A 144,179-nucleotide genomic window follows, 5' to 3' on the forward strand; every position below is an offset into this window, starting at 1 on the left:
AAATAAAAGTATACCACCTTAAAGTTATATTAAACTCTTAGTTTTTAAAGTAACATTAAATCTTATTTTTTTTTATTCAAATAACAAATATGGTATACTTACCTGTTCTGTGCAATGGCTTTGCAAATAGCGGCCCCAATCCTCCTCTTCTGGAGTTCCCCGCTGGTGCTCCAGACTCCTTTTCAGCGAGTGTCCCCATGGAAAGCCGCTTTCCATGGGGGCACCCATGCAGGCTCCCTCCCGAGCGGCCCTGTCTGTGTCTATACACAGAGCGGTCAGCTCAGCCACACCCCCTACTCCCTCATCTCAGCATTTGATTGGCAGCAGTGGAAAATTAACAGAGCATATTCTTCTATTGTGTGTGCTAGCCTCTCTCCAAAGCACCATGTGATTTCTGTCTTCTATATCTGCCCTCTGCTATCTTCATTAATAACTTTTGACAGGTTATCTGGACACCACAGAATCTCGGAAGATGGCCCTGTCCTCCATCCAGCACACAGAAGGTGATTGACAGCCTCAGCTGTGCATTTGTAGCCACCCTGTATTTAGGGGTGTTTTGTAAATTTACTTTTCCTGGGTAGTAGTTGCCTAGGATTTGTATTTGTATCTTCTCATTTGGCTTCTGCCCTTTGTTCTAGAATTGCTGCAGTACTCTACTGCCACCATTGGGTATCACTGGCACTATAGTTATGAGACAGTAGCAAATGTTGTGCTATTAAGTCTTTATGTCCCTTCTGGCTACCACAAGTAGCTTCCTGCAGTGGTGCATGCTAGCAGTCTTGTGAGCTCTATTTTCCATGGCCTTTGGCCTGGGGAGGATGTGTGCATGTGTATATGTTGTGTAGGCCTAAGTCCTATGGGGTCTAGCACAACATTTTTTTAAGCTGCCCTGCCTAGTTGAGGATGATAAGCTTCCCAAGGTGGAACAGCCCGATGGATGTCTCCTGAAGGGGGACTGGTATCTGCCCTAAGAGTATCCTGGCCTTGGGTTAATGGAGTCTGGAAGCCCTCCTTGCTAATGGAGACCTAACCCCCTCTCCCTATGATGGAGCAATATAACTTGAAAAGACTAAAGTGACAAGTTCCCTTTCTTGTTGTGTGATTTTTCTCCACTGCAACCATATAACAACCCTAAGGTAAATGCTAGCATCTCCCTGCTGGCGGTGAGTCCACTGCTCTATCCAATGTAGAAGGGGTGCTACACATGTTTCCCTTTGATAATGTAAACTAAAGAAAGTAAGATCCCAGGATAACCTCCATGAGATCAACAGAGCTCATCATTCCTTCCATCTGTGAAAGCTACCTAATCATAAGATTGTAAGATATAAAACAATAAATATAAAATGTAGTCAATAGGATCAAAAAATGAATACAACCTCAGAACATCCTCAGGTGTATGGGTAGTCCAACACTAATTAGGAAGATACTGATCTAAGCCCTCGATCACATGAAAGCCAATTTTGAAATTGTGCGACTTACAGTGAAATCTCACGATTTCAAAATCGGATGACCTTCCGATTTCAATTGCGATTTGCAAGACATCTGACACAGATGTCTATGCAAATTGCAACAAAGTAGTGCATGCGCTACTTTAGAAATTGGTGCGACTCTGACCAAGTCGGAACCGAACCGATATGACTGCTCTAATAGCACTGTTCAACAGGTAAAAAGTTTTGGGCATAAAATTAGCTAATCTTACATAATTTTGGGGTGCTGAAAACAAAAATGACCCTAAAAAATGTTGATTGGCTCTAGTTTCCATGATATATTCACCCATCTAATGATGTAAGCCATTCAAAATTATGATGCAACTTCAGCTGCATATTGCAGAATTGATACTGGTGACCAATAGAAAATTGCATGTATACTGAGATGATGCAATATTAGCCTTTAATTGCATCACTTCACTGCATAAAAGCTGCAGTATCTATAGCTGATTGTAGTTCGACAGCGTCTTTACATTTCGTTTTATGCTTATATAGGCTACTCAGTAATGCCTCGAACTTGTGTGAATAAAGCAGATAATTTCTGCTATATCTGCGGTGAAATAACTTTTATCTCACAAAAAAGGAGGATAACAGGAATGATTAAGAAAGCCTACAACTTGTATTTTGGCTGCAAGATAGGAGACACATTACACATCAAGTTGGGATTAATGAAAAACTTTGTTAAGGCAATGGACAAGAATAAAGCAGGTTTCAAGTACCTGATTAGCAAATTTCCAGCACTTAGTGCTGCAAAAATAAATGAAGGAGTCTTTGTTGGGCCACAGATTCGTAAACTTATTCATGATGATGAGTTTCTTTCTCTGTTGCGTGGAAAGGAAAAGGCTGCCTGGACAGCATTTGTATCAGTGACATCAAATTTTCTTGGAAACAATAAAACACCAGACTACAAGAAAGTGGTAGAAAAACTCATCCAGACTTACAGAAATCTGGGTTGCAACATGTCTCTAAAAATTCATTTTCTACATTCGCATCTGGATTTTTTCCCACCAAACTGTGGAGCAGTGAGTGATGAACACGGAGAGCGCTTCCATCAAGACATTGCAGCTATGGAAAGAAGATATCAAGGTAAATGGAGCCCATCAATGCTTGCTGACTATTGCTGGACAGTTGTAAGAGATAGCCCTTTCCTCGAATACAAGAGAAAAGCCAAGAGAAGCAAAACCGACACAAACTGAAGACAAAACTAGTGAGAATCCTAAGTATTAAAATGATTCAACTTAGCTTATAGCTATAATTTTTCTTGGTAATCCTATGCAATATATTATGCCATTTAGGCTTTGTTATGTAGTCAATATCACTTGCTTTATATTTGTGGAAAGACATCTATCTATATAATTATTGTGCATTATGTAGTCATTACGCCTATAGTAGAAAACTTTCCGTTTACAGAAAAACTAGAGCCAATTGACAAATTTCATTGTTATATTTGAACTTAGAATGTGAAATTCATTAAGAAATGGATCCTTTTGTTTCCAAAACTGGCAAAAAATAAAAATTTGTTGAACAGTGTAGCAGACAATAGGGTGTGACTTGGCATACGATATGCAAGTCGCATGGCATGCAAATCGCACCCGATATGACCGGGGTGTAACTAAACATGTAATGCTGCTGGGGGATCTAGAGGGGAAGCTTCATCTAATGCAAAAATTGGAGAGAAAAGACAGTGCAAAACCTACAAAGAGTAGTAAGTCAAATCCAGAAAATGCATCAAAAACCGTAAGAAATACACTTGGTTAAAGTAAAAGATGGATGGTGGAATAACTCGGAGTCATTGCATAGTAAGGAAGCCAGTAATCTCTGATAGGGACATCCGTGCCTCTGACGAATGCATAGGTGATCCATCAACCACAGGGAATTGTAGAGAATGTGGACAGCTGTGAACCGACAGGCCAGGATGTGCTGCCAAGAGACCAGGATCCACCCTCCTCTGACATCACACTTGGACATGCGCAATAGTATGCATTTCAAAGTATTTCACCTCTTCCTCAGCCTAACTGAAAGGTAGACTGAGGAAAGAGTTAGACTGAGGAAAAGGTAAGATAACTTGAAATGCGTCCGATTGCGCATGTCCAAGGGTGACGTCAGAGGAGGTGAATCCTAGTCTCACGGACTAACAGCAGTCCAATCCATCTCTCAGCGGTGCTGGTGCTCTATCTGTTGGATTATCTGTGCTTTTAGTCTATGGGCAATCCAATCCATCTCTCAGCGGTGCTGGTGCTCTATCTATTGGATTATCTATGCTTTTGGTCTATGGGCAATCCAATCCATCTCTCAGCGGTGCTGGTGCTCTATCTATTGTATTATTTATGCTTTTGGTCTATGGGCAATCCAATCCATCTCTCAGCGGTGCTGGTGCTCTATCTATTGGATTATCTATGCTTTTGGTTTATGGGCAATCCAATCCATCTCTCAGCGGTGCTGGTGCTCTATCTATTGGATTATCTATGCTTTTGGTCTATGGACAGTCCAATCCATCTCTCAGCGGTGCTGGTGTTCTGCTCTTACTGGATCATCTTTGCTTTCAGCGAAGGAATTTGTATCCATATCAAAGTTTGCTGGCTTCCTCACTGTGCAATGACACAGAGTTGTTTCACCATTTATCTGTTACTTTAACATCTTTTGTACACTATACTATACGATTTTGCACTATGTCTTTTCTCTCTCATGTTTCCCTATGAGATTGTGTAGAGGGGGTGTCCACAATTCTCAGAATAAACTCAGCTGTAATCCCTATGCTCTGCTCTGCCCTCTGCCTGCTGGAGCTGAGAAATAGCCTTTGATATGTGTGTTTTAGAAGGATGTAGAGAAGAGAGGACTACAGACAAACAGATATAACATATGTAGGATGAATTGTTCAATCTCTATGTTGCAGTTTAAGTTGGTGCCATGACTGCTGCCCCAGATTTCCTCTTCCAGGGTGGCTCCTTTTTTCTTGCAGAATTCTATGGAGTCACAATTTCATCCAAGAACTGAGTTGTTTCTCCCTACACTGTGTGCATCATTAGAAACACACAACTTCATAAACTAGGATGGAAAGTCACTTCCCTGAGCCTTCCTCCTCCTTCCTCTCCTCTCCTTCTAGGTGACTCTAGACTACACTGTCTACTGTTAAAGTGATATTAAAGGTTTTTGTTTTTTTTAAATAACAGACATGTTATACTTACCTGCTCTGTGCAATGGTTTTGCACTGAGCAGCCCCGATCCTCTTCTTCCCGTCAGTGCTCCTGGTTCTTCCCCCCTTGAACAGTGCCCCAAATAGCAAGCTGCTTGCAATGGGGGCACTGGTCTATGCATCCATAAGACACATGGAGCCGCGGCTTGGGCCTGCCTCCACTTTCTCCTCATTGGCTCACTGGTTGTGATTGACAGCAGTGGCAGCCAGAGGCTTCTGCTGCTGTCTCAGCCGATGAGGAGAGAGACCTGGGACAGCCAAGGCTCCCATGCACATCACTGGATTGGGAAGGGTGCTCAGGTGAATATTAAGGGGGGCCAGGGGCGGACTGACAACTCATGGGGCCCCCAGGCAAAGGGGAAAATGGGGCCCCTGTGTCCTTGCCCAAACTCAAAAAAGCCTATGAGAAAGGTACCAGGAGCATCTCATGGGGCCCCCTACTGACCCCGGGCCCTCGGGCAGTGCCCGAGTTTCCAAATGGTCAGTCCGTCTTTGAGGGGGGCTATTGGGGGAACAGCAAACAGAAGGTTAAAAAAACATGCAGCCTCTACAACCACTTTAACTCTTTCCTGTGAAGAATGGTAGTTTAGGGAAGCAGCACTAGGAGAGCAGGAGCCAGCAGAGTTGAAAGTTGTAAACTGCAAGTGCTGGGGTAGGAATTTTAATAGTTTATTGGGAAATGTTTATTTATTTGTGCTCAATGTGTTAAGCTAAAAAGACGGTGTAATAGGGAACAAAAACAAAACTGGTGCAGATATAAAGTGCACGCATACCTTCATCTGTAGCAGCTTCCAAATTCCCTGTGAGGGCCAGATGCTGGGCTGTCCTGACATTGCATGTGCAAATGTTATTCTAGGGACACCGCCTGCTTTACACCTTCACAATGAGCATGGAGAGCTATGCAGGGAACTCCTGTGTGGTCTAGCTACCACAGTTGCTCCCTGATTCTAAAAAATGATGTGACACGTCACATGGCAAAGCCAGAGGGTGAAAACAAGGAGACCTCTGATAAGCTGCCAGCAGACATGCCAGAAGGATGCGGATTCAATAAAAATGTGTTTACTGCCAAGTTCAAAAGCAATGACAAGTCTGATGCTCCAGTTGTCCCACATCACTGACAAGTTTATCTACTAACAGTATTGTTTATAGCTTGTTATCTTACTGGATGAAATAAAATCAATAGAAACTGCAACTGCCTGGATCCATGGTCTACTGCACGTGTAACAATAATTTGGGTGACTGGGGGTGATTTCAATTAAAATTATTTACCTGCTATAAAAAAGCAAAGATTATCACCAACACATTTTCCATCGAAGATGGAATTTCATTTTTACTGATGTTTCCTGTTTGAACAGGTCACGGGCAGTCATTCAAGTGTCATAGAATTTTCCACAATCATGAAAATGTAGTGGAATCACAAACAAATTCTTGTGTATAGCCAGTGGGGGTTGTGACAGCCCACCAGAAATGAGTAATTAAGTTTTTTCATATAGGGAATTCCCTATATATCACAGAAGTTATGCATACCTATAGGCTAAACATCAAAACCACTCCCTGCCAGGGTGTACAATACCTGGAAACTTGTAGGAACAGTGGACTTGAGAATGGGGAAGGGGGGGAGAGCACAAATGGCTGTTCAGCACCACAGCAAATTTAAAGCAGAACTTTGGGAGAACATTTTTACATGCCCTTGTTGCTGATTTCCTACATTCACTTAATATGTTATCCATCTTCTGGTTCACTCAGTAGTTGATTAACAAAAGCCTATTCATTTTCAAATCAAACCATTAATTCTCTTTGGTTTCCTGTTTGTAAGACTAGTGGCTGCTATGCCACCTGTTCTCACAGCCATGGGTCTTGGCACACCCCTTCTGTAGTTCCTTTTCCAAAAAGCAGTGATATAATTCAGCCCCACTTGCAGTGGTGGCCAGACCGAGACTACGGACACATTCAACATGTACACGCCTAGTGTACCTGCCCACATTCACTACAATTCCCTGTGGTTGATGGGAACTGTAGTTTCCTTTTAATGTAGAGAGAAAGGAGAGGATATATTGTAATTCCTGTTGTTACACCTCCTCCTTGGCCAAGCAAGAAGGAATTACAGAGATGAGTTCATGAAAATTCAATTAGACTTTTCTCCTAAATGGTAAGGATTTTAAAAATTGTATTAACTGTTTTGTGTAGTGGGGTGTACTAATGGGTGATTTTTTGATTTCCTAGAATTTTGTAAGATTTGCATATCACTGCAAAATGTAGAGCTAACAGTGACAACGGTGGGCCCTGTGTGGCTCTAGAGGAGGGGAGCTGAGGGGCTCTGAGGGAGGTAAGATGCTAGAGGGCCTTTACATTTTCCTGGACATAAGATGCTTTTTACAGATGGCAATATTACTAATGTAATCTCACCACAAAAATGCACAGTTGTCTTGTTACCTGAAGTGTGAAATGACACTCAATGTCAGAAGACATTATGAGTGTGAAGGAGAATGCCTAACATAAATGGAAGACTGAGGCTTGCTGAATGTAAGAATTGTCAGCATAAAGGAGCTGGGAACCCAATGATTCAGTAAACACCCAGTGCTGCGGTGTGTTCTTTGAGTTTTTAAATGAATCTTCAACAGATCATACCCATCTCAATTAGCAAGTAGTTAACGTGATTGTAAAGACTGAAGTTTTTTTTTACCTGTATGCATTCTCTACATTAAGGTAAAAAAACCTTCTTTGTGCAGCTATCCCACCCCCTAGCCCCTGCTTACGGTTACCTGAGTCCAATGTCGATCCAGCACTGTGCACAAGAGCAGCGTCTCTCTCAGCTCTCTCTTTCCTCATTGGCTCAGGGACAGCGGGGGAGTCATTGGGTCCCGCTACTGTCAATCACAGCCTGTGAGGAGGAAGCAGGGGGCAGAGCCATATACTGGTAATATACTGGTCCATATTCAGTTAAAAGCTCGAAAGAGCAGGGCCCTCGAACCCCTCGTGTAGTGTATTGTTACTGTCTTGTCCCATGTTCTGTCCCCCTTGCTACTGTACAGCGCTGAGCATACCCTTTGGCGCTATATAAATACTGTATAATAATAATTTCTGCTGGCTTCATTAAAATTTTGCCTTGCTGGCACCAATTTGTTCCATAAAATTCAGTTGTTCAGTTGACTTTTGTCAAAGGAGCTTATTATTAAGTTTCAAATTGTTTGGTGGGGGAACTCGTCTGTCCACATTATTAGCTTGGATGAAGAAATTGTTAAGTAATTGCTTTCTTTTCAGCTAAATGATACCTCCATTATAAGAACAAATTTAGGATCAATACTAATGTTAAATAAAGCAGCACCCCAAAGTCTTCATCATTTAAACAAAAAAGTAAAAAAAATAACAGGCTCACATTCCAGAGATAACATAGAAATACTGTACATTTGGAACAGGTAAATCGGCTTTACAGAGAATAAGAATCCAAGAAAAAATAACAGCGATGGGGGTACAGGCTGGAGTTGAGATGTACAATGATCAGCCATAACTTTATGACCAATTACAACAAGTTATCAATAACATTGATTATGTCTTTACAATGACATTTGAAAGTCAGTGGGATATATTAGGTGGAAAGTATACCTGTTGTCCCTGAATTGATGTGTTGAAAGCAGAAAAAATGGGCATCGCAGTTTGTTGTGTATGGAACTGAGCAGGTGTAGACCAGTCAGGGTACACATTCTGATGCGTGTCCACAGCCAAAAGTGCTCACAATGGGCATACCACACTGAAAAAATGGTTCAAGAATGGTTTGAAGAACACAACAAGTTTGAAATGTTGACCTGGCCTCCAAATTCTCCGAATCTCAAACCAATCAAACATCTGTGGAATGTGCCTGAAAAACAAGTCCAATCCATGAAGGTCCCATCTCCCAACTTACAGAACATAAAGGATCTGTTACTGATTGCTTGGTATCAGATACCATAACATACTTTTATAGGTCTAGTGGCATTCATGCTTGACAGGTCAGGGCTGTTTTGGCAGCAAAAGGGGGACCTACTCAATATTAGGTGGGTGGTCATGAAGTTATGGCTGATCGGTGTATAACCATAAAGCAGGAACTTTGTTGATATGGTGTTGATAGCATCTGAAATACATGACTTGCCAAGCAAGATGCATAATCACTTTACATTGACTCAGCGGATAAATACAGAGAAACACGTTTTTAATCCCAGACTCATAGCAGTTGCTAGGTAAAGAATATCTTAAAAAAAAAGTTGTATTAAGTTCAAAAAAAACTCCAGGACTATTTGATAACTTTCTTTGGTAGGGACCCTGTAAGGGTCATTGCCATAACTGAAATAAGTTGTAAAGCCCCAAATTTACAAAAGATTTATGAATCAGTACTTAAATAACTGTTAATTTGTCCAGCATTGGCCTGCACAGCAAATTGAACCTAGGAACTGACCATTTGACACTAAGAGAAGTCTCCAAGAACCGCATACTTTCATCTCAGGATGTTCAGGTAATTCTTGTAACCAGGGCTTTTTTCAGTGGGAAAGTGGGAGAACACAGTTCCGGCACCTCCAGCACTGAATGTATGTAATGGCAAGGGGTTCTGGGGTGTGCTGGGGGGTCTACTGATGCCGACTGCCTGGGAATCTAATGTAACAAGAGGGTATCTATTTTTGTGTAGTTGTCTATTGTTGCTGGAGATGGATCTGTTGTTGCTTGGAGGTCAATTGTTACTGAAAGGGATCTACTGTTAAGGGAAGATCTGTTTTTGCTGCTGGGGGTCTGGTGTTGCTGGGGTGGTATTTTGTTCAGAAACAAGTGGTGACCCAGAAAGGGGGGGAGTTCCTGCACCAAACAGTGCATTTGCATTTGTGAATATTTTATTGAATAAATTACTACACTATGGGAAGTGCTTTTCTCCTTTTTTGAGTGTACATATCATCTTGGACTGTGGAGGTACTTTGGTATAGAAGTGTGATTATAGGACTATTATTGGCTAGCTACTCACTGAACCTTTCTGGCACTGGACTATTTATTACATTAAAGTGGTTGTAAAGGCTCAAGGTTTTTTACCTGCATGCATTCTATGCATGCAGGTAAAAAACCTTCTCTGTGCAGCAACCCCCCAGCACCCTCTAATGCTCATCTAAGCCCCCTCTCAATCCAGCAATGTGCACTGGAGTCTCAGCTATCCCAGGACTCCCTCTCCTCATTGGCTTAAACAGCAATGAGAGCCATTGGCTCCTGCTGTTGTCAATCACAGCCAATGAGCCAGAGAAGAGAGAGGGGGTGTGGCCACGCTGCGGCTCCGTGTTTCAATGGACACATGGAGCAGCAGGTGCTCCCATAGCAAGCTGCTTGCTGTGGGGTACCTGACAAGGGGGAGGGGCTAGGAGAGCCTTTAGTATCGCTTTAATGTATTCATTCATTTATATATTTTTATTTCATTGGGGGTTAGTGGGACTGTCAGGTGTTTTTTATTAATACTTACCCATTTTGAAATTTTTGCATTTACACTATATTGCCAAACGTATTGGGACCTCCCTCCAAATCATTGGATTCAGGTGTACCAATCACCTCCATGGCCACAGGTGTATAAAACCAAGCACCTAGGCATGCAGACTGCTTCTACAAACATTTGTGAAAGAATGGGTCCCTCTCGTGCTCAGTGAATTCAAGCGTGGTACCATGATAAGGTTGCCGCCTGTGCATTAAGTCCATCCATGAAATTTCCTTGCTACCAAAATATTCCACTGTCATCTGTTAGTGGTATTATAACAAAGTGGAAGCAACTGGTAACAACAGCAACTCAGCCTCAAAGTGGTAGGCCACGTAAAATGACTGAGCAGGGTCAACACATGCTGGAGTGCACAGTGCGCAGAAGTCGCCAACTGTCTGCAGAGTCAATAGCTAAAGACCTCCGAACTTCGTGTAGCCTTCAGATTAGCACAACAACAGTGTGTCGAGAGCTTCATGGAATGGGTTTGCATGGCCGAGCAGTTGCATTAAAGCCTTACATCACCAAGCGTAATGCAAAGCGTTGGATGCAGTGGTGTAAAGCACACCGCCACTGGACTCTAGAGTAGTGGAGACGTGTTCTCTGGAGTGATAAATCACTTCTCTGTCTGGAAATCTGATGGACGTTTCTGGGTTTGGCGGTTGCCAGGAGAATGGTACTTACCTGACTGTATTGTGCCAAGTGGAATGTTTGGTGGAGGGGGGATTATGGTGTGGAGTTGTTTTTCAGGAATTGGGCTTGGCTGCTTAGTTCCAGTGAAGAGAACTCTTAAGGCGTCAGCATACCAAGACATTTTTGACAATTTCATCCTCCCAACTTTGTGGAAACAGTTTGGGGATGGCCCCTTCCTGTTCTAACATGACTACACACCAGTGCACAAAGCAAGGTTCGCAAAGACATGGACAAGCAAGTTTTGGGTGGAGGATCTTGACTGTCCTGCACTGATCCCTGATCTCAACCTGATAGAACACCTTTGGGATGAGTTAGATCGGAGACTGCTAGCTAGGCCTTCTCGGCCGACATCAGTGCCTGACCTCACAAAAGCGCTGCTGGATGAATGGTCAAACATTCCCATAGACACACTCCTAAACCTTGTGGACAGCCTTAACAAAAGAGTTGAAGCTGTTACAGCTGAAAAGAGAATCCAACTCAATATTGAACCCTATGGACTAAGACTGGGATGCCATTAAAGTTCATGTGCGTGTCAAGGCAGGCGTCCCAATACGTTCGGCAATATAGTGTATTTTTATTGGTTTAGGCTTCTTTTGAACATATTGATTTCACAATTTTATATTATTTATTTATTTTCAATAGCGTGGTAGGGGATCACATGATGGTTGGTTTGCTATTAGTTTTTTAGTTTTTCGTGTGGCAGCACAACACTTTCTTTTTATCTTTATCATTATTTATTGAGTGGGAACACTTTTTGGTGCTAGCTGCAGCCTTTTGTAATTATTATTTAGTCTTAGGTGGCAGCGCACTTGAGTTTTTTGGGGTTTACAAGAAAAAGAAACTGTTGTCCGAAACACCACAGCAAGATTATAGTGTACCATGTCCTGTAACACTTTTTGCTCATTTTATAAGTTTTATTTTGCCTTTCAGCACAACTTAGAACACAATGTGGAAAACTGGGTACATACACGGTTGAAAATTACATGGCACCAGTAACAAAGAGGGTCCTGTAACAATTTGCTTAAAGACAGAATTGTTTGGTCACGGTAGACCTTTTTGCTGCCAGCCAAAGACAATATTTCAGGAAAACCTCAAACAACTGTGAAGCATGGTGGTTGAAATATTATGGTTTGGGGTTGCCGGGCCTGGGCATCTTGGTCACCTATACATTCTGCATTATAGCAAAGTGTGTTTTGATAATGTGAGGCCATCTGTCCAAAAATTAAGTGGAACTGAAGACGAGACTATCAACGCCATAATGATTCAAGGCACACTAGCTAATCCAACCATCCAAGGAATGGCTAAAAAAAAAAGAAATAGAGGGTTATGGACTGCCCAAGTCAAGGCCCTAATTTGAATTCCATTACAACTGTGTTGGAGGATTCTGATACCGGCATTCATGCAAAGAAACCCACAATCATTTTTCAACTGAAGGAATTTTGCATGGAGTGGTAAAAAAAAGTAATTAAAAATACAGTATACCATTACATTTATTGATCAAAAAGAGAAATCCTTGTGTTCTTAATAAAATATAACACTGTTTTCTGTAGGCAGTGTTTGAATAAAGATCTAATGTTTTCCTCCTGGAATATGAATTTAGAATACAGTACATATGAATTTAGAATGTGGTGTGTGTTGTTATCACCTTGAACTCCACCCTAATGTATTTAAACCCTTATCTTGACTAACATCCTCATAGTGACAGCCACTTGAACTAACGCCCTTATGCTTTTTGGTTATTATGAGATGCTCTCCATGAGATAGTTCCAATGACTTGTACCTGACAAACAAGAATTCTGCATTTTATTCATTTACATGACCATCTATTTAACCCGCTTACCCAACTATGTGTAAGTTGGTATGAACAAAGGCTGTGAAACAAAAAAATGTTGTAAAACAGCTTTTCTCAGACAGGGCTCCTCCAGAGTTTGTTAGGGGTTCCTTGAGCAATCAGTTATTTCTGACTCTCAAGTAAATAAACACTGACACCAATAATCTTTTTAGATATTTGTAAGGATACATTCACATTAGTCTCCCTGCATTTGGTTTATTTAACGCAAGAGAAATTATCTGGGAAGTATAAACAAACTTTATGCCTTCCAGATCAGGTTCCTCTGCGCTTAAATCTATGTGCGTTTACACACGTTTACATGCATTCAAATGCCCTTAGATGTGTTCAGAGTACCAAATCTGCCCCTGGATGCACAGAATTCTATTTTCTTTAACCCCTTGGCGCTGGCACCTCCCAGCCCTTTAAGGGTTTCAGAAGACGGGAGGCGGGGCAGGGTTTTAGGGTCATGTGACCACCGTGATTCGCTGTCATGGCGGTCACATGACCAGGAAAGGTCCTGATCTTAAGAGGAGATTGGGACCTTTCCGTGAGTACCAGACATGTGTGTTGGGAGCGCTCAGGGTGTGCGCTCTCAGCACATATGTTTTTCTTAACTGCACGCAAATGTGCGGCCACTTGGCGACAAGGCCCAGACGCTGGGAGGCTGCACATTTGCGTGCGGCCGGCGCCAAGAGGTTAAACACAGCTAAACTGTATGCACCTAGTGGGTTCATTCATTCCTGCACAGACCGTATAGTGTGTAAAAGGACAATGTGTATGCCCCTGGGAAGTACAAGTGTTCTGTACAGCCATGGCCAGCAGCCTGTTAAAAATCAATAGCAGGCTAACAGATGCAGAGGATCTGATGCAAATAGGCTGTGTCCAAGTCTACGCATCCATTCCTATCCTATGTTCCATATGCATATTTACATGCATTTGTAATGGTTTTGTGATTTTTTTGCTCTTCTTAATTGAATTGCATTTGCAAGCATTTGTAGTACGTTCACGTGCTCCGGTACCTTCTATTGTGAGAATATTCAGCATGCTGTATACAGTTGCAAGAAAAAGTATGTGAACCCCTTGGGATTACGTGGAGTTTTGCATGAATTGGGCATAAAATGTGCTCTGAACGTCATCTAAGTCACAACAATAGAAGAACACAGTCTGCTGAACATAATACTACACAAACATTAGATGTTGCCATGGTTTAATTGCACATAACATGTAAACATTCACAGTGCAGGGAGGAAGAAGTATGTGAGGCCCTAGCTTAATGACTTCTCCCAGAGCTAATTGGAGCCAGGAGTGAGCCAACCTTGACTCCAATCAGTGTGATGATATTGAATGTGTTGCTGACAGCTGTCCTACCCTTAAAAAACACACACCTGTTTTGGGTTTACTGGTTTTAAGAAGCATTGTCTGATGTGAACCATGCCTCGCAGAAAAGAGCTCTTAGAAGACCTACGATCAAGAATTGTTGACTTGCATGAAGCTGGAAAGGGTTACAAAAGTATCTCCAAAAGCCTTGATGTTCATGTGTCCATGGTAAGACAGACTGTCTACAAATGGAGAAAGTTTAGCACTGTTGCTACTCTCCCTAGGCATGGTTGTCCTGTAAAAATGACTGCAAGAGCACAGCGCAGAATGCTGCATGAGGTAAAGAAGAATCCCAGAGTGTCAGCTAAAGACCTACAGAAATCTCTGGCACATGCTAACATTTTTGTTGATACATCTACAATAAGGAAAACATTAAACAAGAATGGAGTACATGGGAGGACACCACGGAGGAAGCCATTGCTGTCCAAAAAGAATATTGCAGTACATTTGAAGTTTGCAAAAGAGCACTTGGATGTTCCACAGCACTACTGGCAAAATATACTGTGGACAGATGAAACCAAGATTGAGTTGTTTGGGAAGAACACACAACACTATGTGTGGAGAAAAAAAGGCACAGCACACCAACATCAAAACCTCATCCCCACTGTAAAACATGGCGGAGGGAGCATCATGGTTTGGGGCTGCTTTGCTGCCTCAGGGCCTGGACGGATTGTTGTCATTGATGGGAAAATGAATTCCAGAGTTTATCAAGACATTTTTCAGGAAAACATACCACCATCTGTCCGCCAACTGAAGCTCCGCAGAGGAGGGTGCAACAGGACAATGACCCAAAGCATACAAGTAATTCAACAAAACAATGGCTGCAACAGCACAGAATACGCCTTCTGGAGTGGCCCAGTCAGAGTCCTGACCTCAACCCGATTGAAATGCTGTGGCATGACCTTAAGAGAGCGATTCACACCAGACATCCCAAGAATATTACTACACTGAAACAGTTTTGTGAAGAGGAGTGGTCCAAAATTACTCCAGATCGTTGTGCAGGTCTGATCTGCAACTACAGGAAACGTTTGGTTGAGGTTATTGCTGCCAAAGGAGGGTCAACCAGTTATTAAGTCCAAAGGTTCACATACTTTTTCCTCCCTGCACTGTGAATGTTTACATGTTATGTGCAATTAAACCATGGCAACATCTAATGTTTGTGTAGTATTATGTTCAGCAGACTGTGTTCTTCTATTGTTGTGACTTAGATGACGTTCAGAGCACATTTTATGCCCAATTCATGCAAAACACCACGTAATCCCAAGGGGTTCACATACTTTTTCTTGCAACTGTATATGTGTGTATATATATATATATATATATATATATATATATATAGATGTGTGTGTGTGTGTGTGTGTGAAACTCAATATCGTGCAAAAGTTCATTTATTTCAGTAATGCAACTTAAAAGGTGAAACTAATATATGAGATAGATTCATTACATGCAAAGCAAGATAGTTCAAGCCGTGATTTGTCATAATTGTGATGATTATGGCTTACAGCTCATGAAAACCCCAAATCCACAATCTCAGAAAATTAGAATATTACATGCAATCAATAAAACAAGGATTGTACATAGAACAATATCGGACCTCTGAAAAGTATAAGCATGCATATGTACTCAGTACTTGGTTTGGGCCCCTTTTGCAGCAATTACTGCCTCAATGCGGCGTGGCATGGAAGCCATCAGCCTGTGACGCTGCTGAGGTCTTATGGAAGACCAGGATGCTTCAATAGCGGCCTTCAGCTCTTCTGCATTGTTCGGTCTCATGTCTCTCATCTTTCTCTTGGCAATGCCCCATAGATTCTCTATGGGGTTCAGGTCAGGCGAGTTTGCTGGCCAATCAAGCACAGTAATCCCACGGTCATTGAACCAGGTTTTGGTGCTTTTGGCAGTGTGGGTAGGTGCCAGGTCCTGCTGGAAAATGAACTCAGCATCCCCATAAAGCTTGTCTGTGGAAGGAAGCATGAAGTGCTCCAAAATCTCCTGGTAGACGGCTGCGTTGACCCTGGACTTAATGAAGCACAGTGGACCAACACCAGCTGATGACATGGCTCCCCAAATCAACACAGACTGTGGAAACTTCACACTGGACTTCAAGCATCTTGCAGTGTGTGCCTCTCCATTCTTCCTCCATACTCTGGGTCCTTGGTTTCCAAATGAGATGCAAAACTTGCTCTCATCAGAAAAGAGGACTTTGGACCACTGAGCAACAGACCAGGTCTGTTTTTCTTTAGCCCAGGTAAGACGCTTCTGATGTTGTTTGTTGTTCAGGAGCGGCTTGACAAGAGGAATACGACATTTGAAGCCCATGTCCAGGATCCGTCTGTGTGTGGTGGCTCTTGATGCACTGACTCCAGCCTCAGTCCACTCCTTGTGAAAGTCCCCAACACTTTTGAATGGCCTTTTCCTAACAATCCTCTCCAGGCTGCGGTCATCCCTGCTGCTTGTGCACCTTTTTCTTCCACACTTTTCCCTTCCACATAACTTTCTATTAATGTGCTTAGATACAGCACTTTGGGAACATCCAACTTCTTTTGCAATTACCTTTTGAGGCTTTCCCTCCTTATGGAGGGTGTCAGTGATGGTTTTCTGCACAACTGTCAGGTCAGCAGTCTTTCCCATGATTGTGATTCCTACTGAACCAGACCGAGAGACCATTTAAAGGCTCAGGAACCCTTTGTAGGTGTTATGGCTTAATTAGCTGATTGGAGTGGGACACTTTGAGCCTAGAATATTGCACCTTTTCACAATATTTTAATTTTCTGAGATTGTGGATTTGGGGTTTTCATGAGCTGTAAGTCATAATCATCACAATTATGACAAATCAAGGCTTCAACTATCTTGCTTTGCATGTAATGAGTCTATCTCATATATTAGTTTCACCTTTTAAGTTGCATTACTGAAATAAATGAACTTTTGCACGATATTCTAATTTTTCGAGTTTCACCTGTGTGTGTGTGAAAGCTAGACTTGTTAAATGCATGGCTCAATGAGATAAATACCTTTTTGTTTGCATATGTGTTTGTACTGTATTTAAAAACACATTTGGCTGCATATGGTGTAAATGAGCCCTTTAGGCTACATTTATAGTTGGTGTTTGGCTGATATGCATCCAATCCCAGCATTTCTGTGTGCTACGACAGGCTAAAATACGTTGCAGTTGGACATTGTACTGAGTGGTACTCAAGTTTAGGACCATATACATTCAGGTACATATGTGAATGTTGGGATTTTGTGTTCTGGGGATACAGTTGTGCTCAAAAGTTTGCATATTCCAGAACAGCCTGTATTTCTCCTTAGGTTACCTGTGGGTTTTTCTTTGTATCCCAAACGATTCTTCTGGCAGTTTTGGCTGCAATCTTTCTTGGTCTATCTGACCTTGGCTTGGTATCAAGAGGTCCCCAAACTTTCCACTTCTTAAAAAGTGAACAGTACTGACTGGCATATTCAAGGTTTTGGATATCTTTTTATATCCTTTTCCATCTTTATAAAGTTCCATTACCTTGTTATGTAGGGCTTTTGACAGTTCTTTTCTGCTTCTAAAGATTCAGTATCTAGCCTGCTCAGTGCGTCCATGTGAGAGCTAACAAACTCACTATTTATACATAGACACTTATTGCAATTTAAAAAGTGACAGTTGTGGAAAATTAACTTTTAATTGCCATTTTAACCTGCATGTGTCACCTTCTGTGTCTGTACCAATGCCAAACATTCCAGGGTATGTAAACTTTTGATCAGGAGTATTTGGTGATTTCTGTTATTATTATGATTTAAAAAGGAGCCAAACAACTGTGTGAAAATAAATGGCTTCATATGAACACAATCCTTAAATAAAACAGTTTTTTTCAAAATAAATGCCAAAATTTCATGATTTCTCAAGGTTATGCAAACCATTGAGCACAACTGTATATCCCTGACGCATAGGACATGAAACTTGAATATCACTCATTATAGTGCCCAGCCCTGTCCAACCGCAGTATATTTCAGCCTCTCATAAACTTAGACAGGCTCCAAGCAGCAGGGCTTGGCACTGCACCTTTGCCTCCTGAGCACATGCAAACATCAGGACTGGACACATTAAGGCTTAACCTTGAGTGTATATGTGGACTTAAAATCATTATGTGCTCTATGTGCCTTTAGAAATGTCCTATGAACAAATGTATGACATTGCCAGCATGAATAGAGACTAAGGGGGTTATACCTCCCATTGTCCATCAATGAAAGGAGTATTCTTTCCATTGACCACCACTGAAAGTGGTATTCTTCCCAGTGACCACCAATGGAATGGGTATTCTTCACATTGACCACCAGTGGAAGGAATATTTTTCCCACTGACCACCAATGGAAGGTGTATTTTTTCCAATGACCACCAATGGAAGGAGTATTTTTCCCACTGACCACCAAAGGAAGGAGTATTCTTTGCACTGACCACCAATGGAAGGTGTATTCTTCCCACTGACCACCATAGAAGGATTATTCTTCCCAGTGACCACCATAAAAGGACTATTTTTCCCACTGACCACCAATGGAAGGAGTATTTTTCCCTCTGACCACCAATGGAAGGAGCACTCTTCCCACTAACCACCAATGGAAGAAGTATTTCCCCCACTGACCACCAATGGAAGGGGTATTTTTCCTAATAAAGTGGGTAGCAGGGCTCATCGGTGGACGATGCTGTGGAAGCATGGCAGCCAATGATGGATGATGTATAGGAAAACCGGTACTGAGCAGCACTTCTAAAGAGTGGAAGCTAACTCTGTGCTTCCACTTACAATGTGGTAGTATAAACAGGCTCTAATGTAATCCGTCAATAGCAGGGCTCTGTCCTCTAAGCAATTTTTCAAGTCTTGAAGAAGGAGCTCTGCACATGCTCTGAAATGCGTCACCGTTCCATGCTCAAGTCACTTCCGGTCCGTGGACAGCGTGTGTTCCAGCTTAGCTCCAGCCGTCCGGATAGAGCTGCGGCCATCTTTAACACCTCTTCTCAATCTCCTCCTGCAGCTTCTGGCTGGCACAGCAGCTCCATCACTTAGAGGACAGAGCCCTGCTATTGACGGATTACATTAGAGCCTGTTTATACTACCACATTGTAAGTGTTTTTAACCGCTTTTAATAAAAGTTGAGCTTGGAATACTGCACTTAGAAGCGCCTTCCTGTTTAATTGAATTTTTCCTAATGACCACCAACAGAAGCAGTATTTTTCCCACTGACCACCAAAGGAAGGAGTATTCTTCAAACTGACTACCAATGGAAGGAGCATTCTTCCCACTAAACACCAATGGAAGGAGTATTCTTCCCACTAACCACCAATGGAATGAGTATTCTTCCCACTAACCACCAATGGAATGAGTATTCTTCTCACTAACCACCAATGGAGGGAGTATTTTTCCCACTAACCACGAATGGAAGGAGTATTCTTCCCACTAACCACCAATGGAATGAGTATTCTTCCCACTAACCACCAATGGAGAGAGTATTCTTCCCACTAACCACCAATGGAAGGAGTATTCTTCCCACTAACCATCCAATGGAAGGAGTATTCTTCCCACTAACCACCAATGGAAGGAGTATTCTTCCCACGTACCACCATAGAAGGATTATATTTCCACTGACCAACAATGGAAGGAGTATTCTTCCCACTTACCACCATAGAAGGATTATATTTCCACTGACCAACGATGAAAGGAGTATTCTTCCCACTTACCACCAATGGAAGTAGTATTCTTCCCACTTACCACCATAGAAGGATTATATTTCCACTGACCACCGACAGAAGGAGTATAAGGAGTATTCTTCCCACTAACCACCAATGGAAGGAGTATTCTTCCCAATAACCACCAATGGAGGGAGTATTCTTCCCACTAACCACCAATGAAAGGAGTATTCTTCCCACTTATAACCATAGAAGGATTATATTTCCACTGACCACCGATGGAAGGAGTATAAGAAGTATTCTTTCCAGTCACCATCAGGCTAATATATTCTGAGCTGTACATACAGTAATTATTAGCAGGGTTTCCCTGGACAAAGTTATTTCAAGGGTTCTGCTGTGTTAAAAAAAATGTTCAGAATGGCTGCTCTAGAACATAAAGAAAAATCAAAGAAGATAAAATACAATTTAACAATGGTAACTAGATAGTATGCATGAAATCTGGACTGTGTGTGCTGCAGGAAGACAGTTGTCATTCTAAAAGAACCTAACGTGTGTCCAGGGAGAGGAGAGTGAGTCACATGTCTGAGAACGTTGTCAGTGTCAGGATGTGTTGCGAAAGATCACACAGGGGACAGTTGTTATCCTCCCTGCACAGCCCGCCTTCACTGGTGACAGTCTGCTGTTTCTACAGCCCAGTTTGACATTTGCAGATCAGCTGTGTGCTCTCCCTCCACCTCTGTCCCTCCCTCTGCTGCTTTGAATGAGAAAAAAAAAAGAATAGGCAGCCCTGTGTGTTGGATGGGCTGGATTCCCTCCAGATCTTCGTGAATCAGCTCCAGGGAGCTCAGCTTCTACTAGAATCCTTAGCAGAGCCCATCAACGTCCCCTAGAAGGATCTACTACTGTGAAGACACCTCCAGAAGTGACCCTAGACCATCCCTCTGTGCAGAGACTACAGGCTGGCTGCAAGGAGCTCCTAAATCCCGATTACTTCTTCTTCGGATCCCTGCCTAACATCGCACCCCTGTGCAGAGGACAGCTGGAGAGGTAAGTTAGCAAGAGGGTGCACTGCTATAGGCTACATCCTGAGATCACCTGAGATTTATAATATATAGGACTGCAACCTCTGAGATCACATTTATAATATATAGGACTGCGACCTCTGAGATCACATTTATAATATATGGGACTGCAACCTCTGAGATCACATATATAATATATAGGACTGCAACCTCTGAGATCACATTTATAATATATGGGACTGCACCCTCTGAGATCACATATATAATATATGGGACTGCACCCTCTGAGATCACATTTATAATATATGGGACTGCAACCTCTGAGATCATATTTATAATATATAGGACTGCACCCTCTGAGATCACATATATAATATATAGGACTGCACCCTCTGAGATCACATATATATGGGACTGCAACCTCTGAGATCACATGTATAATATATAGGACTGCGACCTCTAAGATCATATTTATAATATATAGGACTGCAACCTCTGAGATCACATATATAATATATGGGACTGCACCCTCTGAGATCACATTTATAATATATAGGACTGCGACCTCTAAGATCATATTTATAATATATAGGACTGCAACCTCTGAGATCACATATATAATATATGGGACTGCACCCTCTGAGATCACATTTATAATATATAGGACTGCGACCTCTAAGATCATATTTATAATATATAGGACTGCAACCTCTGAGATCACATATATAATATATGGGACTGCACCCTCTGAGATCACATTTATAATATATGGGACTGCACCCTCTGAGATCATATTTATAATATATAGGACTGCACCCTCTGAGATCACATTTATCATATATAGAGGACTGCAACCTCTGAGGTCACATATATAATATATGGGATTGCAACCTCTGAGATCGCATTTATAATATATGGGACTGCAACCTCTGAGATCACATATATATGGGACTGCAACCTCTGAGATCACATATATTTAGGACTGCAACTTCTGAGATCACATTTATAATATATAGGACTGCAACTTCTGAGATCACATTTATAATATATGGGACTGCAACCTCCAAGATCACATTTATAATATATAGAACTGCAATCTCTGAGATCAAATTATATTTTATATAGATAGATAGATATTGACTGTAACCTCTGCGATCACATTCTATTTTATAGATAGATAGATATGGACTGCAACCTCTGAGATCATATTATATTTTATATATAGATACTGACTGCAACCTCTGTGGATACAGTATATTTTACATAGACATTGACTGTACACACACACACATTTTATTATACATATATACACACACACTGTATGTACTGTATATATCAATCTAGAAGGAGAATGGGGGTTCTTGGGTAGAGGGTGCCACCTCCCTAATAATCTAATAATTGAAAAAATAAAAAAACACTAAAGTACCAAGCAGACTTTTAAGGTACCCAGGCAGTATACAAAGTAAAAACATCAGATTTTATTAATATTAAAGTGATTAAAATGTATTAAATACCTACACGGGGGGGGGTGCACTATGCTCTCAATATACATTGAGGCAGTATTGTGCCATAGTTTTAATATGTTTTAATCATTTGCATATTAATGCAATCACGTTTTTATATTATATATTGTTTGGGTATGCTAAAAGTCTGCTTGGTGCTTTTGTTATTGATTTTTTTAAATCAGTTATATATATCAATGACTGCAGCCTGGCAGACTACTTCATAACTGGGTTATTATACCATTTATTTTACATACGCTGCATACCTGAGCCCATGCATTCTGCAAGTGTTCATACTCACTAGCCCCTACTTTCTTATAATGGAATTGGAGGTATGGCTAACAATTACCCCAGCTATGTACTATGGTGTTCTCTCCCCTTGTACACAGTACAGTATTATCTTTTTAGACTTCAGGTCCAGTAACAGGTAGGACAGCAGAATATAGGTAGAGGACACCAAGATATGATAGTGAATAGAGGCAGTATGATGTTTATACAATGGACACAGTGTGCCGTTGGTAATGGTCAGAATTCCAGACAAATGTTTAGAATATTTGGTGAGACTAATTTTTTTTTTTTCAGTAGCAGTGAGCTATGGAAGTTTAGGGGTTAAGTAATGGATACAGTGATATTCTGTTTCATATGGTTTGAATTGATGTAAAGGCAGTTTGTGTTGTAGAGTAGAATGGGGGCATTGATCCCAGGCTGGAATTCCCATTTGGTCTACCTATGTTTACAGTAAAGTGCCTCCCTAACATTTCACAAGCTCAGGTTACAAGACATAGAGATATTATACAAAGTTAACCTCTTCCTAGCTTGGTAGGTGAAGTTGCAGCTTTCTACTTCTAACTGCAGTGATGGCAATGCACCTACAAGTGGAATAACTTCATCTGTTCTGGTGCCAGATTTCCAGCCTAAAGAAAACTCTTCTACATCAATACCATAATCATTAATGCAAAGTCTTTAGTTTCTTTAGTCGACTTAGTTGGAATAGTAGCAGTAGTGTGTGATAGCTTATGGCAGCGAATCAGAAACCAACTTTTAGGTGTTTTAGAGTGGTCTGGCCGATGAAAGATGATTCCTGATTGGTAAGTTACTGCCCCACCATTGCTTTCTGCACCTTGTTATAAAATAAGCCCAAAATAAAGCTGATTTAGTAATTTGACAGTAAGGGTGGTAAGCCTGTGCTTACTTGACAAGAGATCCCGATGCAAAAGTAGTTTGCTTTTATTCCTATTATTGATAATAGTATGATCTTTTATTTATAAAACAGTGACATTTTCCACAGCACTGTTTGTCTGCATGTATGAAAGCTTCTATGTATCACATATCCATTTGTTATTAATATTTTTTTTATGTGTTTTAAGTTTTTTTCTAATTTATTAATATTTTTTATGTTGTTTGAATCTTTGCTATAAGTGGGTTTCCAAGAATGGAACACATTATTGTTGAAAAGGGTTTTTTTAAATAGCCAAAGCATTACAATTACAGATGTAACAATTCAACTTTGTTATGCTTAAGGGCCAGTTCACACTATACGCTGTCCAGTAGCATTTTTTCTGCATCCAAAACACACAGAAAGTAGGTTATATGGTTGTTAATGTCATAGTTCACATCAGTGCTTGCAGTTCCAGTGTGTTCCGGTTGAAGAAAAAAAAGTAGAACATGCTGCTTTTTTTTCTGCAGAAAACTGTATTGGAACGCGGTAAAACACACCAAAAATGCACTGGAATGCACCAAAAACGTACTAGAATGCACATGTCCCTATTTAAATTGAAGAGAAAGTGAGGGGAAAAAATGAACTGGAATGCATCAAAAATGCACCGGACAACATCAAAAACTTTACTGCTTCTGTTTTTGGTTCAATGATTTTATCAGAAGTCTGTACTAAGGCTTCTTTCACATGGGCAGTAAGCTCTACCGCCCCTCTGAAGAGTAATCTGCAGTGGATTGCTTTTTCTCAGAGGTGGCTGAGGGGCAGTTTGCAGGTATTTACTGATGCCCGCAGAACACGTTTTATTTTTATCCCAAGAGAGATTTCACATTGAAATACAGTGCAGCACGCATTTGGCATGTAGTTGTGCCATGGTCCCCTCGACTTTTGGTTTGGTACCACTTACCAAACTCAACATGCCAAGTTAAAATTGCAGAACTGTGAAGCATTGCACTGTGGCTTTGGCAGTGTGAACACACCCAAGTGGCCACCATGTCACGATGTAAGTGGGGGTGGTCAGGGGGCAGTAAATATGCAGATCCACCACCTGTTTTAATCCCCCCCCCCATCCCCTACTCTGGCTGGCTATGTGAACTTAGCCAAGCTTTCATGTTTGTAAGATACTTCCAAAGGCTTGTATTCAAAAGGGGATGCTGATGCTGCAATTTTCCTCATTGGGTGTTTACAATGAAGGCTGAACCTCCTATTCAGAAACCAGTATGGTAGGAACCTGCAACAAAGTTTGTTAAAATCCTTGCAACGTGCATCAATTACCCAGAGGGGACTGTTTTATCTCAACAAAAGTGGAGTTACACTTACACAGAAAAATGGATGTAGATTTCTCCCCAACTCATTGACTTTGCTAAATACATACCCAGCAGGTGCCAGATTTAAATGTGTAGAGTGAAGGTATTCCCAGTTAATTTTTCAATAGAAGCTTTAAGTCTTACTCGAGTCAAAACAGTGGCTTTGGGTTTTTTTTTATTTGATTCGGGCTTTAGAATGGTCCTGTTACGAAACTAAAAGTGTCCCTAACAGTAACACATATAAGAAAGAAAGTGAAAACATACTTCTCCTGGCACTGGGTGCTGATCCAATCCATGTGAATCACTACCTTTAGCCTTATTTAGAAACTGACACTTCCAGAAGTGTCAATCATATGGTCTCCTGCAGCACTTAGCCGTCCCTCCCATCAAACTTCACTTCATTCCTGTATCCTATAGTAAAGTGGAGATCGGTGGGACGAACACCTGATCACTTCAGGGCCAGGAGAACAACACTCCCAAAAGTCAGTTTCTGAATAATATTACAGCTGAACCACCACAGCTTGGTCCAGCTAGGTCACAAAGGCGGCAGAAGAGCTAGGATAGCTTCACACTGAGCCTCTGCGCTTTGGCCACAGCGCAGTATACCTGCATTTTTGGTTTGGGTTAACTGTGCTTTGCCATAGACTTCTAGTATGTCCTGCAATTTTGTTATGCTTTCTGAAAGTGAACCAAAAGTCCTGGACTTTTGGTGCGCTTTCAGAAGTGCACCAAAATGGCATGACATAGTAGAAGTCTATGGCAAAGCGCAGCTTTCTCGAACCAAAGCTGCAGGTATACTGCGCCGCACCCCAGCTGTGCTGCCCTTATTACCACACTGTGACAAGTTGTGGTGGTCCAGCTGGCATGCATATGTAGGATTGGAAAAGCCAGTGTTCTTTACAGAAGACACTTTGTAAACAGAATGATCAGTGATTATCAGTCAATGATAAAAGTTAAGATCCTTGATTGAGTGTCCTAAGTATGTACTAAACGTTCCAGATACTCTGTTACCATGTCAGTACAGCAGTTTATTGTACAGAGATTTTGGTGCCAATCTCTAGTTGCAGAAGTTATGAATTTAATTTTTATTTGTCTTTTATGACCCTCTCTTCTGTGCAAATTATTGGTAAAATGCATTGATATTACAACAGAGCAGTACAGTATGAGTTTTTTTATTTGAGCCATTGTATCCGGCACTGGGCTCTATCGGTTCCTGCAACTTGCTTTACTGCACATTCCACAAGCTAGAACAAAGACTTGTAGAATGTAGCTTTGCTTATTTTTCTATGGATAAAGAAAATCTCTTTCAATATGCTGCTTCCTCCCAAGTGACTTCTACATAATTGTGACAGCCAGGGTTATACGACTTCATTGTAATGAAGAACCCAGAGAAATGAATTTGACCTCTCTCTTGGATACTATTCTTGGATACTATTACAGGGTAGCAGATTATTTTCATGCTGAGAAAAGAATCACTGCGTTGCTCAAAACATACCAGGTTTATTCGATAGCCAAGGCGCAAAGTGTAGTAACGCATAGCAACCAATCACAGTTCTCTTCACTAATTGCAAATGGTGGGTAGTTCACCTTGCACCTTGTTATGCTTTGCTCCTTGAACTGTTTTACAGAATAAGATGTTTACCATTTAGTAGAATTGAAGCATTCCCAGTGATATTAATGGCTTGCTACCACTCTTACACAGCAAAGTGCAAATTCCCATGCACAAGACCACTGCACCAAATTAGCGGTCCATCAAAAGAAATTACTCCTATACTTTTTGCACTGAGGTGGCAAATGACTAAAATGTGATCTTCCATGTTGTCCAGTTGCAAAGATGTATGGGTTAATGTCAACTGTTTTCCATTAGCTGAAATGTATGGCTGGATGTCCACTGCTTTCCAATTGGGAAGATGCATAGCTGGATAATCATTGTTTTCCAGTTGTATGGGTTGATCTCCACTGGTTTCCAGTTGTAGAGATGTATGGGTTAATGTCAACTGTTTTCCATTAGCTGATATGTATGGCTAGATGTCCACTGTTTTCCATTTGGGAAGATGCATGGCTGGATAATCACTGTTTTCTAGTTGCAGAGATGTATGGGTTGATCGCCACTGTTTTCCAGTTGTAGAGATGTATGGGTTAATGTCAACTGTTTTACAGTTGCTGAGATGTATGGCTGAATGTCCACTGTTTTCCAGTTATGGAGATGCATGGCTGGATGCTCACTGTTTTCCAGTTGTAGAGATGTATGGGTTAATGTCAACTGTTTTACAGTTGCTGAGATGTATGGCTGGATGTCCACTGTTTTCCAGTTATGGAGATGCATGGCTGGATTCTCACTGTTTTCCAGTTGCAGAGATGTGTTGGTTAATGTCAACTGTTTTACAGTTGCTGAGATGTATGGCTGGATGTCCACTGTTTTCCAGTTGGGGAGATATATGGCTGGATGTCCATCCAGTTGCTTAGGCTTGATTTCTGCAGAACCCAAATATTTACAGCACCTGTATAAAAACTCCTGATTTTAAAGAACCATATAGGAAACTTCTGTTCATAATGGAACAGTTATATATAAAATATTCAGGCAGAGGATGCTTACTCAAGTGTGCAAAGCATCACAGCTCCCCTCCTGTGATTTATGTATAACCATGCTTACTGAGTAAAATCATATGTTATTGTTATGCAGAGCATCACAGGATTCTGAGGTTTGTAGAAATGAATATAAACAATGGCATTGCTAATATTGTAGCTCCTTTATTAATGTTAATGTATTCCTAAACCTAGGGCTTCGTCCGAGGGTGTTCTACATGTGCACAGTAGGAGGGTCCCAGATTTGTGTGTGATCTGCAAGTCGGACGTGTGGAAGAAATAAACAGCCAACAGATCAGGTTTTTCTGGGAGTTGACCAAGGCTCTGCCAGACATGGTAGGACATCTGAATCTTCAAGGCATGGAAGACAGCTTAAAGGACAAGAATCGGGAAGGACTATTGGACAGTCCAGATTCTGGACTCCCACCGAGCCCCAGCCCTCCTTTTTACTCTATTTCCCCAGGCATCTCTGAGAGCAGAGCTGAGGGCAGCACCACCCCAACACATTACCCTGGATATGCCTACAGGAAGGAAGTTAAGGAGGGCAAAGTGGTAAGTACTTATTCCAGCCTTTATATATTACCCATTTACTTGGTCATACCTGCATTCCTCTATTACTTCCACATAATTAGAATGTGTCTTGTGTTAACATGTTCTTGACATTTTAGGTGTTATTTAATTGTGTTTTCATTGCATTAGACTAGAGCATGTTAATAGAGACAGGGTGGGGTCTCATATACAGTATAATGCTCTAATAATCATAGGTTGTGGCAGAGGTATTCCCAGGGTAGAGTGTTACAAGAAATACTCTCAGAATAAAATTAATTTGTATTCAATTTTTTTTTTGGGGGGGGGGGGTCAATATCCTATAATCATGTTCAAAATCAGATTAGCAAAAAACTGTATCCCACTGAGACTGGGTGCCTTCAGATCCCTGCAGGCAGATTTTATGCATACTGCATTTTAAAATAAGATGCAGACAATGTTCATTTGTCTGTAAACTGGAGATTTGTCAAAGTGTAGTAAAAAACATTGTTGTGCAGCGAACAATGCACCACTAATCATTATCTCTATGTATACTGATAAAATTGATTGCAATAAGCTCATCAATTCACATGGTGTTAAAAATGCTGTTACCACCTGTGATACTTAGATCTGAATCTGTAACACTGTAAGTATTTTTGGCTTTCCCTTACAGTTCTCTGTTGTTTTTTGGCTCAAAAGTGCCTGTTAGCAATTGTCAGAAATACTAAACAGAATGTTGGTGATTTTGATTAAAGCTGACTACACATTATACAATTTTCTTGTTCAATTTCCTTCAGATTTACTATGTAGTACAAGGGCCTGTCTGATTGCATACAATTTGAAAGTGTTTAGGTTTAACCATGTATTATATGGTTTTGGGAAATCTAAAAGAAGTTGTACAAACAAATTGTATAATGTGTAGCCAGCTTTAGATTCTATTTCCTCTTGTGGTTGTATCCACATGCTGACCAGCGTCCAGCAACACAATTGACAGTAGTTGGTCTGTGAGTCAGTAGCTGCCCATAGACCAGTTGTTGGGAACTAGTGCACTATGCATTATCTAACTTTACTATGTGTGTTCAGTAAGGTAGTGTAAAAACCATTGATGCAGAAACCCTTGGCAACCAATCAAAAATCATGTCTGAGCTGACTAGAGAGATAAATCTAAAATTGGATTGGTTGTTATGCACATCATAGTTGTTCTTCATCTTGCTTTATTGAATAAACCAACATTTTTTTCATCATGTAATTGTATGTATCACCTGTTTGACAATATTATCTTCAGATGACTAGACAGGATTCAGATACCGCCAATACTGGCATACATTGTTATAGTTTAACTGCATCTTATTGTACTTTATTGTTCAATGTCTCCAGCCTTCCTCCCAAATAAGCTCTCCTTTCAGTCTTTGGTTTAATAATATTTTTCTCTCTTGTCACTAAAATAATTGTATCATGTAATAAGTCATTGTTCCCTTGAAGAAATATTCCTGGATGTCTTTCCTTTGATAAATACATAAGTTAATACTGAGTTTTCTGAAAGTTTCTACTATTTTTTATATTACTTGTTTTAGGGGCTTATGTAAAACATAAAACAGAGGTTGTGTTATGACTCTTTATAATATATCAGGTACCAGCATTATGCAGTTTAGTCTAGACACAATAATGAGAAGTTCATTGGTTGCTTTGGGTTCTTGTACACCATTGCAAATGACTTCATACCATTCACTAAAAGCCTAAATATCTGAAAGTTAATTTACATTAACATAGTAATAGTGTGGGAGATCCACTTGATGTATGTTGTCTTCTCAATATAAATGTTATTAAATCCATTACACGTAATTTGTAAATAATCTGAAAGCTACACTTAAATGCTGTAAAAAATTCTGCATTACTTTTTTTTCAAAGCAGTTCAATATCTGCTATGGAACATTTCCTTCTATAGGGTGGCTTTGTTGCCTTGTGGGCCCCCCCCTGGAGTCCCAGCATAGCCCCCCCCGACCTGAATGCTCCTGATGGGGACAACAAGCATACACAGAGACGCACTGTGTGCTGACACAAGCACAGACAGGCAGTTCCTTCACAAGATGGCTTCACCCTACGGCTTGTGGTTGACAGCTGCCTAAAATGAATAATGAGATCTCCTGCGCATAAGTGTGGGGGACTGAAGGCAGTGACCTTGATAAAGCTCAAGTAAATGTATGTATCAGGATGTCCCATGGATAGACTAAGCGTTGCTGCTTTCACACACGACTGGGGTAGTCCAGACCAAACTGAGAAGAGACAAAGCAAGAGCGCACCGGCCTTGAGCATTATCCTTAAAAATATTTACTGTAGTAAAGATAAAAACATATAAACATGTGATGACAATTTGCATAACAAAAGACAGCCACTTGGTTCAATGACCTGTGGGGGCCATCTAGATAAGAGCCATTCTATGGCCAAATACGGCTGACACGTTTCAAGGGCAACTCTCTTCCTCAGAGCACACTTCCTCTGAAGAAGTGGCTGTCTTTTGTTATGCGAATTGTCATCACCTGTTTGTGAGTATGTTTTTATCTTTACTACAATACACATTTTTAAGGATAATGCGCTAGGTCGGTGCGCTCTTGCTTTATGTCTTGGCAGGTTGACAGCTGCTTGCCTGACCTATGCCCAAAGCATCATGGGACATTTAGATTAGATAGGTTAGGTGATCACTCTATACACATTTCCCAACTGGGAAGGGCGGCAAATAAGAAAAGACAGACGTACCCTTAGGGCTCGTTCACACTTGACTGTTTTACCAATGCTTGCCAAACGCCCCTATAATGTTTGGCAAGCGTTGGTCCGGCGTTTGCGGAGCGGCAAACACTCTGCAAACGCTGCATGCACGGTTTAGCGGAAGTTGCTAGGTGTTTGCCGAGCGTTAAAAATGCCCCACAAACGCCTATAATGAAGTTTTAATGGTGTTACCGATCCACAAATGCCCCGCAACCGCACCGCAAACGCCGGCCGGGCGTTTGCGGAGCGGCACCATAGACTAGAATAGGAGGCTTCAACGCCTCCTGACTTGACCAGAGGTGTCCGTTTTGCCACAATACGACGCTAATGCTCCCGTTAGAACAGCACCATGTGCTGCAATGTGCAAAATTGTCCGAGGCATTTGGAAAGCGGTAAAAACGCTTCCCAAACGCCTCTCTGCTGCCTGCACACAACGCTAGTGTGAACGTAGCCTTAGAATTGGTTCACATTTGTGTGGTGCATTGCTTTTAGGCATGTTTTACATGCATTTTGGCACATTGCCATTAAAACCTATATAACACGCATTTTTCATGAATTCTTTTTTTCATATTTTTTTTAACACACTTAACGCACAGCACCTAAAACACACATAAAATGCACAGATGTAAGCAAGACCTAAGAAATTGTTTTAATTAAAAAAAGAGTTTATCGAAAATTTAATTAAATTTTACTAAGGAGGAATGAAATTTTACGAAGGATGTCCTAATACTACTATATTTTAACAACCTTGAAATGTATAATTTGTAGTTATATATATACATGGAGTCAATGCACTGTAGGTAATTGTACCAAGTAATTGTGCTGAGCCAGCATTAAATATATGTAATGACAAGGGGTGCTGGGGTGTGCTGGAGGATTTATTGATGCTGGCTGCTGGGGGATTTATTGTCACTGGGGGTATCCATTGTTGAGGGAAGGGTCTATTGTTGCTAAGGGGGTCTTATGTTGCTGGGAAGGATCTACTGTTGAGGGAGGGATCTGTTGTTGCTAACTTCTGGGAGATCTATTGTTGGTGATAGGGTCTATTGTTCCTGGGGTGGAACTATTGCTGTTGTGGGAGTGTTTTGATATAGGAGTCTATTGTTGCTGGGGATATCTATTGGTGCTCACAGGGGGGGGTCTATTATTGCTAGGGGGCTATTTTTTCTGGCTGCAGTGGATCTATTTTACTGCCTATCATACTTTGCTTATTTAGCAAACATTAAAAAAGTATACTTGGTTCTGTTTTCTCTAAAAGGGATGGTATTGCGAGGTAGCTAGGGGGTGGAACCAAGGGATGGTGCTTGGAGGTGGGTAGGATGCAGAGTTAAGGAGTGACTCGTAAGGGGGGAGTACCTGCACCTGTTTTTGGAGGAAAAAAAACCTGTATATACAGTATATTATGAGCAATATAATAATATAAGCAATGTGCTCATAATGTTCAGTTTTTATGTAAATGTTGAAATGAGACCTCTGTTTGTCCACTGGGGAACGTCCTGTTCCATGCAACATGTGCTACTATGCTCCTAGAGAACCCTGCAGAGAGAACATGAGAACTCATTGTTGAAAGACGCTATATAAATACTACATTTGCCATGCTTACTTGAAATAGCATGAGGCTAAAAAATTGCACATATTGCAGAAACATTTTGCACAGCCATCATAATTTTTGTCTTTATTATCATACTTTTTTTTAAAATATTGTTCTGAGCCTACATGTTTTCCAGCCCCCATGTTAAAACAGGTGAGAGCAGGACAGGTGATATTTGAGAAAAGCATCAAAAACAGTTAAAAAAAAAGAAAGGGTGTTGTATGCTTCTCAGAAACTTGCCTAAATTGGTCCAATTATGCTGCCATTGTGAGAAGAAGCAATTGTCTGTCCTAGGTATCTCTCAATACTTAGGAAAGAGACTACTGGCAGCCTTGTATATAATAAGTATGAAAGGTTTATATTCTGGAGAAGTGGCAGATCTTTGACAGAAAAAGACTAGTATGTATAGGTTCCAGATAGGCTAGGATTTAAAGCATTATTAACCACCTTCCCCCACTCCCACCCAAAAAATATAATACACTGCTCAAAAAAATGAAAAGAACACTTTTTAATGAGCGTATAGCATCAAGTCAAATAAACTCCTGGGATATCAGTCTGGTCAGTTAAGTAGCAGAGGGGGTTGTTAATCAGTTTCAGCTGCTTTAGTGTTAATGAAATTAACAGCAGGTGCATTAGATGGGCAACATTCCCAAAACAGGAATAGTTTTACAGGTAGAGGTCACTGACATTTTTTCCCTATTCATCTTTTCTGTTTTTCACTAGTTTTACATTTGGCTATGGTCAGTGTCACTACTGGTAGCATGAGGCAATACCTGCACCCTACAGAGGTTGCACAGGCAGTCCAATTGCTTCAGGATGGCACATGAATATGTGCCATTGCCAGAAGGTTTGCTGTGTCTCCCAGCACAGTCTCAAAAGTATGGAGGAGATTCCAGGAGACAGCTACTCTAGTAGAGCTGGACAGGGTTGTAGAAGGTCCTTAACCCATCAACGGGACTGGTATGTGCACATGTAACAGATGTGAAAGGGTCAGGAGAAGCCGTGGAGAATGTTATTCTGCCTGTAACATTGTTCAGCATGACCGTTTTGGTGGTGGGTCAGTGATGGGTTTGGGGAGGTATATCCATGGAGGGATGCACAGACCTCTACAGGCTAAACAATGATACCCTGACTGCCATTAGGTATTGAGATGATATCCTTGGACCCATTGTCAGACCCTATGCTGGTACAGTGGGTCCTGGGTTCCTCCTGGTGCACGACAATGCCTGGTTTCCTGTGGCGAGAGTATGCAGGCAGTTCCTGGAGGATGAAGGAAATTATACCATTGATTGGCCCCCACACTCGCCTGACCTAAATCCAATAGAACACCTCTGGAATATCATGTTTTGGTCCATCCAATGCCGCCAGGTTGCACCTCAGACTGTCCAGGAGCTCAGTGATGCCCTAGAAATACCCCAGGATACCATCTGTCATCTCATTAGGAACATGCCCCGACATTGTCAGGCAAGCATACAAGCACGTGGGGGCTATACAAACTACTGAGTACCATTTTGAGTCTCTGCAATGAAATTTCAGCAAAATGGACTAGCCTGCTGCATCATTTTTTCACTTTGATTTTCGGGGTGTCTTTGAATTCAGTCCTCTGTAGGTTGATAATTTTCATTTCTATCACACAATGGGGCATCCTTACATTCCCAACATGTTACACAGTCCATATCAGTAGATCCAGCATGATATTTTTCCCCATTGAGATCTGATGTGTTTTCAAAGTGTTCCTTAAATTTGTTTGAGCAGTGTATATTGCAGTTTACCTATCCTGAGATGTGAATATAAAGGGGATGTCCTTATTATAACAAAACCTAACGTCCACAACATTAAATAAAATATTGATAATGTGAAATGAACATGAATGGCTCTATGGGGGTTATTTACTCAAACTGGAGAGTGCAAAAGCTGGTGCAGCTCTGCATACAAACTAATCATCTTCCAGGTTTTTTTGTCAAAGCTTAACTGAACAAGCTGAAGTTAGAAGCTGATTGGCTGCCATGCACAACTGCACCAGATTCGGAGTTTTAGTAAATCTCTGCCTGTGTATCACTGACAGATAACAATGAATGTAGTAATGTGAACAAAATTCACAAATACACATCGATAGTCACTAACCACAACAACTGAGAACTAAAACTAAAAACTGAATACATACAAATGTGCTCAAAATTCCATGAAAAAGATGTGTTCAAAGTCCATAGAAACATAATTAAAACATGAACCAGTGTTGAAAATGCAAAAGCATGCTGTGTAAAAGTGCAGTCAAATCTCCACCAGGTCCACCAAGGGTGTGCTCTCACCTGGCCATCTGATCCTCAATACAAGGTCAAAATCGCATCAAGCAGCCCATACATAGGTCAACCACATGGATCCAGTTGATGTAGAAAAACTGCACAATCAGCATGTCAAACCCATGGTTATTCAGATCTTGAGCTCAATAAAACAAAGAACAATCCATAATGCTCTCTGACAAACTGATTTTATTAAAAAAACAAATGCATATGCACTCACAGGAGAGACACCAGAAGAGCCTTGGCGAGGCACTGCGGCTTTCACGTATGTTTGCAAATGTGTGAAACAAACTTAAACAGGGCCAGTTTGGTTTTGTTGCAGGCTAGCTGGTAAGTATGCTGGGAATTTTTTTGTTGTTTGTAAAATGCACTGACATGGATATTTAGAAACAAGTACTTCAAAAACTGCTGCTGTGCTCTTTCACGTGTCTTCCCACTGCAGCCACTGAAAGACCACAATAGATCATGCAGTCTTCAAGGACCCTTCGAGGCTGTCCAGTCAAGTCTGCCTGTCCAGTTTTCAAGTGGGTGCAACTGGACCCTCTCTTCTCCTCCATTGGCAGTTGGATGTAAATGAACTTGTGTCCATTTACACCTGGTTACCTCTGATATGATATGGCAGTAATAAACAGAAGGAGATCCGTACCCCTATGTCTGGCTGGATCAGAGGACAAACGGGTGTAAACGGACAGCTGCTCCATTTACATCCAACTGCCCATAGAGCAGAGGGGCTGTGTCCATGTCAGCTCTGCATAAGCGGAGCAGACACAGATCCACAGACACAGATCCAGCCAGTGCGAAAGGGGCCTAAGGTCTTTCACTCTCTGCCTCATACAGTTCTTAGTTGTTGTGGTTAGTGACTATTGATGTTTGTTTTGCAACATTGACACTTAGGCTCGGTTCACACTGCCGCCGCTTGGGATCCGACTTGTGAGACCCCAAATCGCATGGCATGGGAAATCCCATGTTAGTCAATGAGAACTGAATTAATTAGCACTACTGAAGTCGATCTGACTTTAGAAAAGTTTCCTGTACTACTTCAAGGCAACTTCTATCCGACATGTGCCCATAGACTTTGGATCCGACATTACATGAAGATTACCCAGGCATTCCCTGAAAGTTGCTTCAAAGTAGTACTCAGGTTGCCTGGCAAAGTCGCACTGTAAGTCACGCAACTTTCAGGTCGCAGTAGTGTGAACCAAGATTAAATTATACTATTGATACTTTATTTGTATTTGTGAATTTTGATCACATTATTACATTTATTGTTTATCCATTATTATCTGTCAGTGACACAGAGCTTTTTTGGTCATTCTTCTCTTCTGGGTCACTGAAGTGCACTTATAGTGCCTTGAAATTTTTCACATTTTGTCATGTTACAACCAAAAATGTAAATATATTTTATTAGGATTTTATGTGATAGACCAACACAAAGTGGCTCATAATTGTGAAGTGGAAGGAAAATGATAAATGGTTTTCAACATTTTTTACAAATAAATATCTGAAAAGTGTGGTGTGCATTTGTATACGGCCCCCCGGAGTTAATATTTTATAGAACCACCTTTTGCTGCAATTCCAGCTGCAAGTCTTTTTGGGGATGTCTCTACCACCTTTGCACATCTAGAGAGTGACATTTTTGCCCATTCTACTTTGCAAAATAGCTCAAGCTCTGTCAGATTGGATGGAGAGCGTCTATGAACAGCAATTTTCAAGTCTTGCCATGGATTCTCAATTGGATTTAGGTCTGGACTTTAACTGACATTCTAACACATGAATATGCTCTGATCTAAACCAGGGGGGCCCTCCAGCTGTTGGCAAACTACAAGTCCCATGAAACATTGCAAGATTGACAGTTACAAGCACGCCTCCCAAAGGCAGAGACATGATGGGACTTGTAGTTTTGGGACAGCTGGAAGGCCGCCAGTTTGACACCCCTGATCTAAACCATTCCATTGTAGCTCTGGCTGTATGTTTAGGGCCGTTGTACTGCTGGAAGCCTCAAGTCTTTTTGCAGACTCTAACCCTGCAAAAGAAAAGCATCCCCACAACATGATGCTGCCACCACCATGTTTCACGGTGGGAATGGCGTGTTCAGGGTGATGTGCAGTGTTAGTTTTCTGCCACACATAGCGTTTTGCTTTTAGGCCAAAAAGTTCAATTTTGGTCTCATCTGACCAGAGCACATTCTTCCACGTTTGCGGTGTCCCCCATATGGCTTCTCGCAAACTGCAAACAGTACTACTTATGGCATTTTTTCAACAATGGCTTTCTTCTTGCCACCCTTCCATAAAGGCCATATTTGTGGAGTACACGACTAATAGTTGTCCTGTGGACAGATTCTCCCACCTGAGCTGCGGATCTCTGCAGCTCCTCCAGAGTTACCGTGGGCCTCTTGACTGCTTCTCTGATTAATGCTCTCCTTGCCCGGCCTGTCAGTTTAGGTGGATGGCCAGGTCTTGGTAGGTTTGCAGTTGTGCCATACTCTTTCCATTTTTGAATGATGGATTGAACAGTGCTCTGTGAGGTGTTCAAAGCATGGGATATTTTTTTTTTATATCCTAACCCTGCTTTAAATTTCATCCACAACTTTATCCCTGACCTGTCTGGTGTGTTCCTTGGCCTTGATGCTGTTTGTTCACTAATGTTCTCTAACAAACCTCTGAGGGCTTCACAGAACAGCTGTATTTATACTGAGATTAAATTGCACACAGGTGGACTTTACTAATTAGGTGACTTCCGAAGGCAATTGGTTCCACTAGATTTTAGCTAGGGGTATCAAAGTAAAGGGGGCTAAATACAAATGCATGCCACACTTTTCAGATATTTGTAAAAAGTTTGAAAACCATTTATCATTTTCCTTGTACTGCACAATTATGTGCCACTTTGTGTTGGTCTATCACAAAAAATCCCAACAAAATACATAGGTTTTTGGTTGTAACATGACAAAATATGGAAAATTTCAAGGGGTAGGAATACTTTTTCAAGGCACTATACTTTTGAAGTCCTGTGACTTAGAATCAGCCAACAGCAGGCTAAAGCCCACTATTGGTTGACCTCACAGGGCTGCTCCAGTGCTTGAAGGATCCCAGCTATATTGTCAGGATACAGTCAGCTGTATGTTTGACAGCTGCCTCTGGCTCTCAATGCACAGCTGACATTCGAAGCCAGCAGTGCCCGCTCCCTCTCCAGTAGAGGGGCAGAGTAGAGAGTAGTGACTGACATTCAGTGCTCTCCACTCCAAGAATGAGAACTGAGCGATCAGCAGTCACGTGACTTAGAGCCAACATGTAACAGCTGCAGCATCACATCGATGCTGCAGCACAGAGGTGAATATGTATGTTTGTTTTTTTAAAACACCAAATTTCTCCTTTCTGTTGTGCTGTGTGAAGCCTCCACACACACGTCTGTTATTTATGTCATTGTTACTTTTAATTGAGCAAGACATGGTTAATTGACTTATGCAATAACAAAATATCACAATTACTAACTGTGAAGTGTTTGCCAATTTGGTTGTGGTTACAAAATATGTTAACTCAGTGGGAAGTGTTATTGCTGTGTTGGGTACCTCTTTGCACTGCATTGTATTGCGCTAATCTTATTTTGGGCTAGAAATATTTTCGCAAGCACGTGTAACTAATATCATGTGTTTGCGCACACGTTAGTAAAGTGCATTGGGGTGCCACTAAGTGCCTGGTCTTACCAGTGCGATTTGTCTTGTGATTTGATAGTTTCAAATCGCATGACAAGTCATACTATATTGTCAGCAATTGAAGCGGTCATATTCGTGCGATTCCAACTTGGTCACAGTCGTACATATTTTGAAAGTAGTGCATGCACTACTTTTTGCAAGTTCAGGTGCAACTTGCATAGACATCTGTGCACAGATGTCTTGCAAATTGCACCTGAAGTTGCACTGACATTCTACTTTGAAATCACTTGAAGTCGCATGATTTCAAAATCGGATTGGTGTGATCGAGGTCTTAGAATTATTTTGGTGCCATTAAGAATTAATGGCACAAAGAATTAATGGCACTGCTGCATGCCTGCACAAGGGATGTGTGTTCTTTGTGTGTTAAGTGAACGTAGTACAAAGTCTATTTGCCTTTAGTAAATCAACCTCATAGAAATTGTAACGAATAGTAAGTGTTGCTCACAACAACCAATGCTATTCGCCTATACTGAAAGGATGTTAGAGAAGAAACACCCTTGGGGTGATGTGGGACATAGAGGTTGATTTACTAAAGGCGTTGCAAGTACAGTTGCAACACAGATTAGTAAACAAGGGGAAGCACTGCTGACTTCCATCATCCAATCATGTGCAAGCAAAATGCAGTTTTTATTTTCTTTGCATGTGATTGGGTAATCTGTGCAAAAAGAAGCTTCATCTTATTTACTTATCTCTGGAGTAACTGCACTTGCAAAGTGCACAGTCTATGTGCCTTTAATAAATCAACCCCATAGCGTCAATTCTGTTCATCTAATTGTGTCATAGTATTTGGTGCTAGTGCTTGAGATCTGCATAGAAAATACAAAAAAACAACAATCAAATTCCAGGAATAATATAAGGCTAACCTGAGCTTAAAGTCAAAGATGAAATGAGGTTTTCTTGTTTTTACAGCTGTTGTGGACAGAGCAGGCTGTATGTGCCAAGCATGGCTCTTGTGTACCATATGCTGTCAAACTGCATTTCAATGACATTGTCAACATCTGTACATATTCAGTGCTGGCTGCACTTGGCTTTGAAGTCCGGGTTTTGACTTTCTGAGAGTTAAACTCAAATTGCCAACTCATGCCTTTTGACTTCTTTTTGAAACCTACAAATCTGAAACAGGTAACGGTGCCCATAGCGGACATCATGCAGTGTTTAACGCAGACATGGTTAATGGTAACTATTTACAGATGTCCTGATACACTAGATGAAACAGAACTGCTCGTCTAATACGGGGCACACAGGAACTGTTTATGTTTCCAGTTTATCTGTGTAATATAGTTCTACTTCTGTATCTGAAAGCGGGGTCAGGTTGCTGTTTGTCTTTTGAAAACAAAAAGTTGAACCTGGTATTTTTTATAGTATACAAGCCAATCAGATTTAATTTTTTGATTGAATTTGACTAAAGTAAACTGAGAACTGCTATGGGATCATATGGATTACTGGTCCTTTTTGTCATTACATTTTGTACTGGATTTATTTTTAAACAGGCAGAGGAGTTGGACAGCACAGTGGCTAAATGGTTAGCACCTCTGCCTGGCAGTACTAGGGTCACTGGCAGGTTAATTGGATCCTGTCTAAATTGTCCCTAGTATGTGTATGTATGAATGTGAGTTAGGCACCTACAGTGGCTAAATGGTTAGCACTTCTGCTTGGCAGTACTAGGGTCATTGGTTCAAATCCCAACCACAGCACCACCTGCCTGCAGTTTGCATGTTCTGCCTGTGTGGGCTTCCTCTGGATACTCCAGCTTCCTCCCACACTCCAGAGACATGCTGGTAGGTTAATTGGATCCTGTCTAAAATGTCCCTAGCATGTGTATGTATGAATGTGAGATAGGCACCTACAGTGGCTAAATGGTTAGCACTTCCTCCTGCCATTACTAGGGTCATTGGTTCAAATCCCAACCACAGCACCACCTGCCTGGAGTTTGCATGCTCTGCCTGTGTGGGCTTCCTCCCACACTCCAAGAACATGCTGGTAGGTTAATTGGATCCTGTCTATATTGTCCCTAGTATGTGTATGTATGAATGTAAGTTAGGGACCTTAGATTGTACACCCCTTGAGGGTTAGGGACTGATGTGAATGTACAATATATGTATTTAAAGCTCTGCATAAATTGAAAGTGCTATAGAAGTACCTAACATAAATAATAGTGCCACTGATCGGAATTCTGACCCATTCTTCACACTCCGATGTTCACATATTGCAAGTCACCTCTAGAGCACCTGAGAAAAAAATCTTAGCTGGTCATTCTGGTCCAAGCAGTTGCCATATGTTTGAGGTTTATTCTTGTAACAGACAAGTGAACAATTTAAGGCCTAGCTGACATAATAACAAACTGACATTTAATCAGGTATGCGTTCATTTCTATAGTATTGCCTTCACTTTCCTGTTATAGCAATTTTTACAGACACCAAGTTAACTGCACTGCCAAGCGCAGTCCATTAAAGTGTTACTAAATCGACAAAAGTAGAATCAGTCTGTATATTCAGTAGATAATGCTTGCTATACTTATTGTGGAATCTAAGGGGTTAATTTTCTGCATTGAGTAAAATGGCTGTTTGATCCTGTCTTCTCTGATCTTCCCTTTCTTCTACTGTCCTCAATTCATCTGCTGATAGTACAGAGTCCTAGGAGATACTCTGCACATGCTCAGTTTAGTATGTAGATCTAGAGAGTTTTTTTTTCCTTTGGGAGGGTGCATGTGATCAGCACAGGGCCAAGACAGAGGGGCAGGGGTCATGCTCAATCAGAGCTCATAGGACAATCAGAGGAGAATGAAAACTCCTCTTAAAAAAATAACCAGTGCTCGGCCGGACACTGATAGAAGTCACAGGACTTCTCTATATACTGCTGATGAGAAAAGGTATTTAGCAGTTTATATTTACTAAAATAATTGCATTTCCATGTTGTGTGTACTATGGGAGACCAGATATAGTGAATGCAGGGTCCTGGGTTTAGTAGCACTTTAACTTTCACATCTGGAGAAACATGACCCCTCTTACGCTTGAGGGTTGGGCAGATGAATGGTCATCATGTCCTCCATGTTTCTCAACTTGTTGAGCGTCAAGTTGGGCGTCAAGTCTGGGTCACATGAGGCGGGGTGGGTTCTTCTGAGCTATGCTATTCACCTGAGACAGGGTCATTCTCCTACACATGGGGTATCTTGACTAAAGTGCCATTTCATCAGATGGAACTCAGCATAGGGAGTGCCAATAGCATCTCCCTCACGGCAGGAGGCTATTCCACTTATAACAGGTACATTGTTATGACAGGCTGCTTGCTGACTATACCTTCCGTTGCTCATGGCAACCATGTGTATAACTTGCATTAGGATGACTTAACTCCTTATACCCCAAGTGACCCAAACTGTAGCCCAAGTGTGCAATAGTACTTGCAGTGCACCTCTTCTAAAGGACTTCAGACCAGGTAGAACCCCAAGTTGGATTGCTTTCACATCCTTTGTGGGTCCTATATAGCTGTATCCCTCACGGAACACTGCTGATGAGTGAACCGCAAGTCTCTTGGACTCCAGCTGGGGAACCACTGGAAGCCTGTCCCTTTTTGAATCCACAGGAGCAGTGGGTTGGACCCAAAGATCCCTCCAAAAACTAAAGAATTGGGAAAGACATTAACCCTTACCCACTTAACTAGCTAATTCTAACACGCTGGCCATACAAAGTGATCACAGTACATGACTTGACGAATGTCTTTCAAAATTACTTCAAAGTTTTGTTTGCTTTCAACATTTGATTTTGGAATGAATGTAATTTCCTAAATGAAAAACCACATTCACTGTGAGAAACTTGTTTGTTTTGAAAAAAAAAATTCCACCCCAAATTTTCCCACAACTGCAGTTGAATATAAATGTTGGTTCGACCCCACAAGGATTTGAAAAGTCCTGAAACAAACTTTTTCAATCAAATATTCTTCTAGTACATGGCCAGCTTTATCCTCAGCTTTAAAAGTCTGTGGGATGCTTGTGATGAGAGGTATGCCTTTTACTTAAACATGCCAGCATAGAGCACTGCAGCAGGATGGAGAACTTAACTCCAGAAAAAAAAGCCATTTTAAGGCATTCCAAGAGAAAATCATAACAAATGACAATACAGGACTAAAACAAGCAAAGAAAAAGTGTGAGCCTTTCCGCTTTACATTTTCCTGTGTACCCAGTGCCTAGTGTTGAAGAAAGGACCCTAATCTTTTTGATGCCATAAGATTGTAATGGCTACCCCGAATTGTGTGTGGCTGGCATATTGGTGTACTTTAAAGTGGTTTTAAACCCTTACATATACCCAGTGAAGTGACTGTCTTCAGTTCATACACAGAGATTAAACAAATCCTCCTGCATAAGTTGTACTTGTTTATCTGTAGTATTCTCTTCTCTAAAACCATTTAAAGTCCAGGATCTATAACGCTTATCTAAGAATTCTGAAATAAGGGGGCAGACAGCTGAAACGACATTTTGCAGAGCTCAGTTAGAAGAGCTGATTAGAGGGAGGAGACACCCCCCCCCCTTCACACAGGAACAGAACTGAGGCTGTCAATCACAGGCTGTGTGGTGGAGATCCCTCCCTTGTCTCCTTTTTTCTCTTGGTGTCAGGAAAGCTTGTCAGAAGTGACTTATGCTGCAAGCAAAGGAATGAAGCAGCAGACAGAAATTACACTTAGTGCCCTTAAAGTGTTACTAAACCCACAACAGTAAAATCAGTCTGTATATGCAGTAAAGCATGCTTGTTATACTCACTGTGGAACCTAGGGGGTTATCCTCTGCATTGTGTAAAAACACTGCTTGATCCTGTCTTCTCTGCCCCTCCTCTTCTTCAAATGTCCACCTGATAAGACAGACTGAACCCGTAACCACATGCACACAATCAGTTTAGTATGTATTGCTAGAGAGGTTTTTTTTCCTTGGGAGAATTCATGTGATCACCACAGGGCCAATCAGCACTGTCCAGACAGAGGGTCAGGGGTTTTGCATCCTCCTAGAACAAAAAGAAAACTCCTCTTACAAGCTTTAACCAGTGCCCAGCTGAAGTCACAAGACTGCTCTAACTGCTAATGAGAAAAGGTATTTAGTAGTTTATATTTACTAAAATAATTGCATTTCCATGTTGTGTGTACTGTGGGAGACCAGATATAGTGACTCAGGACCCTGCATTTAGTAACACTTTAATTGAGACAAGTACACACTATAGAGGGATATACTTTGTTCATATTTCATATCTGAGGTTTACAACCAATTTAAGCGAAATAATGGTGAGTCAGGCTTCCTAGTTTCAGTCATTCTGCCAATCCAGCTTCCTGAAATAAGGGACATTTAGTGACTCACATGACATCCATGAGCCAGAAGAATCACTCATTTGTATATCCTAAAGGGTAAGTGAATGGAGTACACATGTTAAATAGTGTATTATTAGGAAATCTGCCTCTGACTGTTGTTAAATCAGGTCTATCATGGAGTTCTCCTTTAGGTTCACCTGCCTACTGAACTTATCAGGACAGCCATGTATATACAGTATTATGGAAAGAGGTCAGAGATGCAGGCAGTACACCACTGTCACCCTAGCACATGTAGTCCTCTCAGAAATAAAGAATAAAGGCGGAATGAAGCCAAGCGATAAGACAGGACCCTCATCTCTTCTGTCCCCTGGAAGGCAGTGTCTGAGTTTAGGCTCAATGTCACTCAGTGTAAGGGCTCATGTACCCTGCAGCTGCTAAATTGGTGTTCAGGATCTGTTGAGCATTTTTTTCAGCAGCCCCTGAACTCTCCCTAATGGTTTCCTATCTGTCCATGTACACTAGTTTACAGGCAGTTGAGTTTACAATCGTTTTCTTGAACATGACAAAATTGCGTTCAGGAGTAGATTTTACCAGCGTTTCAAACTCCAAACGCTTGTAAACGTTATAGAGAGATGTATAGATAGATAGAGAGAGAGAGTTAATAATCCATATATTTGATTTTTATAGCTGTGGAAAGGGCTGGACAGATTTAACACTGCTGAAAAATATAAAAACGGGTTCCTGTTCTGGAATTCGTTTTCTGCCTCCCTCAAGCTAATATGGAGTTAACACCAGGGCTGAGGATAAGGGGGTACCACCAGTCCTCCTGTACAGGGGCCAGACCAGCAGGGGGGCCCAGGCAGCTGGGTGAATCAGATGTGGGCAGGGAGAGTGATGGGCACGGTGGGGAGGAGGCAATTACTGGAACTGATGAATGGCTCTCTCTGCAGCAGCTGAAAGCTTCTCATCTCCCTCCCGCTGGCTTTCAGCTGCTGCAGAGAGAGACATACAGGGGATTGGTTCAAGTAATTGCCCCCCTGGCTGCACCCATCACCCTCCCTGTGCACCATACATTTCCTCCTGCTGCCCAGGACCCCACGGTGTGCCCCAACCCCTACAGTGCTCCCGGCTTCCCTCCTCTCCTTCCCACTGGCAGCTGCAAGTACACAACAGGATTCCTTTCCTGAATGAACACAATGAGTATCTCGGTACCAATCGCTCACTCTGTTCATTCATAAACCAAAGCATAGTAAACTGTGTTTGTTTTGGGAAGGACCCTGTCAGGTTGGCTGCATGGGGCTCTGTAGCTTCTAACAGCAGCCCAGGTTAACACTAATACTTGTAAATTAATATATCTTTTATACAAGACTCCTAAAGTGTTATTGGTCTTTCTAATGATCACAAAACGGTTGGACTTTATAAGGGGACTTACTAAAACTGAAGCTCACAGAATCAAAGGTTAATTGAACAAGCTGAAGTTAGAAGCTGATTGGTTACTATGCACAGCTACACCAGATTCTGTGCACTATAGTTTTAGTATTACCCCCCCCCCCCTCAATTTGCATTAACAGAAGCAAAATGAAAAATAATGTATCAGTGTACATTAATATATGGAAGTCAGATAGGTAGCAATTCCAGACTGAACCCTCTGGCTGCAATATTGTGCTGTGTAAGCATCCTACAAGGAACAGAATTAGAGATATATGACCTGACATACCAGCTAATCCTGCTGTTTCAGCTTTTGCAGTCTCAGCTTTTCATTTAATGGATCTAGGTTACTGATGAACACGTGCCTCCCAACTTTCTTAGATGAGAAAGAAAGACAACTCTGCCATCACACTATTAGGGATGTAACAGCCAATTACTCTCTATAGACCAATCCTTTGGTATAGAGGGAAACCTTGTAGCAGAAAATATATAGACATAAGACATGTCCCCATTATGCAGACCATTAACCACTTGCCCTCCAGAGGATTTACTCCCTTTGCTGCCCAGACCATTTTTGCAATACAGCACTGTGTTATTTTAACTGACAATTGCTCAGTCATGCAACGCATAAATACAATTTATGTCATTTTTTTCTCACAAATAGAGCTTTCTTTTGGTGGTATTTGATCACCTGTGCTTTTTTTTTTTATGCACTATAAAAAAAACTATATTTTTTACTTTTTGCTATAAAACATATCCAGTAAACTAATTTAAATTTATGTCTTTGCTAAATAAAATCCCAATACGTGTAAATGAATTGGTTTATGTTAAAGTTATAGCATCTACAAGTGACGCTATAATGTATATACTGAAATTTTTTTTTTTTTCTTTACTAGTAATGGCAATAATCAGCGACTTATAGCGGGACTGTGGTGGGCATTCTGACACTGGGGGGGAACTGACTAACTGCCACTGACATCGCAATGATGCTAATACAGTTATCAGTGCTAATAAAAAGCACTGACACTGCACTAATGACATATATAAAGTGAGTGCGCTGTACACTAAACAATCAAATGCAATAACTAAAAACAATATATCCATAAAATAGTAATATGACAAGAAATATATCGCTAAAGTGCTATAAAAAGTCCAAATTCATAAAGTGAATAAACAAAAAAAGTCCCAAATCCAGTGACAGTGCTGTGTGCTGAAAAATCTTCCAAAAAAAGTGTATAAGTGTCCACAAGTGCTTGTCACAACAGAAAAATCAGCCTCTTACCAGACACATTGATCTCCAATCAAGAGATGAAACGAGCAGATGGTGTTCAGATCCAACACTGACACCCATGTTAGCAGTATCAGGGAGATGAATTAACAACTGCAGGTTCACCTCGACAGATTCATCACACCAAACAGCTCAGATGCAGAGTAAAAAAATTAGATGTTGAGCAAGCATAGGAAGTTGTAGGTTGCATTTAGAAAGTAAATAAAAACAGATGCCAAAAATAACCGTTAAGATGCAAGAGAAGCGCTGACTAAGGCCTCACGCATACGGACGCCAAAAAAAGCCCCGATTGGATTACAGGTCACAACACTAGTGTAGATAATGAGTTTGTGTCCACAGCAGCATCTAATGTACCTTTTAGATCTGTTCTCTAAAGGGGGCGGTGTTATGAGGTGTGTAGCGGTGGTGACAAGAGGCGGTTCTAGGGGGTGGATAGAGGTGTTTTTGCAACGAAACCGGCACCTATAGATGCAGTGGCCCCTGGTGCCCCCTCACTGAGCAGACAGCTGGATTTTCCAGCCCGTGGCCAGCCCAAGGGGTCTACAGTGTTCCTCAGCCTCCTGCAGGGATTTCACACTTAGGAGAGCCCAGCTCTTTTGCTTGTCTGATGTTCTCCAACCATGAGACTATGCTCTCCTGAGGGTGAGACTATGCTATAAGAGAAACTTCAGAACACACTGGAGGAGATTTACTAAAACTGGAGAGTGCAAAATATTGTCAAAGCTTAACTGAACAAGCTTCTGACGTTAGAAGCTGATTGGCTGCCATGCAAAGCCTCACCAGACTCGGAGTGCTCCAGTTTTAGTAAATCTCCACTATAGCCGGTGGCACTGATCGTTCAGGAAAAACCCAACAGGCTCGTTGTACAGAAGTTGATCGGCAGATTGACTTCTGTACAACCAGCCTGCCCACGGGTCAAAGTTTGGCCGATTCCTGTTGAACTGACCGAATTTTGATCTGTGTATGGCCGCCATCTTACCGTAAAGTTCAGATTTATACTACCACTAAAATAGATGGAGCAGTATACCAGCAGTACAGCTGTATTGTGCACATGTGACATTATTTTGGTGGTCTGAAGTTGAAGAAAAGGCCATGCAAAATCTCTCCAATTTTCCTGATATCTAAAGCAGAAACCAAGGATCCTGTTTCATTTATTTATGGAAAGAAGTTATATTAGTAAGTGTTTTGCAAATTTCCTTCCTTTGCAAATCAACCAGGGAGGATTTGTATGAATAGATATTGCATATGTTCTGGTTGTGTTGTGACCAGATAGAAGATGAATGCTACGACCCTGATATTGATTATCTCTAGGGCAATATTGTAACATATAGATTGTAGATCTTTTGCCAGCATACACTTTGGCCTTCTCTGTGCACTGTCATCACGGATAATGGAAAAACAGGAAGAAACTGTAAGGTGAAAATATGAGAAGCATGTGGTCTTGATAGCAAACACAGACAGATGATATTTAAATCTAGTGGATTAGATTTCCATCACTTGTTTCAGCATTGTTGGCAGTCTTCATGTTGGTTCACTTTTGAGAAACAAAACCACACAAGGCATGATTTATAACTAATTAAACGTGTTGAATGCATTTCTCTTATTATTATTTTGTGCTACCTTGAGTTGAAAAATCTCAGAATTCTGCTTCTGGCCTACTTTTTTCTTATATATTTTACGCCTGTAGTAGGCTTTAACTTCCTGATGCGTTATTGGTATGGTGCAGATGACAGAATGTCCTCTTTCATTGGTGATGTCTTGTTGAACTTCCTAGGGATTGTACATTCAGGGAAAGTGCAAAATCCTATTAACTGTGAACGAACAGCTTATGCGCCCTTTATTAAAATGGAGTTCCACTCACCTGTCAAAAAATAAAAGTCAGCAGCTACAAAAACTGTAGCTGCTGACTTTTAAAAAACAGCCACTTACCTGTCCCTTGGTCCAGGAGGCCGGCATCCTCAGTGTGGGCACCCAGCTGTGATAGCTTGCGGCTTCACAGGCAGGTACCCACTGCGCATGCATGAGTAGTTCTGCGCTTCATGAATGGTCCTGTAGTCTTCTGGGACCTGTCACGTGTCCCAAAAGACTACAGGAAGAGAGAGAGGGAGGGAGGACACCTTCCGTTTCCAATTGTCCAGAAATGGGAGCGGGTACCTGTCAAGTTCAGGTACCTGCTCCCCCCGCCCCCAAAGGCGCCAATCCTTAATAGGGAGCGGGGGAACAGTCCTTAAAGCGGAACTTCCCTTTTGGGTGGAGCTTTAACTTAATTCTTCCTTTTACCCATCTACGAGGTGGTATCAAAAACTTTCAAGAATAGTTTTGTAACACACCAACAGATGGCAGCACAGTCAGTGGGCGCACTGACCTTCATAAGTCAGTGTGCCAAAAGACATCATCCTGTGTACATCAGGAGCTGTGCAACTGGTGCTATTCTGACCACGTGCGTTACAACATCTACTATTTCATTGAGCGCAAATTAGAACAAGGAGTGAAATTCTGTGTGAAACTAGTCAAATCACTGGATCTCCACAATGTTGTCAAAACAGTGTTCTTTGAGTTGGATCTTCATATTTGGGAAGAGGGCATTTTTGGGGGTTGAGCTTGCTGAAGGTCTTACTTATCTCTCGTCATCTTCCAGTGATGTTCTTCCTCTCTTGAAGCATGCGTGCCACTCAAAGCACCTCGAACGACTTATTGCAGCATCGGCGTAAACTTGCTGAATCTTGACAAACGACACATTTGCCCAGTTTCACTCAGAATTTCACATTTGCTCTTTGTTCTAACTTGCTGTCCATGATGAAATAGCAGACATGGTCAGACGTGGTCAGAATAGCACCAGTTGCACAACTCCCAATGTACACAGGACAATGTATTTTGGCACACTGACCTATGATTGTGTGTGAAGCCTTGTGCTGCCATCTGTTGGCATGTTATAAATCTAGTCTCAAAACTTTTTGATACCACCTCGTATCTCAAAAGGTCAAAAAAGGATGAATTATGTATAATCTAAATGTTTCCATGTTTTACATCATGTTTATTATTGTATGATTTCAAAATACATTTTGCAAAAAACAGGAAGTTTTCATGTCATCTAGGTCATAGGGCGTGCTGTGCTTTCTAATAAGAGAGCCTAGCACTACTTGGAAAATCATTAATAAAACCTCTATTGAAAGCAAGGAAAGCCCAGCACTTCTGTGACTGCATCTTTGTAATAAAAAGAAAATCTGGGTCTTTATGGACTTGAAGAGGGAGGAAGGGGGCTGTGTCCCTCCTTTGATTAGGCAGCTGTGTGAGTTGCAGCATAAAATTAATCTACTCAGGATATTTGCTGCATCAGTAAAAGTAAATTAGTACAGAAAATCATTTGCAGACCCTTGGCGTGATACTTGATGGCTGCACATGGTAGTTATGAAATAATAATATTCAATAAAGTATACATATTTGCCTTGGGGCCAGTTCACACTACATGTGTTTCAGTTGCTTTTTTTCTGCATCCAAAATGCACATAAAGTAGATTCTATGGTTGTCAATGTCATAGTTCATATCAGTGATTGCCGTTCCAGTCAGTTCCAGTTGCAGAAAAAAAAAGTAGAACAGGCTGCATTCTTTCTGCACAGAACTGTACTGGAACTCGGTAAAACGCATCAAAAACGCACCAGAAGGCACCAAAATGCACCAAACCCATTGGAACACACATGTCCCTATTTAAATTGAAGAAAAAGAGAGGGGGGGAAAAATGGAATGCTTAAAAAAACACACTAGAACGAGTCAAAAACACATCAAAACCCCGGAATGCGTCAAAAACGCCTGATGTGAACCAGCCCTAAAGAGAAATACAAACAGTTATTACAGTGGCAAAATGGTTAACACTTCTACCTGGCAGTACTAGGGTCATTGGTTTGAATCCCAGCCACGGCACCAACTGCCTGGAGTTTGCATGTTCTCCCTGTGCCTGTGTGGGTTTCCTCCAGGTACTCCGGTTTCCTTCCACACTCCAAAGACATGCTGGTAGGTTAATTGGTTCCTGTCTAAATTAGCCCTAGTATGTGTATGTATGAATGTGAGTATGTGTGCATTTACAATTTTTTTTTAGTCATGTCCCTGTACAGTACTATGCCTTTAAAAAGCACTTTATAAAGAGTTTTGAACAGATAAGACTTTACTTTTTTCTGACCCCTCTGGAATGGATTAATTGGTTTTCAGTGTATTCCTATGAATAACCGTGTTTCGGTTTACAAATTTTTCGCAATACGAAAAGTCCAGCAGAACGAATTAAATTCGGAAGCCAAGGTATGCCTGTATGTATATGTATATATAACTATATATATCTATATATATCACACATTCAAGTTATAAAGTTAGAAATGGCAACTTGTAATTATCTGCTGGCTGCTTTCAAGTGTAGATAGACCTCAATATTTTTTTCACTATGTCTGGCATCAAGCCTCACTGAATACTGTACAGCCGTCTTAAAGCGGAGCTCCACCCAAAAGGGGAAGTTCTGCTTTAAGGACTGCTCCCCCACTCCCCATTAAGAATTGGCACCTTTGGACAGCGGGGGTGGGAGCGGGTACCTGAATTTGACAGGTACCCGCTCCCACTTCCGGTTCGATCACCTAGGCGATCAGAAGCAGAAGGTGTCCTCCCTCCCTGTAGTCTTTTGGGACATGTGACAGATCGCAGAAGACTACAGTCCCATACATGAAGCTCAGCGCTACTCGCGCATGCGTAGTGGGTACTCGGCTGTAAAGCTGTCACAGCCGGGTGTCCACACTGAAGATGCCGGCACCTGGAACACAGGACGGCCAGTGAAACGGGCTGCGATGGATACACCGAGGGACAGGTAAGTGGCTGTTTTTGAAGCTGCTGACTTTTATTTTTTGACAGGGTGAGTGGATCTCCGCTTTATGCGCATATTTTTACTGAATGTATTGCAAAGGTTCCTAGCTGGGGATCCTGCCAGTAGCAGCATTTCCTCTTGCAGGCTGACAATGCTAAGCTGCTGCCTCACAATTTGCAGCAGCATTTTTAGTCCACTTTGTGAACTCTAGCTGATCATTGGGCTGCCCATTAGTTTTGCAGGAGGCAATCACTGCTCTAATAAGCAGCCCGATAACTAATTGTGGGAGTGTGCATGGCAAGCTGACACTTTCATTTCCACTGTGAGGTTTATTATACTTTACTCACTATATGTCTCACACTTACTTGGCAAATAGAAGCTAGAACACAGAGAAGCTAATGATTATTCTCTCTATGTAAATTTAATCCATGGCTATTAATCCTGTCTATACATTGTGATGGAAGGAGTGTAAGCACAAGATTCTGCAGAAGAAGGATCATTTTTCTATGTCAATCACTTTTCAAAGGACGGGTACATTTTGACAAGTACTTCTGTACTAGACCTCTTGGAGCCAAAGATGTGTTTACAAGCTGAACATGTAAAAATTAAATGAGATTTATAATATCATGACAATGTTTGAATTAATTATACATTTTTGACAGGGTAGGTGATGTGAATTTGTCTTGAGGTTTTTTTTTTTTTTTCAGTAGGTGTTAAAAAAATGCCCAGGTATTGGAGGTTTGTGGGAGTACAAATAGTACCTGCATCTGTGGTCAAAGGGATTAAAAAATGCCACTGTGACTGTGGTCAGTAGAAATAATAAATTACCATACATCAGTGGTCAGAGAGAGCAAAATTACTCCTGCAGTTGTGGCCAGTAGATGTAATAAATGTTATTGCCTCAGTGGTCAGTGGGAATAAAAAATGCCTTTGTTATTGGTTAGTGGGATTAAAAATGACCCCTACAACAGTCATCAGTAAAAGGAATTAATGTCCATGACTCAGTGGTCAGTGACAGTAAAAATGCTTCTGCATCAGCGGTCAGTAGGAGTAAAAAATGACTGCATTGGTGCTCAGCAGGAGTACAAAATCTGCTGCATCAGCAAAGGTAGAAAATTTCCTGTGCTGGTGAACAGCTGTAGTAAAATAAACCTCTGTGCCAATGGAAGTAGAAATGTCCCTACATCAGTGGTCAGTAAGAGTAACAAAAGTCAGCATAGCCTGGTCAACAAGAATCCAACATTAGACTGACAGCCACAGTAATGTCTGATTGGCTTACAATGATGAGTTTCTTCCTATCAGGCATAGTGTACAACAGAATACCAGAAGCTAATACGAAAACAGTTTATGCTCTTATGCTATCAGTATTTTTATATACATTATATTGCCAAAAGTATTGGGCCAGCCCTCCAAATCACTAGATTCAGGTGATACAATCACCTCCATGAACACAGATGTATAAAATCAAGCATCTAGGCATGAAGACTGTTTCTACAAACATTTGTGAAAGAATGGGTCGCTCTCAGGAGCTCAGTGAATTCAAGTGTTGTACTGTGATAAGTAGCTACCTGTGCAATAAGTCCATCTCTGAAATGTCCTTCCTACTAATTAATCCGTGGTCAAATGTTAATGATATTATAACAAAGTGAAAGCAACTGGGAACTACAGCAACCCAGCCACGAAGTGGTAGGCCATGTAAAATGACATAGCGGGGTCAGCGGATGCTGCAGCACACTGTGCACAGAAGTTGCCAACTGTCTAGAGAATCAATAGCTAAATCCTCCAAACTTCATGTGGCCTTCAGATTAGCACAACAGAGCGTAGAGAGCTTCATGGAATGGGTTTCCATGGCTGAGCAGCTGCATCCAAGCCTTACATCACCAAGTGCAATGCAAAGCATCAGATGCTGCTACTGGACTCTAGAGCAGTGGAAACGTGTTTTCTAGAGTGACCAATCATGCTTCTCTGTCTGGCAATCCGATGAACGTGTTTGGGTTTGGCTGTTGCCAGGAGAATGATACTTGCCTGACTGCATTGTTCCAAGTATAAAGTTTGGTTGAGGGTGGATTTTTTTTTAGTGGTTGGGCTTGGCCCCTTAGTTCCGGTGAAGGGAACTCTTAAGGCATCAGCATACCAAGACATTTTGGACAATTTCATGCTCCCAACTTTCTGGGGACAGTTTGGGGATGGCCCCTTCCTGTTCCAATATGACTGCTCACCAGTGCATAAAGCAAGGTCCATAAAGACATGGATGAGCGAGTTTGGGGTGGAGGAACTTGACTGGCCTGTACAAAGTCTTGACCTCAATCCAATAGAACACCTTTTTGATGAATTAGAGTGGAGACTGCGAGCCAGGCCTTCTCATCCAACATCAGTGCCTGACCTCACAAATGCCCTTCTGGAAGAATGGTCAAACATTCCCATAGACACACACCTAAACCGTGTGGACAGGCTGCCTAGAAGAGTTGAAGCTGTTATAGCTGCAAAGGGTAGGCCAACTCAAAATTGAACCTTATGGTTCATTAGACTGGGATGCCTCTAAAGTTCATGTACATGTAAAGGCAGGCGTCCCAATACTTTTGGCAACTCTGTATAGTGTACATGTGAATTATAATCAATACAACACTGAATTAAACAGTGATCTTTATATCTACTAGAAGTTCTCACAACAATAATAGGATTCTCCAATTAAGATTTTTAAAGTTTAGGATGCATCTGAGCTCAGTTTACAGTAGTCACAATAGTAAAAGATTAATTTTGGTAATCTTTTTTAAATTAGATCACTTAAAACATCATCATTTCTCTTTGCCCTGCGCTAAAAAGAATGCCATGTTATGATGCTAAGGAAGGAGTTTGAACTATAGTTGAAAGGAAAATACCTTATAAGAATAATCAAGTTTTGGCTGGAAGGTGACATTCTTGAATTGAACATAAATTACAAGTTGGTTTATGGAAATGTAACATTTATGGTCTTCTCATGGTAAGGTGCCCTATCGAGGTGAGTGGGCTTACATGCATCAGGGAAGCGAAACACTAGCAGCTATGGGTTTCAACTCCAGTTAGAGTGGTTGTAATCTCTTACATACACCCACTGCAGTGACTGGTCTTAGGTGATTCACAGAGATGAAACACATCATCCTACATAAGGTATACCTATTTATCTGCAGTCTTCTCTACATCCATTCAAAGTGCAGAATTTACACAGCATCTCTTCGCTCTGAAAAGCAGGGGGCAGGGAACAGAAGGTACACTCTGCAGAGCTCAGTGAGGGAAGCTCTGAGAGCTGATTGGAGGTAAGGGACCCACCCCCTTCACATAGAACACAGGAACAGAGTTGAGGCTGTACACACTATAGAGGAATATGCTTTGTTCATATTTCATGTTAGAGGCTTACAACCACTTTAAGGTCACCTATGGTAAAAGGGTTTTAACAGAGATGCCAAACTAAAACCCACCCACCTATACTTGGCAGCAGCAGTAAAGGACAATGTCAGTGCTGGATGATCACAGAGGTGACAATGGCAAAGACATTAGAGCGGAGTTCCACTCACTCTTTAAAAAAATAAAAGTCAGCAGCTACAAAAACAGCCACTCACCTGTCCCACGATCCCGTGTTTCCCCCGCCGCAGTCCGTTTCACCGGCTGTCCTGTATTCCAGGTGCCGGCATCTTCAGTGTGGGCACCTGGCTGTGACAGCTTGTGGCTTCCTGAATGGCCTCATAGTCCTTGTCACGTGTCCCACAAGACTTCGGGGAGGGAGGGTAGGAGGACAACTACCTCTTCTGATCGCCTAGGGGAATAGCAGTAGAAGTGGGAGTGGGTACCTGTAAAATTCGGGTACCCGTCCCCGCCCCGCTCCCCAAAGGTGCCAATCTTTAATGGGGAGCGGGGGACCAATCTTTAAAGCAGAACTTCTCCTTTTGGGTGGAACTCCGCTTTAATTAAAAGTGCATAGAAGAAGTCAATGGTGAACCACTTCTGTACTTTACAAAACAAACTATATGGAAAGGTAAAATAGAATGAATGCTGATATAGTGCCAGAAGGTGGGCCTCTCAGATCAGAAGGTACTGAATATACTACTGAAGAAGAGCTAGGGATTGTTTCAAAGTACAGCTGGTGTGAATGACGTGACTAATCTAAAACCTTTTAGTTGTCTAGCCACTGATGTTGCCAGGTGATAAAAGAAAATCCGGACCTTTAAAAACAGATTCATCATAGGAGCTCGAAATGTGCAGAGTATAAATTAAGGTAACCCAGACATATTGAAGATGGAATGGATTATTTAAACATCAACATCTTAAGGATTAAAGAACTCAAATGGACTGTCCTAGGACATTTTCATCCAAAAGACCATACAGGTCAGGAAAAACAAAGAAGACATGATCAGCATAGACATTAACAAGATTGTCCATGGATATAATGCCAAGAATGACCTACTAATATCAGATATAATTGTAACATTTTCAGAAAATGTAGATATTGAACATTAATAGGGTACAAAGAAAGTGATAACATTGCAAAATTACATTTAAAAAAACTGAGTACCCTCTCCAGACATCTCGTTTGGGCCATCTTTGACCAAATAGGGTAGTTAACACCGCTATATAAATCCTGTATAATAATAATAATAACACAGAGCCTTTGGCTGAGCAACCTTGTTCTGAAAATGTCAAAAATATGTTTTTGCGCAGGTCGAGGTACTTACAGTCATAGCTATATTATTAGCAGGCATTTTAAAAAAATCTAACATTTTTCATTTTGACTTCGTCTGTAGAGCTAAACACCTGGCAGCCAGCTAAATAAACATCTGAAATACATATTTGAGAACTGTTTTAACAGACAAAGGATTTATTAGGTTGTTCAGCCACAACGTAGCCAGGTCCTTGACCTTCACTACAGCACAGCTTCATTGAGTACACACCTCCATCCTGCTCATACAATAAAGGAGCAACAATGCACTGACAAAGACATCCCTCTTCTCACCTTTGTCTCGTCCTATCAACACGTGAACTTCAGCAGAGCCAGATTGACTCCTGCATGATTTTAAATATATGCATGACAGTATAAATCGAATATGCCTAATAGCTGCTTGGAGTTCAGCTTTTAGTATGACAAAAAGCAATTTATGTTAACCCATAGTATCCATTATTCCATACTACATGGAAGAAAAATATATTTTAAATATATTTTAAAAATATTCTTACAAAATATATTGACATATATTTGAAATACTACAATTTTTGCTGTATTCAATATATATACAGTGGGGCAAAAAAGTATTTAGTCAGCCACCAATTGTGCAAGTTCTCCCACTTAAAAAGATGGGAGAGGCCTGTAATTGGCATCATAGGTAGACCTCAACTATGAGAGACTAAATGAGAAAAACAATCCAGACAATCACATTGGCTGATTTGGAAAGAATTTATTTGCAAATTATGGTGGAAAATAAGTATTTGGTCACCTACAAACAAGCAAGATTTCTGTCTCTCACAGACCTGCACCTTCTTCTTTAAGAGGCTCCTCTGTCCTGCACTTATTACCTGAATCAATGGCACCTGTTTGAACTTGTTATCAGTATCAAAGACACCTGTCCACAACCTCAAACAGTCACACTCCAAACTCCATTATGGTGAAGACCAAAGAGCTGTCGAAGGACACCAGAAACAAAATTATAGACCTGCACCAGGCTGGGAAGACTGAATCTGCAATAGGCAAGCAGCTTGGTGTGAACAAATCAACTGTGGGAGCAATAATTAGAAAATGGAAGACATACAAGACCACTGATAATCTACCTCAATCTGGGGCTCCACGCAAGATCTCACCCCGTGGGGTCAAAATGATCACAAGAACGGTGAGCAAAAATCCCAGGACCACACGGGGGGGACCTAGTGAATGACCTGCAGAGAGCTGAGACCAACGTAACAAAGGCTACCATCAGTAACACACTACGCCGCCAGGGACTCAGATCCTGCAGTGCCAGACGTGTCCCCCTGCTTAAGCCAGTACATGTCCGGGCCCATCTGAAGTTTGCTAGAGAGCATTTGGATGATCCAGAAGAGGATTGGGAGAATGTCATATGGTCAGATGAAACCAAAATAGAACTGTTTGGTAGAAACACAACTCGTCGTGTTTGGAGGAGAGAGAATGCTGAGTTGCATCCAAAGAACACCATACCTACTGTGAAGCATGGGGGTGGCAACATCATGCTTTGGGACTGTTTCTCCACAAAGGGACCAGGACGACTGATCCATGTACAGGACAGAATGAATGGGGCCATGTATCGTGAGATTTTGAGTTCAAACCTCCTTTCATCAGCAAGGGCATTGAAGATGAAACGTGGCTGGGTCTTCCAACATGACAATGATCCCAAACATACCGCCCGGGCAATGAAGGAGTGGCTTCGTAAGAAGCATTTCAAGGTCCTGGAGTGGCCTAGCCAGTCTCCAGATCTCAACCCCATAGAAAACCTTTGGAGGGAGTTGAAAGTCCGTGTTGCCCAACGACAGCCCCAAAACAGCACTGCTCTAGAGGAGATCTGCATGGAGGAATGGGCCAACATACCAGCAACAGTGTGTGCCAACCTTGTGAAGACTTACAGGAAACGTTTGACCTCTGTCATTGCCAACAAAGGATATATAACAAAGTATTGAGATGAACTTTTGATAGTGACCAAATACTTATTTTCCACCATAATTTGCAAATAAATTCTTTCCAAATCAGCCAATGTGATTGTCTGGATTGGTGATTGGTGTCTTTGATACTGATAACAAGTTCAAACAGGTGCCATTGATAAAGGTAATAAGTGCAGGACAGAGGAGCCTCTTAAAGAAGAAGGTGCAGGTCTGTGAGAGACAGAAATCTTGCTTGTTTGTAGGTGACCAAATACTTATTTTCCACCATAATTTGCAAATAAATTCTTTCCAAATCAGCCAATGTGATTGTCTGGATTTTTTTTCTCACTTTGTCTCTCATAGTTGAGGTCTACCTATGATGCCAGTTACAGGCCTCTCCCATCTTTTTAAGTGGGAGAACTTGCACAATTGGTGGCTGACTAAATACTTTTTTGCCCCACTGTATATATATATATGTATATATATATATATATGTCTTTAAAAATACAATTAATCTACATTTTTGGAATGTATTTACAAATATATGGAAAACTATATGTTAAAATGACTTTTTCATGTGTTAAAAAAAATCTGAAGAATATATTTTTAAGAAATATATTTGTCATGTATTTTGTAATATATAAAAAATGCATTTCAACATGCAGTATATATATATATATATATATATATATATATATATATATATTGAATACAGCCAAAATTGTAGTATTTCAAATATATGTCAATATATTTGGGAAGAATATTTTTTAAAAATATATTTCAAATATATATTTCTTCCATGTGGGTATGCTAGCTTCATGCTTTCTGATCAGAAGATGACTGGGTCCCTGGGCCAAATATTCCCTTTTCTTCCATTTTGCTGACCTTTGGGCTTCATTATATACAGATAATAATTTCTGTGTTCTCTACAACTTCTCTGATCTGCTTACTAATTCTAGGTCAGCAACTCAAAGTGTGTTGGAGCCATTGGGTTATCATTACAGTCAAGCACCCAGCATTTTTAGAAGGGGTCAGCAACAGTAGCCCCTCTATTCCTATTATAACACATGCACTTTGACAGTTGATTAGTAATATGATTTGACACCTGCTGACTGTTTCAAAGTGATATGCAGGACTGGATTGATGAAAGCTGTATCTGATTGGTCCCTATGGGCAAAGCGCAAGATCAGGCTATGGAGCAAAAGGGATAAACATGCACGTGAAAGTAAAAAATAGACTTCCATCAACATTACCAAGGAATCTATGTTGACATACATGATTAACAGGTGTGGAAAAATACCTTTATCAAAGCTTTTATAAATACAGATATTTTGGCCAGTGTGTTATGTGAATATTTGTGGTCATTTAATCAGAGTCTCCCCATAATTAAAAAAAGCAGGCTATTGTTTTGAAATAAAGAACTGCTGAAAGCCTACACTAAACTCCTTTACATAATTTCCCGGCAGCAGAGAAGCATCCTATATGTATTTCTACAAGCAGGCCCCTTCAAACTAAATGTCTATATCCACCCACTGCACTACAACAGGCTTTGTGACAGGTCAGTTCATGCATGGCCCAAGGGAAAGTCTTAATGCATGGAAATAGAGCTTTATGTCTTGGACAACCGAGGATATAACATTAGAAATTCTGCATACTCATTTTCAGTATATGGGTATACTATGAACAGCAAGTTACTATTCAGAAAGGATTGTCATTTTTTCCTGAAATAGCACCATTTGTTTATTACAAGGTACTTATTTAGCACTGACAATTTTACAAAGCACTTTACATATACAGTATATTGTACATTCACATCAGTCTCTTCCCTCAAGGAGTGTACAATCTAAGATCCCAACTCACATTCATACATACACATACTAGGGTAAATTCAGACAGGACACAGCTACCAGCATGTCTTAGGGCTCATGTACACTGCAGCTGATAAACTCACGTTCAGGAGCTTTTCTGTGTTTTTTTTCAGCAGCCCCTGAACTCACCCTAATGTTTTCCTATATGTCCATGTACACTATGTCGTTTACAGTCGCTTACAGGCAGTTGAGTTTACAGTCGTTTTTTTGAACGCAATAAACTCGTGTTCAAGAGTAGATGTTATCAGCGTTTCAAATGCTTGTAAACGCTACTAACCGCGTTTATAAGCCTTTGCATTTAGAAGCATTTTTTAACTGTTCCATATCCAGGTGCTGTCCAGAGCCTTTTTTCATCATGAAAAATGTATGCAAAGCGTTTTTAAGGTACTCAAATGGACAAAACACTGAACACAGGATGTTCCTACCAAGCTTGTCACACATTGTAATGACCGATTCACACCTCAGACCTCTCCCACCCTTGGAAACAAAAGATATGTTAATGACCATTTACACCTCAAATTCCTCATGAAGACCCCCTGCCAGGTGGCCTTAATGACTCACTCCACCAGACACCTTTCCCACCCTTGGAAACAAAAGAAATGTTAATGAGCAACTCACACCTAAGCTAATCTCATCACATACTTCTGTCTCTGCTTCTACTCTCTGTATTTCTCTGAAACAGCCTGAAATAGTTAATAATTTACCACTTTCCAGTGCATTCTGGGCAGGTTCATGGGAGGTTCTCCTGTGTTTATCTTTTAAAAAAAACGCTTTTAAACACAAGCGTGCATAAACGTGGCTAAACGTGGTATGCAAACACATCAAAACTGACGTTTTTTAACCTGCGTTTACCTGCTGTCAATTTCCAGCGTTCAAATGTGAGTTTATCAGCTGCAGTGTACATGAGCCCTTAGGAGATAGATTATAGATAATTGCAGCCTTTTTATTCGTTGTGTGCCTTATATTTCATTTCCTCCCCATTTCTCTCATGGTGGCAGATGCTTATATCTCCTTTTACTTCCTGGCATTCTGCCTACTTAGAGTCTACCTCCTGGAATATGTGACAGTGCACATCATCTGGGGGAACGCACTAGTGATGTAGCCTTCCCAGGAGGCATGTGGGAGGCCATCGTTACATCACTAGTGCCTAACTCAACTAGTAAGCAGAAAAACAGCAACTGTTAGAAAAAGTACAAAATGTTTGTTTAACTAATGAATATATAAATGACTTCAAGCATGCAGACCTGCTTGCTGATGTGATTTTTAGTGAAAGGTGGGAAAGGTTCCCTTTATATTTAGCTACAACGATTACCAATTAAACTGAGCAGACTTTCTGGCTTTTGCACAACTGCAGAGATTGCTTTATAGCTGGGGTCTCCACACTTTTCAGTGCAAGGGGCACAGCTTATGTTTTACAAATATCTATGGGCTGAAAAAAATCTGCTTCATAAATGAATGGATTCAATTTCAATGAATCTATAAATTATATTAGGAGTTCTTTATTTTTTTGTCAACATGACATGATTTACAGCAACAGAGAAAAACCTTCAGAAAAACAAAGCAAATAAAGTTGAACTCATCGTAGTTCCACCTCACTTCAGAGTCGCCCTTACATCAACGTTCCCCCTTACATCAGGTTCTACATCAGAGTCTCTCCCTACACCAGGGTCCTCATCACGGTCCCTCCTTACATCAGAGCCCCCTTACATCAGAGTCTCTCCTTACATCAGAGCCCCCTTACATCAGAGTAAACATCAAAGTCCCCCCTTACATCAGCATCCACATCAGAATCTCTCCCTACACCAGGGTCCTCATCAGAGTCCCCCTTACATCAGAGTAAACATCAAAGTCCCCCCTTACATCAGGGTCCATATCAGAGTCTCTCCCTACACCAGGGTCCTCATCAGAGTCCCTCCTTACATCAGCATCCCTCCTTACATCAGAGTCCCTCTTACATAAGAGTAAACATCAAAGTTCCGCCTTACATCAGGGTCCACATCAGAGTCTCTCCTTACACCAGGGTCCTCATCAGAGTCCCTCCTTACATCAGAGCTCCCCTTACATCAGAGTACCCCTCAGAGTTCCCTTACATCAAAGTACCCTTCAGAGTTCCCCTTACATCAGAATTCCCATCAAAACCTCCTCACATCAGAGTCCCTATCAAAGTGCCCCAGATTTGGGCCAGGGGTGCAGTTTTGGAGACTCCTGTTTTGTAGCACTGGCAGCCCACTAATTGGTTTCACTTGCTGGCTGATAGCTGGATTGCCATAGCACATTATTTACCCAGAGCTGTATGAAAGGTATATTGGCTTTTGGCAGAAACAGACTTGCCTATTGTACGTTATTTGCAGAGATATTGAAAACATCCAGTGAACATTTATGCGGTGTACTTTATGTACCACTGTTGACAGTGATGAACATGCTGTTTTATATCAATGCTAATTATTCATCCTTGGTACACATGCAATAGACAGAGAAAAATATTAATTTGATATTAGAGGAATTGTTTTCTAATCCAGCACTAAGGTCACTGATCAAACATTGCTCACTTAGCCATGATTGCATAAACAGGCTGGTTAAAGCTGCAAGACATCTAGTATTCCAAGGTAAATAAGGCAAGCAGCAGAAATCTTAGTGCCACTACTGACACCTACTTTCACTGCCTGATATATCTTGCGGCTATCTTCAAACCACAATAGCTGTTTTGACCGAGATTGTTTTTCTTTCTAAGATAAAGTCTTTTATTTGACCCTTTTCACAAATGTGTGATCATAGAGAAATAGGTGGACAACTCTACACAGGCTAAATGAAATATTTGAGAAGACGTGTGCTTTAACAAATATGTCTTCAGCTACACCTACTGTATACATTTCACACATATTCATGGGGAAAACATAATTACAGTGCCTTGAAAAAGTATTCCTACCCCTTGAAATTTTCCACATTTTTTTCATGTTACAACCAAAAACGTGATAGACCAAATCAAAGTGCCACATAATTGTGAAGTGGAAGGAAAATGAGAAATGGTTTTCAAAATTAAAAAAAAAATCTGAAAAGTGTGACTTGTATTTGTAGTCAGCCTTCTTTACCCTGATACCCCTAACTAAAATCTAGTGGAACCAATTGCCTTCAGAAGTCACCTAATTACTAAATAGAATCCACCTTTGTGTACTTTAATCTCAATATAATACAGCTGTTCTGTGAAGCCCTCAGAGGTTTGTTAGAGAACATTAGTGAAGAAACAGCATCATAAAGGCCAAAGAACACACCAGACAGGTCAGGGATAAAGTTGTGGAGAAGATTAAGGGTCAGTTCACTCTACATGCATTTCAGTGTGCTTTTTTTTCTGCATCCAAAATGCATAGTATGTAAGTTATACGGTTGTCAATGTCATAGTTCACATCAGTGCTTGCAGTTCCAGTGGATCCCAGTTTCAGAAAAAAAAGAACAGGCTGCATTATTCCTGCTCAGAACTGTACTGGAATGTGGTAAAACACATCAAAAACACACCGGAATGCACCAAAAATGCACTGGAACACATATGTCCCTATTTGAATTGAAGAAAAGGAGAGGGGAAAAAAATGCACTGGAAAACTTCAAAAACGTGCATGCAGAAATGCATCCGGAATGCATCTAGACTGCATTTCTTCTATGTGTGACGGAAAACTAACACTTCACATCACCCCGAACACACCATCCCCACTGTGAAACATGATGGTGTTGGCAGCATCATGTTGTATGGATGCTTTTCTTCAGTAGGGACAGGGAAGCTGTCTTGATGGGAAGAGTCTGCAAAAAGACTTGAGGCTTCCAGCAAGACAACAACCTTAAACATACAGCCAGAGCTACAATGGAATGGTTTAGATCAAAGCATATTCATGTGTTAGAATGGCCCAGTCAAAGTCCAGATCTAAATCCAATTGAGAATCTGTGGCAAGACATGAAAATTGCTGTTCCCAGACGCTCTCCAGCCAATCTAACAGTACTTGAGCTATTTTGCAAAGAAGAATGGGCAAACATTTCACTCTCTAGATGTGCAAAGCTGGTAGAGACATCCCCAAAAAGACTTGCTGCTTTAATTGCAGTGAAAGGTGGTTCTACAAAGTATTGACTCGGGGGGTTGAATACAAATACATGCCACACTTTTCACATATTAATTTATTCAAAATTCTGAAAACCATTTAGCATTTTCCTTCCGCTTCAAAATTACAGTTGTGTTCAAGTTAATAGCAGTCAGACATCACTAACCTGATCAATCACTGTTTTTGGTAGAAATGATATTTGTACATGGCAAATAATTTACTAGCAGGTGTAGTAGAGTAATAGAAATCCAACAGACCCAACAGTCATGACATGCATGCTGCTGATTCTGTGTAATTGAATCACTCATTGAAAGGGGCATGTTCAAAATAATAGCAGTGTGGAGTTCTATTAGTGAGGTCATTCATTCTTTGAAAAACAGGTGGCAATTATTGCCCTTTTTTAAGGAAGGAAGGCAGCAAATGTTGTACATGCTGGTTACAGTGCATTTCTCTCTGAAATTCTGAGGAAAATGGGTCGATCCAGACATTGTTCAGAAGAACAGCGTACCTTGATTAAAAAGTTGATTGGAGAGGGGAAAACATAGAAAGAAGTGCAGAAAATGATAGGCTGCTCAGCTAAAATGATCGCAAATGCTTTAAACTGGCAACCAAAACCTGAAAGACGTGGAAGAAAGCGAAAAACTACCATTCGAATGGATAGAAGAATAGCCAAAATGGGAAGGACTCAGCCAACAATCAGCTCCAGGAAGATCAAAGAAGGTCTAAAGTTACCTGTGAGTACTGTTACAATTAGAAGATGCCTATGTGAAGCCAAGCTATCTGCAAGAAGCCCCCGCAAAGTCCCACTGTTGAAAAAAAGACGTGCTGAAGAGGTTACAATTTGCCAAAGAGCACATTGACTGGCCTAAAGAGAAATGGCGCAACATTTTGTGGACTGATGAAAGTAAGATTGTTCTTTTTGGGTCTAGTGGCCAGAGACAGTTTGTCAGACGACCCCCAAACACTGAATTCAAGCCACAGTACACTGTGAAGACAGTAAAGCATGGTTGCGCAAGCATCATGATATGGGGATGTTTCTCATACTACGGTGTTGGGCCTATTTATCTCATACCAGGGATCATGGATCAGTTTGAATACATCAGAATACTTGAAGAGGTCATGCTGCAGAGGAAATGCCCTTGAAATGGGTGTTCCAACAAGACAATGACCCCAAACACACCAGTAAACGTGCAACATCTTGGTTCCAGACCAACAAGATTGACGTTATGGAGTGGCCAGCCAAATCCCCGGATCTTAATCCAATAGAAAACTTGTGGGGTGACATCAAAAATGCAGTTTCTGAGGCAAAACCAAGAAATAGAGAAGAACTGTGGAATGTAGTCCAATCATCCTGGGCTGGAATACCTGTTCACAGGTGCCAGAAGTTGGTTGACTCCATGCAACACAGATGTACAGCAGTTCTCAGAAACAGTGGCTATACAACTAAATATTAATTAAGTGATTCAAAGGAAAGCAAAATCTTCAAACATTTTCCAGTTTATATAGTGAATGTTTGAGTTTGTAAAGAAGAATACAAACACTGCTATTTTTTTGAACAGCCACTTTTTTTTGAAAATTCACTTTTCTTCAATTTTTTTAGAGGAACAACACAAATTTGAAATATTTTTCTTCATGTTTTGATTTGGAATAGAATGTGTAGTGTTCCCAATGCATTTGTGTGTATGGAAATAAAAGTTATTAGAAGGATTTTGAGCTTTATTCACTTTTTTTCAACACACTGCTATTATTTTGAACACAACTGTATGTGCCACTTTGTGTTGGTCTATCACATAAAATCCCAATAAAATAAATTAAAATTTTTGGTTGTAACATGAAAAAATGTGGAAAATGTCAAGCGATATGAATACTTTTTCAAGGCACTGTAAATGTCTCAATTTAAAAGAAAACTGCATTTAAGCACATAAGCTCCTCTAACATGTACATCAATGAACACTAGCAGCTGTGCAAATGTAACCTTACCTCTACGTTTTTCCCCTATGTTTAGGGAGCTGTCACCAAAGACCCAGGCCCCTCTGAATACTGCATTTGTGTACAGTCAGCTGTCTACTATATCTCCAGACAAAGAATGTGAGCAAAAAAATGGCATCCTCTACACATACATCCATAGTAAAGAAGAACTCCGGGATAGGTGAAAACATTCACCCGTTAATAGACCCCCCTACATAAAACTAAACAGTTAATAAAATTGTGAAAATCCTTACCATTTAATAGAAAAGTCTAATTGAATTTTAATGGCTTCATCTCTGTAATTCAAAAGATAACAGCATATGCTCTGCCAAGGAGGAGTATAACAGCCAGGATTACATCATATCTTCTCCTCTCTCTGCAGTAAAAGGAAACTACAGTTCCCATCAACTACAGGGAATTGTAGTGAATTGTCAAGGTCCTACCTTTCCTTGGGCTTGTGCTGCTCCATGTGCTGGCATCCATCTTAGGTGTCTGCAAAGCACTGTGGGATCCTTTATGCTTTCAGCCCCCTGCAGCTCCTCCCCCAGGAAGTGGCGGCTTATCACATATAAGTCTGCTGTTTGTAACTGTCCATTGCATTCGTGTCCTGTCTGTTGCACAGCAGCAAGCTCCTGTTTAGTTTCTCATTGCTCTCCTGGATCCTGACTCGGCTTTGGCAAGACTCCTTCCTGGCTTCTGACCCCAGCTCTGGCGACCATCCTTCCTGGCTTCTGACCCTGGCAATCATCCTTCCTGGCTTCTGACCCCGGCTCTGGCGACCATCCCTCCTGGCTACTGTTCTACCAAGTCATCCGCTGTTGCTGTTGGACTTGCATAGACTCTGTCTTGTTTTTGTATAATAAACCTACCTTTAATTGCACCTCCTTGTGTGTCTGGCTCCTCACTCCCTGACACTACACGAATGCCATGAATCCTGACGGTGCAGGTATGCCCTCGCTCCCTATATTGGTTGCCAGACTTGATCAGCAGGATCTCTTATTGGATCAGTTCGCTCAGGCGTTGCAGACGCTGCTTGCACGCACAGTGCACCTTACTCCTGGTGCTATTAGGCCGGTTGTCACTCCTGTGGTCACCCCCGCTGTTGCTCCAGTTGTTGCGCCTACCTCCGCATCTGCTGCCGCACCTGCGGTGCCCAGAGGTGTGACTGGTTCAGCCCCCCTTCCACAGCGCTTTGGGGGTGAATCGAGTCAGTGTCGGGGTTTCCTTAACCAAGTGGGCATATATTTTGAATTGATACCCCACGTTTTCCTACGGAGAGGTCAAAGGTGGGCTTCCTAATCTCGCTGCTCTCGGACAAGGCCTTGGCCTGGGCAAATCCCCTATGGGAGAACAATAACCCTGTGATTCACGAGTTTGCCGGTTTTGTTGCCTCCTTCTGTACATTATTTGATGTGCCTGCTCGCTCCGCCTCTGCTGCTAAGCTGCTCATGTCCATGCATCAGGGTTCACGAACCATTGCCGAGTACGCCATAGAATTTCGTACCCTGGCAGCAGAGGTGGGTTGGAACAATGAGGCTCTGGTGGCTGCTTTCTCTCATGGTCTCTCAGATGCGTTGAAGGACGAGATTGCAGCCAAAGAACTGCCTGTGGAGCTCGAAGCACTCGTTTCCTTCCTAATCCTGATTGACACCAGGCTCAGGGAGAGGCCTTCACTTAAGGAGCGTCTGCGGAGGCCTCCTAACCAATTGGCGCCTACGTTTTCTGTCCCACCCGTTCCTCCCTCTCCTCCCACGCCTCATGGGGATGGCTTGTCTGGCGGTGAGCCCATGCAGCTGGGGTTTACTCGCCTTTCCGAGGGGGAGCGGGCCTCTCGGCGTTGGGAGGGTCGCTGCCTGTACTGTTGTCTCAGTGGGCATTTTCGGCAGTCCTGTCCGGTCCATCCGGGAAACGCTTGCACCTGAGATCCTGTCGGGGGCAGATCTTGGGTGGAGTTTCCTCGTCCCCGGTTTCCAGCAAAGGTAAACTGCTAATCACCGTTGTCCTCTCTTGGGCGGAAGGCTCGGTGACGGCCCAGGCGTTGGTAGACTCTGGTGCTGGCGGGTTGTTTATGGACAATTCATTTGCTGCCCAATACTCCATTCCTCTGCAGGCTCTAGTTACCCCATTGGTCCTCGAGGCGATAGATGGCAGGCCCCTGCAACCGCCGCAGGTTACCCACGAGACCCTGCTGGTTGAAGTAGCTATTGGGGCTGTTCACAGGGAGTTGGCCTGTTTCCAGGCAATTTCTTCCCCTCACTACTTGATCCTGTACTGCACTCATATAATGTCTAGAGATACAGAACTACTGTTTTTTTTAAGGAAAATGTCACAAAAATACCTGTACTGTTTTCCCTTATAGCAAACTCAATCTTCTTGATACTGTATACTGCGGCAAAGCCATAGCAGTCCCTTTCAGGACTGTTCACATCCTCAGACTGCTTTTAGAGTGCCCCTTACCCCCCAAACTGGGGCACTCTGTTATGAAAATAACAACCTAATCTTTTTCACAGCATGCAACTCCCTTTGGCTACCAGAGGTCATCAGACAGCCCTACTGGCCAATAGGAAGGCATGAGGATAGGAGGAGTGGGGTCAGGGTGTGATTATGAAAGGTGTGGTTTCCAGTTGCTTGTGGGCAATTTATCAGTTATCCTGAGTCCATAAAATTCCTTTAAAGTGATACAAAACCCTCACAGTAAATTGCATACTAGTTCTGCTAGCCTCAGCACTTACCATGAATCCTTGGTGTCCTTCTTCCAAACACTGTTGTTTCTTACAACAGTAGGAGAAACCTTTGTGTGTGCACTACTGCTGGCACTTACATGTGACTTTCCACCACCTAGTTGCATCCATAGGACATAAAGCCACTCCCCTCCTTCTTTCTCCTCCCAGCAAGTGATTGACAGTGCAGCTTTAGTCTGCGCTGTACCTAATAAAGGGCTTTTGTGATGAAATCATGGTGCAAGCTCTTCCGATCGGATATTCAGAGAAGCAGCGCTCTTGGACTTAAATTAACAGCAGTAAATAAAGTTATTTTGTCACACAAATAAAGAAAATATGTACTGCAGGCTGTTCTATAGGCTTCCTAAGCTGCCCTGGACTGAAAAAAGTAGAAACTTGAGCACTACTTTAAGATTGCCTGTACCATCCCTGCTGTGAGCTTGTACAATATTTTGGCCAGTTTTCCTGTCATTTGCAATATATTAACATCATACAGAGTTTTTGTAACATCCCTCTTGCGGTTTGTAAACCAGGGTTTGTCATTCGGAGTTAGGAAGGACTTTTTCCCTTATTTAGGGAAATTGGTTCATTCTGTAAATGATTTAAATTTTCTTATTTGCTAACAGCTTTCAAACAGCATAAAGCAAACCTATATTTACCATATATTTAAGGCTGCAATGTGTCTGCATTTATTTTCAGGTATTTTGTAAAACCACGTGTGCTTTGTTAAGTAAAAGAAAAAAAAAATCTCCTTATTTCCATAAGATAGAATGAAGGCACTCTGTAGTCCTAATATACACTGTATTGCCAAAAGTATAGGGACGTCTGCCTTTACACACACATGAACTTTAGTGACGTCTCAGTTTTAGTCCGTAGGGTTCAATATTGAGTTGGCCCACCCTTTGCAGCTACAACAGCTCCAACTCTTCTGGGAAGGCTGTCCACAAGGTTTAGGAGTGTGTCTATGGGAATGTTTGACCATTCTTCCAGAAGCGCATTTGTGAGGTCAGGCACTGATGTCAAATGAGAAGGCCTGGCTCACAGTCTCTGCTTTAATTATCCCAAAGGTGTTCTGTCGGGTTGAGGTCAGGACACTGTGCAGGACAGTCAAGTTCCTCCACCCCAAACTTGCTCATCCATGTCTTTATGGACCTTGCTTTGTGCACTGGTGTGCAGTCATGTTGGAACAAAACCCCAAACTGTTCCCACAAAGTTGGGAGCATGAAATTTTCCAAACTGTCTTGGTATGCGGACGCCTTAAGAGTTCCCTTCACTGGAACTAAGGGGCCAAGTCCAACCCCTGAAAAACAACCCCACACCATAATCCCTCCTCCACAAGACTATACAGTTGCAACAATGCAGTCAGGCAAGTCCCATTCTCCTGGTAACTGCCAAACCCAGACACGTTCATCGGTGTGATTCGTCACTCCAGAGAACGCATCTGCACTGCTCTAGACTCCAGTGGCAGCATGCTTTACACCACTGCTTCCCACGCTTTGCATTGCACTTGGTGATGTAAGGCTTGGATGCAGCTGCTCAGCCATGGAAACCCATTCCATGAAGCTCTCTAAGCTCTGTTGTTGTGCTAATCTGAAGGCCACATTAGGTTTGGGGGTCTTTAGCTATTGACTCTGCAGACAGTTGACGATTTCTGCGCACTGTGCGCTTCAGCATGTGCTGACCCCAGTCTGTCATTTTACACTTTGTGGCTGAGTTGCTGTTGTTTCCAGTTGCTTTCACTTTGTTATAATACCACTAACAGTTGACCGTGGAATATTTAGTAGCAAGGAATTTTCATAGATGGACTTGCACAGGTGGCAACCTATCACGGTACCACGCTTGAATTCACTGAGCTCCTGAGAGCGACCCATTCTTTCACAAATGTTTGTAGAAGCAGTCTGCATGACTAGGTGCTTGATTTTATACACCTGTGGCCATGAAGGTGATTGGAACACCTGAATCCAATGATTTGGAGAGGTGTCCCAATACTTTTGGCAACATAGTGTACTTTTTGATAACATTGTTTGAGATAAAATTACAGAGTTTGTAGGAAAGCACTAACTGTCTGGAAGAAGCAATTGTTGTTTTCTTGTATCAATCTATTATATATTTAAAAGAAAAGTGTGGGAATGGAAAATAACAAATATTTACACTTACAGAGGCTGAGCCAGCTGCCACTCAGGAATCTGGGCGGATCTTGACATTATTGTCGGGATCCCTGCCAAGCCTGCAGCAGCTCTGTGACATCATCCGACAGTGGACTTTAGCCTACTGTCAGCTGAATTTTGGTCACGGGATTGTCGAACTAAGGTCAATCCCGTGACGCATAAGAGAAGTATGGCCAAAAGAGCTTTGGTCATACTTCAACTACGCCAAAGGGAGTAAATAAGATAAGTTCATTCTTAAGGTTTACATATATTTTAAACATCAGTTAAAATCCTTTACAACTTAGTGAAAAGTAATAGGAATATCTTGTCACTTTATAGTCTCCCTCCAGTGCTATACATCATTGACGGACTTCATCAGGCTGGTGTTGTGACATATATCACAACCTTATAAGATCTCAGTCTTTGAGATAACAAAACATATGTGCAGGCTCCTCTGGGAACCTAAGATGAACTAGACTCGCAAAATAGAAAAAAATGCTTATACTGTACGTAGAACGTTTTGGCAAAAGAGACGATGTCTGTCTCTTCTGCCAAAAAATCCTGTATCCAAGCAATTCTTTTTCTATTGTATACTGCCTGCGGTGCAGGCGCAGTGTATACTCCTAAAGCATTCCCAGTATCTGGAGTAAAAAAAAAAGGTGTAGGAAGGAAAAGGCCATTTTGAGAGCAAAGATTCATATCAGTACAAGGTGGAGAGGTTGGATGGTAATGTTGTGTTCTCCACCTCGCCCAATCAGAGAACCCTTTGCGTTCATTAGGAAAATGCAAAGTGTTCTCTGCCACCTGGTCCAAGTGAGCTACTACCCTGCTGCATATTGAACATAGGGCAGTGATTTCCAGCTTCAACAGGGATCTCCCTGGCATGACACATGCATACTTACAATGGACCAAGTTGGACCAATGTAACAATGCAAAAACATGCATGCCTAAACTTCAGCTTTAAAATGGAACTATAGGCAACATTTTTTTTTTCATTTTGAATAGAGTAATTGAGAGTTATAACCCCTGTCGGTTTTTTTCTTTTTTTAACATCTGTGTCCCATTGGGGAGATTTACCTTCCCTTCCTGTCCCATAGCCAAAACAGAAGGTAAGCAATAATCCCTGCAAATTAGGGAATTAGTGTCCCCATTGGAAGGTTTCCCATCTATTGCTTTTCTGCGGACAAAAATTTAGGGTTTTCTTTAACCTCTTAATGCCGACCTCACACAAATATGTAGCCTCACTTCACTGGGCTTTATGCCATGGGGCAGCATATTTGCCGCACATCGCGCACCCAGCACAGAAACTGGAGTCTAACCATGGGCCCCAGTCCCGATTACAGGTCACTTGATTGCTGTGATGGGCTCTGATTGGTTATCACAGTGATTAGTCACTGTGAAGCCCGCCCCTGTGTTTTCTCTCTCTCTCTCTCCCCCCCTTTATAGAGAAAAAAAAGGTGTAAAATAAATAAATAAATAAAATATTAAAAAATAAAAAAAAAAATACCTAGATTAAGGTTTGTTCTAGGTCATTGTCAGGGTTAGTGTTTGGGTCAAGTAAAGGTCAGGGTCAGTATATTTTGGGCAGGATTTTTTTTCTTAAATTAGTATTAGTGTCAGTTAGTGTCAATGTCAGTATGTTTTAGGTAGGACAAATAAAGCAAACTATTGATTCTGGGCTGTAGTACGGGTACAAACAACAAATAACATACACAAATGTAGTATCACTGTGATCATTAGGAACAGGAGAATTTATTTGGGGTTTTTCTTTGCTGTTAGGTTATGATAGCAACAAGAAATATACAGTTACATTTAAAAAAAAATATTTAGTTCACTATTTTGGGCCAGTTTTCTTTGGTAAAAAAAAAATCAGGAGATATTCATTACCATTTTCCACCAAATGAAAGCCCAATATGTCCTAAAAAAAAGGTATAATTCACCTGGATGTACAAAGTAGTCGTAGGTTTTACTAACACATGTCAAAGTTGCACATTAGTGCTCAGGCATTAGGATTTGTTTTACCCTTAGGCTGAAGGGGTTAATTTCACTTTCACTGATAATGGTAAAGACGACATATCCCTATTCCTAACGGGGGGGGGCACAGCTAATAAAATATGTTCTAATCCCTCCCCACTCTATCCAAAACTGAAAAAGTAAAACTTTAAAAAACTTTTTATAACTATCCACTTTAAGCTGTCGTTAGCAGCAGTGCAAAGGCATGAAATGGAATATTGCACCAATATTCCCTAACTGCAATGGGTGCACATGGCAGAAAAATCTGTTTACCAGCACTTCCAAAGCATAATGGTCTCTTAAGATGGCTTTAACACTTTTCAAAGCCTAATAATTGCCTTCACAAAATTTCAAACTGAAGTGAAGTCAAAGAAATGACAAACAGGAGTCCCATTTATAGAAGTATCTAAAACCACAATGTTGCTCACAGAAAGCACTCCAGTTTTTCATTTCATTTGCACATCAACATTGGAAAAAGATCTGGGTATTCTATGTAATTCATCAATGTATTCTTTTAGATACTTTAATAAATGAAATCCTTGGTGCTGTCATATCCACCCTCTCCCCTCTCCATATTATTTGTGTCATGAAAGAAAAAGTCTGGAGGAACCGAATGTTAAAAGTTGGAGGTGTATTGCTGATTTCAGGAGAAATGTGACACCTCACAAGAGCTACAGTTCCATTCTGGTTGGAAAGTGAATTTTCAGTGCCAAGACATTTTCTTTCTTGGCTGTCACCAACGAACCTATTGCCCACTTTAAATAAAAGAAAAAAAGATCTGGCAGTTTCACATGCTATAAACCCTGCTGATTTTAAATTGAGAATAACAGTATGCAAATGTCGAGTGAACGTTTTCATGCAGTTTCCCTTGGCTTAACAAAACACTTCTTTCCTTCAACAGATTGGGTTGTGTAAATTTTAATGTGCGTACTTATGGGCTCAAAAGGTTCTGCAATACACGGGCAAATCATTTTTACAGTCTATATTCACACAGTATACTGATATCTCCTGTAATACAATGTAGTAATTCAAGTGAATACTGACGTCATGTCGTGTTCTGTCTGAAAGTTTGTCTGCGGGTTCTTGCTGCTGTATTTCTTAAGAGTATTCAGGCATCTGTAAAAGGAGAAATGTGGGACCAAAAAAAAAGAAAAACACATACTCACCTCCCTGCTGCAGCATCAGTGTGATGCTGCAGCTATCCCCTACCGGCTTCAAACCCAAGAACTGAGTGATCACATGATTGCTGATTGCTTAGTTCTCAGTCCACTTAGAGCAGAGAGCAGTGACTATCAGTCACCACTCTTTGCTCTGCCCCTCCAGCGCTCACTGGAGCCCACACCTCCTTAAAGGCATGCCCAGCAAAAGCACATTGGCAGCTGAAGGCATCTAGTGCATCCCCACATCCAATTCAACCAACTGTACAAAAAAGTGGCAACCACTCAAGCCTATAACTAGCCTTTGCAGTAAGGTGCACATGGAAGGTCAACACACAACAAAAACAAACAAAATATTTCCCAGCACACTTGCCAGCCAGCCTGTAAAATAATCAAATTAATCCTGTCTAACAATCCACATTAAAAACAGAGGGTTTTGTTTTCACACATTTGCAAATATACGTTTAAATCGCAGGGCCTACATCAAGGCTCCTCTATATACTGCGGTCCTAACTCTGGAATTTTCAGAGTCCCTCAAGTTGGAGCAAATATAGCAGTGGATAGATTAAGAGCAGGTTTGCTTCTTGTCAGCACATGAACATATGGGTTCTTGTATTGCTCATCCTTCTTACACTCCAGCCCTGCTGTACAGGGACTGCAGAAGGCTATAACAGGTTGATTTCAGGTACTTTCACTCCTTGTTTTTAAAATAGATTTAATGATGTATTAATGATTACAGAGCTGCACTAATATGTGTCTTTTATATTTGCCTGGAGTTCAGCTTTAAATATCTTTCTTTTAGCCAGAGAACAATAGAGCAAAATGCAAAGTAAAATCATTTCCAGCAGTCAGTTAGCAAGAATGCCCCCTGTTGTAAATGCTGTGAACTTGAAAATTCTCATTGGTTTCTATAGGATACCATTTATGTACCAAACTGTATGTTATTCCTCCAGTCATTATGGCCCCAGGCATGGTTACTCATATTGTTGCAGCACATCTCTCTTTGACAAACAGAGCTAACGGCATTTCCTTCCATGTGAGCCAAGTCAACATAAAACACTGCATTCATTTGTATGGATGTTTTGCAAGATAGGCTGGAGGCCATTGATGTGTGCTGGTTCAAGAACACTGAAATGCTAAAACATGTCAGCCTGGTTCTAATTTCTGAACTGTGCAGACATGGGAATTGTCTGGACTTGAAGCTTTTTTTCCAACCGCAAGGAACAAGGAGCTGAACATTTTCATTTCTTTATAATTAAAATTGCAGGAAAGCATGGTGTATTAATAGTGTAAAGGAGGTAATAATATACACCTTACTACCTGCAGGCAAATCTCTAGCTAGTTAATAAAATAATTAAGTTCATACTTTACCCACATTTTTTTGAAGTAAGCATTGCATAAAATGTAAAGTTTCAATTTAGATATATACTTTAAAAGCACCATTGGGATTACTTTCATTTGCCCCGTGCCATTTTTAAAATGGCACCCAGTCTCAGCAGCTCTGGCAGATGCCGATAGGGGTTATTTATTTAGCTACCAGTTGTTTGTAATAAACATGGTCTAGCACTAAGCCAACCCTGTCTGTGTCACAAAAAAGAAGTTGGGGAAAAAAGCTCCCCTAAAGCTTTATTCAGCTATGCTGCGTTTATTTGACATCCTTTCTTGTCGGAAGACTTTTTCAATTATACTCTTTGCTAAATTTTTGGTGTTGGTCAAATTAATGAAAAGTTCATTAAAGCTTAAAGTGGATCTTCACCCTTTAAATTCACTTGGCTCCTCTCCATCCCCCTCCGCTTTTTTTTTGTTTTTTTAACACAATTAGTTTCGTCAGTGTCCTGGTGCTTCCTATGACATTCATATCTCAGGAGACATCGGGAGCCCATCACATCAACTCCACTCACTAACAGAGAAGGGGTGGGGCTAGCGGTGTGTCATTGGAAGGCTGCACCAGAATCCAGAAGAGCCGGCGCAACCTTCTGATGACTTCACAGAAAAACATGGCAGTACAGGACCTGGTGGCAGCTGCTGAGAAGAGGATCTCAGCAGGACAACGCTAGATTCACTGTGTGGGTGAATATCTGAGATGTCCTCAGACCAGGATCAGGTAATAGGGGGAGGAAAAACAAAAATAATAGAGGGGGGAGAGAAATTCCTCTTTAAGAAACAAAAATATATCTATGCAAAATTTGTAACCAAATTAAAACTCTATCTGCTATCAAAGTAAGAAGTATAATAAGTTGGGTAGACTACAAAAGCATAAACTGATAAAATTCAGAACCAACACATCTTCAAATGATTAAAAGGCTATAGGGCATTACAGAGGACCTTCTGTGTTTTGCGGCAAAATTTTCTCAATTCCTCTTTTACCATTTTTACTGAATTAACATTGCTACAAGCTCAGGGGATCCACTTTGTTCTGTAATCTGCATTGCCCTCTACTGCTGCATGTCTGGTCCCCTGATAATGCAGCGCCAGATTTGGTGCCGGGACTTTATATTGCCAGTAGTTTATATTGCCATTGTGTTAAAGCAAGACAGAGCTCCCTAGCTGAATTAAACTGTTTCCTCCTGGGATGTGAGACGTGGTATCCGAGGAGACTGCAGAAAAAAGCTGAAATGTAGCCTAGGCAAGAACTGAGGAAGGGCAAAGGTTTGGATAACAAAAGATTATAAAAAGGTATTTACAAATCCTGAAATATAAAGCAGGTCAGATTTTAATACTGTAGGGAGAGGAAGAAATAAATAAGGCATTGTGTAATTTTAAGTGAAAGGTTAACCACTTAATTTTGGCTTGATGCATATATGCGCCTCTCAGCGGGTGGGCCTTAACGACGAGCAGCTGCATATAAGCGGCCCTGTATAAACAGCTTACTGTGCTGAGTGAACTCTCCCAGCATGGTAGCCAGCGGGGATCGGTAAGCTTCCGATGCATATTTGACATCAGGACCTTTCCGATCATGTGACTGCTGTGACAGCCAATCACAGTGGTCACGTTACCCAAATGCCTGCCTCCGCCACCTGGCATCCAGAAGCTCTTAAAGGGCTGGGAGGCGTTGGCGCTAAAGGGTTAAACTATGCACAAAGAGGATGCTTGCAGATGTAAGATTAAAGTATATGCCATTATGTTCTCATATAAGCTTTAACATGTTAATATTATTAGTTATTTTCAATATTTTTAAATCTGTGGCCTTCATCAAAATTATACCTTGTATTTCTGCCATGGAGGTCCTTGTTCAGGCACCTTTGTGTTATAGAGTTACAGAGTCTCCAAATGGTGCTCCTGCATTAACACCCTGTCACATGAGCTTCCGATGAATACTAAACACAAACATGCCCATGCACATTGTACAGGCATGGTCTAGTGTTGTTACCAAAGGTATATTTACCATAAGGCAAACAAGGCATTTGCTTAGGGCGTCATTTTTCAGGGGGGCAGCACTGCCGGAAGAAGGGATGGAAGAAGGGACACAGGTGGCATGGGGACCTGGTGGGTTCCGAGAGAGGCTGTGGGTTTCATGACAGTGTATGCACAGCCCGCCTCTTGTTCCCAGGGCTGTCCGGAGCTGTGAAGGTGAGTGTCTTTCTCTTCACGTGGGCGATGGTGGCTGGTGTATGGGGGCAGTGGTAATGGAAGGCTCTCTCTAGTGAGGGGGAGGAGTGTTGTTGGTCAATGTCAGGCTCTCTCTGTAGGGGGGCGCCAATTTTTGTGTTGCCTAGGGCAGCACAAAACCTATATACACCACTGGTTGTCACTGTCAGCAAACCCGTGCTGAGAGATTGTTGGAAGTAATGAGCAGAACTGAGATGCAATAAGGTATGGAAGATGGCGAAAACCAGTATTTTATTAAAAATAAAAACAAACCTAAATGTCATTCATTTAGGGTTTGCATCTACATTGAGGTGGACCATGTACATAAGGCCAAAACTGAGATCGTGAAAATATTATATGTAGACTTTTGCTTTTTAGAAAAAATATACTGAAGATAGTTGTATGAAAAACTGGTCATTGTATGTAAATGAAATAAAATGGTAGCTCACATTGCTCTTTGGTACAGTAAAGTTGGCTATAGATGGTGGATGAAGAATCTTCCCCATTTGGGCACTGTATACTGACAGTAGAACTCTCCACTATCAAAATACACTGATCAATGGCTGTAGCTGCTGAGTGACAAAAGTTTTCCAACTTGTCTGACAGAAGTTACTCTAACAATCGACTTCTATCAAACAGGCACAGCTACACAAAAGTCGAAATTCAGCAGGTCTCTACTGAACTTGACAAATTTTGAACTGTCTATGGCCAGCTCAAGCAATCTATTGTGGACATTGTCTTTGTTAAGTAGAATTATTCAAGCAATGTATTTCAGTATCAGTCAATATCTACTTCTTTAAACAATTCTAGCACATTTTATGCAAAATCACTTCTGTGCCCCTGCACATAAGATGTGCAAAACCTTACATTTGTAGACATGTTTGTATAATAATATGGATGTTTACAAGTTACCTACAATCAGGGCAGATATCTTCCAGATGTTCCCCCAAGAAAGACTAGCACAGCAGGTCACATAAACATGCATAACATTCTGGTATATACAGTAGGCATGCTTAGCCGACTTTGTCCTTCATCTAATGTCATGGCCACCTTTAGTACAGCAGATTAGCAATTGTTAAAGGTCAGAAAAAAATAGTTTATGGGCATAATAGTACTAGTGAAAACTATAGTACAGTGGCTATGCTGTGGCTACATGGATCAAAATTCAGCTGGTCCCTGCTGAACTGACCGAATTTCAAACCATCTATGGCAACCTTAGGAAGAGTCTTGTGATGAGTTTTAAAGAATCCTTGGGGAAGGATATGGCAAATATTTAAAAGAAAACCTAGACGCAGTAGTAAAAATTGTAAATTTAAAAGTTCTCTGTTATTAGTTGTATATCAAAGTATTTTTTTTCAGTAGTAATATTCATAATAACCTGAAGTAATATTTGTTTGCGAGAAATATCATACAAGTGTTATTAATATCCTTTGAATGGAACATGGAGTTGTTGCCCATACAAACCAGTCATTTGATGACCTCCAATTTTTAACTTCACTGTAGCAATGACTGCTGGAATCTGGTCAACACAGACACATTTTACTTCTTTTATTTTTATAAAATATCTTTATAATCTCTTTAGAGCTATTCGAGGTTGTTATGATATATATATAGCCATATTTTCCTTTCTCCTTCATGTTTTAAAATGAAAAGCTTATTTTCATAAGAAGATTTTATTTTAATAAGAAAATTACAAGAGTGTACAGTGTCATCCTAAACCATCATTAGTGGAGACTTATGTACTATATTTGGTGCTTGAGCAGTTAAAATAGCTAAATGTAATTTTTGCCACAGTGAGCATGAAGCATTATTATGTTAGTTTAGTTATGTTATAAATCTTTTGGCAGTAATTTTGACTGTGGAAAAGCAGACTATAACTCAACCTGTCACTCTGAAAGAAGAAGTTAGCCTGGAATTTATGCATACAGTTATTTAGAGCAGCGTCAGTCATTAAACTAAGCTGCTACTGCTTGCCTTCAATTAGGAAAGACTTAACCCATTCAGATGTGGAGAAACCTGAAGTATTATTAATTACCAATGTTTGGTGTCAATCAATGTTTTTATATTTTCATAATGGAAATGTTCAATTTTAGTTCATAAAAGTCAAATTTATAGGAAGCCTGTACTGAGGAAGCATGGAGTCTGTACTTGTTGACCTCCCACAATGGAATGCTGGTTCCCTACATATACAGCAATGATGAACCAATGGTTTCAGTACTTTCTCAGTCTCTGAAAGAAGTCTGCATATTCAGAACCCTGACAAGCCTGCAACTTTTCTGATATTTGATTGTTCTGGATATGTGTCTCAGAAAGCAGTAGTTGTCAGTCAGATAACTAGTATATTATATAAAGTGTACTTTAAAGAGTATTGAGGACTGGAAACAGAAGAACATGATTTGCAATTTTTTCAAATACTTGCATGCATATCTACGTGATCTGAACAGTAGTATGTAATTGAGGAATCAAAGCAATTTTGAAGCATAAATTATATGATTCTCCCCAGATTCACTGATTGGCCTGGTTTTCATTTGTTATTAACACGAGTAACTGAATAAAACCCACAATCATATTTCTTTGCTGATAAGCATCAAGCATAAAAATATGTGTTTCCCCTTGCAGATCCCATACCTCCTTCTCAACAACTCCATGCCAGAAGCACGGCCAAGGATGCAGCCAGTTGTGTTTGGAGAAAGTATCGAAGTGAATCCTGAGCCAGTACAAGAAATCAGGTAAATCAGATCTTTGAGCTATCCATCTTTGGAATCTAAGTCTTTAGTGTACTTTACTGAACTGCACCTTGTCAGTGCAAGTTGTGTTGCTTCATGGAATTTACTTGTTTGTGGTAGTTTTTATGCATGTCTATGCAGTTACCTGGGGAAAAAATAGAAACAATTCAAGTGTTAATTTATTAGATCAGCTGATATTATTAATGCAATAAAAAGAGGCTCCTAATTTTACCCAGCACATTTAAAGTGTTACTAAACCCACAACAGTAAAATCAACTGTATATGCAGTAAAGCATGCTTGTTATACTCACTGAGGAACCTAAGGGGTTAATCCTCCGCATTGAGTAAAATGGCTGTTTGATCCTGTCTTCTCTGATCTTCCCTTTCTTCTACTGTCCTCAATTCATCTGCTGATAGTACAGAGCCCTAGGAGATACTCTGCACATGCTCAGATTAGTATGTATAGCCAGAGAGTTTTTTGTTTATTGTTTGGGAGGGTGCATGTGATCAGCACAGGGCCAATCAACAGAAGGCTGTTTGATTCTATCTTCTCCGATCCTCCCCTTTCTCTACTGTCCCCATTCCATATACTGATAGAACAGAGCCTTGGGGGCAAGCTGCACGTGCATAGTTTGGTGTGTATTGATAGAGAGTTTTTTTTGGGGGGAGAGTGCATGTGATCAGCACAGAGCCAATCAGCGCTGTCCATATAGAGGGTCAGGGGTTATGCAGCCTTGTAGGACAATCAGGGGAGAATAAAAACTCTTTCTACAAGCTTTAGCCAGTGCTCTGTTGAACACTGATAGATGTCACAAGACTGATCTAACTGCTGATGAGAAAAGGTATTTAGCAGTTTATATTTACTAAAATAATTGCATTTCCATGTTCTGTGTACTGTGGGAGACCAGATAGAGTGAATGCAGGGGCCTGGGTTTAATAACACTTTAAGAAAATAGGTCATACTGACCATGTGACATAAATGTTGAAATGGATCGTAAGCTCCAAGGAGCAGGGCTCTCTAATCCCTCTTGTATTGAACTGTATTGTTTCTGTATTGTCTCCCTCCATAATGTAAAGCGCTGAGCAAACTGTCGGCACTATACAAGTCCTGTATAATAATAATAATAATAATAATAAATGGAACTCATTCTGGCACAGAAATGGTAGCTAGATATTAAAAGCATAAACTGATTAGTTACCCTGTTCTAAAAAAAAGGGACATGCTATAACTGAAAGCAGCCAATCTGAGCTTTTCATTTAGCACTTTCATTTAGCTTGACAGATTGTATAATTTTGATCTTATCATTTGGTTGTACGTACATCATAATGGGAGTGCACAGCTTTGTACACAGAAAGGCAGCTACAACATAATGCAACACAAACAAAAGGTAACTAAAACTCATTTAGATGTTCAATCTAGCCAACTAAAGAAATGTAATTGTTCAACACAACCAAAACGTATTTTTCCTATTGGAGACAGTTGGGAATAGATTAAGACCCTGTCAGTCTTTTTTCCTTGCAAAACATGAAGTTGAGTGAGCTGGATTTGAAATAGAATTAGATCCTGAGGATGAAGATGAGACGATAGAGCACAATGATTCTAGCTAGGCAGCTTTTTAAAATGGACAGAAATCCAAGTGTACTGCTTTAACTGCAAAAGTCCAAATATAACAAAAAGGACAGTCCAATGGTTTCTGGGGGCTTTAGGGTTTCTTTTTCATTAGGGCTTGAAAAATGTGTTTAGTTGATTGTAGCCTCTTAGTGCATTTGGGAAATCCAAGTGCTTTATATGGTTTCTCTTGTATAATGTTAAAGCTGAACTCCAAGTCTGTGCCCGCACTGCGTGGGTTAACTGCTTGTTTTTGTCTATGGGATTGAGCCGAGATATATTCACCTAATTCTGCCGATCCTCCCGGCGCAAGACCTGTCCCTGCCACTCTTGCCCCCTCTCTGTCTAGTGGTCTTATGCAGTGGACTATTCCTCGCATCATCATGCCCATAGACCGGCTCTGGACGTGAGAACAACAGGACCAGTCCACCGCTGTTTGCTTTATATGCAAGTAACAAAATTATTTAATGGGTTGATTACAGTGCTGCTCTCTCAGGGACTCAAAATCCATTTAAGTTTATTAAATGTGCTAGGTTAAAATGTGTCTACCAGGAGAAGCAGAGTTTATGGCTGGAAAAAGCATTGGGAGGACTATAGGAGCTGGTAAAAGGACAGCAAATCCTAAGTATGTGACAAAATCCACATATTTATGAGTGTTTATGTTACAAGTTTTGAAAAGCAACAGTAGCAAAATTGTTTATGAAACCCATAAAAAAAAAAGTTAGCAATGCTATTGAGAGAATGAGTCTCCATTTATTGGACAGTGTAGTTTGTATAGGAAAATGACATACAATCATAAGAACAATTACTAAATATTAAATCGTAGTATTTATGTGACATATCATGCATAGGTATTTAAGGTGTTTATATACAGTAATACCATCAGTTTACAGATTATTAATTCACATCAGTCCCTGCTCTCAAGTTGCTTACAATCTAAAGTCCGTATCTCACAGACATACTATAGGCAATTTAGACAGGTAAAGATAGTGTCCTGGCTAGAATTGAAACTGAGGACCTCAGTAATGCTTTATAAAAGCCTCTGTGCTGTCCATATGATGCAAAGTATTCAACCATTCACAGATAAATTAGCTTATATTGTATTTGGTCAGTTTGTGTATCAAACAAGTTTTCTTAATTTACGAATATTTGGATGCCATGATTAAAACACCTTTCATGTTGTATTAATCAGATTTGTATTTTCTTATATTTTTTAAAACTTGTCTTGCAGGTGCAATTCTGAGATCAAATATGATTCAGAGAAGCATTACCGAGATCACGTTTTGTATGCCCCAGTTCCAACCATTACTTCCTACAGTGAGACCATAATCTCCACTCCAAACTGCACATGGAGGAATTATAAATCTCAGCTGCTCTTTGAACCTCGCAACAAACCTTTAAGGTTTCAAAGTACAACCATCATATTCCCCAAACATGCCAAGAACATTTACAGAACAACACTCAATTACAATTGTGGGGGGGCCAAGAAATGGTTTGCGTCTAGTGTGCAACTGGAACTGTGCGAGGAAACAAGCCCATGTATTATATATACTGACAACCTATAAACCTGATCAAGGACTATGCCCACCTCACTGAAGAACACACATGCCTGCCAATGCACTTGGGCTTACAAATATGAGATGGCGGATCTACAGCTTAAGCGGTTTGAATTCTCCAAAACTAACGTTATTAAAACTTGACTGTTTATGATTGAAAGACTTGTACACTACACTGGGATTTCCAGTGCTTTTATGTGAATATTGTATCTGTTCGCTACAATGGCCTGTTTATTTTATGCTGTTTTGTACATACTTTTTTTTTTAAGTGGAAGAGATTCAAGAGAATTCAATATAAAATTTGTTGTAACTTTTTCCCATCTTAGCTAAAGCTGGCCATGCACTATTCAGGGTTTTATCCAATGCAATGCAGATTAAAGCATCACTTTAAATCACTGGCTTAAAGTAAACAAAAATGACACTGAAAAGTAAGCACATAAATTAAGTGCAGCACCTAGTTGTGTCTATATGTATCTTTGGATGTTTGCACAACACAGAGGTAGAGTAGAACCCTGATTTGCAATGCTTCAACACTTCTTGGTAGCAATGAATTCTGAATTCCAATGGCCTGTACAATGAACTACCAAAGGCTGGGTATCCTACTTTGGTTGGAGCTTTATTTGCTATATACCTAGAGACTCCATTTGAATTTTTGAATTTTGCAGGCAATCCCTGTTGTTTCCCTTTGTGGTAATGTTGAATGCTGACCTGTTTGCTCTCATGCCTCCCCACTGGCCTGCCTCTTTTATGCAGGCCCATTGGTCAATATGGAGAAGGGAAGAGCTAGGCCAGTCTTTGGCGCTATCAAGAAACACAGACATCTTGCAGATTAAACCTCCAAAGGAATATGCAGGCAGCACCAGTTGTGTACAGTGTCATTTTCAGAATAGGTGTTCTTTTAGTATGAATGACAAATACATTCATTGAAACAATAAAAATGTATAACATGTAAAAATCTTTGTTCAAGCACAATACCATTTGAAAAAAAAAATCTAATAAATTGAAATTATTGACTGCAGAGGCAAAAAAAAAAAAAAAAAAAACTTTGGCCAAAGAATTGCAGCGGAACTACCCTGGGCCCTATCAGTTGGTGGAGTGAGAAGGAAAGAGACAAGCATTCTTGAATCAGGGTTATAACACGGCTCCCCGGGACCACGGCTCTAGTAGTTGTTACCTCGGTTGCCACATCACTCATTAGACCTGAAATCTGTATTCAAGGAAAATCATGCAGCTAAAATAATTTGATTTGATGATTCTAATTTCCAATGCTTGTCTGTCAAGTTGAAGAATTGCAAATAACAAAAGATCTTACCGTGTATGGCTAGCATTAAAATATTTAGCTAAAATGACAATTTATCAAACATCTGCTATTAATGTCACATAAATTGTGAATGTGTTAACATACCTGAAGCATCTGAGTTTTTGGTGATTACAGAACCAGCAGTGGGAAAACCAGGATAACACAAGAACAGAGATGCCCCAAACAGAAACTATGGTTATGCTTTGTTCTATTTTGGGGCATTTGATTTTGGAACACAGAAGCAGGTCGGGTGGTCAGCTCTTATACAGAGGGATCTGTGCAATGGGTGGTTTGGCTATATAACAACCACCAACATTTGTTAGAAAGATAAGCATGTTATGCCTAAAGGAAGAATGGTTGCTGGACGATGTCATGACAGCTCCTTGCAGTGGCATCCTATTCCAACCTCAATAGTTATTTGCATATGTTAATTATTTCTTCTGGTACAGGTTTTATGCATACACTAATTCCACTAAAGCTACAACCAAAGTATTTCTGAGTGTAGAGCTGAAAAATCCCTAAGTGAAAGGTTACCAATGTGCCCTAAATACAACTGATGCCTATTTTTTTTAAAGTTTTTCTGTCTTTTGAAGCTCCTTGAAAATGCCTGTTATCTCCAAGATTTAGGCCTCATGCACACAGGGTGTTTTTGCAGCCACTTTTAGGGGTGTCAGCCGTTTTTTTACAGCTTCCATACACCAATCCATATTATCCTATGTGTCCATGCACACATAGACTTTTAGAAGCTTTTAGTGGCAGGGGCTTTTAGGAGCTGTAAAACAAAAACACTGCCAGTGTGTCCAGGAGCAGCAGCTCTTGGGCAGAAAAAATGCTTGATAATTTTAAAGCGCATTTAGCGCTTGAGAGTTAATTCATTTCAATGGCCAGAATAATTTATTATTCTGGCCAATGAAATGAATTAACGCCCTAGAGCTTGATGCCTGTAAATGCGCCTAAAAGCTTGAAAAAGTGTTGGGCACTTTTACAAGCGTCAGGCTTTTTTTCTGCCAAAATAATTCTGCAAAGAGGAGGAACGTTTTTAAAACATCTTGTGCGAATGAGGCCTAAATTGTTGGGCTTAGAAATTCTACATTCACCAGCCCAGTGCCAATGCTTTTATAGTAACTAATGTTCTTTGTAATATGCATCACTGAGGCTGAACACAGGCTCAGTCAAGCCACAGATTTATGTGAAACTCCTTTTAATGCATGTTTTGGGTAAATCCTATAACAGAATATCATATCATGTTATTCAGGTTCAAAAGGAGTAAAATAAGTATTTTTCTGATTGTAGTGGAGCATTAATGTAACAGAATGTAAATAATTATTGTCTCACATTTCACTTTAGAGAATAATAATATTGATGGCAAGTTTTATGCACATGAGGTCTCTAATTGCTTGTCACCTGGAACGAGAAACCAGTGTTCGTAATATTTTAATGTCCATATCATGCATGTATATAGAACATTTCATTTCAGTTTTCTATATAGTGATTGCAAGTACATAGAAGGGATAACACATATGGATTAAACCCCTATGTAAGCATAACACTGAGTGATGCTAGGCAAGTAGACAGTGCCCTAAATGAGAATATATGGCACTTTGGTTGGTTCTTTGATAAAACATCCCACTGTAAAAGTGTGAGACTAGGCACCATGCATAAAGTTACAATTTGCTATTTTCCTTAATTGTGAGTGAAAAAAAATATTGTAAAATATAAATATGTACTTATAGGATGTGGGGTAAATGTGATGTAAATGCATTTCTATTTTTGATATTAGGATACTTTGCAAATAATTAGTCATTTTTGTTTTGCATTTTGGAAGCATCAAAGCATAACAAAGCTGTTTCTAACTGTGATTATGGATGCTTTATATAAAATTTGTTGCAGTTTATAATGACTTGTTTCATTTTGCTTGTCACACCTGATTTCCACATACATACATGTTTAAGATAGATAAAGGTGTTTTTTTATTTTTTTTTGCACTTGGAAGATTTAAGCCATAGATGAGATATTTGCCCATGCTGGAATCCACCTCTGCACTTGTTCAGCAGTGACACCATTGCACTCTTGAGACTTTGATATGTTCCATAAAGCAGTGTTTCTCAACCTTTTTTCAGTCAAGACAGCATTTAAAGTTACGAACAATCTTGAGGCACCAGTTAAAATTATGGACTGTCTCAAGGCACACCATTCTAAAATGTAAAAAAATATTCTAATAGTTTTACCTAATGTAGCAAAACCCACACATGTAGGACACCCAATGTTAGAGGGGATTTAATCTTTCAAAGCAAATACACTTTTGCACACTGCTACTGAATTGTATTCCAATGTTTCTCTTCTCCCTCAATTTCTCTCTTTCACTTGGCTAATTTGACTCCATTACTGACATAGATGCGTGGGGGTGTCAAACAAGGATGCCATGCAGACGACCAACATCCTCCATATCAACTGATGTTGTCATTGGTTGTTAAGACCCTAGAGGGTTGTAATGAAAACCTATGGCTTGGTGTAACTAAAAGGCAGGCTTGATCCACCCATTGGCTTGTATACAATTTTTGGCCAATTTTTAGGCATTTTGCCAAGGCACCCCTGAAGAAACTTCAAGGCACCCTGGTTGAGAAAGGCTGCCATAAAGGATTTGGCTAATTTGCAGAGAGATGTTACAACAGGTACCTAGCACCTCTAGCCAAAGAAGCTTGTTTTTGCATTCAGCAGTCCAGAGAAGACCAAATTATTAAGCTGCCTATTGATATTGTCTTATTTTGCTATTTATGCATCTTGTTCTGTTGAAAGAGTAGCTCATTTAAGCTTTGCCCACATTTATGAGCATCAGGATTTAGCAGAAGAAAAGCAGGTAGTTTTATTTCTGTGTGCAGACAAGCAATGTACTGCATAATCTTGGAGCCTGAAGCTATATGTTTTTGCTAGTAAAAGGTTACAGTCCAAACATACTTTTTTAAAAGAAATCCCCCTTTTGCAAGCTACTCTTTAATAAAAAGTAAATATTTGCAGCTAAAAAAAAAAAAAGGTTTCAAAAAAAAAAAAAAAAATGAAAATGCGCTTTGACTTTCATCCATGCATCAAAATTGTTATTGTAATCTTGGTGCCTTTGGTCCTGACTGAGCACTAAGATCCTATAGTCAGATAGTCCACTCTAGTCTCTGTGGTAAAACACAAACGTTAGGGTTCTTTGCAGCAATGTGAACTGCAATGTTCCCTCCCACTTCCCATTTATTTCGACTGAACTGAGAACTAGGTGCACCACATGATTGTGCTGCAGCTATGCAAAATGTGTACAGTATGTCATCCCATGTACTAATAAATAGCTGGCCTCAAATCACTGGTGTTACATGGTCATGACTTACGTTAGATAACATGAGGTACCTTCTGAATCTGGAGGTTTTGGTGTCAGGTCAAAATGCTGCTAAATTCCTGGCATCTGAGCAACAAAACTGCTGGAATTGTGTCACGTACCTGGTGTGAGAGGCCAATGGAGTGCTTCCCTTTGCGGATAAGTTCCAGACTCCCCTGAGAGTGGCACAGTAGGAGTCAGGCCCAAAGTTGCACAGGTCGCATGTCGGAGTGCTTGTTGGTGGTCCACCCAGGAGCACAGCTGATGCACAGAGATGAGGTCTGCAGACAGGTGGCACCTGTGCGAGGTATGCAAGCCCTTCCGGCAAACAGAGGATTACTAGATAGCCGGTTCAAAGCCAAGGTCAGGTACCAGGTGGGAATCAGAGCAGACGTAGACAGATGGGATAGCCGAGGTCATACACAGAAGAGCAAAGAGGGAATATCCGTTAGCCAAGCCGAGGTCAGATCAGGGGTTAAGCAGAGCAGACAGGTCCAAGAGCAAGCCGAGTCGGTATCAGGAAATCACAGATCACAATAGCACAGGAAACAGGAACAAGGTAGTGGGAAGCCAGAGATCAACCAGCACCTGAGAGTAGGGCAGGGCTTCCTTATAAAGGCCGTTTGGAGTCAAATTTGAGCCGATGTGAACTTCTGCGGCCATGCAAGGTACTGGCAGGGGTGCAGGTCTCTTAACACCTCTGCCGAAGACAGAGCTCTGACAGTGCCTCCCCCTAAAGGGAAGCCTCCGGATGCCCACTTGGGCCATCTTGTCTGGATATTTGGAGTAAAACTCTTGGAGAAGTCTGGGGGGCATGTACGTTGTCCTTTGGTTCCCAGGAGCTTTCTTCAGGAGGATACCCCTTCCATTTGATCAAGAACTGGATCTACCTTCCTCGCTTCCTGCAGTCCAGGATTGATTCTACCTCGTATTCTGCCTCCTCCCCAACTGTTACTGGGGGTGGAGGTGGTTCCACTCTTCCCGGAAATGGATCATGAACTGCTGGCTTGAGCAGAGAAACATGGTAGACTGGGTGAATTCTATATGATTTGGGAAGAGATAGCTCATATGCCACTGGATTGACTACTCGTTTGATCCGAAAGGGCCCAATGTATCTTGGCCCCAACTTCCACGATGGGCAAGGAAGTTTTAGGTTGGCTGTTGACAACCAAACCTGGTCTTCAACCTTCAGAGAAGGGTTTCACCTCTGTTTCTTGTCGTAGTATCTTTTGTAGTCAGCTTACAATCTTTGTATGGATTCCTGGAGAGCTCAATAGTTGTCCTGTATCCTGCTGATTCTGTCCTGAACTGCAGGTACCAAGGTTTTGAGTATGGTATTTGGCAGGCACGAAGGGTGGAATCCGTAATTGGCCCAAAATGGTGACTGATTCGTAGCGGAATGGATGGAATTATTGTACGCAAATTCTGCTAATGGGAGTAGAGATGTCCAGTCATCCTGGGAAAAGGCGGAGAAACATTGTAGATATTGTTCCAACGTTTGGTTAGTTCGTTCAGTTTGACCATTACTTTGAGGTTGGTAGGCCGATGATAGGCAGAGTTCCACTTTCAGGGTTTTACATAGGGCTCTCCAGATCCTGGAGGTAAATTGAACCCCTCGGTCTGAAACAATATTGCTGGGCAGTCCGTGTAGCCTAACGATTTCCTTGATAAAGATATGTGCCATCTCAGGCGCTGACGGAGTTCCATTGGCAGAAAATGGGCCATCTTGGATAGCCGATCTACCACCACTAGGATGGTAGTAAACCCCTCAGAGGGAAGTCTGCAATAAAGTCCATTGCGGTCATTTCCCAGGGATGATTAGGAATTGACAGGGGCATCAGCAACCCCCATGCCTTGGCTTTGTCTCCCTTGCTACGTAGACATACTGTGCTGGATTTTACGCAAGTTCTGCAGTCCTGACTTAAGTTGGGGCACCAAAACGATGGCTGGATCAGATCCATTGTTTTTCAGGCTCCGAAGTGACCAGCCAGTTGATGGTCGTGGAATGTCTTGGAAACTTGGGCTCTTACCTCCTGGGGTACAAAGATCTTATCCTGGTGCCACAGAAAGCCATCCTGCCTTCTTAACGAGTTCTGCTCAGGTTCGGTGCACCGTGCAGATGCCTGTTCAATCGAAAGCTTCAGACTGGGCTGGATCAACAAAAAATTTTGCACCGACAGGATGGTATCGGGGGGCAAAGGTTCAACTGAATCTGGGAACATACGTGATAGAACATCTGCCTTCTCGTTCTTGGATCCTGGGCGGTAGGTGATGTGAAAATTGAACCTGAAGAAATATAGGGCCCATCTAGCTTGCCGCAGTCTTAGGCGCTTGGCAGATCTTAAATATTCTAGATTCTTATGATCTGTTAAGATCATGATTGGGTGACTAGCTCTTTCCAAAAGGTACCTCCATTCTTCGAACGCTGTTTTGAAAAAACCCAATAAAGTATTATCCAATTAGCTCCAGGTTGAAGAAAAAAATCCTTCCCAATTACCCAAGAAGCAATCAGATATTCCCTGAATCAACTTTACCTATAAATATTAGTATCCAGTTATAGCTTGTGCCTTTAGGAAAGAATCCAGACCTTTTTTTAAAATAGTTTACTGAGCTGGCCAGAACCAACTCTTGAGGGAGTCTATTGCACATTTTCACAGCTCTTACTGTGAAGAAACTTTTCCGTATTTGGAGGTTAAATCTCATCTCCTCCAGACATAAAAAGTGCCACCTTGTCCTCTGTGATGATCTTAAAGTGAATAACTCTACGCCAAGTTCACTATATGTGCTACTTATGTATTTATATATGTTGATCATATCATCCCTTAATTGCCTCTTCTGAAGAGCGAATAAATGCAGTTCCTTTAATCTTTCCTTATAGCTGAGCCCCTCCTGCCTCTTTATCAGTTTGATTGCCCTTCCTGCATATTCTCCAGTTCCCCGATATCCTTTTGAACTGGTGCACAAAACTGAACTGCATTTTCTACATGAGGTTTTGGTAATGATTTATACGGGAGTAAAATGATGTCTCTCTCTCTATGCAGTCCATACCTCCATTAATACAAGAAAGAATTTTGCGCGCTTTGGGAACTGCAGCTTGGCTTTGCATGCTACAACAAAGCCTATGATCTACCAGAACTCCCAGATCCTTCTACACCATTGTTTCCCCCATTGTACTCCTAGGATGTATGGTGAATGCATATTCTTAGCCCCAAGTGCATAACTTTACATTTATCAACATTAAACCTCATTTGTACATAGTCACTCAATTATACAGTGCATTGAGGTCGGCTTGTAAGTTGGAGACATCCTGCAAAGCTGAAATGGTACTCATAATCCCAGACTCTATATCACCTATGAATATATTAAAAAGTAAGAGGCCCAGCAATGAACCTTGGAGTACACCACTAATAACCTTAGACTACTCTGAGTATACTCTCTGAATACGATCTTTTATCCAGTTTTCTATCCATTTACAAGCTTATTTTTCCAAGCCTGTAGACTTTACCTTACACATTAGCCGTGTGTGAAGAACTGTGCCAAATGCTTTTGCAAAATCCATGTACAGTATACTATATCCACAGGCACTTTTTGCTCACCTCCTCATAAAAGGAAATCAGATTTGTTTGACAACTTCTGTCTTTCATTAATCCATGCTGTTTGTTGCTCAAACTTTTCTAACAAAAACTGATCTATGTGGTCATTTATTAAACTCTCCAGTTTCTTCCCAACTATAGAAGTTAAACTAAAAGGTCTGTAGTTACTTGGTAAAGAATTATTTTAGGACCTGTGGGTGTATGCCATCTGGTCCAGGTGCTTTATTTACCTTTATTCTGTCTAAATATTTCTGGACCATATCAATTTTAAGCCATAGTGGTTCATTTGGGGCTATTTCAATATCATCCCCATTATGGACAAGAGCTCCCCCATGCTCCTTTGTATAAAAAGAGCTGAAAAAGGTATTTAACAAATTTGCCTTCTCTTTGTCCTCAGTCACCCACTCTAGATTATTTTATAAAGGGTCTACATGCTATTGAAAAAAGGAATTATACAAAAGTACCATAATACATTGCAGTATTATAGAAAAACAACAAAAAAGGAAATAGAAAAACACAGGGGTAATAATAATACAAAAATAAAAAGGGAACTGTGAGCAATATCAACATATATTCAAATTACACAGTGGCATAATTCCATATTCCAAAAATTTGTCTGCAGTAAAAAGGCTAAGAGGAAACTCTGTTTCAGGAAGTGTCCACTTTGAAACAATCTAATTCTTAGTCTTCATACAGGATAGATTAATGCCCCCAAGCAGGTAGAGAAGAAAGACAGCAGTGCCAGTCTAAGTGTAGATGGTTAAAATCAGGCAGATTTAATGGTAAAATTGCACTCACATAGGTAGGTAACAGGTAGGCATGTCAAGTGATGAAGGTCCAGTGGGAGCATCATGTCCTTTGGCCACGGTCTGGGTGTTTTCCCACCGCTCTGGTGGTATCCAGGGCTCGGGGAGTAGCAGAGGGGCGCAGGGAGGCTCACAGGGATCATGTCACCACATGGACCGGGTTTCCAAGATGGCGTGCATTCGGAGCATGCTCACTCCTTCGTTCGGCCAAACACAATTTTACCATTAAATCTGCCTGATTTTAACCATCTACACTTAGAGTGGTGCTGCTGTCTCTCTTCTCTACCTGCATTAGGAGTATCTACAAGCTCTTACAGCCGGCTGCCTCCTCTGACAAGTCCATACTACTACAAGCCCCCCACTACAGATGGACTTAGACACCACCTCCACACGGACCTTCTACTAACCCCCATTGCTGATGGTCCATCCCCAAATGCACACAGGGTAGATGCATCTTAGCGCTCCCTCCCCCCACTCACCTCCTAATGCCCCCAAGCAACCTCATAACATATAAAATGACAACATCACCTTTCAGCACAATATAAACTCACGTGGCAAGTGAATGTGGTTCACAAGAAAAAAAGAAAAATAAAAGGGGAGGGAAGGGGGAAAGGGAGGAGGGCTGAGGGGAGGGGGCAAGGGGGGGAAGTTGGAAGCAGAGGATGTAGGAATATAAAAGCAGAGGGAAAAGGATCGGGGAGATTGGAGATGGCATTGGGGATTAAGTTCCAGGAGCAGAGGAAGGATAACGATAAAGCATCTCCTTTCAGAAGGATGATGGCCACTCTTCCACCAAAAAAGGGAATGACTAAACAGCTTAGTGGTAGGGGCCAAGAAAATCATATTTTAAAAGCGCAGGTCACCCTAGTAGCAAATTAAAGAGCTGAGGGCCCTCGACCAGTGCACCATGGACCCCAACCCAGCCCGCACCAATCCAGACACAACTGTCAGCCCCTGTCAGTCTGGGTAAATGGTTCCACAGGCGATGGCTGTTTCCAGCTCTAAGTCATGACCTGCTTATACAAATCTGTGGTCTTAAAGTGAATCCAACATGCCCAAGTTGGCATTCTGTCTTGCAAGGTGTGTATCGGTTTTTCCATTTCTTCTGTTTTATTCACTGTATGAAACCACTCTTGCATGCTCGAGGGCCATGTGTCTAACCAACAAGCAGGTACTGACCTTTTTAATATTATTATATTTTTGAAGAATATTTACAGGTTGGTCCAACCACCTTTTGCAAGCTGTCATGCATTTTGAATTTTTGCGGCCTTTTTACATATTCTGTTATATTCTTTATAAAGTTTAAATGATGATATTGTTTCTTGTTTTTTATGATTTTTAAAAGCTCTTTTCTTATTGTTTATAGCTTTTTTACCTTTAGCCATGAATGTTTTATTTTTAACCTTTTAAACTTCTTGCCCATGGGAATATATTTTGCAGTGTGTTCGCATACAGTGGTTTCAAGAATTCTCTTTTCTTCTAAGCCAATATTCCCTCCCAGTTTAAGACTTGCACAACAGCTCTCTTAAAGTTAAGTGTTTTTATCTTTCCAGTATGTGCTTGTTGTTTACAGCTAACATTAAATGAACCCATGTTATGGTCATTGCTACCCAGATGTTCTTTTATATGGATATTAGTAATAAAATGGTTTAAGATTACCAGATTCAACAGAGCAACAATTCTGGTTGGGGTCTCTATGAACTATACCATAAAATTGTCTTGTAAAATTTGCTCTTTAACTGTTCCAGCAGTGCTATTAGTGCCAATTTCCAGGTAGCTAAAATACTCCATTATTATCACTGTCCCAGCCCTTGCAGCCCTTTCTATCCGTGCAAGGAGCAGAGTCTCCACCTCCTCATTAACACTGGGTGGCCTATAACAAAATCCAGTGGTTAACTTTGTAGTACATAAGTAAGAGAAATTTGAAAATTGCAGTTACATGGCTAAAATAAAGATCCTTATCCTTGTGTTAAAGCTTTGTGAATTGAGCCTTATGCAAAAGGGTATTTAATGAAAAAGGGCAAGGGCAGCCCAAAACAACTGACAGAAATTTTCTACATGTAGCACCCTCTAGTGTGCTACTAGAATAGTGTAGTGTATTATAGGTAAAAACATTGTGTATGACTCATGGTATTTGTGTGAATCATGTGATCAAGGTCAGGTTATTGCAGGTCAGCTGGATGATTTAAGATGTTGTGGCTCTATCGCCTCCTCCTGACTCTGGAAGACCATAGAACTTTCTAGAAGTCGATAAGTAGAAAGGGGTGGAAGCCTAATCTGCATATTCATGGAGGTCTGGCCAATCCCAGGTTTGGAAGCCCTGGTAGAGTGGTGGACTGCCCCATAAATATGGGAGATTCAGGCTGTCAGGAGTCGGGTGGAAGATGGAATACTGAGGAGGCTGTCGGTGCCTAGGAGGGGTCCCCTAGGTCTGTTTGAGTTGAGGGGGGGGTGGCCTCTAGGCTGGGCTCAGGCTGGCTCAGGAGGATACATTCTGCAGAGAGGCATGGATGGAGTCAAGGCCTGGAGCAGCAAGGAGCAAGGAGGATAGTGTGAGTACAGCAGCACTCTCAGGGATCTAAAAGGGGAAAGACTGCCACATGTAGCCAGCTTTCTAAGGAAGGCGCTGGGCTCAATCCTTTATCCTTGTCTCGGGAGATCTTCCAAGAAGCCAGGAGGGCTGGTAGTGCTTGCAGGCTGTGGAGCTAGGAGCAGCTCTATAAGGGGAGAGAAGACGTGTCAGGAATGGACTCACCATTGGTGGTGCTGTGGCTCACTTGCTCTGTGGGCTGCAGTACCAGCTCCTACCAGAGGGTGCTTTCAGCAGCCAGGGTCTCACTCCTGCAATCAAGCCATCACCTGAGGCTGATTGCAGGAGGTCTATTTAAGCACGACCAGGCTGCAATCAGAGCCTCGGTGTTTGTTTCCCATGAGCCCCTGTACCTGGTATCCTGTGAATGTTCTGTTGCCGACCTCTGCATTGTTCCTGACCCTGTTGACCGTCTCCTGTTTAACCCCTGGCTTGCCTGACCATCCTTCTGCCTGATCCTCTGTACCGCGCTGCCCGTGAGTTACTGAACTCGGCTTGTGACCCTGACCATTCTCTGCCTGCTCCTCCGGTACCTCGCTGCCCGCATGTTGCTGAACTGGCCTGCCTGACTACGCCTTACGCTACCCAGACGATCCATCCATCCCACATGGATCTGTCCCTGTTACCAGGTCTGCCAGCCTCTTCACGTCAGGCTCCTTTCCCCGCACACCTCTGACGACGCTCTCTACCATTGCCGGACGTACTCAGGGGTCGTGACCTGGTCTCAGTCTGCTCCAAGTCCATCCCAACCATTAGGGGCCCTGGTGAATAAGCAGATTGGGACTTAGACCCCGCACCCTGAGGAACCCCGTGCTGTGGGCTGCTAGAGACCAGGCAGTGCTTAACAGTACCAAACGGCCTGTCTGACCATTCCACCTCTCCAGCCCTGACTACACCTGTGTTCCCACACATTTCTGGTCATACCCGGATCCCTAACAAGACGTCTCTGGATGTAACTATGAGAAGTAAAGTGATTTTTGAGGGGCTGCTAGTTCCTTGCCCATAAAGGGCAGTTGCTACTCATCTGCAATGACTGATGCCTTTCAGGAAAAGAACAGTCCAGGATCTGCCTTTGTATGTAGGAAGGAAGTGTCCCCCTTCCATTGATTTAAGCCAAACTGGGCATGCCATAATCCCTATTTCTCTATCCAAGTTGATTTCCCCTAATAAAACAACAAAGCCAAGCCCATGGACTGGTCATTGCATTTGGATACAAGTCTGTGTGAGAAATACATATTGCCTTAGGGATACCCATTACAAAGTAACCCTCCTGAGGGTAGCACTACATACAAAACAAGAGTTCCATACTTTCTTTTCTCCAGTTTTTTAAACTAACCACTAAAAAACAAATCAGTTCTTTTTATTTGGTTTCATTCACATCACTTTGCTTTATAACCTCATTATTGTAATGTCCAAGCAACAGCACAGAATAAAGGAACTTGTTTGCATTTGTTTCAGACCCATTTTATATCCATTTAACAAACAATGTGGTCAAAGCAGACTCTGTTCCTTTTCTTCTTGCATGCCCAGTCCTTTTATTCCTGCTACCACAGGCAATCCTTAAACTTTTTGGATACATTTAAATATATAGAAATGGCTGAATCTTCGTATAGTCCACTGCTATAAAAAAAATTGAAAACTACAATTTTTACTGTTCTATTTTTGTATCATGAAGTTGCATTAAAAAGTTGTATTGTCTTAGAAATTCCTAACTGATTTATTCACTGCAATTACCGTAGTGAGCAGCCATTGTGGTTTAAAAGCTTAGAATCTACACTGCTTGCCTGGCACCACAAGAACTTCCACAGAACCTCCCCTATCATAAATGTTTAGTGTAATTATTATTTCACCCTCACCAATATTTCCACTGCTAGACCACCTGCTCACACTGAGAGTCCTGGCACACTGCTTTTCAGATTCCAGTAAATGCAGACTTTTCATTGTTTGGTGGAATTGGACTTTAACTCTTTATTGCAAGACAAGCCGATAAGGGCCCTTACACATAGGATTGTAAAGCACAATATAGAAACTGATTTCAGGGCTGAGATGCCATTAGCAGGCTTACATCTGCATAATCATCATACTATTACTATGATCTGCTTCTTACACATACAAATATATAAAAACTCTCTGAGAGCAATGAGTTGCAAAGTAAATATAAAACTCCTTTTTTGTTGTTTGGGAAAAAGGAAAGAAGGTTAGAACCCTTGTCCAGTTATTTATAGCTGTCTGTGCCCCCGCTGGGCAGTTTCACTATCTCAGCTTGTCTAGATGATCACTGCCATTTATGCAGAAAATGACGGGAAATGTTAAAGTTGTCACAGGAACAGAAGCTGAGGGGAACATTTCTATTGGGGTCACCTGTTTCAATGACAACTTAGAGGAGATTCTCCCTCACAGGTCCTGAGCAGGTCTCCCTAATAGGATAAAGACCACAAAGAAAAAAAAAGAAAACAGACATAGCCTTAATTGTTCTATACTGTATCCAAAACTACAAAAGAAAAAAGTTTTAGTTTTGCATTCACCATTAAAGTGTTAATGGTGAGGTGGAGTGGTCAGGCAGGCCGGGTCAGGAACCATCGGCCAGACAGGGTACAAATGAGCAGGCAGAAGAATGGTCAGGAATAGCCGAGGTCGGTGCAGACAGAGTTCTATCTATGAGGAAAGACAAAACAGAGGGCGCACAGGCCTAGTGCATTACCATAAAAAATGTTTAATAATAAATAAAGTATGTGTTGTACTCACAAACGACAATATAGTCAAGGCACATCATAAAAGAACAGCTGGGTCAACACCGCACTGAGTAACAGTCCATAATGGGGAATGTAGACATCCAATAGGCTGATGCGTTTCGAGGACTTGCCTCTTCCTGTGTTTGCTGGTTCAGAGTTCTATCAATGTCAGGAGTCAGGCAGAGGGATCAGGAAGGCAGGCAGACGACAGGATCAGGTTCAGGCACAGGGGCTCATGGGAACAATACACCAAGGCACTGATTGCAGGCCTGGTCCTGCTTAAATACACCTCCTGCAATCAGCCTCAGGTGATGGCTTGACTGCAGGCGTGAGATTCTGGCTGCTGAGAGCACCCGCTGGCCAGCACTGGTACTGCAGCCCACAAGGCAGGTGAGTCCCACCACCAGTGGTGAGTCCATTCCTGACAGTACGGGTCTCCCCAGGTGGTATTGATGTTAAAATGGGAGAATTCTTCAACTTAGCTCTCTTAGGCCTGACAGCCCATTTTGTAGTTCCCTAGCAGGGGGTGTCTCTGAAGTCAAGGACCAATGCCCGTTTAGGGAGGGATCGTTGGGTGGAGGCCTAAACTATAGCAAAAATCTTTCATAACTCATATTTTGCTCATAACTTTTCCTATTCACAAGTGACATTCCACTAGGGTAGATCATTATGCAGACACGTCTGAGGATTGATTAGATATGAATTATGAAATTCTACACTGAATGGTTCACGAGATCTACTTTTCTGCTTCCCTATGTATTTGAGACAAGGCGAGTGACCTATCAAACTGTTTGCCTCCTCTTGGCCCAATCTGACAGTATGCCTGGTATGCCTGACAGTATGACAGTATGCCTGGTTTTAAGTCTCTCATATTCCAAGATATGAGACATAGGGGAAAAATGGATTTTTAAAAGTGTTAGCTGGTCCCGCCTTCCTTGGGATGTCTTTGAATTCCTGGGAAGGCTTGCTGTAGCTTTTACGAGGTGCTACATTTTACAGGTTCTTTGGACAGTGAGGTCCCAGCTCCCTTGGGGGTCCTACAGCTCATAGCCCCCCTGCTGGGCTCTGGCTTGTGACACTGTTAACACATACACACTGCCATATGTCACTGTGCCTCTCAGAGAGGGAGGGGGAAAGTATGAGGGGAGAAAATGGAGATTCTTACCAAAATGGAGGCTGTGTCCTGCCTCTGGTGCGCACGTTCGCGACACCACCTCAGTGCTGCCTTTCAGTGCCCATCAGTGATGCCTATCAGTACCTCCTCATCAGTGCCACCTATCAGTGCCAGTCAGTGTCGCCTATCAGTGCTAATCAGTGCCCATCAGGAATGCCTTTCAGTGCCCATCAATGATGCCTGTCAGTACCCATCAGTGCTGCCTAGCAGTGCTGTCTATCAGTGCCGCCTAGCAGTGCAGCCTCATCAGCACACATCAGTGAATTAGAAAAATTACTTATTTACAAAATGTTATAACAGAAACTAAGAAAACTTTTCAAAATGTTTATTTTTTTGGTTTGTTTAGCAAAAAAATAAAAACCCCAGTGGCGATTAACTACCACCAAAAGAAAGCTGTCTCAAAAAAAATTTACAAAAATGTAATTTGGGTACAGTGTTGCATGACTGCGCAATTGTCATTTAATGTGTGACAGCACTGCAAGCTGAAAATTGGCCTGGGCAGGAAGGAGGTGAAAGTGCCCAGTAGGCGAGTGGATAACATTTACACTTGTGTTAATTATTTTCATTAACAACAGACTTTGACATTCAGACATAAAGTAAAGCACATTAAAGTGTACTGCATCAGAGAAGTGTAAATGCTCCCTTAGTAGCTGCTATTTATCTGAATAAACTGTACAGTCATGGCCCAAAATATTGGCACCCCAGCATTTCTGTCAGATAATGCACCACTTAGCCCAGAAAATTGTTGCAATTACACATGTTTAGGCATTGTCATGTTTATTTATGTTTGTATTAGTATGACACAAAAAAGTGGAGAAACAGAAAGCCAAATCTAACACATTCCACTCAAAACCCCAAAAATGGACTGGACAATATTGTTACCCTCAATTTAATATTTGGTAACACACCTGTTGGAAAAAAATAACTGAAATCAACCGCTTCCTGTAACCATCAATGAGTGTCTTACACCTCTCTAATGGAATTTTGGACCACACTTCTTTTGCCAACTGCTGCAGGTCTCTCAGACTGGAAGGGTTCCTTTTCCCAACTGCTGTTTTGAGATCTATGGGATTGAGATCTGGACTCATTGCTGGTCAGTTCAGTACTCTCCAGCACTTTGAAACCATTTCTGGGTGCTTTTTGATGTGTGCTTTGGGTCATTGTCCTGCTGTATGACATATGACCTCTGACGGAGAACCAATTTCTGATACTGGGCCCTACATTGCACCTCAGAATTCTTTGGTAGTCTTCAGATTCCATAATGCCATGCACATGGTCAAGACATCCAGTGACTGAAGCAGCAAAGCAACCCCAAAACATCAGTGAACCTCCACCATCTTTCACTGAAAAAAACATTTCTGTAAAGGCCTCGTTGCTTTTTCTGAAAACAGTAGAAAGATGGGCTTTACCAAAAAGCTATACATTTTGTTTCATCTGTTCACAACACATTCTCCCTCAGATAAGTTTTGGCAAACTCCAATCTGGCTTTTTAATGATTCTATGTCAGCAGTGGGATCTTCCTGGGTCTCCTATCATAGCGTCCCTTTTTATTCAGATAGCGACATATACTGTGAGCTGACACAGTTGTACCCTGATGGTCAGCTTGAATTTGTCTGGAAGCTGATCGAGGTTCTTTATCCACCATTTGAACAATTGCTTGTTGCAATCTTTGATCATTTTTTTTCTTTTGTCCACGTCCAGGGAGATTAGTTAGAGTGCCATGGGCTGTAAACTATTTGACAGTGTTGCGCACAATGGACACAGGAACATTAAGACCTCTGGACATGGACTTCCTCAGACATTTCTTTGCTGCTCTTTCTCTTCTCCATGCTCCATGTGGCACACAGAGACACAACAGAAAGGTTGAGTCAATTATTCACCATTTTAACTGGATGCTGGTGTTATTTCTATATTGTCAGCACCTGTTAATTGATGCAGGTGAGTTTATAGTAATTACAAATGACAGGAGCATCACAAATTGGAATGCAGTTATTTCTTACAATTTTGAGAAGATGCTAATTATCCAGTCCATTTTGGGGACTTTGGATGGAATGTGTCAGATTTGGCTTTATTTTTCTCCACTTTTTTGTGTCATACCAATACAAACAAAAGGATTAAAAATGAGAATGCCTAAACATTTGTAATTGCAACAATTTTCTGGGTGAAGTGGTGCATTATCTGACAGAAATGCAGCGGTGCCAATATGTTTGGCTATGACTGTACAGAGAATTGTAAATATGTCTCTCTGCAACCAATGAAGGGAACTTTCATTGCAAACAGACACTCATTTTCACCTGTATCCAGAGCCAAAACTTTTTATTACAGTATTATTAAACCTTCAATGATATTTATGTTAAGTTCCTCCCAACCAATACTTAAAGTGGTTGTAAACCCTAACATACCCAGTGAAGTGCCTGCCCTCAGGTCATACACAGAGATGAAACAAGTCCCACTACATAAGTTGTACCTGTCTATCTTCAGTCTTTTCTTCTCTACAGCCATTCAAAGTCCAGAATTTATAAAGCCTATCTGAGCTTTAAGAAAACTTGGGTCAGGGAACTGAAATTACATTCTGCAGAGCTCAGTGAGGGAAGTTTTGAGAGCATGAATGGAGGGAAAGGACACATCCCCCTTCACATAGCACAAAGGAACAGAGCTGAGGCTGTCAAGCACAGGCTGTGCGCTGGAGATCCTTCCACTGACATCTTTTTTCTCTTGGTCTCAGTAAAACTTGTCAGAAGTGACTCATGCTGACAGAAGAGGAACAAAGCAGCAGATTGAAATGACACTTTGCGCTCTTAATTGAGACAAGTACACAATAAAGAGAGATATGCTTTGTTTATATTTCACGCCAGAGGTTTACAACCACTTTAATATGTTATTTTCTCTGTGGCCCAGTCTTACTTTTAGGTGGTATGGCTTACTCTATCCAGTGTTCCTCTCTTTAGCACTTCCCCAAACGTCTGGTTGGGGAGCACACCCTGAGCACACCACCATAGTCCTTATCTTTGGGACTACATACAGTATGCCACGATTCTTTGTGCACTGCCCATACTGAGCATAAGTCTGAACAAAGCACCAGAGTGCTGCCTGTATTGTGAATACATCTGAAAACAGCATCAGAGCACTGCCCTATTCTGTGCATGTGTCCCCAAAACATGACCTCAAGCAGCATGGCAACATTTTTACCACTAGAAGCACACCGTGATATGCTGCACAGACTGCACAAAGAGGGGACAAGAAATAATGATGATCCAGGGTATTCAGGGTACGTTTATTCTTTTTTTTCATGCAGGGATTGATAACACGTTAAGTCTGTAAAAGACTAGGGCAAATAAAAAGGGAAAAATCTAAAATAAAAAAAAAATAAAAAAGTTTTGGCTTTGGGTACAATTTAAACCACAATATGGGGACACATGCATGGAATAGTATTCACCCTATTTGTTAGTAATAACACCAGATCCTTTATAACTTGAGGTAGCATATGTTGTGCCCAATACCAGGTGAATCTTTTACACTCCATCTCATTTTCACACTGTTGGACCTGGAGAAAAAAGTGTCCATACAAGAGTGGCCATGTAAGTTTTGCCGAGAGTGCAATTTTATGATAACATATATCAGTTCTTGGAGCATGGTCAACAGATACTTTACACAAGAATTAAAAAAAAAATACAAGTTTAATCTGCAGGGCGTATTCATGGTAATAAAAAGGAATTTACTTGTCAGTACTCCATGCTGGTAAAACTTTTATCATATGTTTTATCATCTGAAAACACAAACTAGTTGACTTAAAACAAATATGCCAGGATGTGTGAAGGAAGCTTGAAAGACTGGACAGATGATTACACAAAGTAATTCAATTCAATCAATTTAATTTGAGGGCGCAGGACTAAAACATGCATGTCTCATCAGTGGCCAGCTACTATCAAAATAGATGTTTTATGCCTCCAAAGAACTGCATGTCTTTCAGCACTGAGCTACAGGCATACCCAAGTGTAAAGGCATACCAAGTGTGAAAGCTCCATCTATCTATTGGAGACCATTAAAGAAACAACCATTTTACTACATGCTTCACTTTCAACTGTGTTCCCACCTTTTGTTTAATGGAAACCAAACAGGATAGGGGTTTTTAAATGGTTAAACCAGTGTGCCTAAAGTTGTAATAAACTCTCTACCTTGATTACAATAAAGCTTACCTGAAGGTCAAATGAATATCTCCTAAACCTGTACTGTTTAGGAGCTATTCCAGCTTGCAGCAGCCATTGGTATCACCAGTGCATGCAATCTGAAGGAAGGCATACCCATGCCGTTCCTTCAAAGTTCTGTGCTGTTCCTCGGGAGTGACGTCGTCACGGCTCAACCAGTCAGACTGCCAGAGCTCATGAACCCGCAAGGAAGACTGGGTGAAGATGGAAGTCCTGTGAGCGTGTGAGCGGTGACAGCGCGCCACTGGAGGGCTTCATTTTAAGGTAAGTATTTCATAATGTGCTAGTATGTGTTGCATTGGTTGCAATGTTACCTTTCAGGGGGAAACCTTTTTTTTTCTTTAGAAGGTTTACTATTGCTTTAAGGCAGGCCATACATGGGTCGAATTCCAATCAAATTTTCTTTAGAAAATTGGAAATGTTGTGCATTTTGTAATCCAATGGTGCCACCATTGATTTCAAAATTCAACTAACCAAGCCAATAATTTTCTTTTCTTTCCAGATCACAGCTCATGTTCATTTCTTTTTCGTTTATATTTCCCGATCACTCAAATTCGATGGTCACATGAAAATCGTCCATTTCTGTGACACACTAACGGTGCAAAATTCGAACGAAAATTCTTAGAAAAGTTTTTCAAAAGAAAATAATTTCGGAATTCGACCCATGTATGGCCGGCTTAAGTCATCATTTGTATAGCAGAATAGATTTTCATTAGCATCACAATAAAAAAAATGTGTTCTTCCTTTTGTGAACTAAAGTACTGTAGTATATAACTCATCAAAACTGCAAATACATTGGTTCATCCTTTTTATAGAGTAACTTAGATTATGTTTCTGGTACAAAGCATTGCAAAGTTATTTACAAATGAAACATACTTACTGTATTTTACGGCGTATAAGACAACTTTTTATACTTAAAAGCATACCCCAAAAATTGGGGTCGTCTTATACGCGGGGTATACAATGTGAACCTTTAGTTCGTTTGGGCCAAGCTTTGTCCCTAATCTGTCAGCCTGCTGGATGTGCGGTAATACTGTATGTACGGTAGCTTCGGTTACATACAGTATACCGCGCTGAGCCAATCACGGCAAGCGATGTATTCTATTAATGAATACAGAGTCTGCTCGGATTGGCTGAGTCAAAGAGGCGGGCTGATGATGTCACAACCTCAGCCAATCCAAGCAGGCTCTGTATTCATTAATAGAATACATCGTTCGCCTTGATTGGCTCAGTGCAGTATACTGTATGTAGCCGAAGCTACCATACATACAGTATTACCGCACATCCAGCGGGCTGACAGATTAGTGGGTGTATATTTAATCAAATCTGATGTTTTCAAATGGTGTTGCCTCGGAAGGGGGGTAGTCTTATATGGCAAGTATAGCCCAAAACCTATGTTTTAACTGGAAAATTGGGGGGTCGTCTTATACACCCAGTCATCTTATACGCTGGCAAATACGGGTATTTTTGTTCTACATTTTGAGGTTTGAAGTGGTACTACCAAAATAGACAAAAGCACAACAATAAATCATTGTAAAAAGGGATTGTAAAAAGGAATAATACAGTTAGTAGTAGTCACATTTATCTGGACTTGTTCTGTAATGCTGAAGAAGTTTTATAGCTTATCCTAGTCACTTCAGTCCTAATGAGTGTCAGGAAACTCCTCCACAGTTTATATTCTCACATGAAGCACCAGCACCTTAATCCAATCATAACCACTTGAGCTTTAAAAGATTTTGCCTCCTTCACGATCAGGCTTTTTTTGCTATTCACCACTGTGCTTAATTTAATTTTTTCATAAACTTTGGCCAATGTGTATTCTGATACATGTTTTTGATTTAAAAAAAAGTGTATATTGATTGGTATGCGTGAAAGTTTTAGCTCCTTTAAACTATGATACATATACTGGAATTTTTTTTTATTCTACTAATGGCGGTGATCAGCGACTTATAATGGGACTGCTATATTGCTCCGGGCAATCTGACACTGACACTGGTGGGAAATGACTAACTGCCAATGACATCACCAGTGACATTAATACAGTGATCAGTGATAATACTGTCACTTTACTAATGATACTGGCTGAGAAGAGGTTGACATCCAGGTCGATCAAGGGGTTAAATATGTGCCTAACTATGTGTAATGTGTGAAAAATGTGCTGCTTTTACTATTAGATCTCTCAGTTTCTCATCCCTGCTTTGCAGGGATGAGAAGCTGACAGATCGCTTCCTCTGTACAGGGCTCTGTGTCATTGTACACAGCCAATCAGCAGGTCCCAGCCGTGAATCATTGGCCAGGACTTGCTGTACAATCACAGTGGGTGCCAGGCAAGACGCACGCATGTCGTGTGCCCAAAACCTGGTAGTAGGTAGCGGTGTACAGGTACATCGCTTTGTCTACAACGGCCACTCAACCGCAGTACACTGCAGGTGGACAGGCGGGCGCCAAGTGATTAATGGAATGTGTTGATGTTAAATGTCCAAAAACAAGATGGGAGGCGTGAAAATTGTGAAATCGCCCTACTCTAGTTATACAACTCCATTCTTGGTGCTAGGAAGGCTTCATGGTTTACATGGCTAAAGGTGTGAGCTATTGTAAAAAAAAGAGGGCACAGAAGGTAAAACAGCATTACATGTGGGAGACATATAAGGTTGATTTACTAAAATTGGAGAGTGAAACATCTGGAGCAACTCTGCATAGAAACCAATTATCTTCCACATTCTTTTGTCAAAACATAATTGAACACACTGAAGTCAGAAGCTGATTGGCTACCATGCACAGTGGCACCAGATTTTGCATTCTCCAGTTTTAATAAATCAAGCACATGGTGTTGAAGGTCCCACTTCTGTGCAATGATGGTTGTTCTCATTTGCTGTAAATGGGCTTCTTCACCCTCTCTACCGTTGACAGAGCTTACAAGATTATTGTCCTATAATGCAATGCATTCTGTGAATAGAGGAGGAGCAGTTGAATGACAGGATTTCACTGTTTCCATTGACTGAATGCAGAGGGAAGGCTTAAAAGTCCTGTTGGGTTTTTATTGCTATTTGTACTCCTGCTTGGTAGATTTACTCTTTCTATGTGCCCTGGTGATCACTGAGAAAGACTCACTTACTTTGTTGGGCTTTCCTCTCATTTGCTGTTGTACCTTTCAACTTTTTTGTTATACCTGTTTAAATTATATGTAAAGCCAAAACTTTTTAAATTTTGGATAAGGTAGGGGAGGGTTAAACCGCTGTTGTTTTTTTATTTGCCCTCTGTGACTTATTAAGGAGATTTTCTTTTACTTCATATGCTCTCTAGACCAGTGATCCTCAACAACCAGGTCATGGCCTGGTACTGGGCCACATCCTTCCTCTTGCTGGGCCCTACATTCCTGTCTGCTCCAACAGCTATGTTCCTCTGGCAAACCTTGGCTGCCCTGGGTACCTAACCAGTCCAGCAAAGTGATGCAGACCTGGCTTCAGCTTCTCTATTAGTATAGAGCGGCAGTTGGAGCTTATTGAGGGGAGTTTTGCAACTTTGCCCTAATTCTGGGGTTCAGATGAGGTTCAGAACAACATGGATCTCTGTGTTTATGGAGGTTGAGTGGAATCCCTGCTGCAGGCAAGACTCTGGTTTGACAGATGAAGGTGAGAAGCTGGTTGATCAGCACAAAGCAGCCCCATACACAGAAGTCTACTGTGACCCCAGGTTTGGCTGAGATGCAGTGCACACAATAGGTTGGCAGAAAAGCATTCAATCTACTGCTGGGATATGGTGTGTGCAGGGTGGGCAGCTTGAACAGTGTACTCACTTTCACAGTCTTCACCTGGGCTCCTATAGCTTATTTCTGGAGCCCCACTCTGTCCTCATCCTGGGAACCTTTCTCTGACGTCTGCCAGGTTCAGCGCTTCCCCAGTGGTCACTTCTTTCACTATTGCTGGCATGAAACCCAGCTCTGAATGGCAGGTGTGTTCATGATTCACGATTCCAGATATTGACACTGTGGGAAAATATTTGCTCCAGGGACTTTTTCTTACAGTAAAAAATAACTGAAAACAAGCAGAAAACAGGAGTTGTGACTAATAGGAGCCAATCAGATTTTTTTCATTGATTTTGAGGAAACATTAAACAAGAATTCTGTTAGTTTGCAATGGAATACAACTGTTAATGTGTGTTTTTTTCCTTCTATTTAGTTCAAATGGACCATCCCTATAGCTTATTAAGAATATAAGTTATGGATTAAAAGTGTATTTATAGCCACATTTTTTGTTTGTTATGGATAGAGTAGGGAAGGTTTAAATGAGGGCCAGCAACATCTGTGTCCTATTGGGGAGATATGCCTTCACTTCCTATCCTCTAGCCGAAACACAAAGTGGCAGGAGATCCCTGCAAATGAAGGGATTTCTCTGGGGCTCCCTTTTACTTTCACTTTCAATGATAATGGTACAGGACAAACAGAGAGGGTGACTCTCCTTAACCTCCCTGGGGGTAGTCCCGAGTGTAGCTCGGGGTAAAGTTTCAGCACCACAAGCGGTAACTCAGAGCTACACTCGGGCTTACCATGCGGCGCTGCTCTGCGATCTCTCAATCACTTACCTTGTCCTGCGCTCCCACGATGTCCCTCCTGCAGCGTCCCCGGCAATGTAATCCGACGGATGCTGGCATCTGTCATCTGGGTTCCGTCCCCTAGGAGTGTCGGGACGTACGGGGACGGAACGGCGGGAAATTTGAAAATGACAAAAAGTGACACTCACTAATATCACTAAAATCATATAGTAAAACATTACTGTATCAAACCATTTCACATACATTTTGTCCCTAGTGCTTTGTCCTGTGCCCTGCCTGCATTTTTACTGTTCTTATTGCCTGGAAACTGAGAAATGTCCATGGTGTCCAAAAAGCATCCCTTTAGGTCAAAAGCGGTTTTAGACCAGCTAGAGAACAGCGATAGTAAATTAGAATCACTTGCAGAATTGAGTGATGATTCGTGGGGAAATTCGTCATCAGACACTGAAAACAATTTTGCGACTTTGCTCAGTGATGTGCGAACTTGGCGCTATATTTCAAATTTCAGTGTTTTTGGTTTGATTATATTATTGAATTAAATGTATTATTATTATTTTTTATGATTATTTATTAAATTATAATTTATGATTTCGTGTTTCAAGTTTTATCATACCCAGGATGTTTACTAGACTACTAGAATTCAGTGAGTTATTCCTAAAAATTACAGGCCTACAATAAAAAAAATACATATTTCCATGCAAAAAAATGTACCGCTTTGAGCACAGAAATATGGACATAATGAGACCGCTAGGGAGGTTAACAGCGGTGCAGACAGCAATAAAAACTGAATAGGTGTTCTAATGCATCTCCACTCTATCCAAAACATGAAAAAAAAAATTGCCTTTAGTTGTCCTTTCATTTTCTCTCACTTCATGTTGCATTTCTGGGACCGGAAGTAAAGGAAAATCTCCCTAACTGGACCTATATAGACAAAAAATTTGGCTTTAGCACAGAGTTATCTCAGCATACTGGAAATTCTCTGCAGGTTAGGATATTTTCCTTCTTTTTTTTGGAGCACAAATAATTCAAATAATTTAAAGGATGGACAGATTCCTGTCACCTACATGATTTGTTTGCCTTTTGTGGCAGAAGCAAGGAGAACCATCAGCAATAAGACTTTGTGATCTGTGTTTATAGTATGTCAAGTCTGGCCTGAGTAGACACAAATATACAATGTGTTAATGCCTCTATTTAACCATAGAAAATTGAGACAAACTGTCCTCTCTAGAGTTAACACAGTCACCCAATGTGATTTCTAGCAGATGCACAAATAGAAAGAGCACACTGTAGTCTAGAATTTATTAGTGTAGAAAAATACAAGCTTAGAAAATGTGGTTTCTGTCCAACTTTCCAGCCACAAGTTATAGAGCAGAAGTGAATGGGCAGGACACTAAAGCTCTGTGCTCTGCTACTAATACAGAGAGAGAAAGAGAGAGAGGAAAAAATGTAGACATAGTGATGGAGAGAGAGAGATAGAGAGAAAGAGATGGAGATAGAGAGAAATGGAGATAGAGAAAGAGGAGAGAGATGGAGAAAGAGGGAGATGCAGATGGAGAAAGAGATGAAAATATATATGAACAGAGAGTGCTGGAGATAAAGATGAAGAAAGAGATGGATAGAGAGAGAGAGAGAAAGAAAGAAAGAGAGAAAGAAAGAGAGAAAGAAAGAAAGAAAGAAAGAGAAAGAAAGAAAGAGAGAAAGAAAGAAAGAAAGAGAGAAAGAAAGAAAGAAAGAAAGAAAGAAAGAAAGAAAGAAAGAAAGAAATGGAAAAGAGAGAAAAAAGAGATGGAAAAAGAGAGAAAAGTAATGGTATAATGGAGTGACTATATGGGGGAGATTTACTAAAACTAGAGTGAGCAGAATCTGGTTCGGTTCTGCAGAGAAACCAATCGGTTTCCTGGTTTTGATGTCATAGCTTAATTGAACAAGCTGAAGTTAGCAGCTGATTGGCTACCATGCACAGCTTCATCAGATTCTGAGTGCTCCAGCTTTAGTAAATCCCCCCTATGTGCCTGAGTTCATAGGTCAAGGCATGAACTAGAGGGAAGTCATAGTGCTTGAGAATGATGGAAATACTCATCATGGAATTCAGATGTGTTTCAATGGCACCACATTTGTTTTCCAGTTGAGTTGAGAAGAAGAATGACAAGTCCCAGTAGTAATCTGATACAATAAATGTCAAACCTACTAACACATGTTGTTCTGACATTTATGGGTACCCTAAATATAAATGCGTATATGAAAAGTAAGTTTCCATCATGTAAAGCCATATATTATAAGAGTATCACAGAGGACCTGAAAAATGTGTCCAAGAAGAACTCTCTATATTGTACATTCTCCAATTCACATTTTTTAGCACAAGTTGGAAACTGAATGGAATAATATGAATGAATGCTACATAGAAGAAAACCTTCTATTGAATTTGGATGGACAAATCTGCCCATTTTTGAATAACAGTGGGATTGTAAAACCTTATTTACAATTTGCAAAACACGAACTTAGCAGTGAATCCTACCAAAATTTAAGGGAGGTAATCTTGCTACTAAATGCTGTCCATTATTAAGTCAAAAAAGGCAAGCTATTGTCATAAAAACAGCATGGGTAGCTAAGCACTGCTTAACAAAATGAAAAAAAAAAAAAGTAAAATCCTATACAATGGGAAGATGGTCTTTTTATATAACTTTAAGAGTGATATGGAAAGGTGCTTAGGTGATATCTTTAAAGTAGTTTGTAAAGGATAATGTTTTTCTACCTTAAAGCAGAGTTTCAGTCCCCAGCCTCCCCCCCAAAAAAATTAAATGTCAACAGCTACAAATACTGTAGCTGATGATTTTTAACATTAGGGCACTTACCTGTCCAGGGATCCAGTGGTGTCCTCACCCCAAGTCAGCTGTTGGATGCTGGTTCCACTATCTTCACTAAGGGTAACTGACAGTGAAACCTTGCGGCTTTAACACTGGTTACCTACTGTGCATGGACGAAGCGAGATGCGCTTTGTGAATGGGCCACAGTCCTCTGGGACCTTGGAAGTGTTCCAGAGGGCGGTGAGGGGGAGGGAGGGCCGAATCTCTGGATCAGTTTGCTGTGGCGAACTGAGCTGGAAGTGGGAGTGGGTACCCCCCCCAAAAAAAAGATGCCAAATGTGGCAGCAGAGGGGGGAGGAGGCAGAAAAGTGGAGCTTCCACTTTTGGGTGGAACTCCATTTTAATGCATTCTCTGCATTAAAGTGGAACTTTATTCTAGGTATTTAAAATTGGTGGACAGGCAGGATTTTTATTGCAGAGGAGACATGCTTTGTCTCTTCTGCATTAAAGCTTCTTACCTGCCTGTCTGGCCCTGTACAGTAAGCTATGCAAGTGCAGCTCACTGCACACATTCAGCAATTCTGAATCTGACGGAACTCCCACACATGCGTGGGAGCGACATCATCTCCACCCTGCCAATGGCAATGGCCGGCGCATGAGACCCTGAAGACCAAAAAGAGCTGAAGCTCAATTTTTTGCATGAGACCCTGAAAAATCCAAAAAGAGCTGAAGCTCAATTTTTTTTTTGGAAAAGAGCTATTTGTGCTTTATATTTCAACTTTTGGCCCTGTTCTCACTGCCTCGTGTGTCTACATTTAGGTGTTTTGTTGTCTTTTGTCTTTAGCCACTTCCCATTCACCCTATAGCAGAAATACTGCTACAGAGCAGCAGGGGTGTGCAAAATCACGTATATATACATGATTTTGCAGTTCTGGGTAGGGGGCACTCGCAAGCCACGTGCGTGCCCTACCTGCGCCGCCATTCGCGGCCTCGGCTGTCAATCACCGGATCCCGGCCAGTGATTACTCACCGGCACCCGTTGATTGCCGAGTATTACTGACGGGGGAGAGAGCTGTATGTAAACAATACAGTTCTCTCCCATGTCAGCTCCTGCACACTGCTTTGTATGGCAGAGCCATACAAAGGAGTGTGCTTACAGTGAAGTACACACAGCACATAATGTGAAACAGCACACAGTTAACACTTTGATCACCCCAGATGTTAACCCCTTCCTGCCCAGTGCCATTAGTACAGTGTCAGTGCTTTTTATTAGCACTGATCACTGTATTGGTGTCACTGGGGATGTCAGTGACACCAAGGTAGTTCCCCCCCAGTGTCAGAATGCCCGCTGCTGTCCCGTAGTCCTGCTATAAGTCGCTGATTGCGGCCATTACTACTAAACAAAAATAAAATTCTAGTATATATATCGCCATTTGTAAACGCCATAACTTTTGTGTAAAGCAACTAATTTACACGTATCAGGATTTTTTTTTAGCAAAGACATGTAGCAGAATACATTTTGGCCTAAATTTATGACAATATTTTATTTTTTTTATGTTTTTTACTGGACGTGTAATAGCAAAAAGTCAAAATCTTGTTTTTTTCTCAAAATCGTAGGTCTTTTTTTTTATAGCACAAAAAATAAAAAAAGCACAGGCAATAAAATACCACTGAAAGAAAGATCTATTCATGCTAAAGAAAAACAAATGTAAATTTAAATTGTCAGTTAAAGTAACAGCGCCGTATAGCAAAAAATGGCCTGGTCAGAAAAGGGGGGTAAACCCTCTGGAGGGCAAGTGATTAAAATGTATTGCCAGTGTGCCAGTTTGTGGACTGAGTCTTGAGAAAAGTCTAAGGAATCACCTGCTGTTCACCAGCCCACCCCACAAAGAGTGATGGACTTAGCTCAAGAACAGCTCCCAGGCAGCAGCCCTTCATCTGACTGAGGAGGTATGATCTATTCTCTGAAACGCATTCCTGATTGGCTACAGCATCCTTGGCATGTGACAGCCTGAGTCTGCCACGGCAGCTCTCTAGCTGGGTCCCTGCATGAGCTTCTACAGCACTTATGTCATCCCAGCGGCTCAGGTCGGGACTGGACTCTTCCCTGGTGGCTTTGCACAGAGCAGATTATATGCCTGCCACTTATGATGCTTGTGAGTGCATTATCATTTTGTTTTAACCTTTTAATCTGAATAAATCTTGCTACACCATTGGTGGCTTGGTTTCTCTCTTTCCCCTTCCCTTTTTCTGTTGCAGTGCTCGGGTTTCCAGCCTGTACAAGGAGACAGCCTAGCTTCAGCCAGCAGTTACAGCAAGGGATTAATTAATTAATTATTAATAGCCTATACCTCCAGGATTATATAGTCTCTGTCACTTTTAACTTATTGTTTCATTATTTACATGTGCTTATGTACACCTTCTATGTGTATATGCTGTTCAGCAAATCCTTATTTCACATCAATATAGCCCTTCATAAACCATTCAATCCCAATTGTTCCAGATTTACTCTTTGGTTGTAGCAGGTGCAGCGCTGAGTACTGGTGTTTTTGGGAGAGCCCATCACTTGGTTGGAATTGTGGGAGACCTATCACCGGAGTCATACATGATGATGTCTTTTTAACCAAGACAGATCATCTGTCTTTAGTGCACCAATCACCAGGTGACTGTGTAGTGACTTGGAAAGCTTGATAGTAAGCCAAGAAGACCACCAAGAGGATTATCTGTCCTCGTTCTAGTTGGATGTATAATTTTTCAGAGGCATGTTTACAGCAATAAAGTATTAGGCTTATTTGGACTGCTCTGTGATATTTAATTGTGTCAGGAAAACTTATACCATCCCTGGTTTTGGTCTGTGCCGAGTGGGACAGCTGATCTAAGTTCAAAGGCCAGGTAGTGCATTATGGTTATACAATGCCAATATCTCCTGTGCATGAGTGTGGAGGACTCTTGTCAGTCTTGTGTGTGTCTATGTTCTCGAAAAAGGAAAACGAGGGATCTAGACGGCCTTGTTGCCCTCAGAAGCCAACTGCAGAAAAACAAGAAAAAAGAGGGCACACTGGTCTAGTGCATTTTCCCACAGGAGCTTATTACAAATGTACAAATTTATATATTTACAAACCAAGATTAAAATACAGCGATGTTGTAATTCCTAATCCACAGTCACAATAGTGGGTAGGGCCCAGATGAAAGCACACGCCAAGTGAACGCCGCCTGGGAATTCGTGTTGGCTTACACGTTTTGAGGGCATGCCCTCTTCCTCAGAGCCAAAGGCCAACATAGATTCCCAGACGGTGTTCACCTGGCATGTGCATTCATCTGGGTCCTACCCACCATTGTGACTGTGGATTAGGAATTTCCATATCGCTGTATCATATCCTTGGTTTGTAAGTTAATATATGTTTTTATACATTTGTAATAAACTCCCTTGGGATAATGCACTAGACCAGTGCGCCCTCTTTTTTCTTGTTTCTCTGCAGTGCATTATAGTTACAAAGAATTTAGTTTGGTGAATTCCTGCATAAATTCACCAGAATTAGGAACTTCCAACACACAGGGTTCACCTCGAACCCATGGTAGCAGTACACATCCCACTATTTAGACACTTTAATATCTGAGGCCCATTTGCAATGTCACATGTCATAAAGTAAATGAGAAGTTGGTTTGTGTGTTTAAGAGGACTGTTACCTTATAAAACCCCTTCAGAGGTTTGTACAGAGAACTGCATGTACATTACATTGCTGGTTATATTTACATTCCTTCTTAATGATCTGAAAGGTCATTTGAAGAGGTGAATAATTGAAGAGCCCCCTTGTGCCAAATAGGATTAAGTTACTATTGCTGATATTTATATTGCTAAGCCAAGTAGTCTCGACAGATATCAATGCAGCCACTTTATCCATGTGAAGCAAGGAATTATTTCCATACATCTGCCAAAGTATTACAGTCTACTGACACCTCTGTGCACCATTAATTATTAGTTTGAGATTTAAACTGATATTTCAAGGCAGGAGGAATTGTTTCATTTTCTTTGCATCTTATGAAGCCAAATGACAGCCAAAACCTTTTCTATAAAATAGGAAAGTGTTGAGTCCTATGTCAGCTGTTAATGCTGCCTTTGACTCCTTTGAGAAGCTTTTCCCTTAATTTGTATCCTAGTGACACCAGGATATCAAATGGGTCACTGGGACAGGAAGGCAGAGACAGTCCATATTCCCAGTGTATTGATCTGTGCTCTTATTTAGGCGATCCCACTAATTTCCCATTCCAGTAAAAGGTTATTAAAAATATAGAAAGCAGGATATGTGCACAAGAGGTGCAGGGTCTCATATTTTTCATACCTAGCGTTTTGAATGACCATTTTTAACAATTAAGCTGGCTCACTTCAACTGGAAAGGGGGGGGGGGTCCTAAGGAAAGTCTATATTTGTATAAAGCCGTAATGGCGCCCTCATAGAATACAGTAAAGTTTTTAATTAAATAATTGGTAGAAAAAGACAATGCAATTTCAGGGGTCAGGGCTACAATACAAGTAAAAGAAAGTGTAAAATTTGATGTGCTCATTTGACATGAAAAAAACATGTCGTGGATTCATAATATAAAGGATCTATTTAAAAAGATAACCAATTTAAAAACAGGAGGCCAAAAATCTATTTTTGAATAAAAATATTGTGATGATAACATATAAAAGTGATCTTTGTACAATTATAACACACAGTGGAGGTATTACTTAGGCTTGGTTTACATTTGTGTGGGTGGTGCCTCTGTGGCACCCGCACAAATTCCTGCACCACCCACACAGAAAAATGCGGGACCCGCGGGCAGGTGTCATTAATTCTAATGGCACGCCGCCCACACTGGAAATCGCAACCCTACTGGGAACCGTTCCCCTGTAGGCTGTAATTTCCAAAGAAGTGCAGGGACTTCTTCCCTGCGTGTCCCAGGGCACGGAAGTCCATTCAAATAAATAGGCTCTTGTGGCCACACATATGTGAACCTGGCCTAATAGAATGTCACAAATAGTTTGCAACGAACAAAAATAAAATAATGTAATATAGAATCATAGTGTATATATAGTCAAAGGCTTAGTTGTTGGCAGAAAGAGGAGAGAATAATTGGTGAAAGAATGTTTGACTGTATGAATGGGGCTGGAGGGGAGAGAAAGAAATCAAAAGGAGAAGAAAACAATGACAGATGGGAGGAGTAGAAGCTGACAGAAGGGTGAAGCTGCTCTGTGGCCCTTTGGGTTTACGCCTTTTACCATATCATATTGCTGTCCTGATCCTGCTGCTTGTCCCTCGTATAACCCCTGATTGCCTTTCTGTGCCACTTTGGACCTACCTGAGGGTGGATCCATTATGTTTTGGAGTTGTGTAGTAGCCAACGATATGGCAAACATTGTATGCATAGAGGGAAACATGAATTCCACTAAAAATCTGTAAATTCTGAGTCAGCAAATTCAGCCACAAAGCTGAAAAAGGAGATGGCTGCTACAACAAGATGGTGATCCTAAACATAATTCATATCCACCCTGAACCACTTGAATAAAAACAAGCTGAAGCCTTTTAAATAGCCCTCACAGTTCCCTTCCAATTTTGAAAATCTGTGGGTAGATCTTAAGCCCAACTCAGGACACATAATAAATTATTCCTTGCAGTGGGGCTGTGCCTGCACTGCAACGTGTAATTGCTCATTTTTTCTGGGAGAGAGGAGAAACAGTTTTACTTACCTGGTCCTCCACTCCCTCAGTGGGCGGCGCTCCCCACGATCCATGAGTACTGTCCCTTGGCATTCTCACATCCAGTACAGGGCTATGGACCCTGCCGTGGTCTTGATGATGTCAGGACTCTAGACTGGTGGAGTGCAGGGGAGTAGACAATGCGGGGATCAGTCTAGCTGTGGGGTGGAGCAAAGGATCAGATACAGTGCATTCATAAAGTATTCAGACTCTCCTTCACTTTTTAAATTTTGTTTCTGATACTACAGTTGTTTAAATAAATTTTTCTCATTAATCTACACTCAGTACCCCATAATGACAAAGTGAAAGCAAAATTTTAGAAATGTCTGTGAATTTATTAAAAAGGAAAAACCCTTTGCAACAGCACTTGAGATTTAGCTCAGCTGCCTTCCATTTCTCTTGATCATTGCTGAGATGTTTCTACACCTTGATTGGTCCACCTGTACTAAATTAAATTGGACATGATTTGGAAAGGCATGCACCTCTCTAGAAAAGACCTCACCACTAACAATGCATACTGTATCAGAGCAAAAGCCATGAGGTCAAAGAATTATTGCAAGGCACAGATCTGGGGAAGGCTACAAAAACTTTCTGCTGCACTGAACATTCCCAAGAACTCAGTGGCCTCCATAATTCTCAAATAGACGTTTGGCACAATCAGGACTCTTCCGAGAGCTGGTTGCCTAGCCATCCTGAGCAATCGGGGGAGAAGGGCATTAGTAAGAGAGGTGACCAAGAGCCCAATGGTCACTCCGAGCTCCAGTGATCCTGTGTGCAGATGGGACAAAGTTCCAGAAGGACAACCATCACTGCAGCCCTCCACCGATCTGGTACTTACTCTATGGCAATCTCACTGCCTCCACATAACTATTATCCAAAATGGTCACCCTAAAAGATTAATATGAGTTCATAAATAGAAACAAATATAAACAGCAGCATATTCATAAACGTTAAGAAGAGTGTATATAAAACATGAAAACTGTAATCTCAGACCTAATCATATTAAAAAGGTACTCTTAACACAAAATTCAAAAAGTGTATTCTATTCACCTTATGCAGGCAACACATGGGTCGAATTCCAAAAGAATTTTCTTTAGAAAATCGGAAATTTTGTGTGTTTTGTAATCTGATGGTGCCACCATTGAATTCGAAATTGGACCAACCAAGCCTTTAATTTCAGATGTTGCTAGAGAAAAGAATTTTTATGGCCAATAATTTTCTAGCTCTCAGCTCATGCCTTTTTTGATTACATTTCTCACACGATTCTCTCATCATTGATTAGCAATTCATTAGTTTTTCAAAAAATTTCCAACATGCCTGATCACTCAAATTTGATGGTCGCACAAAATCATCAGTTTCTGTGGCCTACTAATGGTGTGAAATTTGAACGAAAATTCTTAGAAAATATTTTTTGGAATTCGACCCATGTATGGCCTGCTTTAGTGTTTACTAAAGAAATTGGACTCTTAAAGAAGCACTCCAAACAAAATACATAAGGAAGGGGGGCACTACAGCAAAACTAATAATCAGGGGAACCCCGATTAACATAAAATAAATATTTTTCAACTTAAAAGTAAATCATCATACGGGAGCCCTCCAACAAAAAAGAATAAATCTATATTAATCATCTCTAAATCTGCTTGGAAGAATTTTAGGACTTGAGAGGGCACTCCAAACAAAAAAGTTTTTGATCTCAAATTGTAAACTAAAAAAAGACACGGAAAGGTGGAAACAATAAGATGGAACACCTCTGCTCTTCCTCAGTGCCATGTCCTCATGCCATCCACATTTCATCACTGAAGGGGCACAAATGTATACTTATGCAGAGGCTGATGGGACAAGTAGCCCCATACTTTTATCATGTGACTTGAGATTAGGCTTAGAGAGTGCTCCCCACTGGGAAGTATATGTAGGGAGCAAGGAAGAAGTCTGAGGATGCAACTATAAACAGGTACTAAGGTGAGTCTTTTTGCACTTTTGAAAAGGAATGCTTGATTGACCTGTGCTACATAAATCTATAGCAAGGTGTGTTAGGTAAAAATGACAGGGCTTTAGTATTACTTTATTTAGTCAGTAATAACTTCGTGGATAATTGTTACTTTTTGCTGTAAGCCCTGGATCCTTGAGAGTGGAGCAATGTCTCAGTTCCAGCACAGCAGATACATTGCTCACACGTGGTTCTTTTAATTTGAAGGTTAACCACAGCAATAAAACCCAACCCTTTATTTCCATGTATGTCAGGAGAAATGGTAAGATATTTCTGACATGTACAGGCTGAATGTTGGCATTACTGTGGCTAAGATTTTCTTTCTCTTTTTTATATAACTCAGCTTTAATTTCTGGAAAACTTACTACACTGCAATCTGGGAACCTGCGTAAGCATGGCGACCACACAAGGGAAATAGAAATCCCTAATAATCAACTGGGAATTGCACGTACAGATGTGGTTTTTGTGAGTACATAGCAACCTAGAGCCTTCTTAGTAATGACCCTAATGATGTTGCTTTCCTACATAATCAACATATAAAACGGATGTAAATTAGGTGGCACTTCTAAAGGAAACTACAAACCATTTATGAGTTCTGCTTGTTTTCACTAAACTACACCCCATTCATGCCTGACAATCACATATTATTCTAGATTTTTTTCTAAATCATTTTTATACTGTATATTTGATAAACTGTATAAACTCACAAGAGTGCATTGATTGACAGCTCCAAAATCTGCGGTAAGTGTTGTACAGAGGCAAATGGAATTCTATGGTCACAGAATATACTTTCATTTTTTAACAGCAGTAGTGTAATAATAATACAAATAATAATTAAATTTGACAATCCAAAATACTGTAAGCGTACCTGAAAAATCTTCTTTCAGGTTGTGAGTTCTGCCAGTCTGATGACCATCTCTTTCCACAACTTCTGGATTCCCTGCATGCTTTGCAGCTTCTCCTCTGCTGTTTACTGTCCATTTCTAAGGACTATATATCCCATAGTACCTTGTTGACTGGAAGCAGTGATTCCTGTACTGACTCCACCTCCTGAAACCCCTCCCCTTAGCACCGCTATAGTTCAGAAGGCAGGATCTGTGAAATGTGTGACACAGCAGTGTCTACCCACAAAGCATAGTAAATACATGTCACAGAATACAATGAAGTAAATGTGTGGGGATCTCCACAAAGTAAGTTCACAATCTTTAAGATCATTCAGAATCTTAGGAATAGGTTAGAAATAATTGAAATACAATTTGGAAAAGAATATATGAATATACATTTTGACCACAGATACACTTTAAAGTGGCCAATGATCCATTCACTAATCAGTCACTGCTTTTTTCCGTTGAACATCCATTTGCTGGAGTTACAGTGAAGGAAATAAGCATTTCATCCCCTGCTGATTTTGAATATTTGCCCACTCACAAAGAAATGATCAGTCTAAAAATCGAATGGTAGGTGTATTGTAACACTGAGAGACAGAATAGCAACAAAAATTCAAAAGAAATGATGTCTAACAAATTATGCACTGATTTGCATGTTCATGAGGGAAATAAGTATTTGATCCCCTTCACAAAACATGCCTTAGTACTTAGTGGCAAATCCCTTGTTGGCAATCACAGAGGTCAGACATTTCCTGTATTTGGCCACCAGGTTTGCACACATCTCAGGAGGGATTTTGGCACACTCCTCTTGGCAGATCCTCTCCAAGTCATTAAGGTTTGGTGGCTGACGTTTGACAACTTGAACTTTCAGCTCCCTCCACAGATTTTCAATCGGATTAAGGTCTGAAGACTGACGAGGCCACTCCAGGACCTTAATGTGCTTCTTCTTGAGCCACTACTTTGTTGCCTTGGCCGTGTAATTTGGGTCATTGTCATGATGGAACACCCATCCACGATCCATTTTCAATGCCCTGGGTGAGGGAAGAAGGTTCTCACCCATCGTCCCTTTGATGTGGTGCAGTTGTCCTGTCCCCTTAGCAGAAAAACACCCCCAAAGCAGAATGTTTCCACCACCATGTTTGACAGTTGGGATGGTGTTCTTGGGGTCATAGGCAGCATTCCTCCTCCTCCAAACACGGCGAGTTGAGTTGATGCCAAAGAGCTTGATTTTGGTCTCATCTGACCACAACACTTTCAACCAGTCTTCCTCTGCATCATTCAGATGTTCAGTGGCAAACTTCAGATGGGCCTGGACATGTGCTATGTTGAGCAGAGGAACCTTGCGGGCACTGCAGGATTTCAATCCTGGTCGGCATTACCAATTGTTTTCTTGGAGACTGTGGTCCCAGCTGCCTGGAGATCATTGACAAGATCCCAACATGCAGTTCAGGGATGATTCCTCACTGTTCTCTTGATCATTGACACTCCACGAGGTGAGATCTTGCATGGTGCACCAGACCTAGGAAGACTGAAAGTTGTTTTGTGTTTCTCCCATTTGCGACTGATTGCACCAACTGTTGTCACTTTCTCACCAAGCTGCTTGGTGATGGATTTCTAGCCCAACCCAGCCTTGTGTAGGTCTACAATCTTGTCCCTGACATCCTTGGACATCTCTTTGGTCTTTGCCATGGTGGAGAATTTGGAATTTGATTGTTTGATTGCTCCTGTGGACAGGTGTCTTTTATACAGGTAACAAAATGAGATTAGCAGCACTCCCTTTAAGAGTCTGCTTCTAATCTCAGCTTGTTAGCTGTATGAAAGACACCTGGTAGCCAGAAATCCTGCTGAATGATAGGGGATCAAATACTTATTTCCCTCATGAACATGCAAATCAGTGCATCATTTGTTAGACACGCATTTATTTAGAATTTTTTGTTGTTATTCTGTCTCTCAGTGTTACAATACACCTACCATTTGATTTTAGACTGATCATTTCTTTGTGAGTGGGCAAACATTCAAAATCAGCAGGGGATCAAATACTTATTTCCTTCACTGTATAAAGCCCAGTAAACAGCCAGATTCACTTGAGTACACATCAGACTCCATTCTTCTATCAAATAGCATCACACATTCCCATTCTTCGACAGGAAATTCAGGTCTTGTAACATTCACGATTTGTACAATATTGCTAATTACATATGTGCCAATTAAAATCAGTTATTTACTTATCTTGTTGTATCCAAAATGAAAAAAAATTGTTTTGCCTGTAGTTCAATATTATTTTACAAAGCATTGCATGTGGATAATGATCTTTCAGTCATGTCATGTATTTTACAAATCTCATTGAAGCTGAAAAAACTTTTTAAAAGATTATGGAATCATCATTCTGGTGTTTGAGCTTTGTGAATTCATATTAAAGCAAACATCAAGTTAGCATTTTCCCAAACAGTTACATTTAAGACATGCCATGAGTGACAACTGTCACAGTGCTCTCAAACAAAGTGTCAAACCGTGAAATGGCTACTGTCATATCTGATCACATGTGCAGCACCATGGCAACAGCAGATCAAACATAGGCCAAGATGGCAGCTTCCTTGGCTACAAAGGTTTGGAAGGTTTAGTTCACTTTTAATGAAGCGTACCCAAACTATAGTTGTGTTTCTCCGCTTAACAGAAAGACTATTAAGAAAATCCAATTGGGCTTTCTGCTTAACAGAGTGCTGTAATTGATTAGTCAGGTCTGCTCATGATGCTTTTGGTGCTGTTCCAACTGCCTTCAGGAAGCTATGAGAACCTTTTAGAACATGGGGGTTAGGCAAATGAACAACAAGAATATAGATACAGCCCTGGCCAATTGAAGGGGAGGGTGGCCCCATTGCATGCTGGGAGTGGTATTTATGTTCTGTGAGCACATGGGTTCAGCGTCTTTCCCTGGAGAGGACTGTACCAAGTCAGGCTGGAGGCAGGCTTGCCTCATCTGGCACTTGCTGCCACGTGGGTCTCAGGTTCCCCATCCCTATCCCCAGTTCTACAATAAAACTCCAAAAACATACATTCCCTAGACTGGTTATTGAAGATAACGAACAAAAGAGTGTGTCTACCTGGCTGTGGAAAATACTTTGTGCCTGGCTGCGGAGCGAAGAAAGGGGAGACCTGAGCAAAAAAAAGTGGTTCTTCCAGAGGTATAAACTGGAATGAACTGGGTCCCCTTTACCTGTTCAGAAGCTGTCTCTCCTGTTTTCAGTCCTAGAAGCAAACCAACAAATTCAGGCTCAGTCTAGAGGTTTATTTTTAACACCTATTGCATTTATGCAGGGAGGAGGTTTAAGGTGCAGGATACCCAAGGCACCTACTGTTGGAATACAGAGTTCATGTATTGTGCATAAGTATTCAGTAGAGATATATTCTTCAACCAGTAGGTGGCAGTGTTTATAAGTTTGTAGCTGCATCTATAATAAACTCTGTCTTTTCTCTGAATAAAGTTCCTGGTTGCACCAAAGTAAGCAGAAAAGCCCATGTGGACTGTGCACTGTTTGTTCTGTAGAGATATATACAGAATTTCTGACACTTACAAATCTTGGAGGACAGCTTCCTGAATATCTTTCCCCAGCAGTAATAGGCCCTGTAGTAGCAGCCTCTAAAATAATGCTGATAGAAGAGGGGTCAGACAGTAAATCTGTAACCCTATGCGAGCAGTCACAGTCCTTAAGTAGCACCTTCTAGTGTCTCACCCGTAAGAAGTGTTTCCACACTTTGAGCTACAAAGGGTCCCAGCTGAGCTTCCACAGCCAAGTTTCCTTCAGGCCCATAGCACCCGCTAAGCCCTAGTAGAAATAGCTTCTCTGAAACAGACACACATGCATCCCCGCCCCCCTTCCAGGGAAGATAGAAACTAATCAGATCCTCCCAAATATTTATCCTATTCTCAGCCACACCTTCTGGGTCAGCCTACCAGGAATTGGCTAAGGTCCAACACACATTCATGACCCAGTGTTGATCCTCTCATAATTGGAATGTCAATAATTGGAATTTTCTTCCAGCAGCAGACAGAGACAATCAGCCACCCACCAGATTTAGGGGAAACCTGAGCAGTCCTGAATAATGAATTGCAGCTCACCTGGCTACAGCAAAGTCATATTACTAGATTTAGCCAGCTCAGGGCAGGGGCACTACAAATGGTTAAAGCACACAGAACAACAAGTTCAACAACTGAAAGTGGAATCACAGTATTGGCATTAGAACTTCAACAAATGTGATATACCGTTTATCATTCCCCTATCTTGCTAAGGTAACTAGGATATAAGTCCCAAAGTGAGCTGCATTAGGAACCTGAACATCTGAACAAAAACAAAATTCCTTTCTGAAGCCATAAAGTGGTAACTGACGTATTGTCTCTTCAAAAATCCTACATACTGGAAAACCAAAAGGTGTGTGGTTGTTTTAGGGACTTTTGCATATGGGACAGCTGAGCTCATCCAGCATAACTGCCAATGTATTTCCTCCACCCAGACAGCCCAGATTCAATGTACAACCTGTCATTGACACGAATGGAAGCCATGCATGCCCATGCCATCACACTGCCTCCACCATGTTTTACAGATGACGTTGTGTGCTTTGAATCATGAGCTGTTCCAAGCCTTCTCCACACTCTTTTTTTCCTGTCATTCTGGTACAGATTCATCTTAGTTTCATCTGTCCAAAGAATGCTTTTAAACAACTGGTCTGGCTTTGTTAGATGTTTTTTGCCAAAGTCTAATCTGGCTTTTCTATTCTTCAGGCTTATGAATGGTTTGCACCTTGTGGTGAACCCTCTGTATTTGCTCTCGTGAAGTCTGCTCTTGATTGTAGACTTTGACAAAGATACACCCACCCCCTGGAGAGTGTCCTTCACTTGTCTGGATGTTGTGAATGGGTTTTTCTATACCATAGAGAGGATCATATGATCATCCACCACTGTTGTCTTCCATGGATGTCCATGCCTTTTATGTTGCTGAGCTCACCAGTGCATTCTTCTTTCCTCAGGATGTACCAAACTGTTGATTTGACTACTCCTAATGTTGCTGCTATCTCTCTGATAGATTTGTTTAGTTTGTGAAGCCTTACAATGGCCTGTTTCACTTACATGGACAGCTCCTTTGAACGCATGATGTAGGTTCACAGACATAGATTCTAAATGCAAATACCACACTTAGAATCAACTCCAGAACTTTTACCTGCTTAATTGATGAAGAAATAACGAAGAAATAGCCCACACCTGGCCATGAAACAGCTTTTGATTCAACTGTCCAATTACTTTTGGTCCCTTGAAAAGAGGGGGTATCTACTCTTAAGAGCTGTAATTTCTAAACCCTTCCTCTAATTTGGATGTACATACCCTCAAATTAAACCTGAGAGTGTGCACTTTCAGCCCATATCCATTATATAACTATATATAACTATAGCTTGAATATGTTTTGTGAAAAAAACTAAAATTGTGCCTGTGTCCATATATACAGTTGTGTTCAAAATAATAGCAGTGTGTTGAAAAAAGTGAATAAAGCTGAAAATCCATCTAATAGCTTTTATTTCCATACAAACAAATGCATTGGGAACACTACACATTCTATACCAAATCAAAACATGAAGAAAAATATATCAAATTTGCTTTAAATTATTCTATCGCTAGGTTAAAATGTGTTTCATAAGGCTGGTCAGTAAAGAAAAGAGTAATACTCATTTGTCCATCCATCGGCCGCCTACGTCAATACTGAGATAATGAAATACTGTGTGTGTGTGTATATATATATATATATATATATATATATATATATACACATATACAGTTGTGTTCAAAATAATAGCAGTGTGTTTGAAAAAAGTGAATAAAGCTCAAAATCCTTCTAATAGCTTTTATTTTCATACACACAAATGCATTGGGAAAACTACACATTCTATTCCAAATCAAAACATGAAGAAAAATATATCAAATTTGTGTTGTTCCTCTAAAAAAAATTGAAGAAAAGTGAAAATTAGACTGTTCAAAAAAATAGCAGTGTTTGTATTGTTCTTTACAAACTCAAACATTCACTATATAAACTGAAAAATGTTTGAAGATTTTGCTTTCCTTTGAATCACTTAATTAATATTTAGTTGTATAAGCACTGTTTCTGAAAACTGCTGTACATCTGTGTTGCATGAAGTCAACCAACTTCTGGCACCTGTGAACAGGTATTCCAGCCCAGGATGATTGGACTACATTCCACAGTTCTTCTCTATTTCTTGGTTTTGCCTCAGAAACTGCATTTTTGATGTCACTCCATAAGTTTTCTATTGGATTAAGATTCGGGGATTGGGCTAGCCACTCCATAACTTCAATCTTGTTGGTCTGGAACCAAGATGTTGCACGTTTACTGGTGTGTTTGGGGTCGTTGTCTTGTTGGAACACCTATTTCAAGGGTATTTCCTCTTCAGCATAAGGCAGCATGACCTCTTTAAGTATTCTGATGTATTCAAACTGATCCATGATCCCTGGTATGCGATAAATAGTCCCAACACCGTAGTATGAGAAACATCCCCATATCATGATGCTTGCGCAACCATGCTTCACTGTCTTCACAGTGTACTGTGGCTTGAATTCAGTGTTTGGGGGTTGTCTGACAAACTGTCTCCAGCCACTAGACCCAAAAAGAACAATCTTACTTTCATCAGTCCACAAAATGTTGCGCCATTTCTCTTTAGGCCAGTCAATGTGCTCTTTGGCAAATTGTAACCTCTTCAGCACATGTCTTTTTTTCCAACAGTGGGACTTTGTGGGGGCTTCTTGCAGATAGCTTGGCTTCACATAAGTGTCTTCTAATTGTAACAGTACTCACAGGTAACTTTAGACCTTCTTTGATCTTCCTGGAGCTGATTGTTGGCTGAGTCCTTGCCATTTTGGCTATTCTTCTATCCATTCGAATGGTAGTTTTTTCTTTCTTCCACGTCTTTCAGGTTTTGGTTGACATTTTAAAGCATTTGCGATCATTTTAGCTGAGCAGCCTATCATTTTCTGCACTTCTTTATATGTTTTCCCCTCTCCAATCAACTTTTTAATCAAGGTACGCTGTTCTTCTGAACAATGTCTGGAACGACCCATTTTCCTCAGAATTTCAGAGAGAAATGCACTGTAACCAGCATGTACAACATTTGCTGCCTTCCTTCCTTAAAAAAGGGCAATAATTGCCACCTGTTTTTCAAAGAATGAATGACCTCACTAATAGAACTCCACACTACTATTATTTTGAACATGCCCCTTTCAATTAGTGATTCAATTACACAGAATCAGCAGCATGCATGTCATGACTGTTGGGTCTGTTGGATTTCTATTACTCTACTACACCTGCTAATAAATTATTTGCCATGTAGAAATATCATTTCTACCAAAAACAATGATTGATCAGGTTAGTGATATCTGGCTGCTATTATTTTGAACACAACTGTATATGGACTTGCTGGCAAGGTACCCCACCATTTGGAAGGCATGTGGCCTGTTAATGATGGGGGGGGGGAATACCTTTCCTGGCCTGCCAGGCTGCATGCTTAGGTAAGGGTCTTGTGTGGATTTTTCAAAGAAATTACTTTTGTGTGGGGAATCCTGCCTAAAATCCATGCTAAATCTGAAGGCTACGTAAGTGAATAGGACCAGTAACGTCACTGATTGTTAAGGAATATGTCCTTAACAACCATTGGCAGTGAGAAGCAGTCTTGTAAAATAGCTGTAGTAGGACCGATAAATTCAGGCATTTGTCCAAAGTACACCTGAACAGCCAAGGTTCGGTCCAAACTTTTGCTTGGACTGAACCTTATGTTCATCCTACCTCTCGAATAGAATTGTCAGGCAAGCATTGGTGCCTCCTAAGATATTTGGCCATGACAGGAAGGTTTTGGAGGCAGCTACAAATTTATTTCTTTGAGTTAGTGAGAACTCTGATCTTGAGTTTCTGGGTCTGCATGCAAGATGTGGCCAATGAGGAAGGGGATCGCCATATTCCTGTTTGACTTATTTGGATCAATTTGTTTTATGTTATTAAAATGCAACAGAAAGAGCTGAAATACAGATGCTGTAAGTGAACATTCAAACCTCCCAGGTGGACAAAAACAGAATTATGGCAGGAGAGCTCTCTGCTGGAATATCTTTGTAGTTTGTATAAAGTTTCATGCACATGGACGCACATGTGTTGTAATTTTGTTTCAGGGTGTTGCGTACAGTTGCCTATAGACATGAATGGGTGAAGGCAGCTATGCGCAGCTATCCACTGCTAACTTTATAAACTGAAGCATGTGCAAAACCTAGGTATTGTAATCACCATTCTCATACCTTTTAAGCTTGCTATTCATCCACACAGACTGAACAGTATACTCATCACACAGAGTATGAATGGAAATGTGTATGTGATTTCAAGGTGACAGTGACAACTTGAATTGCTTTTAATGGGCTTTGTTCTGTATGCTCTGTGTATCATGTGGTGTCTCTGTGTAGCTGCTGTACGTGAGACCTATAGCAATGCAGTTCTCAAGTGTCCTGATCATTACATTGGCATGTAGTAATGAAAATGCTTTCAGACTGGTGTCTATGTACATTATGTACAGAGTTGTTTAGCCTATTTTCTATATATACACAAATGTATCCTCTATTCATCCAGCTATACTATTTATATCTATTTTGCCTACATTTTAAGGGTGCAATCACGCCAATTGCATACAGATACGTATGCTAGATGCGCATTAGCCGTGTTTCCAATGGAGGACATATGACATCATGCACATTTCATGTGATCATGTCCAATTAAAGTGGGCTTATACCCTAAGTCTTGGTTCACACTACTGCGACCTGAAAGTTGTGTGACTTTCACAGGTGACTTGAATACTACTTTGAACGACTCTGAAGCAAATTTTAGGCAATGCCTGGGTAATCTTCTTGTAAAGTTGGATCCAAATTACATCAATATAGATGAGGATCCGACTTGAAATGGCGATTTCCATTAATATCTATGGGCACAAGTCAGACAGACGTGGCCTTGAAGTAGTACAGGAACCTTTTCTAAAGTCATAGCGACTTCAGTAGTGCTAATTAAGACAGTTCTCATTGGCTAACATGGGATTTTACATGTCATGTGACTTGGGGTCTCATAAGTTGGATCCAAAGTCGCAGCAGTGTGAACCGAGCCTTAATGTAACTTTTCTTTAACCTCCTTGGCGGTATTCCCGAGTGTAGCTCGGGGTAACATTTCAGTACCACAAACGGTAACCCCGAGCTACACTCGGGAATACCATGCGGCACTGCTCCGGCATTTGTTCTTCACTTACCTTACCCTGCGCTCCAGCGATGTGTCCCCTGCAGCGTCCCCGGCCATCTCCTCCGGCTGATGCCGGCATCCGGCTTCTGTGTCCTGTCCCTGTGACGTCGGGACGTACGGGCGCCGCTGGCGGCGGGAAATTTAAAAATTTTAAAAAATGTCTTTTTTTTTTTTTTACATTTTACATAGTAAAACATTGCTGTCTCAACCAATTTCACATACATCTTGTCCCTAATGCTTTGTCCTGCGCCCTGCCTGCATTTTGTCTGTTCTTTCTGCCTGGAAACTGAGAAATGTCCATGGCATCCAAAAAGTGTCCCTTTAGGTCAAAAGCGGTTTAGATCAGCTAGAGAACAGCGATAGTAAATCAGAACCACTTGCAGAATTGAGTGATGATTTGTGGGGAAATTCGTCATCAGACACTGAAAACGATTTTGCGACTTTGCTCAGCAATGTGCTAACTTGGCGCTATATTTCACATTTCAGTGTTTTCGGTTTGATTATATTATTGAATTAAATGTATTATTATTATATTATTATTTTTTATGATTATTTATTAAATTATAATTTATGATTACGTGTTTCAAATTTTATCATACCCGGGATGTTTACTAGACTCTTGTTCGGACAGATTTCAGTGAGTTATTCCTAAGAATTACAGGCCTACAATAAAAAAACTACATATTTCCATGCAAAAAAATGGTACCGCTTTCAGCACCAAAAATCGGAAAGAATCATACCACCGAGGAGGTTAAAATGTTTTTCCCTTCCAATAATGCTCCCCTCTGCTAACCGTCACATAATCTCTGCTGAAGAAGAGGATCAGACAGAGCTGATTACCGACCATGACCTGTTCTTCCCTTATTGTCTTTAGCAAAGAGTAGAGAATGGTTAGATTCTATGTTAACCTTTTATTGCAGTGTTTCCATTGTGGTGGTTTTGCTCACTTCCTTTTTCAGGGAAAAATATCACCAGGACAAAAAGTGAGGGTGAAACCAACCCCTGGCAGCTGTCACTGGAAAATCTGTGTATTCTAAGAGCTGTCAAATATGAGTATCATTTCACTTTACAGAGCTTGGGGTCAATTCACTAAGAGATAAATTCTGCATGAATTTTTGAGATAAAATAACTTTTATTTCAAAAGTAGTCAATTCGCTAAAAAACATGCATTATTTACTGAGTGTATTAATTATTTATGTTTTGCGATATTTAGCATGTACATTTTGAGTTATTTTTGGTGTTGTTTTTTCACGATTTTTTTTTTTTGCAGGCTAACATTGAACCTGAAAACACATTATGTGAAACTATGAAAACATTGTAGTGTGCTTTCTTGTTCAAACATTTTATTGAATTTTTCCAAAGCCTGTAACAAGCGTTGGACATTCAAAATACATGTGCAAAAAAAAAAGCAGAACATGTCGCCCAAAGGCCAAATGAAAATGTCGTACAAAAACATACAACAAGGAACCATAGTTAAACATAAGGGAATAATGCAATACAAAGGGAGGTAAAACATGGTTATGATCTAAATAGGAGGTACTGCTCACAAGAACTATATGAAGGTTTCATGCAAGGCGAACGGAGAAAAGCGGTAGTGAGTAGAAAAGAAGAGGAAAAGAGGAGACCGTGGGGGGGGGGGGATAGAGGAGGGAGAAGAGGACTGTCACCTACCCTCCTTACCTTCAGGCGCACCCTGAAAACCCATCTCTTCAGGGAAGCCTACCCCACCCTCACTTAACAGCTGATCTCCTCCACTCTTCCTACCACTCCATCCCCCACAGCCACTTCCTCCTGTACCACTATCCCCTCCCTCCTAGATTGTAAGCTCGAAAGAGCAGGGCCCTCGAACCCCTTGTGTATTGTTTTGTTACTGTATTGTCTCATGTTCTGTCCCCCACTATAATGTACAGCGCTGAGCAAACCTTTTGGCGCTATATAAATACTGTATATTAATAATAATATAATAATGTGTGACTTCCGGAAAAGAAGAGGCAATCTCGGGGCCGGACCAACGTAGTATAGGTTGCTACATAGGACCACCATAGGGCGATACTGGGGAATCCTACATGGAAGAAAAATATATTTTAAATATATTTTGAAAATATTCTTCCCAAATATATTGCCATATATTTGAAATGCTACAATTTTGGCCATATTCAATAAATTTCAAAATATATTTCAATATATATATATATATATATTTATATATATATATATATTGCATGTTGAAATGTGTTTTTATAACAAAATATATGAAAAATAATTTTAAAAATACATTTCAAATATACTGTATGTCTTTAAAAATACAAATCTACATTTTTGGAATGCATTTACAAATATATGTAAACATATATGTTAAAATGACTTTTTTATATGTTAAAAAAAAATCTGAAGAATATATAAAAAAAAATATATATTTTTAAAAATGTATAATTTTTAAATATATTCTTCAATATATGAAATATATTGAATATGGCAAAAATTGTAGCATTTCAAATATATGGCAATATATTTGGGAAGAATATTTTTCAAATATATTTTTCTTCCATACTGGATGGGAGGAGCAACGAATCATCAAAATTCGGTGGGAGGAAACGTTCCACCCAAGGGGTCCAGATCGACAGAAACTTGGAGACAAAGTCCATAATGGTAGCTTTCCTGTAGTGTGCTTTCATTCACAAAATGATCTCCCTCTGATGAAATGTTACAGTTTATTTTCATTCCGGAGGAGCTCAGAGGAGAACATTTTTCCACTGATACATTGACGTAGATTTACTAAAACTGGTGCACTCAAAATCTGGTGCAGCTGTGCATGGTAGCCAATCAGCTTCTAAATTCATCTTGTTCAATTAACCCCTTCACGCCTAAGGGTCAAACAAATCTAAATGCCTAAGCACAATTCTGCAACGTTGACATGTGATAGTAAAACTGTACATATCATCACAACTACTTTGTACATCCAAGTGGATTATACCTTGTTTTTTTCAGGACAAATTGGGCTTTCATTTGGTGGTAAATAGTAATGGATAGCTCCTGATTTTGTTTTTATTATCAAAGAAAAACTGGCCCAAAATAGTATTTAATTATTTTTAATTTAGCTGTGTGTTTTTTGTTACGACCATAACCTACCACCAAAGAACAACCCAAAATAAATTCTCCAGCTCTTGACGATCGCAGCGATACCATATATGTGTATGTTATTTGTTGTTTGTACCCGCAGTACAGCCCAGAAACAATAGTGTGCATTTTGTTTTTGTCTTTTTTTTTTTTTGTTACCTAAAACACACTGACATTGACACTAACTGACACTGATACCAATTTTTTTTTAAATCCTGACCTTTGACCCTGACCTTGACCCAAACACTAACCCTGGCACTGAACTAGATCAAACCTTGATCTAGGTATTTTTCTTTATTTTTTATTTTATTTTTTATTATTTATCTTTTTTTTTTATTTTTTTCTCTCTATGCCAGGAGTTAGAGAGATACAATGTATCTCTCTTCTCCATTCATAGAGATTGAAAAAACAAGGGGGGCCGGGCTGCACAGTGACTGATCACTGTGATAGCCAATCAGAGGCTATCACAGCAATCACGTGACCCGCAATCGGATCGTTAGAACGGGCTCTCAGTGACACCGCGGTCTCTGTGCTGGGAGCGTGCCGAGCGGCGCGCTCCCAGCACAAAGACAGGTACGCAAATATGCAGCCCCACAGAAAAAAGCCCAGTTCCGTGAGGCCGCATATTTGTGTGCCGTTGGTGTCATGGGGTTAAGCTTTGACACTAAAACCTGGAAGCTGATTGGTTTCTCTGCAGAGCTGCACCAGATTTTGCACTCTTCAGTTTTAGTAAATAACCCCCATTACATACTTTTCACTTTCTGGCCAGTGCAGATTTTCTCTAATTGTTGTTTTGTACATTTCTAAAATACCGCCAGCAAACACCTGATGACAAATAACGAATGTGTGTGTTTTTTAATGAATTGACTTTCATGATTTCTCTCATGTTTTTTGCGGTATTATCTCACTATTTTAACAAATGTGTGGTATTTACATCACATTCAATATTTTACTTTGATGAATTGGCTCTCTTATTATCTCATGCGATATTTCTGAAAAATGAGTCACGTGACCTTCATATCGCATGCGGTAACCTGTAGTGAATTGACCCCCTTTTCTCTCATTTGCTGTCATGTCACCAGGTCATGAAGTGAGGGTGATCTCCCCAATGGGGACACCGAATTCAAAGAAGTAAATGTGTGAGGAAAGTAAGTTTACAAATGTCAAGATCATTCAAATATTTAGGAGGAGGCTAAAAAATTGAAACGCAATGTGGAAATTAATATGGGATATTCTTTAGTATAATAGGTAATTAATTAGTATAATAATAAGTATAATTAAAGGCAAAATGTTCTTTTTTTGGATAGAGTGGTGAGGTGGTAGAACCACTGTTGGGCTTTACTGCTTCCTATATTTTTCCTAATCGCCAGTCTAATAACTAATGAAAATGAGGGCAAATGAAAATGTTTCTTTTTTTTTTGGCCAACAGAACAGGAACAGAGGGTAAGTCTTCCAACAGAGACACAGTTCCTGTGCTCATGGTAGAGATGTGCAGAACGAAAATATGTGTTTTGTTTTGATTTAAATAATTTAGTTTAGTTGAATTGGTTAAATTCATTTTTGGAATTTGTTTCACTTCATTTATTAATTTTCAATTCGAATTTTCCAAATTCGGTTGACTTGAATTAAATTAATCCGAATTGAAAAGTATCAAATCAGCATTCAAATTCAAATTTATCAGATTTGAAATTGGAATTTGGAAGACGTTTATATTCTTTGTATTTTATTCTAATCTATTTTTTATTCTATTCTATTCTTTCTTTTCTATTGTTTTCGGTTCTATTCTTTTCTGTTTTATTCTATTCTGTTCTCTTCTTTTATAGTCTATTCTTTTCTACTCAAATTCAAATTTATTCTACTCAAAATTCAAATTTTGGAAGATAGTTATATTCTATTTTATTCTATTTTCTATGTTTTTCATTTCTATTTCATTATATTATTTTCTCTTCTATTATTTTCTATTCTATTATAATCTATTCTATTTAAAATTCAAATTTCAGAAGATGGTTATATTCTATTTTATTATATTCTGTTTTTTCTATTCCATTTTTTCTATTCTATTCAGATTTATTATATTTGAATTTCTGAATATTGTTCTATTCTATTCTATTTTTTTCTGTTCTATTATTTTCTATTCTGTTCTTTTATTTTCTATTCTAATCTCTTCTATTCAAATTTACTCTATTCAAAATCTGATGTTTGGAAGATGGCTATATTCTATTCTATTGAGTTTTCTATTCTATTCCATTAAGTTCTATTCTATTTTTGTCTATTCTAATCTATTTGAATTTATTCTATTTGAATTTCGGAAGAAGGTTATATTCTATTTTATTCTATTCTATTGTTTTTTTCTATTCTATTATTTTCTATTCTATTCCTTTTTTCTATTCTATTCTTTAATTTTTCATTCTATTCTTTTTTCTATTCTATTCTTTTCTATTTTATTCCTTTATTTTCTATTCTGTTTTATTCTTTTCTTGTTTTCAAATTCAATTTGAAATGGAAGAATTCCTTGTTTTTTTGTCAATCGGATGGCATTTTGTCATTTGCATGAATGACAAAAAATTTGTCCAAATTACAATTTGCCACACGTCTAGCTGTTTGTTCAAGGGATTAACCAAAACTATGCAAAATGACCACCTACCTAATCTAATCAATCAATCTGTATCCAGTGAGGCAGACGCTTGCACTACAATGGTAGACCTAAAGAAAATTGTACAATAGGATTGTAATGTGTATGGTGAGCTTAAAAAGAAATATCCCTCACATTGGAAAAATATCTAACACTTCCTGTTGAATGAAAAAGACTCAAAGGCAAATCTGCCATAAAAAAAAACTCAACAGTGGTTATATCTCTTTCCCACTCTGTACAAAATAAAAAAAATGTTTTGCTTTAGATATACCTAATTGTAGTTTGCTGAGGTCAAATGTAATTTAAAGTAGGGTTAAATGTCAAATGACTGATAAGGGGTGAGTAGTGATGGATGGATATCTCCAAATCTCAGAATGACAACAGTAACAAATTTAACGAATCTAAAATAAATGATAGTAAATCATAATAATTCAATAGTTTTATTCGGATGTTTGAAGCATCCGAATTGATTTAGCTGGTTGTTAAGGAGTGGGCGGCCTGCCAGCTCTGCATCCTTAACAACCATGCCTTATCTGCTGTCAGCAGAATGTAAACAAAATAAGTTTCGGTGAAAATAAAAAAAACGGTGTGGGGGTCCCCCCTATCCTTACCAGGCCCTTATGGTATGGTATGGCATGGATTGGGGGGGACCCCCTGCTGTTTTTTTAAAGCACTTTTGAAGAAGCACAAATAAACAGGCAACATTGAGGACCGTAGAAGAAGTGGTAGCCTTAGAAACTTAATGCAGCAATTGAAAGACACATCATGCTTACTTCACTTAAACATTGAAAGATGTCCAGCAGTGCCATCAGCAGAGAACTAGCGGAAAGTACACCCATCTACTGTTCAGACGTCTGGCCAGAAGTGATCTTCATGGAACAATTGTGGCAAAAAAGCCATACCTCCGACGTGGAAACAAGACTAAGTGACTCAGCTATGCACAAAAACATAGGATGCATGTATGCGTGTGTGTGTGGGGGGGTCAGCGCATCATGGGGTTTGCAGAGTGTGTGTATGGGGGGAGGGGGGTTAGTGCATCATGGTTGAGTTCCTGCACCTGTTTTCTGAGAAAAAAAGTATTTCTGAGTACAAATTTTCTTAAAGCTAGATAAAAAAAATTAAACTGTTTGTACATTGGAGATAGTTTAAATGTCGGGACAGACCATAGGGGCTTGTTTATATTTGCAGTTTGGGGTGGTAAAAACACGCAGTTGAGCTGCGTTTTTACCACCTTCTCTGAAGCTGCAGACGGGTGTGTTTATGCATGTCAAATGCCCCTGAATGCAAATTGCTTTTCAGAGGTGCAGCCATCTTGTCCCAAATCTAAACATAGTGCAACACACTCTTAGTCACCTATAACCCTTATTCCAAGGGCCCACTCAAACTATTGTGTTGTGGTAACATGCTGCTTACATTTCTGTGATGTGGTGCCATTCATTTGCTATGGTACCCCAACACACCTGATGGTATACATGTAGTGCGCTGACAAAAATGGCACATGCCCCTTGTTTTGGTATGTTCTAGTTTGTAGTCCAATCCATGCAAATCAATGGCCTGCTTTAATGTAAACGCATGTTAATGCATTGCAATGGTGTAAATGAGCCATAAATTGTATGACCTGTACTGAATACTTCTGCCTGAAGCCTTACCTGCTGTACCGTTGTGACATCTTCAGTTTTAATTGTTCCTCTCTGTGACAGTTTGTACCACCCTTGTCCTTACTTAGTGTAAATAGTGTTGAGATAACACAATGAAAACCAAAATTTAAAAATATATATATTTATATATAAATAGGACTAGTCTCGATAAGATCGTCAGTAACTGAAATTATTGTGGACTAATGACTACTAACCTCTGGAAGCTCAATTATGTTGCATATATCAGAACCATTAATATTACTCCCTCCCCGGTCCCTGAGTTTTGCAGATGCAAGAATGGTCACTTTAAAGGTCTACTTAAAAGGAATAAACACTGCATATTTCTATGTTTTGCCTTAGTGTTTTGTTTCTATTTTTTTTATTTTTTCTAGAGCCCTCCCACCTCTCCAAAAGAGTTTTCTGGAGAAGGAATTGAGGAGGCCCTGAATGTTTGAGGGACCCTGGCCAATCTCCTGGCAGGAGGCTGGGCATGGTGACCAGGGCAGCCCTCAAATGTGGCGGAACATGCAAAGTCAGTCAGTGTCAGATAGAAGATGGAATGAGGAAGGCTGGAGTGTAGAGCCTGGGAGGGGACCTACCTACTGGCACCTCCACTGTTCCACTGTCTCCTGGGGAGGACATCCTGACCAGCAGGGAAGGAGCCAGCCCAGCGAAAGGCCTGAAGGCAGCCACCAATCCACTAAGCAGACAGGAAAAGACAGTGTGAGTACTCTTACACCCCCTGGACAGGATAAGGTGAGAGGGCAATCAGGTGAAAGACCCAACTAGCTTCTCATCCGCAACTGCTTGTGCTAAATTAACAGCTTCTGGGCCTCCTTGCCCAGGGAATACCCTCAGTACAGCAGTGTGAAGAGGAGTAATCATCCAGGGTCTGAGGAGGTACACTAGGAGGAGTCTTTGGAGCTCTTCAAGGAAAGAGACTGTTGCTATCCACATTTTTGTACATAGTTGCTAAGGAGTTTGTCCAGTACCTTGGGCATCCCATATGCAACTAGACCCCAACCAAGCTCTTAACCCCTGTTCTTTGACTCTTGCTTTCAAAGTGTGGAAAATGCGTGCTATTTGGCCGTTGCATTGGGTCCCCCCAAAAACTGGTCCCTGAGTTTTTGGGGGGACCCAAAACTCAGTAACTCCAAAGGGGGTAGATCTACATGTACAAAAATAAAAAAAAGTTTAACCAGGGTTGGGCTTTAACTATACTAGCTAATACAGGAATTTTTGAAACATTCAGACTGACAGGAGCTGGGTTTGCTGGGTGTGTCCCCAAATGTTAGGACTTCAAATAACCATATAAAACTTCACATGAATAATCAAACCTCTGCTATAGCATCCTATATATCAGGAGTCAAGTTTGTGACTTATGTGAACAGGTTGAACCCTCACTCAAATACATTATCGTTCTTCAAGTAACCTTCCCGGATGGTAGAAATAAACATTTTCTGACATTATGGAAAGGAACCATAGCTTACCGGGAAATCTTACCAGCCTGGTTCTGTTTAACTATGAAATATAAGTGACAGCTTGTCAAATACCCCCTAGATTCTCAGCTACTGTGTGTCTTGTAGGACCATTAATCTGTCAGGACACATTTTATGATGTGTAGACTGCGGAGTATGTCACCAGCTTTTGCCTGCAAGAAGGCAGAGGACTGAGAACAGCTTCCAGTTCCAGTCCAGATTCTCCACTTCATCCCGCTTCCCCTTTTCTATCACTGTATGCCCATATAAATGTTACACCTTTGCTTCTGTCTATCAAGGGCACTTCAGAGGACGGACACATGGTTTGAATATTTTGTTTTTTGCTTTTGTCGGTAGAAGTCTTTAGCTTCTTCTGTTTTTCCTGGAATTCCCACAGAGTTCTTGGAATGGGTTCATTTGCACATTTTATAGATTCTTCTTGGTTATTCCATGCTCAGATCCCACAAATAATACAGGCAGGATAAAACATTCACTACTGTTCTTTATTAGAATGCTTACTCTCCTAGATTGTAAGCTCCAAGGAGCAGGGCCCTCGAACCCCTCGTGTATCGCATTGTATTGTTATTACATTACATTATACAGTGGTTATATAGCGCCAAAGGGTTTGCTCAGCGCTGTACATTAAAGTGGGGGGACAGTACAAGAGACAATACAGTAACAATACAGTACACGAGGGGTTCGAGGGCCCTGCTCTTTCGAGCTTACAATCTAGGAGGGAGGGGGTAGAGGTACAGGAGGAAGTGGCTGTGGGGGATGGAGTGGTAGGAGGAGTGGAGGAGAATGGCTGCTAGGTGAGGGTGGGGTAGGCTTCCCTGAAGAGATGGGTTTTCAGGGTGCGCCTGAAGGTGAGGAGGGTAGGTGACAGTCTGATGGATTGGGGTAGGGAGTTCCAGAGGATGGGGGAAGTCCTGGAGAAGTCCTGCAGTCGGGCGTGAGAGGAGGAGACCAGGGAGCTAGAGAGTAGGAGGTCTTGTGAGGAGCGAAGGGCACGGGTTGGGTGGTATTTGGGTATCAGGTCAGTGAGGTAGTTTGGGGCAGCATTATAGATGGCTTTGTATGTCAGAGTTAGTAATTGTTATTGTACTGTCTCATGTATTGTCTCCCATTGTAATGTACAGTGCTGAGCGAACTGTTGGCACTATATAAATACAGTATAATAATAATAATTACTCTCAGAATGGTCATAGCACCCTTCCCCTATTGTCAGGCTAGCTTACTTAAGCCTCATGCGCACTGGATATTTTCTAAACTCTCCTAGATGTCTTCCTCCTGGCAGCAGATTTTTGTAAAAAAAAAAAACAAACGCTTGTAATAGTGTGTAAAGTGTTTGGATGTTAATTCATTTCAATGGCCAGAATTAATAATTTATTCTGGCAATTTTAATGAATTAATGCTCAAGCCTAGCATTAAGACGCGTTTAGATGTGTTTGCAAGCATCAAGAGTTTTTCTCCCCAAACTCTGCTGCTCCTAGGCCAGGGGTGGGCAACCTGCAGCTCTCCAGCTATTGCAGAACTACAAGTTCCATCATACCTCTGCAAGTCATAGCTGTAACTGTCAGTTTTGCAATGTCTCATGGGACCTGTAGGCTCATGATTGTAACATCCAGTCTTTGCAATGTCTCATGGGAAATGTCGTTCCGTAACAGCTGGAGAGCCGCAGGTTGGCCACCCCTGTCCTAGGCGCACTGGCAGTATTTTTTTTCCTGCCTCTAAACTCTCCTTCCACTAAATGCTTCTTAAAGCCTGTGCATGGACACATAGAATAAAATGCAGGCGAGTTTAGAGACAGGAAAAAAAATGCTAGACACCCCTAGGAGCAGCAGTAAAACATTCAGTGAGCATGAGGCCTTGGAGATGGGTGCTGAAGCAAGCTGCAGATAAAAGATGATGATAGCAAAGGTTACACGCACATATAGCAGTACTGGATGATGGAGATATTTACTGTTAAATTTGGAGAGTATATATATATATATATATATATATATATATATATATATATATATATATATATATAACAGAGGTGTTTGCTGTAAAATTTAATGGTTGAGATTTATACCACCCAAGTCTTTCCAGAAAGAAAAGCAAGATTTTGAACTGGCCTGCTGTGCTGTTAATTACTACTACCTGGGAAAGCAGAAATGACCATGTACTGGGTCATGGTGGTTATGAAAAAACAAATATATGATAGCCACAGACTACAGTCAGTGTTAGCACTTGTTAAAATTTTACAAAATTAGATCTTCAAGCTTTTTAAAATTAATAAAATTAAGGGTATAAAGGTAATAAGAGTACCAAAAACAATCTCGTTCCTTAGTCGTACCTTTCCATATCCTGGGAATTGTGTCATCGTCTTTGGTGGCTTTGTGTGGCATATCCCAATAAATGACTTTCTTGTAGACTGAAAACTGGACTATATCAAAACTAGTTTTATTACACTTATACTGTATACAGTAATAGCAGCATAGGAAGAGGAAAATAATGACACCTTCTTTTAGACAGAAATAGAATTACTGTTATGGATCTCACATTTTCTGATGAGACTTTTTTTCATTTTCAGTCCTCATTCATTTTATTGGGCAATAAGTCTTAAGCCCTACATAGACTGGCATTTATTAAATAGAGCTTGTAAGTGCTAGTCTAAAGAGCATCAGCTTCATCAAGTATTAACATTGCATTAAGAAAGTTTTGAACAGCTTTCTTGATCCTTTAAGCACCCCTCAAATTCACTCTTGAAGTGCTAATTCCTATTGGGGCTCATTCATATGACCGCTCAGCCCCATATATCATGATGAGTTCTTTGGTTTGTTTTCAGTCCTAGCACTTTCATGCAGGTAGCAAGTTGCACACAGGTAACCCATACTACTTGTAGTGAATGAACATGCATTGAATGCAACGAGAAATGACAGAAACCAAAGGGACCCAGTTACACCCATCTACTGTCCAGAGACGTCTAGCCAGAAGTGGTCTTCATGAAAGAATAGCAGCAAAAAAAGCTATACCTCCAAAGTGGAAACAAGACTAAGCGACTCAACTATGCACAAAAACATAGGAATTGGGGTGCAGAAAATGGCAGTAGGTGCTCTGGACTGATGAGTCAAAATCTGAAATATTTGGCAGTACAAAGAAGCAATTTGTTCACTGAAGGGCTGGAGAGCGGACAATAATGAATACATGCAGGTAACAGTGAAGAATGGTGGAGGTTCCTTGCAAGTTTAGGGCTGTGTTTCTGCAAAATGGAGTTAGGGATTTGGTCAGGATCAATGGTGTCCTCAGTGCCGAGAAATACAGGCAGGTACTTATCCATCATGCCACACCATAAGGGAGACATGTAAATGGCCCCAAATTTATTCTGTAGCAGGACAACAACCCCAAACATATATACAAAAAGTGCAGCGCTAAATAAATACTAAACATCAATATAAACTGTGATACACTCAATCCCCTTAAATGCACAAAAAGGGGTATACAAACAATTGTGCAACACGTGAATTCCCTCTACGGGAATATAAGTGCAAGTGGTAAATAATGCCCCAAACCCTAAACATACAACCAATGTCACTAAGAACTATCTTCAGTGTAAAGAAGAAGAACGAGTCAAAGAAGTGATGATTTGACCCCCACAGAGCCTTGATCTCAACATCATGGAGTCTGTCTGGGATTACATGAAGAAACAGAAGGATTTGAGGCAGCCTACATCCACAGAAGATTTGTCGACCGTTCTCCAAGATGTTTGGAACAACCTACCTGCAGAATTCCTTCAAAAACTGTGTGCAAGTGTACCTAGAAGAAATTATGCTGTTTAAAGGAAAGGGTGGTAACACCAAATATTTATTTGATTTGCGCTTCACTTCTGTTCATTTACTTTCCATTTTATTAACTGGTTTCCCCATCCAGCTTTTTCATCTTTTACCCAGTCTGCTTCTTAATCTCACCACTCTGTAATATGCACTCCCTACTCCTCCTTCTCAGAGTTGTATCCTCTCTCTTCAAACTCTCTCTCCTTCTCCACTCCTCACTCCTGTCTTCACCTTATGCACTCATCAACTCCTGCTAATTCTGAACCCACATACTAATAAAACATCCAGGACACTGGGACCTGTCCCTCCATATAAGTCATACTCCCATATTACCTCTTTCACCCTTTTGCTTCTCCTAACATCTGGAGACATTTTCCCAAATCCTGGGCCACCATCTTTTTCTTTCACCAACACACCCAGCACCCCCTTATCCTCTAACTGCTGCTGCAATCCACACAATCTGGTTAATATTCCTCTTCTTCCTAGAACCAGCCTCCCCTTTTCCTGTGCCCTTTGGAATGCCTGCTCTGTCTGTAACAAAGTCTCCTCTTTCCATGACCCTTTTATCACAAACTGCTTTAACCTACTTGCAATTACAGAAACCTGGCTTCATGAATCTGACTTTCCATCTCCTGCTGCCCTCTCCCATGGTGGTCTCCTCTGGACTCACTCTCCTAGGACTAGCGGATGGAAAGGAGGTGGAGTTGGATTTCTCCTATCGCCTCAAAGCACTTTTCAGGTACTTCATTTGCCTCCCTCTCCTCATTTGAATCTCACTGTATTCATCTATTCTCTCCAGTTCCTTTAAGAATTGCTGTGACCTATCAGCCTCCTGGACCGGTAACAAGCTTCCTTGATGACTTCTCTGCCTGGCTGCCTTACTTTCTCTCTTCTGAAATTCCCACAATTATTCTTGATGACTTCAACATCCCCTTTAACCTTAACACTCCTGCTACTTCCAAACTGAGCCTAACCATTTATTTTGACCTGAAAAAATGGACACATGCTTCTACTCACTCTAATGGTAACTGCCTCGACCTTGTATTCTCCTAACTATGCACTCCTTGCAACCTCACCAACTTTCCTTTTCCTCTCTCTGATCACTCCCTTATTAGTTTCACTCTGTCCTTGGCTTCCTCCTTCTTGTCTTCCAACTACCAAACAGTTACCTGTAGAAACTTTCGCTATCTTAACCCTTCTCATCTTTTTTCTGCAACAGATTGTCTCTATGACAAAATCACAGCCCTGTCCTGCCCCAACCTGGCCACACCTGTCTACAACAGTTCACTGTCATCCACCGTGGACACATTGGCCCCCCTCACTACACACAGATTTAGGCTCCAACTGCTACAATCCTGGCAAACAGACAATACCAGATGCCTCAAAAAACATAGCCGTGCTCTTGAGCATTTATGGCATAAGACTAAGACCCAGCAAGGCTTAAACCAATATAAATCTGCCCTTCAAAAATACAATTTTTGTCTCCACACTGCTAAATGGACCTATTTTATCACTCTCAGCACCCTTTCACATAGTCCCTGTCAACTCTTTTCTACCTTTAACTCTCTACTTCATCCTTCATTACCTCCACCCATTAACTCACTCACTGCCCAGGAGATCGCTAATCACTTCAAAAATAAGATTGATTGAATTCGTGACGAGATCTCCACTGTACAGATATTTCACCCTACACTCCTTGTCCACCTGCACAATCAATACTTCCCTTGTTTAACTCAGCTACTATAGAGGAAGTTGGTAAACTTTTTTCTAAAGCCCGCTTAACCACCTGTCCCCTGGACCCTGTTCCCTCGCAAATATTACGGTCACCCTCTGGCTTTATCCTTCACTCTTAAACTCATATCTTCAATCTCTCCCTTTCTACTGGCATTTTCTCCAACCCTCTAAAACATGCGCTAGTCACCCCCATACTTAAAAAGGCCTCACCGGACCCCATTAATCTTAACAACCTAAGACCCATCTCCTTACTCCCTTTTGCCTCCAAGCTCTTTGAACGTCTAGTCTACAACCGGCTGAGCTGCCACCTCATTAAGAATAACCTTCTCGATCCCCTTCAGTCTGGATTTTGCCCACAACACTCAGCAGAAACTGCTCTCCTGAAACTCTCAAATTACTTACTAACTGCTAAAACCAATGGTCACTATTCCGAACTCTTACTCATGGACCTCTCTGATGCCTTTGACACAGTTGACTACCTTCTTTTCCTCAAAAAACTATCTACTTGGCTTCAGTGTCTGTACTCTCCGTTGGTTTAAATCTTACCTGTCTCACTGCACCTTCAGTGTCACTTACAACTCTACTTCCACCTCTCCTACTCCTCTTACTGTCGGGGTCCCTCAAGGTTCTGTCCTTGGACCTCTCCTATTCTCAATCTACACTTCTTCCTTGGGTCAGCTGATAGCTTCCCATGGTTTCCAATACCATTTCTATGCTGATGACACACAAATCTGTCTCTCTATTTCCTCACGTATCACTGATTCACTAACAGACATATCAGACTGGATGTCACACCACTTCCTAAAACTCAATCTATCCAAAACTGAGCTCACAATATTTCCTCCCCCACGTGCCTCTTCCCCTGATTTCTCGGTCAAGATCAATAGCACAACTATGAACCCATCCCCGCATGCCAGGGTGCTAGGGGTAACCCTAGATTCTGAACTATCCATTTAATCCCACATCCAATCCCTGTCCAAATCATGCCACCTTTACCTTTGCAACATCTCCAGAATACACCCCTTTTTAACCAATGATACCACAAAGCACTTAATTCACTCCCGATAATCTCTCGACTCGATTACTGCAACTCCCTCCTCATAGGCTTACCTTTATATAGGCTATCCCCCCTCCAGTCCATCATGAATACTGCTGCCAGGCTCATCCACCTTACCAACCGTTCAGTGTCTGCTACCCCTCTCTGCCAATCCCTCTACTGGCTTCCACTCGCCCAATGAATAAAATTAAAAATACTATCAACTTACAAAGTCATGTAGCAGAATACCCTTTGGCCTAAATTTATGACAAAATTTTATTTTTAGAATTTTTTTTACTGTACAAGTGTAATAGGAAAAAGTCAAAAGTATTGTTTTTTTTCTCAAAATTGTCGGCCTTTTTTTTTTTATAGCGCAAAAAAATTAAAAATGTACAGGCGATCAAATACCACCGGAATTTATTTATGGAAAAAAGGACGTAAATTTCATTTGGGTGCGGTGTTGCATAATGGCACAATTGTCAGTTAAAGCAATGCAACGTCGTAACGGAAAAAATGGCCTGGTCAGGAAGGGGGGTAAATCCTCTGGAGGGCAAGTGGTTAAAATAATTGTAAA

The 144,179-nt window shown here is 40.8% G+C and overlaps 1 protein-coding gene across 1 annotated transcript; it reads left to right on the forward strand.

The window, feature by feature from the left end:
- Positions 1-20,419: 20,419 nt before the first annotated feature.
- On the forward strand, positions 20,420-86,316 carry RFLNA (refilin A). The gene is made up of 4 exons (XM_089653686.1): positions 20,420-20,760; positions 27,539-27,895; positions 79,848-79,957; positions 82,795-86,316. Exons 2-4 carry the CDS (start codon positions 27,677-27,679, stop codon positions 83,126-83,128), a joined length of 663 nt encoding a protein of 220 aa, XP_089509812.1. The 5' UTR covers positions 20,420-20,760; positions 27,539-27,676; the 3' UTR covers positions 83,129-86,316.
- The last annotated feature ends 57,863 nt before the right edge of the window (positions 86,317-144,179 follow it).

This window comes from Staurois parvus, unplaced genomic scaffold (assembly GCF_062004578.1).
Source record: "Staurois parvus isolate SC_StPar_1 unplaced genomic scaffold, SC_StPar_1.0 ptg000719l, whole genome shotgun sequence".
Lineage (NCBI taxonomy): Eukaryota > Metazoa > Chordata > Amphibia > Anura > Ranidae > Staurois > Staurois parvus.

Excerpts from the sequence above, each read along its gene's own strand:
- RFLNA (XM_089653686.1), top strand. The coding sequence starts at position 27,677 with ATGGTAGGACATCTGAATCTTCAAGGCATGGAAGACAGCTTAAAGGAC. Across the intron at positions 27,896-79,847 it reads AAGTTAAGGAGGGCAAAGTG|ATCCCATACCTCCTTCTCAA; the intron begins GTAAGTACTTAT and ends TTCCCCTTGCAG. Across the intron at positions 79,958-82,794 it reads GAGCCAGTACAAGAAATCAG|GTGCAATTCTGAGATCAAAT; the intron begins GTAAATCAGATC and ends CTTGTCTTGCAG.